Raw genomic sequence first — 121,896 nt, forward strand, 5'->3', positions numbered from 1 at the left:
AAGACAAAATCACCTCGAGATAAAAAAAAGAGGAAAACTATATTTAAATTATTTAACAGACAATAATATGAATTTGGCGATACAATTGTAATTGGAAAATGTGATACAGCTTAGTGTTTTTTTTTGAAAAGCGACGTCTTAATTCTAAAGGCGAATCGATCTTAAAGAAGGCCTTAGACTGTAATGATTCTTATGTTCGTTGAATTACAATTTACGGTTCTCCGTTTGAAAAGCGAAGTCTTAATTCTAAAGGCGAATCGGTCTTAAAGAGGGCTTTAGAATGTAACGATTCTAATGTTCTGTGAGTTACACTTCACGGTTCTCCGGATCATAAGAAGTAAAACTGTTATGTGACAGTTGCTATCTTTGGTTTGCAAGATCTGGTCCTGAAGGCGAATCGTTCTCAAAGAGGGCCTTAGAACGCTAAGAATCTCGGATCTGCAAACGCCCGATAGCCTTACTTGTTTTTCAGCAGAGAGAACTTGGTATGACCAAGACCTGAGTTTTGGTAGCTTGATTTCTTTGGTTGGAAATGAGTGACACTTAGCAAATACGCTTTCGAGGTTCCTTGGGATAGAGCGTGTGAATGGCCGGAGATTCCCAACACAGCCCGAAAGGGCGACACGTCCGCAGGTCCGCGGCTGGTCGTCTGAATGGCCTGAACTGCGTGTTGTTCAACGTTGAGCGGCTGAGTTGATGCAATCTCCACACTTGTAGAATCACACTTAGTTCGCTAATTGTACTCAAGATTTGGTTTTTTTTACATATAAACTCGCGTTATCGCTTTCGATGGAAATCGCAGTTGCGCTCACTCTTGTGTAGAATCGCAGAGAGAAAAGTCGAACAGTAGTTACATCTAAACTATCTCAAAGCATTCGGCAGACTATCTAATGAATGTCAAACGTGTCTTTTCGAACGCGGTCCCCACTCTGACCGTATTACGTAGCTTTTCTTCCGATATTTTATTGGTTTAAGGAGATGTCGAGTGATTTGACGCGTGCCAATGAAAGTCAGAAGGGCAGTGGAAACTTAGGTAGTAGTGGTGGGGAAAGTCTTTTGCGAAGCGAGGGGGGCGGCCCCGCACCGGTTTTTGTGACAGTACCTTGAGGTCAGCCGTTTGCAATTATGCATGTTTGAACATGAACGTGCCGGAAGAGACAGACGTGTGAAATTCGGAAAGAAATGACGCATGAGTCTGAAAGGGGTCGGTCGAAAACATGTGTTTATAGGTTGCTTGAAACGGTTTCGAGATCTTTCTTTGTAATAACCTAATTTCTTAACACTCTCTATCAGAGAAGCTCACTAAACAGATAGAGAGACCGCGATCTCTTTTGATTTAACGGAAGCGTTAAGGCGCGGTCACGTAATCAGTTTGTCAATCTCTCCTTCAGAGGCTCTTTATGGAGAAGTACCTCGATGCAGTCCTAACTCCCGAGCGGTTGGCGCAGCTGAGGGGAGTGGACTTCAAGGAAATCTGTCCTGGAAAAGTACAGGAGGCAAGGCCGAGCTCGCGATCGTCCTATGTTTAGCTGAGATCGGCCCAGTAGAACGGGGAGAAGCGGGGGCAGTCGCTCGAAAGCCACGATAGTGAACGGACGGGCTTGCTCCCTTGTCGATCTTCAAAAGAGTTTAGCAATAAAGACATTTATTCTAGTATTCAGCGCGGACTGTATTAGTTATTGCGATATCCCTATCTTTCTGTGCGAGGTGTATTTAAAACATCTGGCGACCATGACAGGACTCGCAGAAAGATCGAGAACAATTTTGCGGATTCGACGTTGTGCGAACGAGTGCGGACATGGAGGCCGTCAAGAAACAAAGAAAAGCTCTCCGGAGGGCCTTCACGAAGGCATTGAATGCCTTTACAGCAAAGATGGCGAGCGACTGCACAAATGAAGAGAAGATCGTGGCGTTCCAGTTTTTAAAAACCAATGTCGGAATTAGACGCGGTCCACACAGCGTGTAATCAAAGACTGTTCGAGTCCGATTTAGAAGAAGCTGACATTAACAAGGAGTTGGAAACGGACGATCGACGCTTACAAGACTCAGTTCTTAACGGCGAAGTTAAAGATAACGAGGATAACAACGCCGACGGAACATGTAACAAGAACGACGTCATCGAACGCCATGAAAACATCGAAATTCCCTAAGCTAGAATTGCCGAAGTTTAGTGGTCATATCAAAGATTGGCTTCCTTTCTGGAGCCAATTCAGGAAAATTAACGATGATTAGTCTATCATAAAGACCTATAATCAAAGATGCGCCAATAGCCCCCCACCGTGACTCTTGTGCGCCATCTTGTACCCATACTGGTGACTGGATGGGGGCTGGGGGGCTGGAATCTAGAGTAGTGGAGATAGTAGAAGTAAACAATGCGAGCCTGCTCCAAGTTCTACGCAACCATATAGCAGCTGCAAATTTAATTTTTCTTGTTCTTCCTGAGTATCGTCAAAATATAGTAACTCTCGAGAGTGCAGAGATTGAATTACCTTATAATTTCTGACACATTCCTTTAACCTATATTGCTCAGCACAAAGCACTCTCCCCTCTTCCTTGCCCAGCGTGGGTACGCAATGGCGGATAAACCACGTGATTCAAGTGACCAATCAAAATTGTGTTCGCCTTTGGCGAATCTTTTATTATAGGTCTTTAGTCTATCAATAACGAAGATAAGATGCAGTACTTGCAGCAGGCGATGGTCGCGGACTCGCGCGCATACGAGCTTGTAACAAGTTTCCCGCCTACGGGAAAAAATTACGATAAGGCGATCACAAGTTTGAAGAATCGTTTTGGGCGAGATAACATCATCGTAGAATTTTATATACGTAAGCTGCTTAGTCTTGTGCTGCAAAACGTCGTAAGGGGAAACAAAAAATTACCTCTCGCAAGCATCTATGATAAAGTCGAGTGTTACATCCGTGTATTAGAGACGCTGGGCGTGACAACGGATAAATGCGCTGCTATGTTTTATCCTCTTGTCGAGTCGTCTCTCCCGGAAGAGGTCCTTCGAGCGCGGCAACGCAGTGGACAAGGGGAAGTATTGGAGGCCAACAGACAGCGTGAAACCACCGATCGACTTGAGAAACTTCTTAAATCCCTACAGCTGGAAGTGGAAAACGAGGAGCGCATGGACATGGCGTTGACCGGTTTTGGGTTACCGACGGACCAGGAAAAAACGAAGAAGGCGAAAGGTAAAACAGAGCCGTCAAAGAAAGCAGCCAGCGCGAGCGTTTTTTTAGTAGCGAAAGATTCAAAGAAACCGGACTGCATTTTTTGTAAATCGAGTCACGATAGTCAGAGCTGCGAATCCGCGCGTAAACTAACGTTAGACGAACAAAGAGAGACTGTTAAAAGAGAGGGCTGTTGTTTTAATTGTCTGAAACGCGGATACGTCTCACAAAAATGTAGAGTCAAGACGAAATGCGACTGGTGTTCGAAACGACATGTTTTATTAATGTGCCCGGGCATATTTCGCAATGAGAATGTTGTAAATAAACCAAACGATACCAGTGAAAAAAAGGCCATTGACAAACATAACTTAGCTTCGTTTTACGTGACACATGATGTTTGCAGACGCTTCGAATAAAACTGTACTCTGCGACGCGAGAAAAAATTGTAAGACCGATTATTGACATAGCGTCACAACATTCGTATATCCGTATTGACATCGCGCGGGAATTAGGCTATGTTTCTCTCGGAGAAATAGAAGTTTCGCATGCACTTTTCGGCGGAATTAAATCAGGAAAGAAAATTCATAACATGTATAAGATACGCGTTAAAAGTTTAAATAATTCGTACGCCTGTAATTTCTCAGCGATGAATCAGAACATTAGCTGCGGTCCTATCTTGAGCATTAAATGTGATTCCTGAGTGGATTAATTGCGAACCAATAATATTAATTTGACAGATATCGGAAATCAAAGCGATTCTATAGATTCTTATTGGCGCGGACGTGGCTGGCAAGTTGCTAACCGAAAACATGATATGAAAAAACGGATTAATAGCTCTGGAAATACATTTAGGCTGGACTGTAATAGGGAAACTGCCGAAGGAATATGAGAGAACTGACGCAGCGATGATAATCACGACAATGTTTGTGCAAGAGGCCAATCTATGCGATTTGTGGCGTCTGGATAGTATCGGTATTACAGATCCAATCGCGAAAACAGACAAGGCGGTAAGGGACGAACGGACGCGAGAATTTCTAATAGAGACCGCTAGACTAAACACGGACGGTCGGTACGAGGTCAGATTGCCGTGGGCAGAGGATTGAGTACCTGTTTCTAGCAATTACGATATCGCGCGTAACAGATTGAAAAAATGCCTTGACAAGCTTGCTGCAAATAACTTGTTAGAAGCTGTGACGTGACAGCCGCAGGCTGCTATCCGTCACAAGGCCCTAAGGGCCCTTACGCGTTACCATCTTGCGTTCTCCCGCTCGGGAACGGATGCAAAAGCGTGTTGTCTCGTGTTTTTGTGTGTGTGCCGTCCCATGTGTTGTCCGTTTATTGATCGTTAAGATTTTTGCGAGCGTTGCCTCGCGAATGCAGCGGAAATCGGTGGCCACAGCGATTTATCCTGTAATTTTTGGACGTCTCGTCTCGTCGGAGAATCTTCCCGGAGATCGCAGAGTAAGCGGACATCGAGGGAGTAACGGAGACCCCTTTTAAGTGAGGGTCCGCAAGTAATACCGCCCTTATCTTGCCTACAATTTCCATCTTGTGAGAATTCCGATACTGCCGCCGAATCACGCTTTCAGAATCCAGCAAAGGCGCGCGAAGCCGGCATCCCGACGGGGCGACTGCAGACCCGATCCCACATAAATTCTGGCGGAGATCGCGACAGCTTATAATCAGTAAACGCCCTCGTCGAGGAGGAGGTAACGCCTTGGTAGCGGAGAATGCGCTCGGCAAGGAGAAGAATCTGCCGCAGAGGAAAACGCCAAAATTTTCGTGCACGGGATCCAACAGTATCGACTACCGCGCTTGAATCGATCAGCCAGCGATGGCGTGCACGCCGCGCGTTGCGCGAAAATCGATTTCGGAAAACCGCGGCCAATAAGGGCCCGGCGTATCGGAGGCAAGGTGGGGCGCGTTGCCAAGCAGCCCCCGCAGGATCCAGGATCCCGCACTCGTGCTGCGGACGTTATCTTGATTAGTGCATGCAATCCAGATTCCGAACCTTGATATCTTATGAGAGAGGACGCAGGAACCGGAAGCAATCCCGACCCGGACAAGGCAGGCGAGAAGGAGGCGACTTGGTGAGACGAGCGTCACGATATCTTGTAAAGGCACCGATTTCGCGGTTGGGCGAGTCACAGGAAAAATCGCGAATTTATTGCCGTATGTTCCGAGCACTGGAGTAAAGTTACTGTTTAGGTTTAGGTTTTGAGAGGAAATGATATGCGATGGCAAGAAAGGCGAGTGAATCTAAATCCCAAAGATAGTTTTTTTATTATAGAAACTAATCACAAAGTTCAACATAATTAACAGAAGAAAAATAAAATGGAACTTGCATTAATTGAAATACAGATAATTAAAAATAACATATTAAACTAAAAGATGACTATTAAAATTAAGTGCTAATTAAAATGGATAATCATGAACGGTTCAAAACAAAACAGAAATAAGAGTATTATGACAAATAATTATAATATATATAAAAAAATAACGTATTAGAGAAAAGAATAAACCAACATAAAAGATTCACGAAAGAACAGAAATAAGAGTATTGTGACAAATAATGATAATATAAAACACTAACGTATTAGAGAAAAAGAATAAACCGACATAAAAGATTCACGAAAGAACAGAAATAAAAGTATTGTGACAAATAATTATAATAGTCTAAAATTTGAAGAGAGTTAAATAATCCCAAGTTGCGTATTCTTTTGGTGCTCTCGTTCTAATTATTGAATGTCGTCATTCTTAAGCGATTTCGTCAAAGGTTTTGTTGTAGTATCCGTTCATGCCCGTTGTCGTCAACTGGTCGCTACTATGTGAATGTGGAGAATCATACCTTTTCTAACCTAGATAGATGCAGCGGTCAGCCTTGGACTTCCGAAGGCCCCACTAAAAGTAATAGATTTCCTTTGCGCTTCGCAAGGCCCGTGTGTTAGAGTGCGATAGTCACTACCACGCTTCGTGATGGCTCCTTGGTTAAAAGAGAGAGAGTTGCCGTAGCGCTTCGCCAGGCTTCTCTGAGCAGGTGAAAGACAGCCGTTACGCTTTGCAAGGCTTCTTCCCAATACCACTGTCACCGTGGCGCTTTGCCAGGTTATTCTTTAAGGCTGCGTATTCCCAGAGATTATCTATCCTGTCCGAGATTTGGATAAACTGATCGATATACACTGAAAAACCGGTACGAGTCATTCGCACGTGCGTCTGCCAGAACATTCCGCCGAGCCAATGCGTCCGCCCCACCGCGCCGTCGCGAAGGAGAGCAGAGCAGAGCGAGAGTGGGGGGTTTCGGCGCAGCATCGTGAACGCAGGGCAAACCTCCTAAAGTCAAGTTCCCAATTTAAAGGCGCTGCCCTCTTTAGACCTCTCATTTCGGCCGGGAAATTCAAAATAGGCGAGACAGTTTCTCCCTTCTAATTCCATCGGGTCTTGATCGTTAATGTTAGTATCGCGCTAGTATGTTAATGTCTAAACATTACGAAAGAGCGCGAAATTACTGGAGTATTGCTCCCTTGCCCAATCGCGCCCGCCCGCGTGAGTCCGTTCCGTGTTGTTTGTTTTATATTACTATTGCGTTGCGTGTGCGTCCCGATCCGTAGTCGAGGCAATTGTACTTTCGTCCGGTAGTCGTGTCGCGGGAGTATCCCGTTTGGACACGTAACGATTGGACACCGCTCGATTGGACACGCACGATTGGACACGCACGATTGGACACCGCACGATTGGACACCGCACGATTGGACACCGCACGATTGGACACCGCATTATTGGACACTGCACGATTGGACACCGCACGATTGGACACCGCATTATTGGACACCGCATTATTGGACACCGCACGATTGGACACCGCATTATTGGACACCGCATTATTGGACACCGCATTATTGGACACCGCATTATTGGACACCGTACAATTGGACACACACACACATTTACGTGTGTGTATGCAGATTTCTAATACAGTTTGCATGGGTTAGCGACTTGGACGGGGTGGGTGCGGGAGGGGGGGCCGAAGGCCCCCCTTGCACCCCCCCCCCCGTGTGTGTGTGTGTGTGTGTGTGCGTGCGAGCATTTTCTGCACCACATAGGTTTGAAACTTTCCACGCAAAACGAGATGCTCCTAAAAATACGTATATAGATATTTAAAATTCAATTTTTTTTCTGGCAAATCGAAGCTTTTTTCTGCCAGATATTTCTAAGCTTAGATAATCTGTCATATGATATATAAATGTTATTCACTAGAAGACTGCGGTGTCCAATAATGCGGTGTCCAATAATGCGGTGTCCAATCGTGCGGTGTCCAATAATGCGGTGTCCAATCGTGCGGTGTCCAATAATGCGGTGTCCAATCGTGCGGTGTCCAATCGTGCGGTGTCCAATCGTGTGGTGTCCAATCGTGCGGTGTCCAATCGAGCCGTGTCCAATCGTGCGTGTCCAATCGTGCGTGTCCAATCGAGCGGTGTCCAATCGTTACGTGTCCAAAAGGAGGTCACCCTCGTGTCGCGAGTTATTAACCGCGTTGTGAACTGTCGCGCATTTCTAACTTATTGTTATTATAGTTTAATTCAATCTGTCGGCATCGCGAATCTTTATTAATTGCGCTCTCATTCGATTTCATCTCTGCATTGTCTTGGTACCACCTCGTTGGCTAGCTCATAAGAATTATTGCGCATATCATTCGCGAGATTTTGTAACGTGTGGAAGAGCACGAGTCCGTCGCGTGTCGCGTGGGCTCGGAGTTACTGTTTGTCCCGATCGCCCTTGACGACACTGTTATCCTATCGGAAATTTGGCGGCCACTAACGGCACAGGATAAAGCGTAGACAAGTCGGAGAATTCCCGCGCAAAATAACTCGTTTTAGATCTGTCCCGCGTTTGCCAAATTTAATTCCGAGGTCATCCGCTTGTGCCACGCGCGAATTACTATTGCCGCTCAACGAAACCTTGTCATTTAATATCACTTGCTGTTAAAAACATTTGTTAATTTTATTGTTAAATTTACGTTGTGTCAATAGTTCTCTCGCCTTCCCGATTCCATCCGCCCGCGCCAAACCTCCCCTTCTGCTATTTTAGGGCTGAGTAGCTGGCTATTGCAGCCGCTAACGCCCCGGTCGCCTACGAGGCTTATTCTTTTCGCGACTTACAAGTTAATTTGAGCGCAATCTCCCGCAAATTACGAGAAGAGTGGTACGCTTAACGTACCTGGCGCCCAACCGAATATTTTTGTAGGAACCTTGCAAGAAACGGTCGCCCCGACACCCGGGCGGCTCAGGGCCGCGACCAGGGACGGAGGCGAAGTTGGCCGTCGCTCGCGAGCACGGTTACAAAGCATACGATAACGTTTTCAAGGAAAGGCTGGCGGAAGGAATTATCGAAAGGGTGCCCGACGCGGAAATCGATAAACAGAGCCATTATTTATCTCATCGGTCGGTGGTGAAGATGAATAGTACGACAAAAATAAGACCCGTATTTGACGCTTCGGCTTGTAAAAAAGGTCATCCGTCCTTAAAATCAGTATTTGGAAAGGAGTCCTAATTTAATTGAATTAGTACCGTCGGCCTTAAATAAATTTCGAAAAAAGAAAATCGGGATAGTATCCGATATAAGAAAAGCGTTTTTACAAATAATTATAAACAAAATAGACCAAGACTATCTGCGTTTTTTTTGGATCATGAACGGAGAGATCGTAGTCCTGCGTCACTGTCGAGTAGTTTTTGGTCTAGCCTGTAGTCCTTTTTTATTGGCAGCGATTATTGAGCTTCATTTATCGACATATTTAAAGGATGGAAATAGATACCGTAGATCCGCAGATAAATTGAAAAAAATCATTTTACGTCGACAATTGCGTCACGAGCGTAGATTTGAAGAGGAAGAGACATTCGTGTCGGAAGCCGCGGCGATTATGAGGGCGGGCTGTTTCGAGCTTCGCGGCTGGAAGAGTTCACATGACTCGTTAGAAAATGAAACAAACTTTCTCTTCGGAATTCTATGAAATAAAAAAAAAGATACCCTATCGATCAATCCGACAGTGTTGAATTTCATTAGTTCGAACGTTATAACAAAAAGAGTAATTTTGCCCGCAGCTCAAAATCTTCGATCCTATCAGTTTCACAAGCCCCACGTCTTTATTACCGAAGCTGTTGCTTAAAGAATTATGGGCGGAAAAAATTGATTGGGACACCAGAGTCGCCGAGAATCAAGCTAACAGGTTCGTGAACTGGTTGAACGATCTACTTATACTGAAGCAAATTAAAATTCCGCGGAAACTCGGCAAAGGTAATTTGACGTTATTATGAAGGGTGGCACTCACTTGGACACAATTCAAATGGACACGGTGCTTTTGGACACGATATCTTGCGCACAGTTCAAATGACCACGGTGCATTTGCACACGGTGCATTTGCACACTATGCATTTAAACACAAAAGAAATTTTATTAAAAATGTATACCAGTTATATGCACAGGTAAAGTTTGACCACCAAATATTTGCACACGAAAAAATGCCCACCGTTCACTTGGACACGTAAAAGTTGCACACCATTCATTTGCACACCGCTCACTTGCACACCATTCACTTGCACACCGTTCACTTGCCCACCACTCATTTGCACACCAAGAAATGCGCACCCATCATTAGCACACTGAAAGATGCGCACCGATCATTTGCACACGGAAAGATGCGCACCGATCATTTGCACACGGAAAGATGCACTGATCATTTGCACACCGTTTATTTGGACACGGTGCTTTTGGACACCGTTTATTTGCACACCGCTCAGTTGCATACCGTTCAATTGCACACCATTTAAGTCGCAAACCCATGTGGTGCAGTAAATGTTTTACACACACACACACACACACACACACACACACACACACACACACACACACACACACACACACACACACACACACACACACATGGGGTAGGGGGTGCAAGGTGCCTTTGGCTTTCCTCTCGCACCCATCCCGTCTAAGTCGCTAACCCATGTACACATTGCAAACGCAGCCATAATGTATGAATATTTAATATGCGTTTGATTAAACGGTGTGCAACCGAGTGATATGCAAATAAACGGTGTCCAAAAGCACCGTGTCCAAATGAACGGTGTGCAAAAGATCGGTGTGCATCTTTTCGTGTGCAAATAATCAGTGCGCATCTTTCTGTGTGCTAATAATCAGTGCGCATCTTTTCGTGTGCAAATGATCAGTGCGCATCTTTCCGTGTGTAAATGATCGGTGCGCATTTCTTGATGTGCAAATGAATAGTGGGCAAGTAAACGGTGTGCAAGTGAGCGGTGTGCAAATGAATGGTGTGCAACTTTTACGTGTCCAAGTAAACGATGGGCATTTTTTCGTGTGCAAATATCCGGCAGTCAAATTTTACGTGTGCATATAACTGGTGTACATTTTTAATAAAATTTCTTTTATGTTCAAATACACAGTGTGCAAATGCACCGTGGCCATTTAAACCGTGCGCAAGATATTGTGTCCAAAAGCACCGTGTCCAAATGCACCGTGTCCATTTGAAGCGTGTGCAAGTGCACCGCTCCCAACGTTAGGCCTTCGCGTGAAGAACGACCCAGGGCTGCAGTTATATAAGAGATTAGAAACCCAACTGCTGCCGAATCTCTGTTCAAAGGAAAGCGCCCCGATTAACCACGTTGCAATTGACCACAACCGTTTACAGCAATGAATGATTAAAATTTTTCTGTTGGACCGCCGATTAGAAAAGTTGTGGTCAATTGGGACATGAGCAATTGGGGCGCTCTCATTCAAGGAACTTAGTAGCGATTGTGATCGAGGTCATCGGTGGGACCGGAACCAGAAGAAATTTGGTGGCGTCGGACTACTTCCCGCATAAAGAGAACTTACTGCTATCGAATCCAGTAGTTCTTTTGGTGGAATTTTGTCAGAGAGAACAACTTCCCATCATTCTGGGACGTGATGAAAATGCGCATTACATGGTATGGGAGAGTACAAACACAAATAAAAGAGGTAAAGCTATTGGAGTTTCTGGTGTCCATTGACTTAAAAATTTTCAATAAAGGTAATAAACCTATCTTTGTCACTACGGCTAGAAGGGAGTTACTGGACCTAACCGTCTATTCTAGGCATTTAACGCAGGAGGTGACCACATGGAGGGTCTCCGATGAGCCCTCGTTGTATCACAGACAGATCACCTTCAGGTTAGCCAAGGCTCAAGCAAAAGTAATGAGAGTGAGGGATCCAAAAAAAACTTACTAGGACTTATGTCGTAAAGATCTGGCTGTCACACAGTGGGGTGAATAATGTAAATTGCGGGACATAAGTATTAAAAAATGAAAGTGTGAATTTTAATACGTTATCATCTAAATTGTTTAGTAGAATACTTCTATTTTTCATTCCTATATTGTAAATTGCATCGTAGTTAACAGATAAAAATCTACAGTCTGTCGAAATAAAATTATTTGACATTACGTTTACGTAATTGTACCATAATGCGCCATCCGATTCAATTCTAAGACACTTATACAAATATGTTTCTTTTTTAAAATAAATTATAATATCAACTTTGTATTACTATGTAAAGTTCCCAGATAGTCAGTTGATATAATAAAGATATTAGCATCTTGCTATGCATTTATGTCGTCCCTTGTGCTATTGTTTGCTAGCATTCGGTGTCGGAAATAAAATTCTTTGCACGTTTTAAACATTATACTAGCATTACTAAAGATCAGTGTCGAATGCTAGCAAATAACAGCACAAGGGACGACGTAAATGCGTAGCAAGATGCTAACATCTTTATTAGCAACACGAAAACAATTTGTGCTCATACATACATGTGGCTATCTGGAATTATTATCTTGCACAATTTTATACAGATATTCATTTTTTTATCTTTATATATCATTTTTCTTTATTGGACATTTTAATCATATGGATATGGCATTTATTAAGGGTTATAAAAAAATGTCAGTATCTGTTAATTTCACACCTTACATTTTACAAAAGTGTATACCTAAGATTATGTAAATACGTAAAGATCAGGTGCCTATAAGTGCCTATTTACAATATACACGGTGTATAAAAAGTCGTGGGACCCTTTAATTAGAGATACCATAACAGAGATTCGCCAATGTGCCGTCTTGGGGTAAAACCGGATATCGGATATGACGTTTTCGATGGCGGTTTACTCTGTTTTCTTTTGACAGGTGACAGGTGACAGGTTAGATCGGCTAGGCTTTCTCTGTCAGTTATATCTATCTTTCTCTCTCATACTTCCGGTTATACCCCAAGCGACGGGAGCCAATCAGAAATCGTTAACGCATTGGCGAATCTCTGTTATAGTATCTCTACCTTTAATATTTCGGAAAACATACATTTTCGTGAAAAATGTTTCAAACAAAAATTGTATGGTCAGAAGGGAGACACATAATGGTAAAATTATTTTTTAAAAAAACTCAATTTTTAAAGTTATATAGAGGTTATTTCTATGTTTTAATAGAATTATACACTTTTTTTACATAATATAACAATTATTTTACGTATAAAACTATTAAGGTAGAATGGTCGAAAAATCAATAATTTACGAAATATTTTCTACTTTATTCTGTCATTTTTCGACATAAAATATAAAATACCTCGTAAACTATTGAATTTTGATAACTGTACCTTAATGCTTTTATGCACTGGATAATGAGAGGAATCAATTAGTATATAAAAATACATTTGTTTTAAAAAAAAATTACGCAACTTGCAACATGCAACTACATATACAATATATATATATATATATATATATATATATATATATATATATATATGTAGATCGAGCTTTTATCTTTATTCGAATAGAGGTCTCGAGTACACATAGATTAAGATATATTCTGTTTTGTGTTTCTCTCGCTTTTGCAGATGCATATAAAACAGAAATATCTCACTCCTTAACACTTTATACTCTGTTCAACGAAGTAATATTGAGAGATTAGATGAAAACTTGTCTGTTTCGCACACTTGTCTGTAGTTACAGAGTATCTGAAAAGCGCTACGCTCTCCTCACTTTGTCCAGAAACAACATTTAATGCAAATTTAATCAAATTTTGGTCTCACTCATGTGTATCTTATTAACTCAAGGCCGTAATTAAAAAATAAATTGATTTCAATTTTCGTTTTTTGTTTAAAAAAATATTATATATTAATTTTGATTTTATATACTAAAAATACAGTATCGTACATCATTTACGTCAAATTTGAAGCCATTCCATTAAAAAATATGGAAATTATAAGCAAATGTCCAAAAAATGACGCTCCTACCTTGATGCGCTTTTCTACCTTATCGAATTTCAATAGGTTCTGGGTATACCTTATAATTGTTACTATCTCCATCTGGAAAATCGTAGCGTATTTTCCAAGCGGTTATGGCATTCGGGGATAAAGGGCAACAAAACAGCTGATCTACTTGTCAAGGAAACGATAGGAACAAGGTTCCTAGAACCGGAATCGACGGTTGGGGCTTTCTTTGTCTTCTTCTGTCTAGGCGGGAGAAAAATTAAAAGTTGGCTCCAAAACCAGCAGCTGATGTACTAGATACTAGAGCAGTGCTCAACGTTAGTTGCTCTTTTCGAACAGATTTCAAAAACGACGCTTACTGTTTCCTCACTATCGCTCGTTGACGGCCGAGCCACCAAACGCACGTGAACGCTTCAGGCGTGTCCCTATAAAGAAGTATACCGGAGGGTCGTATTTAAAATATTTTTCTCGTTAAAAATTTTTTATTTTTATTAAATAATTAAATATTATTAATTTTATTAATAATATATGTTATGTATATATAACTATTTTACATATATAAAATATGTTATCATAATATATTTTTGATAAAATATAATTACAATTTTGACAATAGCTTTCCACATCACCCGTGGTACGGCCTAGTGGGGAAATTACTATTTTAAAAAACGTATAAAACAATAGTACTTCACGGATGATGTGGAAAGCTATTATTAAAATTGTAATTATATTTCATCAAAAATATATTATGATAACATATTTTATATATGTAAAATAGTTTTATATACATAACATATATTAATAATAAAATTATTAATATTCAATTATTTAATAAAAATAAAAATTATTTAACAAAAGAAATATTTTAAGTACAACCCTCAGTATACTTTATCGCAACGCGCTTGAGGCGTTTGCATGCGATCAGCGCGGCGACTCGGCCGTCAAGATCGCGAGCGGTAATGGGGGAACGGTAGGTGTTGCCTCTAAAATCTGGCCGAAAAGGGCAACTAACCGACTTTCCACGCAAAGCTTTGTGGTGTACAACTTTGCGATGTACAAGTTTGCGGTGTACAACTTTGCGGTGTACAAATTTTACGTGTCCAATTGCACGGTGTACATTTTTATCGTGTCCAAATTGTAATTTGTCCAGAATTAATTTTTCCTGTGTACAAAATTACTGTGTCTAAAATTCCTGTGTCGAACCGTGTCCATTTGAAACGTGTACATTATTTTGTGTCCATTTGCACTGTGTTTAATTGGACTGTCCAAGTGAACTACTCCCCCTTAATTATCATCTTATAAATTGAAACGTAGTGATTTGCCCGATTGCAGGTTGAAAAAGAGGAAACTAGTCTTCACATCCTTAAGTACTGTCTGGCACTGATCGGACTAAGGACACATCTACTGGGATCAGACATTCTGGAACCAGATTGGATGGGACAGCTACCTGTGGAGAACTTGCTCTGCTTATGGAAAAAAGCGGGGCCCCTATAAAGATCGCTGATAAACGGGGAGGCACAATGGACTTGGTCTAAATACCAGAGGTAGGACCTTGTTTAAGGACTATCCCCTTTATTATTATTATTATTATTATTAAAATAAATAGATTTAGGTTAGGTTGTGACCGGAGAATCGATTGACGTGACTCACGAGTTCGGACAGAGAAAGACTCACAAACCTTTTGTTGCAGGTTTCCACAGTCGCCAGCTTCTTTATGCCCACCAAGAGGCAAGGGACTGCCTTCCGGGATCGTCGCTCTGCTCAGGAACGCCGGAACGCTCGTCGATGTGATATCCGTCGGAAGGGCTGCTGCCACTAAACGAATCACCCTCACTTGGATTGTCACAACACTCGACATTTAAGGGGTTACACCAACCTAGACGGTCGAAAAACAGGCCTAATTTTGATATTTTATTCCTTCTAAACGGGTAGTGGGAATTAAATGAAATTTTGGGTGATTATTGACTTATGTTTCGACAATATAAAAAAATTTTTTATTAAACAATGGCGACGGAAAGCAGAAATATGGCCACTGACACACATTGAGGTTTGGAAAAACGCATTTTGCGGTGATTACTGTCCCGTCTAAACGATCCATCTGAAACAAAAAAACAAAATAGTGTTTTTTAAATTAACAGTAGTGGTTTGTCGGTGACGATCGCCGATTGTCGATTTTATCGTTTGTTACAAAATGGCGATGAGTTGAAGTTAAAATTTAAAAAAAAACGAAAAATTTTTGTCTTTTTCATTTTTTTAATTTTTAATGAAGATCGATAAAAAAAAACTAGATCGTCACCGACAAAAGAATGTTTCTGAGAGTATTGTGTAAAAATTTGAAAACGATCCATCGATTAGTTTTTGAGATCTGGTGGTCACCGACTTTGAAAACCATGTTTTGAGAAAAACGCGTTTAAAGTTTCAAGTTTAGTTCTACTATTGTTATTAGCCGAATTTTGCACTTTACCTCTAGTTGGCAATTCTGGGGCCATATGAGATTCCTTCCACATTAATAACAGCAGCGCTCTGTGAAGACTTCTGTTGACGGCGAGCAATCCTTTCTTCGCGCGTCGCCTTCTGCGCTCGTACTTCGGCCACATCGATGCGCGCTCGGTCTTGATTTTCGCAATATGCAGCACTATTCTTTTATTATCATTAATAAATATGCGGCAGCATCTTCATTAAATGTGTATGCAGCAATATTGGCAGCAATTTGCACAACGTGTGCACCGCTGTGCTGCACTTTTGGCGCTATGCGCCAAATCAGATTGTTCAAACTTTTGTTAACGTTTTGCGTAAATCCACCGACGCATTTCTCCAGTAAATTATCACTAGAAAGTTGTTTTCAAAAATTGGACGAATAGCTTTAATCACATCATCGTCCAGTGGCGATTTATGTTGATATTGCTCCAATTCGAGCACTCGAACGCTCGATCCCGTTTTACTCAACTCTCTGTAATTCCGGCATTTTTTCAGATATCAACATAAAACTTTCAGGATATATTCTCGAAACTTGAAACTTCACGAAAATGTAATAAAAAAAAATCGAATTTTTTTTCCCGCTAGGTTGGTGTAACCCCTTAACTCGATTTTATTGCTAATCGTTTGTTTCTTTTATTTCAGGTGCCACCGTCGTCTCAGGATCGTCTTCAGGATCACCGTCGCACAGTGGGCCAGAATTGACTTTTTTCGTTCAAAATGGTCTAGAGACCTCAATATTTAACCAAATAGAACAAATTTTTTTTTAAATTACTCGTGGAAAGATGCCAAAGAAGACTGTCTGAGCCGATTTTCAATAAATTTTATCCCTCGAGGCATACAACTTCATATTCTCATTGAAAAATACAAAATACCATGACGCAATAATGACAATACATAAAACGGTAACTTTTACCTGCAAAATCTTACTTATGGGCTCAGTGACATCGAAACAATACAAACTCACATTACAGCAATGACTGCATGACTTCATGATTTTATGTAATCAAAATAAAAAGTATAATAAATTATACTTGTAGCTTAGTATGACTCGAATTAGCTATACTTAATGAAAAGTATACCCAGAATGTGCCACGAGGAGGCTTCGAGTTTACATTCCATGGGGTTTTGTTTTTTTTGCAAATTTAATTTTTTAAATTTTTATAAATTCTTTTGTTTTTGAATTAATATTGATCAATACAAGTCCAATAAATTCTGTGCTTCTGGATCAATATTTTTAGGCTTTTTGTGCCATTGGATTCTTAAACTTGCTATATAAGGATCTGAAGAAACAAATAATTTTTTTATGAGGTCTTCGTTTGTAGCTAATCTGCTGCACTTGCGCGTGTTGTACTCTCGTGTCCTTTTAAAAACTTTATTTAAAGCTTCATGTGCTTCTTCTGTCAACAATCCAATAGGAAGAACAGCACATTCAACAATTCTCCACCCATGAATTAAAATTTTGTGGACAGAGGAAGGCATCTTGTACCAAGGATATAATTGTACATATAATTCAGCTGTTTGCAGACAAAAACTTTTAAATTTTTCAATATTTATTTTGTAGCCACACGTTATAACTTGTAGTATAATACTAAATTTTTTTATTAACACTTCGCTTATTCCTGTTATTTCGTGGGTTAACTTAGGATCTGCAAAAAATCTGCGAGCAGTATTGCCATCGTTTGACGTTCCACAACCTTGTTTCACAACATCAACGATCAATCCCATCTTTTCACGGAAGAGTTTTTGAATTTCAGCTTTCTTGTTTTCTTTTAGTCTTTTTTCTTCATCTGTTCTTGCTATAAAGTGAGCAAATGGTAAACAATAAGAAATATGTATCAGGCATTCCATTAAGCGAATCCAGGCATGCAATGTAGCTAAACCGTATTTTAAATTTTCAACATTTTCATCTTTTTTTTTTACTTCTTCTAGATCGTTCATTTCTTTTGGTGATGCACCACATATATAACACACTGCTGCCGACTTTGTTTCCGTAACATACTGACATATTTTTCCATCTGCCATCGTGAAATGCATTTGGTGATCAATCGTATATTCTAGTCCATCAACACAAATTTTTGTAGGAAGGAGATTATTAATCTCGTCTTGTATTAACTGCACGTCAGTCAAAACTTTTTCTTTTGTTTCTTTTATAAATTCAAATTTAATTGGCCTACAATATCTTGCAGAAGCTGGATGAGGGTTTTTCCAGATAATTGTTTCTGTATTTTTTATTTTTAATACTAATGGTACCATAGATGCCATGAAAACACTACTGTCTAATAATTGAGAGTCGGAAAAAACTTGCTTATATATGCTATGACCCGAAGATCCGTCACAACCCCATTTCGTAATTAATATAAAAGACGTATAGTTTGCAATACCTTTTATAACGTTCGTGCTTTCAGATATAGCAAGTATGCGTTCAACAGTGTTATCCAGTAATTTTTGTAAGTTAACTTTAGCATATGTATCAGTGATTTCAATCTCAGAACCGTCCGGATAACATTTTTTCTTATATTCAGCAAGATTGTCATACGAAGGAAAGATATTTGCACCTGTTTTTTTTTTTACAATACGTCGAATGTCTCTATATTGCTCCTTTGATAATTTAACGTCTTCAATTACAGCAATTGCTTCGTCAGCAGTGAGTGGTTGAATTGCTTCTCCATGAGAATTGTCAATGGTTTCATTATCATTATCTAATTTTAAAATTTCAAGGATTTTTTTAGCTTCTTCTTTCTTTCCGGATGATTTTAAATTTAATATAAAAGCTTCTCGAATTTCATTAGCAGAATAATTCTCATTAAGCTGCATTATCCTTCGTCTTTTAGTGGATATTGAACATTCATTGAAATCACTAATAGGTCGCCTCCCATACTTTCTTTGCAGAAAATCAAAAGTAAATTTACCATCTATCCAAGTTTGATTGGTTTTCTTAAATCGATCTTTTTGGTAAAAACTTTTCTTAAATTTTTGGTAAAAGATTGCAATAAAATAAGACAGTCGTGATTCGAATATTTCTATTTGCGTTGAATCAAGTCTTGTACTAATATTATTTCCTTCGTCAATTTTATTCAACAAAATCGTTGCATCTTTAGTATTTGTCTCAAATAAAATGTCACAAAGTAATTTATTCGGAATTATTATACTCTCCATTTTCTGTCTTATTAAATATTATACTTAATATATTCGGACCAATATCAAGCGAGTTCTACAAGAGATACAAGTCAGATATAAAATAAATCATAGCATTAAGAATAAAAATATAACAATACAGAGATATGAAAAGCAAAAACAAGAGAAAGATATAAATTAAAATAAAATATTGAAAACTTACATGTCCAAAGTCAATGAATAAAATTATAAATCAAGTAAAATTAAAAAATAATGAGATGGTAAACAATAATGTTAAAGAAAGTATAAAATCATCATACGTCCATCATATGATGAGTCTGCGAATCGACTGAGGATAAATAACAAAACAATCCGTGATATATACGGAAAGTAAACATTAGGCAATTTTTATTATTCTATTACAAGTTAAGAATACAAGTTAACTTAACTTGAAAACTAATGTACAAATCAAAACAGAAAATTAGAATACAAAAAACATAAAAATTGATTAAAGATTGTTGAATAAGTATTAATTCAAAAACAAAAAAATTTATAAAAATGTAAAAAATTAAATTTGCAAAAAAAAACCCCATGGAATGTAAATTCGAAGCCTCCTCGTGACACATTCTGGATATACTTTTCATCAAGTGTAGCTAATTCGAGTCATACTAAGCTACAAGTATACTTTTTATTTTAATTACATTAAATTATCAAGTCATGCAATCATTGCTGTAATGTGAGTTTGTATTGTTTCGATGTCACTGAGCCCATAAGTGAGGTTTTGCAGGTAAAAGTTACTGTTTTATGTATTGTCATTATTGCGTCATGGTATTTTGTATTTTTCAATGAGAATATGGGGTTGTATGCCTTGAGGGATGAAATTTATTGAAAATCGGCTCAGACAGTCTTCTTTGGCATCTTTCCACGAGTAATTTAAAAAAAAATTTGTTCTATTTGGTTAAATATTGAGGTCTCTAGACCATTTTGAACGAAAAAAGTCAATTCTGGCCCACTGTGCGTCGTCCCACGAGAACTTCGCCAGGTAAGTATGATTTTAATATTTAGGTTTATCCGCGGTCTCGTATTTTATTAACATTCTTCTTTTCAGGTCACCAGGATTCCCTCGATCTCAGAAACAATTATGCCCAGTCTACAATGAGTCGTTGGTCGTTGGTCGTAAGAAATTTAACCAATCACAGTTGATCTTAGAGAAGAATAACCGAACATAATTGGTTAAATTTCTTACGACCAACGACTCATTGTAGACTGGGCATTACGCAGGTTGGAAATCAGGTAAGTGAGAAACTGAACACTTTGAGTTTTTGTTTAACAATAACAAACAGGTAAGTTTATTTAACTTGGTCAGAGTATATAACAAAAACCCGTACGCGTCGCTTTATCCCAGTCGTGTCAACGTATCTCGATTTCATCGAGCGGGTCTCTGTTCACATCTCCCGAACGCGCCGCTTTATCACAATCGTGTAATCGAGCTAATACTATTCGATTTACACGCAGGCTTACTCGCATTCAGCCCTGATACGCGCACTTGTAACGCGGTCACACGTATCTATTTCACCGTGGAACTCTTGCTCTCCGAGCACGCCTACTCGCATTCGGCGGGAACTCGATTGACGCGCGAAATCTCGTACTTAGACTTTCCGAAGTGTTTACACTAGAATATTCAGCGCGCGAAAGCTCTCGGGAGTTTGTAACGCAGCCTTATATACTCGCTCGCACGGGCTTTCTCTTCCTTCGCGTCTTCCGCCAATCGCGCTCTTGCTTGCGCGCGCTGCCGCTGGGATCGCGTCGGTTTCTCCCTCCAGGCCGGCGCTGCCGCGCGATGCTGAGGGCTGTTCTTTTTAGCTGTACTGCTACACTGGTGCAACAAGTTAAAGTAAGATAAATATATTTTTTCTCATTCTAACTTACTGCACCAGTGCAGCAGTGCACCGAAAAAGAACAGACCACTGGATGTCTTTCCATCCCCTCTCCGCTGTGAACAGCCAATGGGGTGGTCTCCTTTGTCTCCACGGATTGCCTTGACGTGTACTCGAGAATTCCTGGAGACTTATAACGTTTTTCTGAAGATTGCACTTAAAAGTGCAGAATGCGCATTGGATTGCACTTAAAGTGCAATCGCTACTTATGACAAATTTACATGTTAGAAGGCTTATTAAAGCCATGATACAATAAAATGCATACAATAGGCATACGAAATTAGGAATGTCGCGTTCAGCCTCAAAATAATAACGTTTAATAAAAAATAATTGTAGCACACGAGCTGTGCTTCTAACTTTAACATTGCTGTGTCGCACGAAACAAAAACTATAAAGAGATAGCTTGATTAATGCTGTTACGCGAATACTGGTAAACATATTACTACGATAATAATAACTATAAGGATTATGATAACTAAGGTGAGTATAACTATCATGGGTAAGTATATCATTTTTATAATATTTATTTAATAGGTTATAACATAAAATGCATGCAAATGCAAAAAGGAACTTTAGAATTATAAACTGTTTAGATTTATTAGAAACATAAAATAGAATATGCGCGCCTTTCATGAAAATAAACTTAAGCTATATAAGTATCGAACGAAACAAAAACTTGTAATAATTCGATTTCGCGGGATCAGGCGCGTTACACTGGTCGGGCTGGCTGCTGCTGTTGACCCTCCAGGCTGGTGTGGTCCTTTGCACGCTCCAAGACAATGCTGATCACACTTTTTCCTTCAATAATACGCTTTTCCGCCTTCGTCATCGTGTACACTTTTGCTGCTATTCCGTTGTGCCTCTGTGCCGCCATGGATGACCCGGGTTGCTGGCCGCCCTGGATAGACGGTCGCAAGGTTAAGTTGTGACTGGAGAGTCTAGTATCGGAAATGGAATTTACATCAAACGTATATTCGAACCTTTTCGTTGTTACTGCAATTCGGCCGTCGATTGGTCACCAGCTCCTTTAACCCGTCAAGAAGCAAGGTTGGATCGCTACCGTCGGCTTTCTTCCTTCCTTCAGATAGCCGTCGGATCGCCGTCAAGTTCCCGTCGCATAGGATAAGTGTTATTCTTAGATACTGTCTTATTGAGTGAGTCCCAGATGCGCACAGTAATAAACGGACACAGCAAGCTGAGTGAAACGGACACAGTAACAAATGGACACTGACCAAACGAACACAGTAATAAACGGACACAGTAACAAACGGACACAGACCAAATGCGCACAAAGCGAAACGGACACAGTGCGAAACGGACACAGACCAAATGCGCACAGAGCGAAACGGACACAGTGCGAAACGGACACAGACCAAATGCGCACACTGCACATGCGCACAGACCAAATGCATACACGGAAAGTCGCAAACCCATGTGATGCAGTGAATGCTTTGCACGCACACACACACACACACACACACACACACACACACACGGGAGGGTGCAAGGAGGGCCTTCGGCCCCCCTCCCGCACCCACCCCGTCCAAGTCGCTGACCTATGTGGACTTTACTCTGCTTGCAATGTACATGAATTGCATTTGGTCCGTGCGCACGTGCAGTGTGCGCATGTGCAGTGTGCGCATTTGGTCCGTGTGCATTTGGTCCGTGCGCATTTGGTCTGTGTCCGTTTCGCACTGTGTCCGTTTCGCTCTGTGCGCATTTGGTCTGTGTCCGTTTGTTACTGTGTCCATTTGTTACTGTGTCCGTTTATTACTGTGTCCGTTTGGTCTGTGTCCGTTTGTTACTGTGTTCGTTTTACTCAGCCTGCTGTGTCCGTTTATTACTGTGCGCATCTGGGACGCTCCCATCTGAACTAGCTGCACAGTTATTTTCAAAAGTTATTGGAGCTATTGACTATACATATAATAATATATAAATATTCTAACGCCATATATTTATGAAGAGGCATATCTTAATCATTATAGCAATTATTCCTTGAATGTTCAAGTAAGTATAATAATTTAAAGCTTTATATATATTTTTATATCTAATAATTAATTATAAGCTATGTAAAATATATTAATACAACATGCGTGTAAATGTGTGTGTAATAATACACGTATGATAATAATACACTTCAATAATAACAACATATAACTCCAGCAGCCTTTTAAGGAAATCTTGGAGTGCCTTTGAAATTTAATCGAGGTCGATAATGTAATCATTCGTGCACATTATTAATAAGATTTTATATGTATTTTTTATATAGATTTAGAAATTCTTTTCTAGAATTAAAGTACACATTCCCAGACAGCACCAGATATCGTACGAATATTATACTCTCATACGTAATGTACTGTGATCATACCGAATATACGTAAAACATTCATATAACGTCTCAGTAGAATGTCATTTTGATATATCCTCAAGATAAACTTAGAATATAGCGACTGAACTTCGCAACTCCTACCGAATATACTGAGATTATATCTAATATACTCAAAACATCCGTAAAATATCCTATGATATATCTCATGTATATCTATCACATATTTCCAAAATATCCACGTAATATCGAAAGTGAATCATGTCAACGCTATCTATGATCTGTAACGTTACGCATTTTCGTCTGCCGTGTGATGCAGACACGTGGTGAAGTGTAGGGTGTGAACGTGCGAACACGAACTCACGGACAACGTGGTTTTCTCAGGAATTACGCCCAGATAACTCTGGTATGTACATAAGATATAATATAGTAACGTAAACTATAATAATATATATATATTGTATATATACATATATTATTTAGGTTATAACCTACAATTATCTGAGCATAATTTCCCAAAGCACCCCAGCGTATTCAACAGATATTACGCTTCATTTCTCGCGATAGCTTCCTGATGTGCAAAATGATTAATTCCTCTTCTTATTTCTTCTTGCTAATTCTGTATGTTTAATTCCTTGTTCCTTATTCCTCTCATTATGCATGAGCCTATATAATGTGAACATACTGTAGACATATTGTGAATATACTGAAGATATACTTTAGACATACGTATAACATTCTTAAGATATATTCGGTATATTCTCATAAACTGCCAGCGAAATTCTATGGGATAAGGCAACGCGGACATAGTACGTTATGAGTATATACTCGCCATATCACAGACGTATCTCTAATATTATACGAATATTGCAATATACTTTTGCAATATCCTATTATCGTTCTCATAATCTACATGTGCTGTCTGGGTTAATATCAATCTATGAATTAAATTTTATATTAAAAACGAAAAAATTTTTTTAATATTGCTCTACTTACAGTCAGATCTCCCATTTAGCATAACCTTCCATTTAGCATACCAAAAACCTCCGTTTTAGTATATCACGTGATCACAGTCGCTGCGCGTACACGATGCGCAGTCGTCTGCATCAGGTCCGTACATACGTACTTGCCAATGCAAGAACCATATTCTAACCTCCACATTTTTCTAACCTCCACACGACATATACGTACGGCCCTGTTTTGGGCGGCGCTAACATGAACTTCCCATTTATTATATTTGGTCCCGTGGTTATGCTAAATGAGAGGTCCGACTGTATCGACTTTTTACGCGCATATGACCTAAATTTTCGTTTTTTTTCCAATTTACGGAATGCGAGTCTTTTTTTCTAGATTTTTCATCTTATTTCTAATTGCTCGATATTGTTTCTGAAAGTTTTTTCTAAGAAGGCAACGGAACTATTTTATACATATAAACTGTAGATTTTTTGGATAAAGCAAATATATTGTCATTAGGTGACTAATAAATAACAATTTTTTTTAATTTATCAGAACAAATCGTACGTCGCCCCCTTCATGTTTGTGTGTACTTTAATCGTGTAAAACAATTTTGCATTTTGTTATTCCAATTTGAAGATCCAAGTTTGCAAAAAATATGTCGGTAACTCTGTCACTTTGTCATTTATGAGATTTCGTATATATTTCTTTTATAGATTTGGAATTTTTTTTATAGAATTAAAGTATACATATTAATATCCATCTGTGAATTGGACTTTATATCGGAAACAAAATTTTTTTTATTGCTCTACTTATCGACTTTTTACACGTATATAACCTAAATTTTCGTTTTGAAATTTTGTCTCAATTAGGCACTAAAATATAATTTTCAAAACTCGACACTGTTCTCGTCGTCTACTAATCTGTGAATACAAATTTCGTAAGTACAAACTGTAGATCTTTCCCAGTGAACACATTTTATAGCAGCAATATAACATGGGAGTTACATGTAATTTAACATTGTTATTCTTGTGATATGTAGGTGCTATATGACATGGAAATAACCTGTTACGTAATATTTGTTATACACAAGTGATATAGTTGTTATACATCGTTTTGGCGTTACAGTTATCCAACAAAAATGTATAATCGTAACATAACACGTTCGTATCAATGTTATTACGGAACGATGCGTCGTAGTTGACTCAGAAATCAGACAACATTATAACATCCTGAATGACAGATCTATTTGATAATAAAAAAAATTATTATAAAGATAATGTTTTCAAAAATAACGGTTTGTCTACAATTACTGCGCACAAAAAATGCACAAAATCTAAATTCATCATGTGCTGAACAAAAACAGAATAATAAATGTATACTATTCAATTTTTTTTAGAATTATGATCTATATAGTTAACCATCTAATTAATCATTTGAACGCTTCAAAGATTAGTGCTAAATAGATCGCAATTTCCATTAAATTATTAAGGTTATGGAAAAAGATAAATTTAACAATGAAATTAATAAGTAAATAAATTAATGCTATTTATTTTTAATATGTTTTGCAAAATTTAATTGCTTTTATAAAAAATAATATAGTCGCGTCAGTTTACATATAGGTATATGTAGACAATAACAAGTACCCATATCGATGAGTCAAATTGGCGTAGCAGGTAGAGTACAAGGTTCGTAATCCTAAGGTCCCGGGTTCAAACCTAGCAGCGGCAAGTAAGAATAAAATAAAAAATAACATAATTTAAATTTAAGTAATTAATAAAAATTTATCCTAAATTTAGTATGTGCTGTTGATAAAAATAATTTTTTAAAAATGAAATTTTGATTTTATTTTTTTTGTAACTGTTGTGTAACGGTTAGATAACATGTAATTATAACATGTTATATTGCTGAGTCGGAAATTGTAACTTACATGTAAGTTACGTGTAATTTCAGAGTAACGTAACCTGTTATATTTGGTTACATTGCTGTTACACTGCTGCTATATTACTGTGTTCACTGGGAAGTAAATAAATTAATGCTATTTATTTTTAATATGTTTTGCAAAATTGAATTGCTTTTATAAAAAATAATATAGTTGCGTCAGTTTATAACATATAGGTATATGTAGACAATAACAAGTATCGATGAGTCAATTTGGCATAACAGGTAGAGTACAAGGTTCGTCATCCTAAGGTCCCGGGTTCAAACCTAGCAGCGGCAAGTAAGAATAAAATAAAAAATAACATAATTTAAATTTAATTAATTAATAAAAATTTATCCTAAATTTAGTATGTGCTGTTGATAAAAATAATTTAAAAAAAATGAAATTTTTATTTTATTTTATTTTTCTTTGTAACTCTTGTGTGACGGTTAGATAACATGTAATTATAACATGTTATATTGCTGAGTCGGAAATTGTAACTTACATGTAAGTTATGTGTAATTTTAGAGTAACGTAACCTGTTATATTCGGTTACATTGCTGTTACACTGCTACTATATTACTGTGTTTACTGGGTTTATATTAAACGAAGATTGTTAATGTGACAGCAAATTTATAATTTTTCCGTTTTTGGTAGAAACTCCACTCCACAGACTGGTAGCAATGCGTATTCTTTTATTCTGGAGAAGGATTTCCAAATCTATAAAAGAAATAAAAAGATATACAGGGTGTGAGTTTTAATGGCTGTCCCAACTTTTTACCATGAGAGATGGAATTATCGACTGCAATCTTAGTACACACATGTACGACATATGCATGTGTAAATGCCGTACATGTGTGTATTAAAGGTGCGTTCGGGGAGACGCTATTAGCGCTATCAGCATCAGTTTATCCTTGTTCTACTTTTAATGAGTAATGAAGATGGACTGATGCTGGTAGCGCTAATAGCGTCTCTCCGAACGCACTCTAAGATTGCAGTTGGTAATTCCATCTCTCATGGTAAAAAGTTGTGACAGCCATTAAAACTCACCCTGTATATTGCAAAACAAAAATTACTGTCTTTTTGTCGGTAAAATAGACAACTCCAGCAGTCGATAATGTAGAGTTATTCGTTTATCCTTATTCATGAATAAATGGTATTCTCGGGTTCGAAATAGATTGAAGAATAAGATTATATTCGTCAAATTACAATTAAAAGCGTAAAAAAATTATTTGATCGGCATAGATTTGAGCTACAAATTCTGGGCATTTTCCAACAAGAAACACAGAAGGACACACCCCAATAAAACAGTTACGTGACATCCACATGGAATCTACGTGATTTACATGTAGATGCAGGTTTTTCCACAAGTTATTCACGTGGATACAATGTTCTTTTTTCATCATTGCGCATCGAATTCTTTTTCTTCGAAATGTTCATTAAATTTTCTGTGGATATATCTGTTAAGAAATATTTATAGGAAATTTACGTGGATATTTCTAGAAACGCCGCGCGATCGTCTGCCAGTTAGTGCACGGCACCGTCGACAGTCGGCGTAACTTTCTCGGGAGTAAGGTGCATCCGACGCACTGTATAAAAACCACCAGCATAATACTTTTATAATTTACTCATTTTAATTAGATGAACGATTTGCTACAAGAAAAGTGACCTTCACTCCAGTCAAATGAAAAGATCACTTATCAACCCAAAAATTCATTCTTATAAAAAGTGAGATGTCACTCCATTTCAAATGGCCGTATTTTACTATCGCTTAGAGTAAAATTCCATTCTTTTGGAGTGACTTTTCACTCCAAGAAATTTAAAGAGTGTATATTACAAAGATGTTTCTAAAGTTCGTAAAATTTTTATGTGGTTTCTACGTCAAACCTATGATTGCATCCACATAAATTCTAGTACTGTTTTTGAGCGGATGTCCACTCGAATATTCACGTGGATTTTACGATGCCGATCCATACATTATTGTGGATATTACGTATTTGTTTTACATATTGGGGCAGTGTAACACAGTGAATCATTTCATCCTTGTTTAACATTGACAAACAACAAAGATAAAATAATTCACTATGTTACACTGTGCTCTCTATGTTGCTTGTTAAAAAACGCTGTCTGTAATGAAACCGCTTAGACGAATAAAATTTGAGAAATCAAATAACTTCTTTTTATGGCTTTTAATCGTAATGTGACAAATAAAGTCTTATTCCTCAATCTGTCCCGAACCCGGGGATACTATTCATTTGTACATATAAGCTACATAACTTGTATTTTGAAACGTATATTTTTATAAAAAAATAAACTTTAAAAAATTTTTTTAAATTTTGGTCTTAATCTAATCGTTTCCAGCTTTATTTGTGTACACTGCAGTTTAATGATTTGTTCTATTCCCCTAACGAGTTTATATAAGATATGTAACATATCATATATGTATTTGCTAGAGAAATGGAACGAATCATTAAAGCAGTGCATGTACTTTAATTAAACGTGTAAAAGGATTTTCAATTCTATAAGTTTAACTCGAAACTAAATAATGGTTGAACAGAATATCGGTAAAACAAACGGTTTTAGCATCCTTTTAAGAACCAGTTGTTTCAATTTCTTCGTAAACTTACCTATCAGCTAAAAAGCGAGTCTCAGATGCACACAGTGTAAAACGGACACCACCAATCAAATTCTATAAATTTATTCTAACTTTAACTAAAGCAGTAATCTGATTGGTGGTGTCCGTTACACTGTGCGCATCTGGGACGCTCCCCAGATGATAAATATTTATTTGTCCTTATTTATTTAGAAAAAAATAAATATAGACACATACTTGCTTGATAAATAAGTTTATCAAGTTGGAACAATTGGCCCTAAGTCCAATTAAAACTGATGTGTAAGATTTTTCCTTATTTCTCAGATCAATCTTTCCTCATCTAAAATGATACTTCACATTCTATCTTAATATTTTTATATTTATAGCTCGCAGCGATATCTTAGATCCAGGTATTTTCTACGTTTATAACTAATACGATAAAAATAGTCAAGTATAAAAACACGTTTTATATTTTTGTTTCTTCTTTTTGATTACGCATTAATATACACTGTCAGTAAAATTTACAATTTACACTATGTATATAATAGATTTTCAATATTGATAGTGAATTTTGGGGAATGCAAAGTCTTTCATTTTCTAAATATCTTCTTGCCGATAATATCGACCGTCCCGTTTTGTCTTCTTGGAGCCGACAAGTAGCGCTGCTATCAGCTCGTAGCGGTCACGTCTGAAGTTCGTATATAATTGTAACCAGGAGAAGGTAGGTTGATAAAGTCGCTGGGCACTATGCAATCGCGCGCAGCTCCGTCTGAGTACATTCGTACCCTGCGAAAATAAATGAGAAATATCTTAATAATCTTGATCACTTAATATTTACTACAATTTAATCGAAGACGTGATTTTTCGAAAGCAAAATCAAATAAATCCTACTGAATGAAATTAGATACAAAATATATATAGCACAATAGCCATTGATAAGAATATTCGAAATATTGTGTGCGCATACGTGCAAATTCGAGCACGTTTTCTAAGTGTACAATAAAGATTTAAGCTTTTAGCCGTAAGAAATTGATCAATCACAGTTGATTTTTACAAGAATACTCAACTGTGATTGGTCAATTTTTATTTAATATTATATATTAAATTAAGTTCAAATCTTTATTGTTAGACCAGGACTAATAGCGACTAATGCCGGCACTGAACGAAAGAAGGACGAAAGAAGGGCGAGGGAGGGAAGTAAACGGTCGGCGGCGGCGAGTCGTGGTCGGCGCCGTCCGTGCCTCCTCGTCGCGGGCATTGAAATCGGACGCGGGTGTCACACGGTCAGTGCTTGGCGCGGGTCGAGGGACCCGACGTCTCTTTTGCGGACGTTTGGTTTTTCGGCGCCGTGCAGACGCGACGTGTCTCGGCGGGGCCTCGGCGGGGCCCCGACACGATATTTGAATGGGCGGGGTCGCGGGCACCGCCGTTTACCGTGCACGATGAGGGACATGGGGCGACCTCGGTGTTGACTAGTGGGGAGCTGTCGCCGCCACCACCGTCGCCGCCGACCGATAGTCGGTCGGTTTTTCTCATCGGAGCGTTACGTCGCGCTACGCCGCATTATATTAAATGGCCGCGACTCGCGCGTCAGCTACGCCTACGACTATGACGTCGCTCTGAGACGTCGCGAGAGACAGAGAGAAAAAGAAAGAAAGAGAAAAAAGGGAACCCCGCAGTATACTCCTTGCTCCTCGCGGCCCGGCTCCAAAGGTAGGAATTTTTTCCCACCGAGATTTCGGACGCGCGCTCTGTGTCTGTCTCTGTTTACCACCACCCTCTTCTCCCCCTCTCCACCACCGTCTTGTCACACTCACACCATTGCTCTTCTCCGCTGTGCTGCTGCTGATCGCTCTCTTTGTCTCTCTACGTGGCTTTCCCTTCCGTTCTCTCTCTTTGTCCTCCACGCTCTCTCGGCCCCTCTTGCTCTCCTTACAACTTCTCCATTTTCCTCCGTCACTCTACAGGATGTTGCTCTATAGGATGTTCCTCGGCACCGCCGCCGACTCGCTCGACTCATCGACGTTCGAGGCTCGACGCGTTTTTCCGATGAAGTCTGTGGAATAAATTCCGAGATACCGTTCTCCAGCGGGGCTTTTTTTTAGATGGAACGTACACGCGTTGCGCGCTGTGCCCTCCTTTACGGGAGAGTTGTCGCTGCCTGATGCCGCGTTCAAGCCTTACCTCCTTCCTTTGTCTCGAAGGAGAGCGGTATAGGCAACCAGGCGAGCGGGCGCGCGGTGGTTCCACGATAAGAATGCTACCCGTATATATCCGCGGCACGAAAATTAACATGTAGCCACCATGCACCACGATCCGGCAAGAAAGGAGTTCAGGGAGAGAGAGGAAAAAAGTGTTCGTTACATTCAAGAGGGTTCCAGTTGCTTCGCTCCGTGCGCTGCACCTGCGACTTGTGTGTTTTTCTATCTCCGTCTCTGCCTGTCCTCCCCTCCCTTCGTCGCTTTCCTTCCTTCCCCTTTCTCCTACTCCCCCCACCCCCATCCCGTCCCACCCGTTCCAACGCACATCTGATCCTTTTGTCTGCCGATCGAGAATATGTGCGCGTGTGTACTGTACCGTACGTTTGTTTGTATACAAGTATCCGTTAAACGCGTGCATGCGCACGTCACGTACGTACATAGGTACTCGCGGTACTCGCACGTATACATACGTGTATTGTCGATGTCAAACCAATGATCAGGACAATCGTACAATTTTAGAAAATAGCTTTTTTAAAAACAAAAGAATAATATGAGAAAAGAAACAAATTCGTCAAGAGTTGCATTCAGAAACATTATTCGGGTGTCTCCAGTATCGTTTTATCCTTATTTAACATTCGACAAACAACAAAAATAAAAAGATATCCGGCGCTCGGGTGATGTTTTTGAACGCAGCCAAGAAGGAAAGTCTGGTTCGCGCATCTCGTCGCCACTTGTCGCACGTGAATATCAATGTTTAATACTATATTATATAGTACATATAACACTTTTCTTTTTGTAATTCTTTTATCTGTTTACATGTTTCATGATTGGTTTATGTAATATTTAGTTTAGTTATGTTCTTAAAACTTATATATATGAATTTAAAAAAAATGTATTTATTTTGCATTAACAATAAATTATAAATAAAAAGTCAATCAAAATCGATGCTTTTTTTACAAAAAATTTATGCTAAAATGAAAATAACATAAACGATGGAGAGAAAGAGAAAGAGAGAGAGAGAGAGAGAGAGAGAGAGAGAGAGAGAGAGAGAAAGAGAAAAAGGTATAATATAGCCACCCATTTATATTTTATACAATAACTTTGTTAATAATTCATATTTTAAATTAAAACTTAACGATATATAATATTCATTAAAGTGTTGTTCATTAGATTTTTGATTCAAAGGTATCAAATATTTACTATATTACGTATTACTTATAAGTACACTGCATAATATCTAAGAAAAAAAAAGATGATAATATGGCCATCATAAAATAAAAAATTGGTTTTGCTTAAAAAAATTACAATATTTTGTTACAAAATTATATATTTATATAAAATAAATTGTTAAGTTAGAAAAAACTCTAGCATAATTGTGAAGAGAGATAAAAGTAGACAGACTTAATAAAGGTAAGATTTTTAAGTTTATATGTAATCTCTTCTTTCTGTCGCAATAATAATTAATACATGTCACGAATTATTGGTTAATAATGACAATCGATATATCAAGGAATTTTTTGATATTATACCCAGCAAACACGTTTTGGCACGGTTATATCATTTTCTGGTCACTATGTAAATATCTTTGTTATATAACAGCGAGATGGCTTTGTGATGCAACCGTGACAACTTAATATAGTAATGACATTTTTGTTACAACTCATTATTATATATTTGTTACGTAACCCAGATCTATAAATTATATGTAACTAAATCACATCCATGTTTTGTTCCATGATTAAGACGTAACAAATACAAAATGTAAGTTACATCATAGAACCATTTATTGAAAGCTGTAAATTTTACATGATTTCGTTACGTCTATATAATGTGTACCGTGTTCTGTAACGATTATATCACAAAACTCTAAAATTGTTTGTTCTTTGAAAATGACATCACTGAAATGTAATACAATTCACATAAATAACGCATCAAACTCTTTAGTTCCACGCCAGCTGTTATGAAAGTTTGTCACAAAAATTTCGATACCTGATACCTGGATATAGTCCATGGATAATTATTTTTGTGCCAATGAATAGTATTTTCAACTATATTAAATGTTTAATAATTAGTGCATATATACAATAATTGTCGTGACAATTAGATTCTCACTTGACGCGATCCACTCCGCGTGTCTCCTTAATCGAGGACACATGTAAACAATAAGTTATAATAAGATAAGTATGTAATGTACTGCAATACGCGCGCGTATAATTTGTCTCTTTACCCTTACTTTCTTTCTTTTTTTTTCATCACTGCAGGTATTTGTTTTTAGAATATATTATATTCGTTAACGTCTATAATTTAATAATAAAAAACATAACCTCAAAATATTGTACTATAAAAATGCGGTAAAGTTTTAAATTATTCTTCTAGGTTCACATAAACTATATATATAATAAAATTATATTTATTTAACTGAGAGACATTTTCCACAGTTACAAGAATATAAATATTATATTTTGCAACGCTTACAAAAAAATTAAACTATTAAAATATTGTTCACAATTCAGTAAATTATTGTAATTAATCAGTAATATATTTCATTCTTAATATTGGTGCAAATAGTGTTTTAGCAATTTTAACTAGTTTTTTTTTCTCGGACAAGTATATCATATATCATCGACTAAATTAGAAAATCTCATAACTCCATTTTTGGACAAAATTGAGATTATGTGCATATTGATGTACATATAATATATTATAACGATATGCACATAATGTCTCAATTTTGTCCAAAAATGAAATTATAAGGTTTTCTAATTTAGCCGACGATATATACAATTACATATTTGTGAAGTCACAGTGCCAAGTTCCATATTACAATGGTTTCATAAATATTTTGTCATTGTTATGTAGTTGTTACATAACGATCATGAGATTTTTTTCATGTAATTAATATATCACCGTTACAGCAAATATTTTGTCACTGTTATGTAGTTGTTACATAACAATTATGAGATTTTTTCATGTAATTAACATCACTGTTACAGCAAACTGTGACGACAAATTTGAGAACATTCTTCGCTTCATTCGCGTAACATCCGACATAATTGTTACATCACAAGGAACCGGAGATATGTAATTTTTATATCTTTGTGACGTAAACGTGTTTGCTGGGTAGAAACGATCAAAAGTGATCATATTACTAGCACGCTTATGTGACTATATTAACAAAATCCTATGTCATTGTTTGACTTTATATAATTCGGAATGTGTACATCCGAATAAAAAGGTAAATAACAAAAAAACTCGAGTGTATATACATTTAAGTGATAATACGTTTAAATTTAAAAAGAATGAAGAAGTATGTGTAATTAGATGTTAAAATGTATATTAAAAAAGTTTCAAAATTCTCAGAAGTGAAAATGCCTTATAACAAATGTTAGGTACTGTGTATTGTCATATTGGCGCCATAATGGTAGGCTGTTAAACAAATGATTCCATTAGTAATTACTAGTATTCGTCAGCTAATAACGGAGATAATACGAGTTGCCATATTGTCTACAGTGGCCATAATACCACCTTCTCCTTTATGTATAATGTTTCCTTCAAATATTTTAATTTAAATAAAATTGACTTATTAGTTATTTTTCAAATGACCGATTTAATTACATCTTGCATATAATCAATTCAATATTGATACTTTGTGAATCTAAACAGAGTATAATTAAAAAAAAAAGAATCTTATAAATGCTAAGTATCAATGCCATTAAAGTGCTTGTCAATTTGTGAAATTACGCATTCTAGCTTTATATAAATAACTATGTTTCAAGATCGGCAAAAATGTAGTGTGTAGTTTATATAAACTGGAGATAGTAAAAATTATAATACTTATTCGGGATTAAGATTTGCTATAGATTGATATAGGTTTCATCTTTATCCGTTTAACATTTTCATCGATCCTATTATTATTGTTAAATAAAAAAAAAATTGGATTATCGTGGAATTGGATGTTGAGAGGAACGCAGACAGTGTCTTAACATTGCAGTGCACGTACATACCCGCATATATGACATGTACTTGTAGCGTATATATACGAGGGACGGGCATTTCCCATCTCCGTCTCGTCGGCCAGCATATCTCGTGGGCTTAACGTCGTGAAGTAACGACTGGCCGGAAGATCGAATGCGATCAAACGCGTACGAACGAGAATTGAATGATACTTGCGTATTTTCTCCTATACGTATGGAAGGTGGACGAACGCGGACAGCCGATCTTAGCAATTAACGGTACATCGCTGGGCGAGCATTTAAGCCGCTGACCCTTTAAATCCGTACGCGTGTGACGCCCTTCGATCGATTCTGTGTCGTGTGTGTGTGTGTGTGTGTGTGTGTGTGTGTGTGTGTGTGTGTGTGTGTGTGTGTATCTGTGTGTGTCGCGTGCGCGCGCGCGTGCGTGTGTGTGTATACCGGCCGGGAATTGCGTTTCTGCATACGGGGTGTCCTCTCAGCCATGGACGCTCGCTGATACTTCGATATTGGAGATGCTATCGACAGCTTTCCATTGATATTTTAGCATCGACGCTTCGTGAATCCGAATTGATGAAAATCTTGGTGCAAACAAATGCTTTTCTTTTTTATTCTTAATTATTTTTAACAACTTAAATTACGGTTAAAATAAATCATTTAGTTTATTATATAATTTATAGTCTTCGAATTATATTCTTTTGGGCTGAAATATTTTGGATTATTCTTTTGAGAATAAATATTTTCCTTAATTCTTAGTATATTTATGATTTGATAATTTTGTTCTGCGAATCACTTTTCTGTGAATAACTGAGAGCACTGTATTTAATTATACTATTTATGCATATATTTTTTAAACAAAATATAAATACTTTATAGAAATATTATCCCAAATAGCACACGATATGTATAGAACATCCATAGGACATTCTAAGAACAGAAACGTATGTCCTTAGTTCTATAGCTGTTTTTAGGAGGTCTATGTTATTAGGGAAAATATACGCTAATAAAAAAGAATACTTCATTTTAATAAATAGTTATTTGAATAGAGGAGAAGGTGGTGATATGGCCACCCATTTATATTTTATCTAATAACATTGTTAACAACCAATATTTTAAATTAAAACTTAACGATTATATTCATCAAAGTGTTGTTTATTAGATTTTAAATTCAAAGTTATGAAATATTTACAATATTACATATTATTTATAAAAATGTAGCAACACTGCATAATGGATTGAAGAGAAACAAGGATGGTAATATGATCACCACCAAAATCAATGTAAAAAATGTTTTATTTAAAAAATTCACAATATTTTGTTAGAAAATTATATTCATTAAATTGTTAGATGCAAGCAGATGATTATTCATTGTTAATTGAAATAAAAACCTTAATTAAGGTTATAACACTCACAACAATCGCAGAATAATTTCATCCTTGTTGTTTATCATATATTAAACAAGGACAAATAATGCTCATGAGCGTTGAAAGCGTTAAGTGGAACGCACTCAAAACATATTGTTGCATAATTATAGAAAAAAATTAAATATTACATAATACATACATTTACACGTAACCTCTTTCTTTTGTCGCAAGCATACATGTCACGTGAATTATAGATTAACAGTACAATCGATTTATTGAGGAGTTTTTTCAATATGGAGATTTCGAAAGTGACCATATTACGAGCACGCTTAGATTAGCTATATTAGCAAAATCCTATACTATTGTTTAGTTTTGTATAACTCGAAATATGTACAGCCGAACAAAGAATTGAATAACAAGAAAATACTCAAGTGTATATACATTTGGGTGATAATATTCACTGTTGTGTTTTGTCATAGGGCCGATTTCACCAACTCCGGTTACCTTAACCGGTCGGTTATTCCATTGGAATTGACCAATCGCATTTGTTAATTTTGCTTAACGACAAATACGATTGGTCAATTCCAATGGAATAATCGGCCGAGGTAACCGGAGTTGGTGAAATCGGCCCTTAGTGTCACTATACATATAACGGCATGCTACTAAATAAATGATACCATAAATAATTACTAGAATTCTTCAGCTAATAATGGAGATAATATGAGTAGCCATATTATCTGCAGTGGTCACATTACTATCTTCTCCTTTATTTTACTTTTATAAAATTTGTTATTAGTAGTATTCAAATAATTTTATTTGAATCAAATATCCTTTTTTGTCAGTGTATTTAAGCGATATTAAGGAATTTCTCATACTTGTAAAAATAATAAAAAAATATTATATATGTATATATATATATATATATATATATATATATATGTGTGTGTGTGTGTGTGTGTGTGTGTGTGTGTGTGTGTGTGTATATATATATGTACACACATAATGAATGATTATCCTGTGTAGAAGAAATGTAGAATAAAAAGTTAATATCTATTAAAAGCTCGTTGGATTTTGTGCAACTGATACTTACATAAATAAAGAGTATCGATCCAAACTATACTGATACTTACATATCTATTGCCAGATAGATAGTTGCATAAATAAGGTTATTCTTTTTAACATAGGTATTAATTGTATCTATTCAGTACACATTTAGACGAATTTGAAGTAGATTTTTATCCATTCTTTTTAATATAGGTATTAATTGTATTTATTTAGTTCAAATTTAGATGAATTTGAAGTAGACTTTTATTTATGCGATAAATATTCAATAGTTAGTATGCATACAAAGAAATCTTATTTTTTTAAATTAATGACTCAATGAATAGGCATTTTTATAGCTTGGCTTTTAGTATCTGCGGTTGATAGGATATCCGGTATATGTGTACATTCTATATAAGACTTATCAAATTGTCCAATACGTGCGTCACAACTTTGTTATGTGAAGAACTATAATCGAATTATTAAAATGGAGTGAATTATTAAAAACGGAGCGTACTAAAAGAATCAATTCCATGTTTACGAAAAAATTAATATAATCAGTTAATTAACAAGATTATAATTAGTTAAAAATAACTACAGAACCTAAATCGATAGGATCTTTTTACAAATATGTTTCTGAAAAGATCATAAAGTATAGATTTATAAAATAAGACATGTATTTTAAAGATATTTGGGCTTAATTTGTAATCATATTTATATTTCTTGTTGACTAAATTTTTATGCAAAATATACAAGTTGCAACGTATTGCTTGATATAACAGCAAAAAAGGTGATGAAAGGTGAACTTCATGATACACTTAGGAATTAAAAATTCGATTTGGAAAGAGATGAGCTTTGGTCTGAGAATGACCTGTCTGTTTTACCAATATGCAAGATTTACGCTCTGTTGTTAAATCGTGAATTAAAAACGCACTTGGGAACACGAATAAAAAATATATAAGTAACAACAACAGAACCGGGAAGCCTGGCTATTCTGTACAGCGCGCATACTTATAAATGCATAGAATTTTTCAATAGACGGGCCAGAAAGACCGGTGCACACATAGCAGCTTTTCCGAAGATCCGTCTAGCGGTTTACTAGTTAAGACTTAAGGGGATCCGGGAGTGACAGAGTTACCGACATTTTTTTGGAAACTTGGATTTTCGAATTGGAGTAACAGAATGCAAAATCCTTTTACAGGATTAAAGTACGCACAAAAATGAAGGGGGCGACGTACGATTTGTTCTGATAAATAAAAAAAAATTGTTATTTATTAGTCACCTAACGACAATATTTGCTTCATACAAAAAATCTATAGTTTATATGTATAAAATAATCACGTCGCCCCCTAGAAAAAACTCTCAGGAATAATATCGTGCAATTAGAAATAAGATTAGAATCCTAGAAAAAAAGATTCGCATTCCGCAAATTGGAAAATGAAAAAACGAAAATTTGGGTTATGTACACGTAAAAAGTCGATAAGTAGAGCAATATGAGAAAAATTTTTTTCGTTTTCAATATAAAATCCAATTTATAGATTAATATTAATATGTGTACTTTAATTCTGGAAAAGGATCTCTAAATCTATACAAGAAATACATATAAAATCTCATTAATGATGTGCACGAATGACTCTACCTTATCGACCTCGATCAAATTTCAAAGGCACTCCTGGATCCCCTTAAGCCTTTGCCACACGATACGATTTTTCATGCTAGATTGCATACAAGGCATCTTAATACGTGTCCTGATTGACTCAGATGATTATATCACCAATTGTAAGCCAATGAGGATACATAATAAGACGCCTCGTATACGATTTAGCATGAAAAATCGTATTGTGTGCCGAAGGCTTTAAATCGTGCAATCATAACTCCGCCGCTGTCTTCTTATAATTGAGCGATTCGGCAATTTCATCGTTAAAAAATAGATTAAAGAGTACTTAATATTCAATAAAAAGAATATAAATTACATAAAAAATAAGTAAATTATATAAAAAATAAGTAAATTATATAAAAATGTATTTCTTTTCATAATATTTCGCTGTAAAACTGAAATGTAGCTGTAAAATGTAACGTTAGCATTTATCATAGTATTTATTATTATTAATTTAATTATTACTATAAAAATTAGTAATGTATTAAATATATCAATAAAAATTATAATGTAAGTATATTATAAAAAGATTCTATAATAATTATATATATGTAATCTTACTCTCTAAATCACAATTAGTAAAAACTCGACCAAATCAGTGGAAATACACTGACTTTCAGTGATATACATACTGATTATCAGTGTATATATTTTACTGACAATCAGTGAAATAAATACACTGATCTTTCAGTGACTATACACTAATGCTAAAGTAAAAATTACTGAAAGACAGTGAATATTCACTGATTATTACAGTTATAAGTATGCCACTGCGAATCAGTGAATATCCACTAATTAAGATTTAGAGAGTAAGTTTTTAATACCTTTATGTGGGTGAAAATAAGTTAATTTTTTTTCAAAGAAAACGGCATGTCTCATTTTTTAAATTTTAGGTATTTATTGCTACTATTAACTGTTAAAACGGTTTTTTTATTATAAAATATTTAAAAATGGGGGAGATATGGCACTGTTTTTTGGGAAGGTTGTGACATGAGTTGTCAAACGACGTATCTTCTAGCCCCTGTTGTATTGGTCTGAAACAAAAGACGTAAAAAAATTTTAATTATTAACATTCATACGATGTGCGTAAATTAAATTCGCACGCTTTATCAAAAATTTTTAATTTCGTGTAAAATTTAAATTAAAAAAAAATGTGCGATTTCTTTAATTTTCATTTTATTCACTTTTTTTAGGTTTACGCACACCGTATGAATGTTAATAATTAAAACATTTTTACGTCTTTTGTTTTAGACCAATACAGCAAAGGCTAGAAGTTACGCTGTTTGAGAACTTGCGTTACAACCTTCCCAACAAACTGTGCCATATCTCCGCTATTTTTAAATATCTCATAATAAAAAAATACGTTATAATAGTTAAAAGTAATAATAAATAATATCTAAAATTTCGAAAATGTAAGACAAACCGTTTCTTTTCAAAAAATTCATAAAAATTGACTCATTTTCACCCGCCTAAAGGTATTTTCTTTCTTAAGAGAGTTTCTCTGCTCAGGCCCGGTACAATAAGTGGCACAGGGGTTCAAGTAAAGAAAAATATTTAAATGATTATTTTGTTGCCATCCTTTTTTTGCTGTATATGGTCTAAAGTTAATAATGGTGAATATAAGAAAAAATCGGCTATAAAGTATTATCTTTATTACTGAAATAATTTTTTTTTAAATTAAGAATAAACACTTTTTTCACTATTATACCACCCTTAGATAACTAAATACAACAATTTGAAATTCATGTTATATCACTAGCACACATTTACCACACTTACGTGCTGTATTACTTTGATTATTGTAAACTTTTTTTATCTTATCAATTATTTTAGTTGAACGAGCAAATGCATCGTTTCAAAATTTTTCCAATACTTTTCTGGACAGCTAAGATGTATTATTGTAAAGTTTCACTAACATCTGTTTATTACTTTTATGCTTAATACGACAATAAAAACTGAAAAATCCTGAAAATTCATCAATTTCCATAAGAGCCCATGTTAATAAAATATTTAATATCTAAATAACTAGCTAGTTCAGCTTTCTGAAATTTTGACAGTCAATTTATATTACTAATTTGAACTTCTCTACAAAGTTTCATGAAAATTTGTTCATTTTGATTTAGCAGCGGAACTTCCTTAAGGCGAATTTACATGTCTGCTGAATCAGACACTACAAGTTCTATCGCAAATATTTACCTGCCTAGCCTTAAAAATAGTAAATAATAAGAAACTCAAGTTTTTTAAATGAATAAAATCACGTAAAGACAAATATTTTATACGAAGAAAACCATTTATTTGTAATAAAAAACCTAATGTTGAATAATGTTGAATAAAAAAAATATTTTGTTGAATGAAAGAAATACTGTATTTGTAATAAGAAACCTAATGCATTTGAATAAGTAAAAGTACTTTCAAATAAATATCTTGTTAAACAAAAGAAAAATTTATTTGAACAATAAGAAACTCAATATTTCTGGATAAATAAAAATATTTTGAAATAAATATTTTATTGAACGACAGAAATAGTATATTTGCAATAAGAAACCTAATTCTTGAATGTATAAAAGGGCTTTTAAATAGATATTTTGTTAAATGAAAGAAATAATTTATTTGCGATAAGAAACTCAATATTATTGAATGAATAAAAAATACTTTCAAACAAATGCACTCCATTGCGTGTGCAAACTAGTTCGACTATCCGTCGCGAGGCAGCTACTTTGTCGCGTGTAAGATGCGCGCACTTGAGAGAAGCTTTATTTCTAAACCCGAGCAAATACATAGTTCCCGAAGTGAGAACACTTCTCACAAAAACGCTCAATCTGTCTTTTTTAGGACAATTAAAACGTTGGCATTCCAATCTGAATGTGATAGAATGATACATTATTCAAAAATCATTATTTCAAAAATCAAATAATCGTATTTGCTATTTCACGTAAAGTTTTGTTCGAACTATCTTAAGGGAGTTCCACTGTTAAATCAAAATGAATAGATTTTCATGAAACTTTGTAGAGAAGTTCAAATTAGTGATATAAATTGACTGTTAAAATTTCAGAAAGCTGAACTAGTTAGTTATTTAGATATTAAATATTTTATTAACATGGGCTGTTACGGAAATCGATAAATTTTCAAGATTTTTTAGTTCTTATTGTCGTATTAAACATAAAAGTAATGAACAAATGTTAGTGAAACTTTACAATAATACATTTTAGCTGTTTATTCTTAATTAAAAAAAAATTATTTCAGTAATAAAGGTAATACTTTACAGCCGATTTTTTTCTTATATTCACCATTAACTTTAGATCATATACAGCAAAAAAATAGAAGGCAACAAGATAGTAATTTGAATATTTTTCTTTACTTGAACCTCTGTGCCACTTGTTGTGCCGAGCCTGAGCAGAGGAACTCTCTTAAAGTGTATTTTTTTGCTTTTAATAAATTTTATTAAATCTACAAAAATATTTCTCTGTCTATACAGAAAAAAAGATTTTTTTGAATATTTTTTCTATTTTTGGATTTATTATATTCAAACAACATAATGTTATACAAAACATTATCTTTATGACTAAAAAAAAGTATTGTTTTGTTGTATTAAACAGTATTATTTGAACGAAAAATTACTATTCAAAATATTTTTTTATAAATCAAATAACACTTTATATAAAATATTAAATAAAATAAGAATATTTAAAAATATATTTGATTTAAGGAGTTGTTTCTTTCACTTAGTGTTTTATTCGAAACAAACATTAATTGAAATTATGACATTATCCCTTCGCGCAATTCATCGTGCGCGCGAACAGGTAATTCAACCGTTCGCCGTGAGGCGGCCACATTCTCGCATGTAAGGCTGGCTGCACACCAGTGCGATTTACATTGCGCGCAATGCGCGATATCGAATAAAAACTCTGCTTTTTCAAAAAAACAATGATGCGCATTGGACATTGCACATTGTACATTGTAAATCGCGTTAGTGTGCAGCCAGTTTAAAATGTTTACACTTGAGAGATAAAAAAGTTTTATTCATGGGTGTGCACAAATAGTTCTCGAATTTAAATCTTCTGCAAAAATGCTTGATCCATACTTTTTAGAACGATTAAGACCATTGGCATTTTAATTGGGGTGGCAATACTTTAATCATTTTAAAAAGTAGTGGAGCGAGCATAGAATAACTAGTCGTTGACATGACTCTCGACCAATCAACTCTCTCAGCAAAAATATACTTTGCACCCCATTGGCACAAGAACTCGCCCATTTATATCAAAAGTAGTATTGACTAACAAGTTTAATTAACCAAATATAAACATTTATTGAATAAAAAAATTATTTTATTGCTAATAAATATTTTATACTGAAACAAATTATTTTAATAAAATTATAAAATTATTTAACTTAAAAAATTAATATGTAAGACAAAAGATTAATTTGTAATAATGATACATTGATATTATTTGAAAAATTAAATAATCGTATTTGTTATTTTAAATAAATAGTTTTGTTAGATTATCGCAAAGCATATATTTCTGTTCTTAAGGGGATGCTAAACTGCTCGTCAAACTTGATCGAGGTCGATAATGTAGAGTCATTTGTGCACGTCATTAACAAAATTTTGTATATATTTCTTTTATAGATTTAGAAATCCTTTCCAGAATTAAAGTTTATGTATTAATATCAGCTTATGAATTGAATTTTCATACAAGAATATAAAAAATTTTTTCAGATTGCTCTTTTGAGACACGAAATGTTTACCCAATGTGTACTCTTTTCTATTAAGACGCCTACGCTCAATCTAAAAGCATAGTATTGTTCCTTAATGTTCATTTGTGTGGATCTGACTTGATTTATACGTACAAGATGCACAACTTATATCAACACATTTTTGACGAGTCCACGCCAGACGCCGGCAATTAAGAAATTTTTTTTTTATTTTTTATATAAATCGTTACGTCGCACACTGTTATCGTCTATACTTAATGTGGAGAAGGATTTTTAATTTTGTAAATGCAATAAAAAGTTGGACATTGGAACAAATTGATAATTCTGTCGGTTTTAAAAACAGACGACTTTAGGATCCCCTTAATAAATTTTATATAATCTAAAGAAATATTTCTTTCTATGTATTAGCAAATATTTTCTTTTCTCTAAGAAATATTTCTTTAGTGGAATATAACTGTTTAGAATTTTCTATTAAAATATTCGAATAATTACAACAGTTTTTTGCAAAATATAAAATTTACATATCTTTAAATAATTAAAAAATGTAAATTTCATTATAATATTCCATTATTATATTTTGGAACAGTAAGAATTATATTACAATTACAATATTTTTCACATATGTTGAGGAAATTAATTCTAGAGAAAGTATTTATTATAGCATAAAGAGGCTTAGGGATTATCAGTAAATTTTATATGAGATTTTAAGAATTCTAACTATGCCTTTACATAGCTATTTGGCGTGGTTTCACGTGTACTCAGGTGATTCAAGACGAAGCAACCGAGGAGTTAGCAGAGCTGGGACAAGAGAGATCCCTTTCGTCCTTTGCGTAATACGTTATACAAAGGACACTCGAGCTTTCACGGTAATCATTATACGGTAATTGGTATATCTTCATCCGCTTCATGGGAAAACGAGTTCGTTGCAGGACTCGAGTTCGTCGAGTCGATGGAGGTCTTATCTGGTTGGAACTCGCGAATTATAAACGCACTCAAGATCCTGAAAGTTTCATGAAAAAATAGTCTTTGTAACGACAGCCACTCATAGACAGAAATTATAGATGTGTGGCGCGGCGCGTGTTCTCTGCCTCCTCCTACTTCTCCTCGCCGTTCTTCTTACATTATGAAGCAAATTATAAGAGCCACTTTGCGCGACGCGGACGCGCTCCGTGTTCGCTCCTCGCAGCGTAATAATTTAGCGGACGATGGATCGCCTATGGGCGCGTCGATCGTTTGCGAACTCTCTGCGAACTCCGGTGCGATCGAACACCCCCGTGACACAACCACTGTCCTTTCGAATGGAGCGGGTGCATCGATGCGCAACGTTCCATTTGTGAAAAAGGATACGAGGAAAGGTCGACAGACGGCTTTTGTGTTAAAATATGGGGCTTGATAGATTGAAAAATCTTAAAGAAATATAAGAGCAACAAAATCATCTTTAAAAAATAAATGTATTTATTAAATTGTTGAAAGAATTTCTGTTGTTAAGTTTGTAATATATCTCGCGTTTTAGAAGACAACGTACAGCAATCATATAATATTGATAATATATTGTACATACATAGACGCGATACGTATATTCATACAGAGAAAATTTTTCTTTAGAATTTATAATACTTTCAAAATTATGATAATCACCTCTCAACTTGGACAATATTTAGAAGAACTTTATTTTAATTTTACTTAAATTTCATTAAATTTTATTTACTAAAAATAAAATTCTTTATGTTATCCTTTGGCTCTGCCATGATTTTAAAAATAAATTCTAAGCAAAAATTCTTTCCATGTGTATAATTATGAAATATTCGTTGATTTTCCTGATTTTCTTCTAAATTAGAGAGAGAGAGAGAGAGAGAGAGAGAGAGAGAGAGAGAGAGAGAGAGAGAGAGAGAGAACATAAAATAGACCTCCATTATTTCGCACTCTTTTACAGCACGATAGTTACGGTCCTGCACGACGCTCTGAAATTACAAAGCACCCGCAAGACGGTATGAATACCGTCCCAGAATTATTCGAAGCGACGTTCCCTTCGAAGTCGACCTGCGCATCCACCCTCTCCTCCTTCTCCCCATCTTCTCTTTCTGCCCTTCCTTCAAAGTCTCACCTGTCTCTGAAACGAATTCTCTGAACGCGCATACGAGACGCTTGACACGCGACAATGACCCAACTTTACGAAGACTGAGAGAAAAATCACATCAAAGTTTTTTTGGGGTATAAAACTTTTAGTATATAACTTTTGTGTTAATAATATAATCAAACCGATAAGATCTCTAATATTTAATTAATTCGGCAATTGATTTTCTTATCGAAAATGTTAATAATTTCAAGTTATTGGCCGTAGTAAAAATTATAAAAAAATATATAGTATCGTTATTGACTTCAATAGTAAAACCGCCTTTTAATAGAAAATTTAATAGATGTTCTTTTTTCTTCACTTTCTGCGAATTGATTCTCTGATAAACGCGGAAGATGAGAACACTTTATGTGGGTCGATTCATAAAAAGTGAAAAATGCCTATTGATTCCTGTTTATTCATAGCTACATATAGAAATGTAGTTATGTGAATAGATGTAAAATAAATTTAGAAATAGAATAGGAAATTCGCCGCATCTACGAAATTCTTAATTATTTTACAATCGCGTTAATTGCAATGTCTGACTGTCTAAGCCTCGGTATATATTTCTTCTTTCTTTATTTTTGTGATATGATACGGTGGACAGTTACGGTGGTTCGCCGAATTCGAGGGATCCTGCGATTCGATCCTCGGCCCTGAACGGTTCGCCGCTGGGCGAGAGAGTACACTGCTCTAAACCCGCGCAATAATTTCCCCCTTATTAGCTCGTCGCCCGTCGCAATCGATCGAACGTGGATCTCCGTGATCTCCGGTACTCGTCGCGCGGTGGTTATGGCAACGCGCGACTCTGCCGTCAGATCTCTCTCGCGAGGACCGATGGCGACGATAGAGACGGGACCCGCAGCATGGGAACCGCATCGAGAGACGGCGCATACATATATACGGGCGTCCTGGCATTAGAGCCACACGCGACGTTCTATCTTTCTTCTTCCCTCTCTCTCTCTCGACTCCCTCCTCTTTCGCTCTCGGTTTCTCTCGTGTGTCAACACGTTTCCGACGCCCACGATGAGTGACGCATGCGCTTCGCGCAACCTTATCAGTCCTTCGCTCTATGTCCCTCTTTTTTTTATATACTCCCATACTCTCCGTCTCTTTCTCTCGCTCTCTTTCGAGATATAAGGTGTTCCACCTTTTGCATTCTGAATTTTGACGACAGAATTTGGAATAGATCTTTTCTTAGGCGACTGTGAGGATAATTTTTTTTAATTTTACAAGGGATTAAAAATGTAGCGAGATTCGTAAAATAAATTTTGAAAATAAAAAATAAGAAACATGTTTTAACTGCAATTTAAACTATTTGAACAATGTGTAGATACGTGCGTCAATGTAAGCTTCTATACTCAATAATTGAATTTATTGACATTAAAGAATAATTCTAGTAAAATAAAATATATAAGGACGTCAAGAATTGCACGTTAAGAATTGTCATTGTTGTAAATTGTTAGTGCACGCAATAATAGAGAATGCACGCAATAGTAGAGAATGTTAATTTGTGTTTTTTTTTATCTTCTCTTGCTCTTTCTATATGTTGCTTCTTTCTTTTTCTCTGAATTCTCTCCTTGTCCCTTTTCCGGTTGTTTGCCAAGTGTGTCCTTGTCTTTTCTACGAGTACTTTTCTCCGTGTCGACGAGTCTCTCGACTAGGCTAGAGAGCGCGGAATTTTCCAATTCACAAGGGTGCATAGACGATGCGGGTCGTCGACACGGCAACATCTTCGATGTCACTCGTCGGCGAACGTGGCTCTCTCTGCTAGCAAGAAAAATTTCATCGCCTATTATTAACGGAGATACTCTTTTATCGATACGGCCCTGTTCCGAAAACGTAAACTCAACTTGCTCCCTTTCTATTTGACCACTTTTTCTCCTTTCTTCTCTTTCTTTATCTCCCTCTCACCAGTAGCGGATTTTAATTTTCAGAAACCTTATTCTGTGACTTGTACTTAAAATTTTTTTTTTCGAAAACTATTTTAATTGCTATTTCATTTACTAACAAATTATTTTGCTGTAATATTTCACGTTTTTGCGTTACTATAAATATGATATATCTTTTATCTTTACTCACAATAACAAAAATACGTTAAATTTCTACATCAATAGCGTTGAAAATTAATTTATAAGAGATTAATCATATAAAATCATTAATGTCGATAATACGAAAGAAAAAATAACGATATGTAGAGTTCCGTAAAATGTTACTTCTCTGGTAGCTTTCAATAACCGGGCTCGAAGGCGGTTTAACGGTAAATCCGGCACTGGTCCTCTCCCTCCCTGTTTCTCTCATGCTCACCGTCCTTACATTACACCGTCACCCTCGTTCGTACGCGATACAGTCTTTCCCCTCCTCTTCCGTTCCCATTGCGCGCGCCAATTTTCCAATTGATAAGGGTGCATAGTTGATACAGAGTGGAGCAACCCTATCCGTCTGCATCCCGCTTTATCTTTCTTGCTTCTCTGCTATCTCTCTTCGCTCGCCTTCTCTACCTACCTCCTTTCGATTCTCATCTTTGTCCCCCTTTCGCATATACTTTGTGAAACTCAGTGCATGGCTCGATTATTTAAAATGTTGACAAACGAACTATATTATTTGTCACTGGAGAACGCATACACAAGGCGCGACATCACAAATATCTTAACGCACAATATTGTAACTGTTATCTTGTAAGATGCTTTTCTACGTCCCCATCGATGTATCATCATCGGGAACACAAAGCGAAGCTTTTATCCTCTCTCTCGCCGTAAACGGCACGAAATCCGCATTATTTCGCACGCGATCTTGCACATAGACATAGATTTTCTCGAGGAGATCTTACGTGCGTAGATCTGCCCAATTTTTCTATAATGCTCACGAATAAATAGCGTCGGGATCGGGAAGTAAGAATATATCCCCGAGACGTTTTGCTTGTCTTTCTTTCAAGGTATAGCGGGTGACTATAATATGTTTCTGCGTGCGTGACGACAATGGAATACGGAAGAGAAGGGAGTGATACTAGGACACACACACCTGCGCATTTTCCCCTTTATATTGTATTATTAATCAGGTTAATTTTGTCGATGTATTTTCTTATCGGTTTTAATCGCTGAAAATGCATCGTGCATTCAGGACACGAACGAAATTGGAGCTCACGTCATCCGTTACGGCATTACCCATACAAAACAGAACATTTTTAACTTTGCAATCTTTGTGCAATATTGTTCAAATATTGCACAATGTTGTTGCAAAACTGCTGGAATGTTGTTATATTCTGTGCTATATCGGCACAATATCTCAATAAAACTAAAGTCTGCATGAAGAGACTAGAAACCAACGAGAACCGTCGACCAGTCGGAAAACTCGGTTATCGATCCGGGATCTCCGATAAACACACGAGGTAGCGAGCGAAGGGAGAACTCGTTCCTACCGAGCGCGGACCGTGCGCTCGTTGCGTAAAATTAACAGTCATGTTCTGAAACTCACTTTCCCGTCTGGGATTTCGGTAAAGAGAGAAAGAAAGAGAGGGAGAGAGGAAGGGAGGGAAGGGGGGGAGAGAGAGAGAGAGAGAGAGAGAGAGAGAGAGAGAGAGAGAGAGAGAGAGAGAGAGAGAGAGAGATAGGAGAGAGAGAGAGAGAGAGGAGAGAGAGAGAGAGAGAGAGAGCGAGAGGCGAGAGAGAGGACGGGAGAGAGAGAGAGAGAGAGAGAGAGAGAGAGAGTGAGCAGGGGAAAAACGGAGAGGGAGAAGACATCATGAGAAACGCTACGAAAGGTATAGAATAAAACCGCGGCAAGCGGTGAAAAGTGTAGAGAGGAGGGGGAGACGCCTCCTTTTCCTTTTAACGCAGAAGTAGCTTTTCTTTAAAGCGCAGCATGCGCGTTTTTATAAGGACGGATGTCCGGGGAAAGGAGAAAGAAGAAGCGACCTTTTCTATCAATATCGAATTTGATGAACCGCTTAATACGCTATGTCTATAAACGAATCGTAAGAGTGTGTGTGTGTGTGTGTGTGTGAGAGAGACAGCATCTTGAGCTTTGTCACCCGACGTGACGCACTCGCAGCAGCAGCTGCGTCGCGCGGTACTCGACCCGCAGCAGCGCGGCGTGTTGATTTTGGCTTAACTTGGAGTTATCAGCGCGCTCAGTGTGCTCGGCCATGATAGCGCGTCTGGCCTTTGAGCGTCTGGTCTCGTTTACGACGAGAGAGAACGCAGCGCTGCGCAGCGGCGGCCGCGTGAGCGTAGTACGGCAGTTCGTATACGTGATATTACGATACGAGATATAATTTCGAGTAGAAGAGATTCTCAACGCCGATAACAGCGCGGATAAAAATTCCCGGGAATGAATTTTGCCTCGCGTCCGCGGAGCTGAAAAGCGAACGTGCGCGCACGCGGTAGTCTCTCGCTCTCGACATTGTTTTGCGAGTTCTGGCCGAGAGCCGCTTAACGATCACGCGGCGCGGCTCCGCACGAATCCATACTTTTTTTTATGCACTGTAAAAAATGGACAATGGAAAACTACATGAACGACAAATGCATGAAAATTATACATTCCATTAAATTTATAATTGAACACGGTAATACAACACACCGCATAAATTGTATAAATTTTACATTTGTTCATGTAATTTTACATAGTTATTTTTACAATGCAGAATAAATTTTGTTTATTTCAGATTTTTCCTCACAGTGAATAAACCATCATAGCGTGAGTTAGTAGAATTGAAAAGGCGCATGCGTTAAACCGGATTTAAAACAAGTAAACAAGCGCGAATAAACACGAATAAACAATTTGCTTCAACACTGAGAAAAATATTTATTAAAACAAATGTAATTCTTTGAATTTCTTTCTCTTAAGTAAAAAAAAATATGTTAGATTTGTTTGTTAGATTTGGAGATGCTGGACTGCCTCTCAAACTTGATCATGGGGTTGATAATGTAGAATCATTCGTGCACATCATTAATGAGATTTCTTTTATAGATTTGGAAATTCTTTTCCAGAATTAAAGTACACATATTAATATCAATCTTAATATCTATTAATATCAAATTGGATTTTATATCGAGAACGAAAAAAATTTTTTCATATTACTCTACTTATCGACTTCTTCCGAATCTGCATTCACACATATGAAGTTTTCAGATAAATTATTCTCTTATACCAAAAGCTTTTAGCTCATTTCTGGAAGCACATTATTATTCTTTCCTGTAATGACAACGGTGCATAACAGTTATTTTGTACGTATAGTCTTTAAAAATTAGTGCTGCAGATTAAAGTCACGAGACGGCTGCACAAAAGTATAATTTTCTCATTTTTTTCGTTTTTTACATGAACTTGCAGTTAGCCATCGTTTGTTATTGTCTATATTTTAATTCTGGAGAAGAATTTACAATTCTATGAAATCCATTAAGAACCAAGCTTATCCGAAAATAATTAGTGTTCAATCAGTAAAACAGACAATTCCAGCATTCCCTTAAGAAAATATTTATATGATCAAAAAATTATGTTTTAAATATATAAAGTAATTTTTTAAATTTAAACCTTTTAATTAAAGAAGATATCTTTAATTTGTAATATTGAAATGTAAAAATAAAAAATAAACTTTTAAATATAAAAATTGCAGTTGAATAAGAATATATGTATTTAAAAAATAAAAGTCTAAATAAATCGTTTTATAATTATAAATAAATAATTTATTTATAGTAAAAGAATTAGAATTTTATGTTAAAGAGTTCTTTTATTTAAGCAATTAAATAATTTAAAATCAATTAAGTTATACGCGACATTATCAATATTAGGCACAGAGAAGTTTCTCATAATTAAAAAATCAATAAAAAAAAGATGCAGCATTATAAGCCTCTTCGATGTTTTTAGGAAATTATAATAACGTTTTGAAATAAATCCCAAAATTGAGCTTCATAAAATGAAAAATAAAAGTAAATAATGTGTCTTTTGACAGTGTAATATATTAAATACTTTACTAGCATATGAATACGTGTTCAATAATTTTATAATTAGTTTAAATATTATTTGACTATTTTAAATGTTATGTTGATCAAAAATAGTCTGAAAAATATACAGATTTTTAAATAACATTTTTTAATTTACAAAACAAATTTATTTAATTCTTGATATTATATTTGATCTTTTAAATTTAATAGGAAAACTTTTCAATAAACTAAATATTTCTTTATTTAACATTTGTTTTTTAATTGTAATTATTATTTTTTTCTGTTTCTATGCAAATATTTTAACAAACATTTCTTTTAATCAACAAAATATATTAATTTGTTTTGAATAAATTGTGTGAATTTTCGACCACCTGATCAATGAATTAAATACTTTCAATAAGTTTTTCTTCTACTCTAACCGCCATATTAGAGTAACAATTTTAAATGAAAAAAAAAACATGTTTTTTAATAAAGTACACATGAAATTTAAAGCCTTCAAACGTCTTATTTTCACTTAATAAATTTTGCATAGATACTTTTGTCTCACTTAGTATTGAATGTCCTATGTATAAAATTATGTAGTGAGAAAAATAAACAAAATTTATACAAAAATTTAAATAAATTTAGTTAACATTTTTCAGTTTTGATAAAAAATTACTGTATACTTCAATTAAAATAATGTAAGCAATACAAAAAATAATTGCATTTTTTTTTAATTTTAATTGTTTCTGTTAAAAATTACAATCGAGTTTGAAATACTTTACATTTCACAGATAATTGTCTGTTTTATTTCTTGTAGTAGGTAATAGATAATAGATCCGAGTTAATAAATTTATAAATTCAGATACGTGGTTCTTCAATTAAAATTCAAATCATCCGGATAATTTGGATATCCAAAAAGTCGAGTTTATTATTTCTAAAGTATTAACAAATCTGAAGCGTATTTACAATCCTAAATTTTGAACTTTGTAATATTTATGAATTTTATTTTGTTCAGTTCAAAGGTTGTATTCACATAATTCTTTCTTGACTTTTTTTTCTTCCCATTTGCTTTCCTGCGCGATTCTTTGCCATTATTTTTGCTATAGTCTACGAGAAAGAAAAACCGCTGATTTTTCCTAGACAAGATATTAATTATATGAAGTAAGAGATCAAGGATTGAAAACTAATGTAATTTTAGGGAAGTTGAATTCGTGAAGCAAGTTTTATAAATGAAAAACGCTGTGTCTAAATAACCGCGGATAAAAATCGTGTCGCGGCCACGCGGGAACCTAATCTCATCGAAACGATAGCGATTTCAAATAGTCGCTTCATCGGTATCTTCAAGGTATCCTTCGCGCGGACGGGCGCGTCACAGAGTGTATTTACTCGGCAGCTTCTTCAGGGCTGTGTCAGCGGTGTTCCCCGGATCGTATGGACCCGTGTGGGTGCGGCCTTTCGGAGGTAGGGGCCCTCACTCGCCAGCACGGCGCTCAACGGCGCTCTCTCTTTTCCAGAGTAGGTCCTACCTTTTTTCCCTTTCTTTTTCTCCTCTCTTCCTTTCGACGGTCCCTTCGCCGCGCTTATGGTTCAACATCAGCACTCCCTCCCGTAAGATCGCCCCTATCTTCCATCCTCTCTGTTACCCTCGTAGAGATATTAAGCCCCGTGGCGTCCCAGGGCTGTATTCGTAGGGATGGAAGAGAGAGCCTTTCGGGGTCCGGGATCGGTCCGCAATGTGAAAAGTATCCATCGCGCTGTCTATCTGAGAAAAATAGTTTTGTGTTACTTATAAATAAAGAAAAATCTCTAAAGTTTCTGTATCTATCTTAAAACATCAATGCTGCTTGTTTTTAATTTCCTTACGTACAATGCGAACGATAGATCCAAACATTATTAAATAACACTAAATACTGGAAATTTGATCTTAAATGTGATTTTTCTAAATATATAAATTATTTATACATTGTACTTGATTTTACGCGAATTATTAAGGTCTTATTATAATTTGATTAAAAGTAAAATTGAAATCTTCTAATTAAAAAAGCATTTAAGATCTGATTTCTATAGTATTTAGGACATTGTCAGTAATTAAGCCATTGATCTACGGTAATAATACATAACTCTTATCGTTACATAAAATTGGTTCATGTGATATCAATAGAGTTACAATGAAAAATATCAATAGCTTCTATAAAAAATATATTTATTCACGTATTGTTTTTGCAACATAACGTGCAGGGTAAAAGGACAGATTTTTTTATTATGTCTTAAAAATTTTGTATTTGTGTGCGGTATTTGTTTTATGATTATTTTATGTTGTAGAATATTTTATAACTAAAGTCGCGAAATTTTGTATGTCACCTAAAACAAAGAGAGAGATAATAGACTATGATATATAATTTTGAAAGTAACAAAGTCGGAATTTTCATATTTACATTTAAAACGGGATAACTTAGCGATTGATCTAAAAATGCGCTTCACTTCTAAATTGATTATGAAATAAACTTTTTGGAAATGAATAATTTCCGGAGTAACGGAACATCAGTTTACTTTTTCTCGCGCAATAAAAATCGATTTTTAATTTATCTTTATTATCTATTCTAGTCCTTTTCCTGGATTGGAATTTATACATATAATAGCTTTGAATGAAACAAAATAATTCGATTGGAACGATATCATCTAATGTAACAAAAAATGTAAAGAAAAATAACGACTTAAAATTGGGAATGTTGGATTCGAAAATGAAATGGCGCTAATTATAAAATTGCTAATAATAATTTCCGTTACCTACTAATTAATTTATGATTAACTGGCATGTAGCATATGATTTATGGAGTTTTGGATCCGGTAACATTGCACGGTTTGACAATAGAACGGTTGTGTGGCGTGTTATTTGCATCAGCGATGGTAAATATGTGTACATATATCGAGTGGAGATATATTTCGGTAATAACTTGGATAAGGGAGTTTGTAGCGTCTGTTCCAATTGTTGCGCCATTGCGGCCTCCACAATTCGACTGGGGTGTAATATCGCTTTTACGTATACATATATAGTATTCTACTTTCTAGCGATCTCGCCGCTCAGTTCCCACGAGTATCGACGAGAACCGCTAAATTTATCCACCATCAAAGTCATTAAATATATCGTCCTATAATTCCACGAATGGTGATATGTTTGATTTAATGACACATTAACTTGAGGGTAATTAAAATAAAACGCGATATAAAGTAAGACGTGTACATGAAAAAAGTCAACAATTATTATATTATATATACGTATATATATATATATATTATATAAGAAAAAATATAACACAAAAATAATACGATAACAGGTCAATATCGAGCCAAGACAAATCTTACTAATAACAATATAATTTATTCAATAAACATTATATAATTATAACCGCGATTAAAAACCAGCTGTGTTAAAAAATGTTAAACTTCGAAACTAATGTCTAATATAAGGTAATACAAAATATTTTTTCTTTATGCGTTGACTTTTCGTTGTAGCCTGATTAATTTGACGGTCTGTGAGTTCCACTTGATTACTGAAATGTTTCTTAAGTCTGTTATTAATTTCATGAAAAACAAGATTCAATGGATAACCATTGTCCAATAATATATTGATGCAAAATTCGAGGTTTTTTTAACCAAAAATATGGATCTGATAACATAACTGCTCTATCTATTAGACTATAAATTGTTCCTATTTTGTGACAACGGAGATGATGCGAGAAAAACGACAAATATCTTCCCGAAAACGTATCTTTATGGAACCAATCAATAATGATCTTGTTGTTCTCGACTCTCAACAAAAGATAAAAAAATATAAAATTTTCCTTAAAAAAATTTCTCTAAATTACAATCAGTAAAAATACACTAATTTCAGCGGTACATAACTTGCCAATTAGTGAAATAAATACACTGATCGTTTAGTGATTATACACTAATTCTGAAGTAAAAATCATTAAAAGTCAGTGAATACTCGCTAATTATCACAGTTACAAGTATACCAAATCAGTAAAAATACTCTAATTGCAATTTAGAGAGTGATAATTTTTTAAATTTTATTAGTAAAATATAACACATATATATATATATATATATATATATATATATATATATGAAGTTTTAGTATTTGATTTAATTATTAGTTAGTTATTATTTAGTTATTAGTTAGTTATTGTTTTGATAATAATAGCTTAAAAAAAATTGTTTTTATTTATAAATATTGTTGATTTACTTCAATATTTTTTCTTCTCATAAAAATTGTTATTGAATAAAAATGAATAAATTTTTCTTAAAAATCTAAAACATTTTTTTTTCATGCAAGTAAAATATATTTGTTTAAATTTATATCAAATTCTTTTTATAAAGGAATATCAATCACTTTACAAATAATTTTTTCGATTGTAACAATGTCTCTCAGGAATTTTTCTAGTCATCTTCAACTGTCTCTCTCTTTCGGAGAAAAAGTCAGGAAATAAATTCTAACCTAACCTAACCTAACCTAACCTGACTATTAGTTTCTTGTTCTATTTTTGTGAATACTGCAAAATGACAGTTTCTCGATTATTGTTAGCCGATCGCATACAAAACTGTCATTCGTGAAAATTATTCGTACATGCTCAAAAATGGGCTGCAAATATTAATTAACAAATTCGCAAATTCGAATAGATTTGGTTGTTTATATAATACATTATTTCAAAATTCGAATCGTTTCTTAGATAGCATGGTTCATTCTAAAAGATTTTATAAAGTTTTCTTCCTTTCTAATAAACTGTAATTTCTTGGGAATTCGTAGAAGAAGACATAAAAAGTTACATGTACCATGATTGGAATTTCTCAGAACTTTTCAAAGTATTTATACAGAATTATTATTTATATTAACAATATATCCTTTTTGAATGCAATAAGAAAAGCATTTGTGAACAGAGAAATGATTAATAATAATTAATCATTTTTTAAATATAAAAACATTGAAATCGACAGTATTCCAGTGAGAAATGATTGATCGAAAAGATATTGATTTGATACAAAAATCAACGTGAAACGTTCTTATATATTAACCCTCCTTCTATATATTAATCTCTCCAATGTTTTTTCCGCAACCTTAATCCCTCCAACCAGGGTATTTTGTTCAGTGCGTTTTTACCGTTATTAATAATTTTGAAAAAATTCAAAAATGTTTATAATCTCTTTATATCTTTCACTAAAAATCAATGTAAAAATAATTTTGAAAATTATTTAAATATTCTTTTATAACAACTATCTGTTGAGAAACATACATTATTGCGTGTTTTCTTTAAAAACTTATAACTCACAAACCAATGGATGAAATTTAAAGTTTAGGGGCGCAAAGGCGCAAATTAAAGCTAAAGCTAAAGCTAAAGCTGTAGCGCAAATAAGCAAAAAAAGAGATAATTAATTAAATAGAAATACTTAATTTCGTGGCATCAAGTTTAATTTTTAAATACAGTAGGATTTTCAGGTTGTCAGAAACAAATTTCTAAATAACAAAGAACGAATTTGTATTCTCAAAATTATTTTTTAGAAAAAAATTCAAAACTTTCTTTGCCGCCCTGTATTCTGTTATGTATCTCTGTGCAAAAATTTTTGTAAATAACAAAAATATTTAAAATATTTGTAAATTATACAGAAAAATACATTTTCATGAAAAAAATTTTTTTGCTATTTATACATAACACTAACGTAGTCTTTTTCAACCAGAGTTTTTTAGTTCCGCACACGACATTAATGACTTATCGTTTTAAAACTAACAAGGAAACCTCGCGAACCCGAAAATTTTGATTTTAATGAAACTTGGCATACATGTAGAGAGGGTAAATACATGAATTTAGAAATTTTTTGTTTGGACTTATAAACGTTTAAAGAGGTGAAACCACCCTTCAAAGACATTTTAGCCTTTTCTAGATGTATCTCATAAATTAAAACAATATCAAAAAATGTTTTATACAAAAATTTTACAGCATAAATACCTTTATTTAACTAAGTTTTTATTAAAAAAAAATTTTTATTTAAAAAATAAATAGCATTGTTAAATAGAGATACTTATGCTGTAAAACTTTTGTATAAAACATCTTTTGATATTTTGTTTAGTTTACGAGATACATCGAGAAAAGGCAAAAACCTTCAACTTTTGAAGAGTGGTTTCAACCCTTTAAATCGTTTATAAGTCCAAACGAAAAATGTCTAAATTCATGTATTTACCCCTACGTTTATTAAAATCACCCCAAGTTTCATTAAAATCCGAATTTTCGGGTTTGCGAGATTCCCTTGTAAGTGAGCTAAGGCTCGAATTTTTTTTCTTCAAGTTCTCTACCACAAGATCTTTTTCTAGAGATGGGAAGAATTATTCCATGACCGCTGGTTTTTTGGAACTAACGATTGTTAGAAATGGGGAGGACATGAATAACCCTAGTTGAAGAGTTTAGGGATAAGACTATTTTGAGGTTAGAATCTACGGTACTTACACTATTCAATGAAATATTTTTTCCGCTTTGCCTTGTATTCAACAATGGGTATTGCATGGATTTAACTCGAAAACATGGATAATACGCACGGTATATTATTAGCATGAAAGGGCTCGATTTTGCAAATGCGAAGGAGAGAATAGATGATTACGCTCAAGCATGTTCGAGAGCACTTTGATAGCGTTAATCAGCACGCATCTCTAAATGCACCTAGTTCTATGTGCGTTGGTTTGCTAATTATATTTAGCGTGTATAAAAATACAAATTAGCATTTATTAAGCGATGGTATCTCTGTTAAAATGTAATTGAAATTATCCAAACTCTAGTATATTCTTTTTTTTATCCACTCTAGTAATTCCTGACGAATACTCAAAATATTTCAAATAATAAACTGTGAGGTGTTCATTACAATGAATTTTAAGGAATACTTCAAGGTAAACTAATTATGGTTAACTCCTCAAGAATTCATGTATTCTTCTACTTCTGCAAATATTATTTTAAAATGATTTCTCTATGAACTTCTGTTTATTTCTGTGGTATTTGGATTAGGTAATTTTATGATTTTATTATTGCAATATCCGAATATAGACAAATTTGAATCGTATCTATAGTTCTGTACTGTAAAAAAAAAGAGTATGTAAAATTACAAGCGTATTTGAGTACGCACATTTTTTTACAATAAACAAGGGTGAAAATTATACAATTTACGAAGTGCACTGACAAGAGAGGTTAGGCAACTCGGAAATTTAGAATGAAAAATGGAATAAAGGGAACGATATTTTGTTAAACAAAAAAAAATTTTCTTCATAACTTTAAAGTACTCTTAAAACCGTTTAACATTTGTTTAACAAAATTTTTTCTATTTTTATAACTTCGAAGATATTTGTCCGGGAAAGGAAAAAAAAAACGATTTTTCTTCGAAGGCATGTTTTACCCCCTCAAAGTGTAACTTGTAAAATCAAAAAATAGTTTCGTGTTAGGAAAGAACTGTTCTACTTGCGCACAATGTTTTAAAATTTTCAGAATTTTCGGATTGCTTGCCTCTCTCGCGAGTTCCTGTGATAAGTCATATAAATTTTATCCTCGTCCACGTGATCTCGCAATATTCTCTTTTCAAACAATGCCAGTTGAAAGAGCCCCCTCGAATTCCCGAACCGTGGTACTTGACGCGCAGCGTCCGCACCTGCGATACGCGTCCTCCCCTCCCCTGTGCGCACGCCTTCCCAACCCTACCCTTCGTCTCACCACGGGAATGATAGTTCCCCCACGTTGCGGCCGACGTTCCCCCCTCCAATCCGCCGCGCCGCGCGTTTCGCTTCCGAGAGTCTTGCTCGGTCGGTTAGAATTCAGTTGGTGGTGCGTCGCCGTTGGATGTGGTGTTGTGTCTACGAGTGCGCGGAGAGACTCGCGGTGTTGGTCTCTCGCTCCCCTGAGGTCTCGCGTGGGAGCGAGCGAGCGAGTGAGCGTGCGTGCGTGCGTGCGTGCGTGCGTGCGTCGTGCGTGCGTGCGTGCGTGCGCGAGTGAGTGATGCGCCGCGCGCTCCAAGAGCGAAAGAGCGAGAGTGCGTTGTCGAGGCGATAAAAAGAGCGCGGCGCGCGTACATGCGTGCGTGCGTACGTACGTCGTGTGTGCACACGAGTGTTTCCTCCTTCGTAACGCTTTCGGCTGTTCGTTCGTTCGGTCGGCGCGTATAGCGTTATATACTGCGCCGCGCGCGTGTCCGCCGCCCGCTGGTCTCGATATCGCCGTGGCTTCTGCTCTCGCACTTCTACGGCCGCGCTCGCGCACATATACATATACATACATACGTACGTACGTACACACACACATACACAACGTACGTACGGAGGACACACGGGCGCAGCACGACGTGTTGGAGGCATGACAGCTACGCGGGAGTGTTACCCCATACGGTAGGAAAAACTCCATGCATCGTGAACCTCTTTGCGTTTAGCGATTCCGATTGCGACGACGACGAAGACGAGGACGAGGACGGGGACTGCGACGAGGACAACCGAGAGCTGTTGGGCGGTGACTATAGAGATTCTCTACACGGCGACTCTACACGACCTCGGTAGCAAATGCGTAACGTCGAGTCGCTACGACCGACGACGATGACGTCGACGACAACGACAACGACAACGACAACGACAACGACAACGACAACGACAACGACAACGACAACGACAACGACAACGACAACGACAACGACGACGATGATGATGACGGGGCCGCGACTTGGCCACAATTGTTTTGTCCGAATCGATACGCCCTCCGGCGTGGCGTCGGCGGGCACTTTAGTATGCCGCACGGCACACGAACGGAACGGGTCTTCCCGACCTTTCCGTGTGATTTCATCGCCGTATTCGTGTGTCTCTCGTTTTCCTCCTCCCCCCCTCCTTTTCTATCTTTCTCTCTCTCTCTCTCGCTCTCTTATTTGTCCCGCATTGCTGAGTTGAAAAATTCGTGTCTCTGTCTTTATCGTACTTGTACCCGTCCTCTTCCCAATTGTCACTTCCAGAAAGATTCTCTCTGAAGGTGTCTGAACGTGAGACGGGACCGAACTTCTCCTTCACGGTTTTATCTCTGAAAAATGGAGCGGAGAGAGCCCATAGTGTTTCGCTCTCGACCGTTTCTCGCGCGCTGTCATCGTCGCGAATTCGTTGCTCTCGTCGCGTTATCGCCAATTTCTTCGCGGCACACGCGAGTGTGCCAGGGAGTTTTTTTTTTGTCCTATCGGCGACGCAGCTCCGCAACTGCTTTGCTCGGCGGCGCCCCACCAGCAGTAGCAGCGGCTTTCGGACTCGTGTGTTTTGCTTTTATAAACGAACGGTCCTCTCGTAGTCGGGTCGACACTATGACAAACGAGCGATACATCTCGTAACATGTACGTAGTACACGCGTCGTAACGTCGGGTGCCTTGCTCCTCTCTCTCTCTCCCTCTCTCGCGCGCGCCCGCGCGCGCGCGAGAGACGTAAATAGAGAATGAAAATCGGAATGATTTCGTATTCCGACGCGCAAACAGTGTTGTCTGTTTACTCTCGCAACGAGGATACGATTGCGCACCCCCGACGTACGGCGACGATCGAGTTAGTCGCGATTAACTCGCGATTTCTAATTTCTAGTTCTCGTCTCTCTTTCGTTGAGCTCTCCCCCTTTTTCTTCCTCGTTGAGATTATTAGTTAGCCGCTCGATTGATCTCATTGGGATTATACAGGGCGTTCTGAAATCGTCAATTTGGAAATAATCGTACCTTTTTATTTTTCTAACTTCTAGACATTTCTTGTCCTTTGTGTTTTATTAATATTTTTATTTATTATAATATAATTAACAATTATTACGAGCAAATTAAGGGGATCCTGGAGTGATAGAGTTACCGATATTTTTTTGCGAACTTGGATCTTTAAATTGGAATAACAAAATGCAAAATTCTTTTACATGATTAAAGTACGCACAAAAATAAAGGGAGCGACGTACGATTTGTTTTGATAAATTAAAAAAAAAAGTTATTTATTAGTCACTAATGACAATATTTGCTTTATACAAAAAATCTACAGTTTATATGTATAAAATGGTCCCGTTGCCTTCTAGAAAAAACTTTCAGGAACAATATCGTGCAATTACAAATAAGATTAGAAGCCTAGAAAAAAAGATTTGTATTCCGCAAATTGGAAAATGAGAAAACGAAAATATAGATTATATACGCGTAAAAAGTTGATAAGTAGAGCAATATGAGAAAAATTTTGTTCTTTCTTAATATGAAATTCAATTCATAGATTGATATTATGTGATTAATATGTGTACTTTAATTCTGGAAAAGAATTTTTAAATCTATACAAGAAGTACATATGAAATCTCATTAATGATGTGCATGAATGACTCTACATTATCAACCTTGATCAAATTTCAAAGGCACTCCAGGATCCCCTTAAAATAGCGTTTTTTTTTTTTAATTTAATTAATCCCTGACGATACGCGTGAAAATAGGAAGCTACAAAATTACTGAACATTTTTAATATTTTCTAATATCATATGTAATTTTTACAATTTTTTTGTAGGTTTCCTTTTTTTATAAATAAATAAACAATTGTCTATTTTTGCGAGAAAAGTAAGATAGGTAGAAATTTTAGTCTGGTATCAATTTATAATCAATAACCTAACAAATCTATAAATAATAAGATTGTTGCGAAAAATTTAGTTTTTCACAATTTTTTTCATTGACGGCAAATATCTTGGATCTATCATATTGTGACTTCTTCAAATTTGATTTCAGATTCGTAATCAGCGATTAGAAAAATATAGAAATATATGTTTTTATAAAAATCTACTGAGCCATTTAATTATGTCTCTAAAAGGATTAAAATGTGAGACCACTATACGCAAGCAATTTAAAACATTTCTATTTTTTGTGAAGTCTTAGATTTAAATTACTTAAATTTAAAAAATATTTTAATAAATTTAAAAAATATTTTAATAAATTTAAAAAATAATTTAAATTTAAAAAATATTTTAATAAAAGAATTGCAAAAAAGAGACTATTCTTTTTGTAACTTTTCCGGAATTTCGATCTTTTATAATTTTCTAATAAATTTAAAAAATACACAAGATCTGTCTCAAATGTGACATTTCATTGTTTACTTTTGTACGCTTATTTACAATGAGATTGTGGCAAAAATTACCGCAATTATAAATCTCTATTTTTTGTGAAGCATTAGATTTGAATTGCTTAAATTAGAATGTTATTTTGATGAAAGTATCTTGAGAAAAAGAGAGATTATTTCTTTTGTAATTCTTAAGGAAAATTCTGATTTTTTATAATTTCCTAATAACTAATAAATTTAAAAAATACATCGAAATAAAAATTGGATGAAATGTAACATTTTATTGTTTGCATTTGTACGCTTGTTTACAATGAGATCGCCACAAAGGTTATCGTGATTATAAAATATCTCTAATTTTTTAATAGAATACTAAAAAGTTGTTTAAATGTATTTTAATTCTCTGATTTACAATAGGATTATTCGTGTCATGCTCATTTTATTTCTTTAAAAAATAGAGTACTAATTAATTATAAAATTTATATATAATTTTTTAATAAAAACACAAGCAAATTCTATTGTTTGCTTTTATCCAAATATTGATGAGTGACATTTTATATTGATTTTAAATGTCTCGAGGATTATTTATATCTTGATATATTCATCATCAAAGGTCAATTTTATATTTTACAACAATCAACATTTGTCTTTCGTCATTTCTAGATAGAATAGATTTTAATCATACCAATTCTGCTCGATGTTCTGCGAGATGTTTATATAATGTTTTTAACCCACAAAAATTCTTCGAAATTTTGGGAAAAAGGTTTTTTCAAGATGCTTTTTTCTTTGCTGTAATTTTTCGTTTTTTTTAAATATCACTTATTATGTCATTAATTTTTTAAGGGCTTTCATATTTAAGAGCTCTAAGATAAATAATATAATTTATCAATAAAATTCGCTAAAATGTATAGCTTATTATAGTATTTTTCTGTATTTTTTGAGAAAAAATTTGAAAACTTCTAGAAAATTAACACTGTTTAAATATATCGTTCAAAGAGGGAACATAATCGACAAACTATATTTTTCTATTCTATAAACAGACTGATTAACTCCCTGCACTATACTGTCAGTCGCTATCGCGCATTCAATTTAAAAAAAAACATAATTATGTCGTTTATAATATTTGAATAGAACGGATTCGTACGCTTCGATTAATCGATGGAGATTAATCTTGGAGCACGGAGGATGCGTAAACGTAGAGGAGGAGAGAAGACGGTTATGGACTACTATATGTGGGATTGAGGAATTTACGATATTTTATATTAAATATACTTTGTGTTGAATTTTTGAGATTACCGTTGAAATTACTTCTTTACATACTGTTTAGACGTTATAATATGGCCACATGAATGTTTATCGTGTTGTCATAAAAACTGCATTTTAGTACTACAAATAACTGAAAGTTTTATGGGTGTGTTTTTTTATATCATTTTCAGAAATATGTCGGATATTAATCTTTTAAGTTGTGTAACTTGAAGGGCTTGAATATGGCTTTAATGACGTAAATGAGATAATGTTTGACGTAATGGGTACATGCATTTGACGTGTAAAGTTATATTCCCTGCGTTCAAGGTTATGGACCCCTTGCGAGTGTCGCGAGTCTGAGTCTCATAATCCCTTCGAATGTAATTTGATTATACTTATTTTACTTTTAGTTAATATATTTGTTATAATACTTATATAATAATACTTTTACAATGCGCAAAGAGCCAAATATATATATATATTTTTTTTTACACTTTTCTGTGATACTATGTACAAGATACTGATACTTTTGTGATACTGATGTGCAAAATTTGCCACAGAGCGTTAATTTTTTATCTTATAGAAATAATGTGATTTTAAGAATGTATTTGTTGGTAGTGTTCCCTACAAGTTCTAGGTTAGATTAGGTTAATTACCAATACAGGTAATTGCAATCTTTTTTCTCTATTTAATAAATTATGAATTATGTTCATTATGTACATCCGAAGAACTTTTGTTCGTAACATGATTGGTAGAACTTTACGGGTAACAAATTTGTACCGACAAGAACGATGTTATATAAATATTTACTGAGTTATTTAAACTAAACGAAATCGTGGTTTATAACTCCCCCTTTTCTCCTCTATGACTTGCTATCCCGGATGTGTGTATCGTATTTCTGGTTCTTTTTTTTGCGCGGCGCGCGTCTTGCTATTCAAATCGACGTTGCAAAAGGCTGTTGCATCGTTTGTTGCTGGAATGAAATATTTATTTGCCTTGCGACACGACAAACGTCACTGACGACTCCTCGAAGCCACCATCTTTTGTATTTTTTTTCACTCCCGTTGGCTACAACACCTCTTTTCGAGCTTATTCGATCGAGCTTGTGTGGAGCAATCGTGTCACTTGGCGTTTCTGTGAAACGCTTGCGTGTAAGAAAGGATAATAAAAATTATTGCTTTTTTGTTTTAACAATCGCGTTGAATTGCAGCTTGTTGTTTTTGTAGTTTTGTAGGTGTCGCAAAAAATGCGATATTTTGCACGCGGGAGTAAAAAAACGTTGCGATATGACGATATTTATAAAATTCGTGAAAGAGCAAACACGACGCGATTGGCAATAAATAAACAAATATGAAGGTCAGTGTAACGTAACACGTGTCTATTCTTAATTAATTATACGAAAGCGGAGGTACGTTTAATTGTGAACGCGCTCTTGTTTAAAATGGGATCACCGTGAAGGTTACTACAATTACAAAACACCTCTAGGTGTTTTTTTTTTTAACGGAGTATTGTGTTCGAATCACACTATATATAGCGATTGCGTCTGCGTCTGCCTTTGGGTCTCTCAACCAATCAGAAAGGAGTTTCATTCTAGCTTTTTTTTATTGGTCGAGAGAGTTACAGACGCGATCGCTGGTGTAATTCGAGCATTAAATTTATTTGGATTGAAGTAAACGCGGCCGATACGTTGCTTATTCATACTTCACGTTACTTGTTTAAATCGCGATAGCCACGATCTATCAAAAAAGTTTTTAGACACGTGTAAACACGGTGTAAAAATGTTATTCGACATGTGACCCGTAATATAAAGAGGAACGAAGATCGTCTTCGTGCTTTGGCCTAACATTAAACGCGCAATGTATATTCACGTATGCACGCGACGGCTTACCATTCTTGGATGGCTTTAATGTTCTCCGTTTATGCATGATAAATAAATAGAATAAGTGACTTGGTTATATGACCGACTCACCAACGCCGATCAGACATGCAACATTCATCGTTCGCACTTACATTATCACGTACAATGTGTGTGATAATGCAAATATCGAGCTTTGCGACACTCTATGAGTTTAGAAAAAATACTGCGAAATAAATGCAAAATTAAACTCTCGACGCCCGTTAGCTGTTAGTTAAGCCGGCATTTTTCCGTCTCCTCCCGATCCCGCAGTTTTAGTTGGCGCATGTACTAAAACTTTTGTGAAAAAATAGGAGAAAGAATGCGATTGTGTTTATCATATTAATTTTTGACGTTCCTTGTTATGTTAAATTTTTTTCTGTGTTTTAATAGTGATTAGATCTTATATTTAATTCCACAGTCACACAAAAAAAAAAAGTGGTTGGTCCGGCGGACTAGACTAGTCAATTCTTATGTATTTTGACCCGCTGAATCCGAATCTAAAGTCAGAATTGCAAAGTTAGCTCGCATTTTCTAACCTCAAAAAAAAATTTTTTTTTAATATTGGTCCGGTGGGCCAGACTAGACAATCCTTATGTATTTTGACCCGCTGAATCCGAATCCAAGGTCAGAATTGCAAAGTTAGCTCGCATTTCTTAACCTTAAAAAAAAAATTTTTTTAAACGTTGGTCCGGCAAACCAGACTAGTTTATTCTTATGTATTTTGACCCGCTGAATCCAAATCCAAGGTCAGAATTGCTGAATTGGCTTATTTTTTCCTAACCTCAAAAAAAAAATTTTTTTTTAATGTTGGTCCGGCGGACCAGACTAGTCTATCCTTATGTATTTTGACCCGCTGAATCCAAATCCAAAGTCAGAATTGCTGAATTAACTCATTTTTTCCTAACCTCAAAAAAAATTTTTTTTAGGTTAGGAAATGCGAGCTAACTTTGCAATTCTGACCTTGGATTTAGATTCAGCGGGTTAAAATACATAAGGATTGACTAGTCTGGCCCACCAGACCAATATTTAAAAAAAAATTTTTTTTTAGGTTAGAAAATGCGAGCTAACTTTGCAATTCTGATCTTAGATTCGAATTTAGCGGATTGAAATACATAAGGATTGACTAGTCTAGTCCGCCGGACCAACCACTTTTTTTTTGTGTGCCTGTGTAATTAAAAAAGAATTTTTTTTGTGGTTAGAAAATGCGAGCTAACTTTGCAATTCTGACCTTAGATTCGGATTCAGCGGGTCAAAATACATAAGGATTGACTAGTCTAGTCCGCCGGACCAACCACTTTTTTTTTTGTGTGCCTGTGTTCTTTTAGCATTATATTTATCTTTGCATTCAACATTATTGCAAATTTATTTTCTGGAAATTTTTTTGGTCGTTGAATTCTAACCTGACATCAACATTTTTTATTTTAAGAATTTTAAACTTTTCGCCTTTCTCCACACACACACACACACACCTTGAATTTTAAAAATTATACATCTTTAATCTTAGATTCTGAGATTAAAAATGTATAATGTCATTAACACTCGAAAGAGTTAATCATGTAAATAATCCTCAGATGACATTTAAAACAAAGAAAACTTTATAGAAATTTTGAAGTTTTACTTTTTATATATTATATTTCAGTGTATTAAATTTTTTAAAATTGAAAATTTTTTCTTTAGGATTTTGTGATACTAAAAAACTCAAAAAGTTTTAAGAAAATATAATCGTTAGGTTGTTAACATTTAGAAAAATATTGTATTTTATACATTTTTCTCAAAAAAAAAAGAATAACAAAAACATAACGAAAAATTCTGGAAAATACTTTATAATGTACTAACATCGTAAAAAATTGTCCTATTAATTTCATAATAGATTAATCCTAAATTCTCCATTAAAAATATGTTAATTTTTATTATTTATATGTAATATTTTTCTAATTAAGAATTAATCACCACTTATATTTTTTATACTTATCGATATTTAGAGACCATATGGAAACAAAAAAACCCGGTATATGTTGTTGAAAAAAGTAGTTAAATAAACGAGAAATTGCTAAAGAAAAGGTAGAACACTGAGCAATCCATTATAACGCAAAGGATAAATAACTCAGATACTTATTTGATTGCCAGAATCACGTGTTGCAAGATTAAAATGTTTGTCATTCGATGAAATTTGAACATTCGACGCGCACATTTAAAATGCGCGATACATTTTACAAAATAATTTTTTTTTTGTATTACAATTTTATTTTATTTAATAATAATTTTAATTACATGTAATAAATTATTTAATTAATTAATAATGTACTTTTATGTCACTTTTACGTTAACATTAAATAATTGGATTATTTCAAACATTTTGTAATTTTTTAGGATGTATGTGCCGTATCTCGAAGCATTGTCAATAAAAATTTCATAGATTGTTTTGCTATTACATTTGAATACTTATGTAAAATTTTAGCATTATTCTCTTATTTGACTTATAAAAGTTTTTGATTTTTTGCTTTTGATGCTTGAATAAAATCGCTTTATAGTACTTATTTATATTTAATGGGAAAATAGCATTTTAGAGTTTAATGACATTTTTTACATATACTAATAAAACTTTAGTAAATTTTTGTGCAAACTTATTCGATTGGTTTCAAAGTTACTTATCTAAAATTATAACAAAAAGTGGCCATCGCTGCATAAACCAAGTTATTTATTTTTTGTTTTTTGGAAATAATTACGTGGCCAAAATTTGAATATTTACGACTAAATTTTTTGTCATCGATTAAGAAAGAAAGAGTTGATATTGAATTAGCTAAAACATTATTCTCAATCAAATGCAGTGCGAGAAATCATATATGAAATATTTTTGTTTTTTTAACATGTCTTTAATGTGTATTCTTATCTTCTTTGTATGTTTTTCCTCTTTCGTCCTTTTAGTTTCTTTCTTCGAGATCCACATGGTTGATTGAGAGTGCCTTTTCGACCATATACGCAGAAAAATAATATCACGATAAACTATATTTCTTTCACTTCTTTTCCTGAATGTGTAACACCATTGCATCTATCCTAGACTCTACGATTGTATATACTTTTGTTTCTTTTGTGTGGCCACTCTCTGTTATTTTTCGCCGCGCGTCTCTCCCCACGCAGAAGAAAACGCGTTTAAAGCTCTTTGTGCTCCGAATGAAAAAAAAAAAGCTTTCTTCCCGCGACCTCTATGAGGTTACGATACATACTCGTAAACTTTTCAATGTGGCTTAGGTTGACAGAGCGGCGCTGTTGAGAATAACTTTGCCGATGTATCGCAATCTGTATCGTATACATTTTGATTCCGTCGACGTCGGGAAGAGAAACGTTTCCTCAAAGTTTTCGTTCTGAACGAAGAAACGGATTACTTTTCCTTGAAACATCGCATATCTGTGCGAAACGGTGCTCATTGCGCGAGTATTGCGATACGTTGCTAATATTATCTTCAACCACGAGCATAAATCAATTTTAACAAAGAATGAAATCCGAATTGAAACATTATATGTATGTATGTGCCAGAGTATATACGTATATACACTGTAAACACACACACACACACACACACACACACACACACACACACACACACACACACACACACACACACACACACACACACACTTTAACACTGTCGATTATCTTTTCCCGATATCGGAGCTCTTTATTTTGAATAAAGAATAAATTTATTCCGACCTCTCTAAGACCCAAGATATTGCATATTTACGCGAACAGCATTTCATTACAACGCGCGAGGAAGCGGCGATACGTCGCGTCGTCTTGTAAACAGTTCAAGGAAGTAATGTCGAAAACTTGTCTCGCGCACAAAATACGCGATCATCAACAAATTTAGCTTTGATACGTAACAGTAATACATAAAACATTTAACAATATTAGTACATTAATTCTTTCGACCGAGTAATACATAAATTTTGCGAACGCATCGATAATTGTCGATTGTTTTTTCCCCTTCCAGTAATCGTACCTTTGTTGCATAATATCTTATCATATAAAAGGACATCTCTTTGCAGTTTTTCTATGCTGTTTCGTATTTCGTAATTGGTTTGTGTAATAAACTTGATATCGTTATATATACATATATATGTTCCTAAGGCTTGTATAGGGTCCTTAGAAACCACCAACTATTCTTTTAAGAGTAAATTATTTATAAAACGAAAATTTTAATATGAAAATGTCGAGGTTATAAGAATTTGTAAAGTAATTCTATAGGATTTTTTTTTTTTTTTACATAATACGAGCCTGCCAAAAACGTGGCAATGTTGACGTCACAGGAAGATTGGTGTAAACACATTCTATATTATTGTAACAGTCGAATTTTAGTATATAAGAAAGAACATTTTTTAATCTAATAATTTGGATTAATTTTTTTGTTAATTTTTTGAATTGAAGTGATTGGCAATTTAATTTTTTTTTAATATCTACTTTTTAAACCGTTGAAAGAATATATGCAAGAATATTAGAAAATTTTTATGTAAAATCCTAGGTACATATATTAATGAAATATGAACTTAAAGATTCGCGAATTATATACATATATATCAACAATTTATAACTTATATTTAATTTAATTTTTCTCACAAAATGTTCGATAATTAATTTTTAATTAAAAAATGAATAAATATTAGTTTAAACCATATTAAATTAAAAATTAGAATGTATCTCGGAATTTTCGTTTGACAAGAAAATTATCTTAAATTATTAACGATTTAAGTTAGCGAATTAGATTTGAATTTCGCGCGCTTGGAGGCATGATGCTATAATAAATGGTAAAATGGTATCACGAAACGGCCTTCTTAACACGACCCTCTTTGAGATCTTTATACAAATGTACAATACTTTTATTAAAAATTATTTTTGTTTTTATACGAACCTACTTGTAATTTATATACGCATAATTAATATCGGAATAGATCACAAAATATCAATGCATAGTGAAATATTACAATATGGCAATTATTAAAATAAATTTATAACCATGTTTATTTCATAAATAATGAAAAAATTTGTCGTGAATACCTGAATTTTAGCTCTGAAGCTAGCTGCAAGGAACTAGACAACGAATAGTTTGGTTTATAATAGCTATATAGTATAAATGATTATATTTTGCTGCAATTTTAGGTATATAATTTCTAAACGAATAAGCAGATCTAAACACTTTCATGAATATTTATTAGAGTTTTATTAGTATGTATTAAAAATTAATTAAATTTGCAAATAAGTACTAAAAACGTGGTTTTACATAAGAATTAAGAGTAAACAAAAATTAATTTTTAAACCAACAAGAAAATTCTGATCAAATTTTATTATACATAGATATTCAAACATAATAATAGAACGATCTATGAAATTTGTATATATATTTTAGATATTTAGCTAATTACTAAAGTACTAAGAGATATGACATCTTTAATATTTATATATTAATGACAAAACGAAGCGAGGAAGCGTATATTTATCCAAATATTGCAAGAGACTTGAGACCAGGCGGGATCTGTGCCCTGGAACGCGCAAGCTGGTCGGGAACATTGTTCGCCAGACACGGCATATGTTCATGAAGGTCTTATGGCGTCGAGAGAGCAGGTGGTGGCCGGGGGAAGACAGGTATCTCTCGGGGTTTTTCAGGAAGCCGCCTATCGTCGAGCCAGGTACCGCGATCGGTATTTTCTATAATAGCTGCTGCTATACCAGACGGGATAGATTTCGGACGTAAGAATCTTTATAGCGAGTACAATGCAGGATCCAGACTGTGCGCGCGACCTTCCGAATCCCTTTTTGGAATTTTATTCTCGCGCGAGGTACCCTAATACGTGCGGCCTTTTGGCCCGGGATAACTTCGGGATCAGAGATCCTGGGAAAAGGAAGGAAAAATAAACGCGAGGCACGTTTTTCATAGCTGTAAAGGAAGGTGATTTCTGTGATCCTCCCCGATGTTTTTCGATTTCTACGTGACGTGACGCTGTCGTTTCGCGACTTATCTCTTGCGGTATGACGTTGCTTACGTTGATAATGATACATTACCGTGAATCAGTCTACACGATAAGAGAAAGCACGTTTTCCCTTGGTAAAGTGGTAAGCGAAAAGTATGTGGTTTCGAACAAAGCCCGTGTCTTCACGAAATTATCCTTATTTATGTTATTATTGTCTGTAAGTAAAATTATGTTAAAATAGATCTTAGTAATTAGCTATTGTAATTATCAATCTCAAAGTTACTTATGTGACATTTGTTTTCATATTTACGAAGTTTTAGTCTCACTTTTATATTATATTTTGTATTTTTTTTTTAATAGCGATTCACGTTTTCTCATTTTAAAAGAAATAATAAATGTCGAGACAATTATATGTAATTAAAAAATCTTTTTTTAACATAGAATATTGTTTTACAGAAGAAAAATTTATATTAAATTAACAATTATTGTTTTATACATAAGCAAGAATATATATATTTTTTAACTTTATAATCTTAAATTAAAATAAATATTATTTTTATTTAAATATTATACAGTATGAATCATAGTTTTTTATGCTAAATCGAATCGAATTACTTCTTTGTTCGAATTTGAATCAAATTATGAATCGACAAAATTTTGTTTAAATCGAATTAAATTGTTGAAACATAACTTTTAACTAATAACATTATTATTGTTTAGTAGAATTTTAATATAAATAATGTAGCAACAAAAAAGATTTCTGTGTAAGAGAAATGACATTAATTATATAATACAAATTTATTTTAAATTTGATTTTATAAAATTGTTAATATGTATGATTTTTCACAATTTTAACAAATAGGAGACCGTATATGAATGGTTTTTCTTCGGATATTTTTTTAAAAGTTTTGAATAATTTTGGATTTAAATTATATTTAAATCTGAATCGAATAGTTTGCATATCTTTACGATATTATAGTTATCTAAAAACTGCAACATATGTTTTGACAATGATAATTTGATAATTAAAAAATGTTGATTCTTGGTTTGAAAATATTGTTTCTTATCCGATATTTTTTTTCTCAATTAAAAAAATTAATGTTAAATTGATTATATTTTTCTTGGTAAAATTATACAAATTTCGTTATGTAAATAAGTTTATGTAAGATAAAATTCTTTAAAGATTGTATATTTTTGCGTATGTATGCAGAAAGATTTCTTTAGATTTAATAAATAATTTTGTTTGACTATTTTAAAGCGTATATAAATTTTGTACACATTTCTTTAGATTGAATAAAATTTATTAAAAACAAAGATATATGGGGCGTTCTTTGTGAAAATTGTCACCCGCTGCACATTTTATTTTTTGAGATAAATAAATGTTTAAGTGCTGAAAATTGTCATTGATTTTTCTTTTGAATGCAAAATTTTTAAAATTGGCGGATCCAAAATGGCGGTCAAAACAAAGAAAAAAGCCATTACCCCAATAAAACAGTTACGTGACATCATATATGTAATAAGACTATATTGCTAGTTGGGCTCGGAAGAGGGTGAAAACATTACGGTGCGACTTGATGTATCTTGACAGTTTTGCGCACGCCCAAAAGTCGCTCACGCTACCGCGCGCCCCGCGCGTGCCTATTAACCATGTGCCACGCTTGCGCACAACGACGCAAGTACATGATTTTTACTACGTGTATCTCTCTTTGATTTTACCCACTCTTCCTATGGGACAAATCCGACATTAGCAATATAGTCTTATTACATATATGCGTGACATCCACGTGATTTACATGGATTACGTGGATGCAAATTTTTCCATAAGTTATCCACGAGGATGTAACGTTCTTTTTTTATCATTGCATCGAATTTTTTTATCTTCGAAATATTTATTAGATTTTCTGTGGATATTAAGAAATTATAGGGAATTTACATGGATATTTTGAGAAACGCCGTTTGCCAGTTAGTGCACGGCGCCGTCGATAGGCGGCATAACTCTCTTGGGAGTAAAGTGCACCCGATGCGCTATATAAAGACCACTCGCAGCACGATTAAGACAAGCAGTAATTAGCTTCCTGCCCGATGTGGAAGAGGACCGCCACATAATACTATACTTTTATGATTTACTCATTTTAATTAAGTGAATGATTTGCTACAAGAAAAGTGATCTTCACTCTAATTAAATGAAGGATCACTTATCGAGCAAAAAATTTATTCTTATAAAAAGTAAGATGTCACTCCATTTCAAATAGTCGTATTTTACTATCGCTTAGAGTAAAATTCCATTCTTTTGAAGTGACGTTTTACTCCAAGAAATTTAGAGAATACGTTATGTTATGAGGAAGTTTCTAAAATTTATAGAATTTTTACGTGGTTTCTACGTCAAATTTATGATCGCATTCACATAGATTCTAGTACCGTTTTTAAACGGATGTCCACTCGAATATTCACGTGGATTTTACGATGCCGATCCACGTAGCATTAACGCGGATATCACATACTGTTTTATTGGAGTATTTATAATATAAAATAACATTTGCACATTATTAACCTTAACCTTAAATGTTTAAAAAATTTACCTAATTTTTAGTTTAAAATAATTTTTTTTTGTCGTAGTAACCATTGAAAGTTGCTTTGAATCATTTTGACAGTGTGTATTACACCTATGTCTTATACAGGAAGTATGTATTTTAAGAGTTCAAAGTAGCATAATTTTTCTAATCTGTAGCTTACAAGATATAACATTTTATATTCCATAAAATAAAAAAGTATTTTGTTTTTAACAACTTTGTTTTGAGGTTACCACATATTCTATAAAATCACGGATTTATGATTGATTCTGTCACTAAGGTACTTATAAAAAGGTACTCTAATGATAAAAATAAAGTAAAATGGTGGCCATATTGATACAAGTAATAAGTATATACGTTACGTAACCTTAAAGCAGAGTTTTTAAAAACAAAATATTTTTTAATTTATGGAATATGAAATGGTATATCTTGTAAGCTACAGATTAGAAAAATTATGCTACTTTACTTTTAACTCTTAAAATACACACTTCCTGTATGAGACATAGGTGCAATACACACTGTCAAAATGACCCAAAGCAACTTTCAATGGCTACTGCGACGAAAAAATAAATTATTTTAAACTAAAAATTAAATAAATTTTTTAAATTTTTAAAGTTAAGTTAATCCAATTGTTTTAAAATAGATATCAATAAATTTTAATTTTAATTTTAATTTTAATTTTAATTTTATAAATTTCTTTTCAGTTTATTTTAACCCAGAGTGTATTTTGAAAATTAACAACACTCTAAAATCAGGGAACATCTGAATCGGCTTTTTTCAGGGTCAAATAATATGTGCAAATGTTATATTATAAATAATGGCTTTTTTCTTTGTTTTGGCTGCCATTTTGAGTCCGCCAGTTTGCATTCCCAAATTTGTCACACGGTATTTAAAAGTAGAAAGATCAACGAAAATTTTCAGCACTTAAACTTTTATTTATCTCAAAAAATAAAATGTGCAAGAAGGGGGCCATTTTCACAAAGAACGCCCCATATATATATATGTATATTAGGTAGTCGAATAAAACTGTTTATTAAATCTAATGAAATTCTCTCTCGCTCTGTGTATAAGACAATGATTGTTGATTTGATACTTAATTTTTGTTATATAGAACAAGATTTGTATCGAAAAGCAGTACACACAAAATATAAATGGACAAATGCGCATTGAAACTTATTCTCCTGTATTTTTATATTATGATTAGCTTTCTACGTTTATTCCTTTTTTAAATTGAGAGAATGCGCGCTGAAATTTGTTTTCTCTTTGTTGTCTTCAACATTTATCGCGCCAATCGATCGATTGAGAAAGCGTGCTTCGCGCGCGCATTTGCAGCCGTGGATGAGCAATGCGCAATTTACCAGTTTGCAATAGCCTCGCAACAATCACGGAATGCGCGTCGCAATTGTTGAGCACTTTCGCTCTCACGAGCGCATCACTGATCGCTGCGGAAGCCACTGCTAACGTTGCAGCAAAACTGGGAAAGCTCTCGACCACAATTCGGTTAAGTTGTAAAAAATCGTGAAAGTCAGAATCGACTTATTTATACCAACACTGAATGTCTCAAATCGAAACATCCATGACGATTTGCGTGCAGAGTTAGACTCTTAGTTACGCGTAATCTATATGAATATCGTGAAAGATATAAAATGTAACATAGAGAAAGAGAGAGAGAGAGAGAGAGAGAGAGAGAGAGAGAGGAGGGAGGGAGGGAGGGAGGGAGGGAGGGAGGGAGGGAGGGAGGGAGGGAGGGAGGGAGGGAGGAGGGAGGGAGGGAGGGAGAGGGGGGGGATGTTTCTAGATTGAAATAATTTCTAGATCACGGAAGGGATGAAAGTAATAGAAACTTTTGTTATTTTTTAAATAAAATTTAATATTTTCTTATTTATTTCTTAATAATTTTTTAATTTATATCGAAAATATTTTATATTTATTAATTAAATAAAACGTTTTTGTTTTTATACAAAACAAACAAAGAAGAAAAAAGACAAATTTAATCTTGGAGCAATCTAAGATTCTCATCGATCTTGATTCTTATTTATTTTAGAATCTTACCCTGTACATAATACACTTCACACATACTCCTTTTTTTATTTCCCCACACAATAGCATGTGTATGATATACATATACATTTATGTATAATATATTGTAAATTTTATATATTATATATAATATGTATATAATATATATGTATTACACATGACATATATATATTGTATTTTCAGAATTGAATTTTCTCCAAGATTTAATTAGGATTTCATGTGTTTCTATGGTATTGTATTCGAGTCTTTTATGGATGCATGGTATTTTCTGAAAAGATGTTCTTTGGGTTTGCTAAACTTTTCGTGGAAACAGACGTGAACGATGGTTGTTTCCCCACGAAAGGCTGTAAGGCACAAAGGAAAATCAAACCTCTTATTTTCTCTCTCTCTCTCTCTCTCTTAAAAGGTATTGTCTATCTATCTCTCTGTAAGTCACCGTTATAGATACATGACTACGCAATGATTGTTTGAAATCTTTTAAAATATTTGAAGTAATGATTAGTGAGTAAACCGAAAGAAGCAGATTATGTTTCGCTGATACTAGTTTCATTTTTTTAAGGATTACTATCAGCGATTCCAACTATCATGAGGTTTCTACGCGATTAGATACCATATTAGTTGCGTAGTTTCGTCTAAACTTGCCCAATCTGTGATATTTCAATCAAATGATCTGAAAGGTCATCGAATGGCATTTGAAAATTAATTCTTTTGTTTTTGCGCTTTTTAAATTTAAAAAAATGATATTGAGTAAGAAATTGAAGAAACACAAAAAAACTTTAATTTTTTATTTTTATCTGCTGAAAGAAGATAAACTAATTTATTACCTAAGTTACAGAAAATACAAGTTTGTAATTGAAAGATTAGGCTATGATTAATTCATTGTTAAGATGAAGAAACATCAATGAATTTAAGTAATAGATACAATAGATACTAATCTCAATTAGATAATTGAGATTAGTATGAAATGTTGAATCGTATTGAATCTTTTAATATCAGATGCCGTGCTTTCCTTTAAAGTCACAAAGAAGAAGAAGAAGAAGAAGAAGCAAATTTCGCGATCGTAATTGCATCGCAGATGCGCGTACTCAATTCTCTCGAAATCGTAATATCAAATGTGATTCGCTGCAACACGAGAGCGCGCGAGACGAGTTGAAGACGCCCAAACGCCGCCGCTATGCGTGTACACGTTCACGCATTTGCCCTTCGTTCCTTTGAGATTCGTTCTAACTTCGAAAAGCTAGTTATCCATCTGCCTCTTCTCGGCGCCGGGGGAATCTTCTCTCTCGTAGGAAGTTGTGTCCTAGTCGTGCGTACAAGAAACGAAAAGAACAGCTTATTTTTTTCGACATTTAGTATATGTAGTAGCACAATTATATTCAATTACGCCGAATTGCAAATGAATATAAGTCATAACGTTTCTCTTGCCATATCAAAGTATTACACTGCCGGCTTTACTATCAGGGAAATCCGGGAAAATCAGAAATTTTTATTAATATTCAGAGAAGTTTGTGGAGGTTTACTTTTAAATTTTATCTTTTCTTTTTTATGAAATTTGTTTCTTTGATCTTTTTTTTTGATAATGCAAAATTAATGAGTAATAAAGACAGCGTGCACATCCACATTTTGTGACTCGCAAGTTTTTTATTAAAACAAAATTAGTAACGATAAAAGATAATACGTCGTTTTAATTGGCGTTATATTTTAATCAGTTTTTGAACTTTATACTTCTGATGAATCCGTATTGCAGATCGTTATATTTATGCCGTATTTAGTTTATATTATTTCCTTTTAATTCTTTTTTTTTTTTTTCAAATTTAATATTCAAAACTTAATTTTTTGTGATTGTTTTTTTGTGATTAATGATTAAAGAAAAAAAGTATAATAAAATAAATTTAAAAATTAAGAACGAGTGTAATAGTCAGGTTTAAAGAAATTAAAATAAAAATAAAAATTAAATAAAAGCTAACAACCGTGCAAGTTATTCATGCTGATATATTACAATTTAAGTTAGAGATACAAATTAGATTTACAATATTAAACATTTTGTTTTTTTTATAGAGCTCATCTTCACTGACAATACAAATTAAAACACGGAAAAATTATAATAATTGTTACGCGTTGGACAGATCTATATTCCTCGTATGTAGATAATGTACCAATTCGATGTCCAAAGTTAGAAAAAGATAGTTTGTAGAATTAAAAATTGATAGGCAGGATGTTGCGTGTTCAGTAGCTGTAGTAAACCTCACAACAAATATCCGAGATATGTAATGTCATTCTTACTGATAAACGCTCCTCACAAATATCCGATGTAAAGCAATAAAAGATCGAAAGTTTAAATACGTCAAATGGTTTTTGAGAAATAAAATTTGAGCTGTAACAGAGAACACGATAAATACAGGAAGAATGATAAAAGAAAATAAATTAATTTAAAGCAGCATCAGAAAATTTTCTAGTCTTACCTGGGAATTTTGAATATTTCAAAAAATTTAAGAATATTTTCACAGAATTCTTTTAATCTAAATAAACTAAATTTAAATAAACATCTTGGATACGTCGCCGATATAGCGTGTGTCTGAAAACTTGACCTTTGAAGAAGTTGGAATTGGAATTAGAGTATATAATTTGTATGTAAGAGTATGTAATTTGTAATAAATTGATTTATTTTATTCTTTTTTTGAGAGATCCTCTGAGAGAAAAGTGTTTGATATTTGTAATTATAATAAATGTTATAATTATTAGAGTTATAGGCGAGCTTCATTTTTTTAGGTATTACTACTACAATGTTAGAAATAACGTACATGTGTTATACTGGCAAAAAAGTTACAATCATAATTTAAATTTTAGTTGGTACCGAAAAAGATTACTATTATATTACGGTTTAATATTAATTTACAGTAATTTGCAAACTCTATTTAACTTACAGTAATTACAATTCTATTTTTTGTCAGTGTAACACGTTGTATGTTATTATTATTAACATTATGGCAGTAATAATTATAAAAATAAAGCTTCTAATTATAATTATTAATATAAATATTAACATTTTAATTGTATTATCAAGTGCAATACTTTTTTTTCAATGTCAATATTAAGAAGATTTAAATAATATTATGATGTGTTTTGCAGCCTTTTAATTAAAACTGGAAACTAACAATTGTCCTTGCGTCGCAACAGGCGTTCAAAGTTACATTTTTAATTGCGATTGACATAGATCGAGAATCAATTAAATGGCGCGTGAAATCCGAGTGCATGTATATGACGAAGGAATTTCCGCAATAAAATTTTGCGAAATTTTTTGCGACAGAGTGGAGAGGGGGAAGTGCGGCAAAGCCACGCACGAATTTCTTAGCGGGCACGACGGAGAGGTCGTAACCTTTTCGAGACTCAATGTGCGAGTTGGTTCGCTCGAGCAATCGCACGATTGCCTCGGCGCAAGACTCGCGCGCAATCGCCGTACGTTCGATAAATCGAACGCGGCCTCCCCAGGGCTCTCGCACGCGGGACTGGTTTGCGTTTACTCCGCCGGGCAGGGGTCCGGTTTTTCAACGCGACCGCGAGTCGCGTGTCGTCAATCGCAACCGGAACGTCCCGTTCAGTTGCGCGGTGCAATTCTGCCCATTCACTGTTTATTAATAAAATATACGACCATCTGACCTAAGATCCGTGCATACTCGTGTGCACGCGTGTAACCGATGACGTTTCAACGTCACTTAATCGATTTAGCAGAACCACATTTTTGCAAATTGGATGTCCTCCTCCTCCCTCCCTTTTCCGCGAAATTTATGACATTTGAAATTTTAATGTTATAAAATTCTTTCTATTTGTTTACATTTTTAAAGTTTAATTGAAATTCGATATCTTTTAACCATCGATGTTTCCATATTGAAGCGACCTTTCTTAGAAGAGTTTTTTGTCTACAATTGCAGATGAAGGGATATTCGAAAGAATGGGGATTAAGTTGACCTCATCGGAAATGTATAAAGTAATTAATGCACACGCGTGTAATAAAAAAGTTTTCTTGTTGGCATAATGTGCAATAGATCGTAATTGAGTTTCGTAATGCGGTAAGCGATAATGACTTGCATCAATCGGATATTCTTATAATTTGTATAGCACACTCTTCCAATATTTAGTTTTATTGTTTATAATTAATGCATACGAAGAATTAAATCAAGGATCACCGTTATATATGTATATGAAGAGAGAGAGAGAGAGAGAGAGAGAGAGAGAGAGAGAGAGAGAGAGAGAGAGAGAGAGAAATGAATAATTTCCTTTTATATTACTATTATATCAGCTAGATAATTTATCGTAAACATTTATCAATAATATACATTGGTTCATTAAAAAAATATAATGCTCTCAACATACATACATTCTACAATTTTTTACAGCTAGTGAATTTACGATTACGACTCAATTATAACTTCCTTTTTCTTTTTTTAAATTATTGTAAATATTTATATGAATATAATTGCGCTGGTTGTGTGATATAACGAACAAGAGAATATTGAAACAACAGCTGTGAAAGTTAACATGTGGACGGACTGGCACAGTTCTCTTTTTGCAACGTATATTTTTTGTACAGCACACAAGGCGGCCATAATTTCCAAAAACTCGTTATACTCGGGATCTGACCAGTGAAGAAAATGCATTCGTTAGAGAGTTACATTCTCGTCGAACGTATCTTGAATATTTTAATATATCTCCTGTTGTAAACTCTCCGAATCTACGCCACGGATTGAGAATTGCATATTTATGTTCTTGATAAAAGCAATATTATTTGTTACAACATTTACTGATTACTATTATCGGAAATATTGACAAGTTAGTAAAGTTGGTTTATAAGAATTACGTAAAATAGTTGCAAAATATACAAATGATATTTATGTATAACGCAAGTAAAATGAATGTATTATTTGAGTTTATATCTCTTTTTTGCATAATTTTTTGGCAAAATACATTTTTGCTGAATTATAGTATATGGAGATTTTTGAGGTTATTAGTTGCAAATCTGAAATAATTGTACTGCAAAAAATTGAAAACGCATCCACTAAACGGTTGCTGAGTTATAACTATTTTAATTTTCACTGATTTTACATGGTATCCTTTTCTATCTTATGGAAAAAGACAAGGAAAAGGACGATTTTGACGGATAAAACAGCTAAAGAAATAGTACCAGTGTTTTGAATTTTTTGTACATCTAGTATATGAATAGATGAAAATATCTGCCAAGTTTCAATTGTCTTCACTACACCATTTTAAAGAAATCAAGAGACACGGTAGTGGCTCGCGCCAAGTGAAAGCGCAGCGCGAGCCCGACCGTGCTCTTTACGCGAGTACGCGACTTGCGAGCACTCGAGATTATTGAATCTCAGAAACGGTTAAATTGATCGAGTTTCTAAGTAAGCTCAATCGAAAGCTTGGGGTCGATTTATATTAGAAAACTATTTTTATTTTTTCTCTACATGTCCTATGAATGGAGATATCGCGACGCAAAGTCCGAAAAGCCAAAATTTCATTTAAGATACGTCGTCGTCATCGTCAACCTTGTTGGTATCTCTGCGGGTAGTGCGGGTGCCGAAAATGAGGGACGAAAATCCATTTCGCTCATCTACTACCGTGTGGCGTTCGCATCGTCACTATAGCACCGTATATGGCAATGTATAAGTCACGTGGTCACCAGTGGCTCGCTCGCGCCGTGAATTAGTTGTGTGAAGATGATAGGTTATATATGAGGTTTTATTATTATTAATCATTGACACCAATATAAATTAATTAATTAATCAGAGAGTAACATAGCTCAATTTATCGATGAGGTAGATGAGATGTTGCGTGATGTAAAATGTGTATTATTGTTGTAATTGTCAATGATAATGTTGTAAGGATAAAGTAAAGAATAAAAATAGTATAATATTGATTGACAATTACAGCAACATTTTTTATCCAATACACAATTCTTCTACATCATACAATATTTAATCTCTCATCGACACTAATATAAAATTACAGAGCTATTTTATTTTAACAGGTCACATAAGTTGCTTCGGCCACAGGTCAGCTCCTGTCAAGTGACATGTGTAGTGGAGGTTAAATTATTTATTTAATGATTTTAATCATTGACACCAATATAAATTAATTAATTTCAGAGAGTAACATAGCTCAGATTTATCGATGAGGTAGATGAGATGTTGCGTGATGTAAAATGTGTAATTATTGTTGTAATTTCAATGATAATGTTGTAAGGATAATAAAGTAAAGAATAAAAATAGTATTTTGATTGATTGACAATTACAGCAATATGTTGATAATGTTGTAAGGATAAAGTAAAGAATAAAAATAGTATAATATTGATTGACAATTACAGCAACATTTTTTATCCAATACACAATTCTTCTACATCATACAATATTTCATCTCTCATCGACACTAATATAAAATTACAGAGCTATTTTATTTTTAATTTTAACCGGTCACATAAGTTGCTCTGGCCACAGGTCAGCTCCTGTTAAGTGACATGTGTAGTGGAGGTTAAATCATTTATTTAATGATTTTTAACATCTCATCTATTTAATCATCGTTCATTAAGATTTTCCACTTGTGTCGATGAAATAAATGAGATTGACACAAATGTAAAATTAAATAATCAGAGAATAACATAGCTCAGATTTTATACTGGTGTTGATGAGGTAGATGAGATGTTGCATGATGTAGAAAATGTGTATTATTGCTGTAATTGTCAATCATGTTATAAGGATAAAAACTATCATCATCACCAAGGTATTACTTTTGTCACCAAGATACAATTATATGTTACTAGTAAAGAATAAAATAGTATTGTTAAAACCATTTATTTGATTTGAAATTTTGTTAGATAATTAATATTGATTGACAATTACAGCAACATTTAACCAATACACAAATCTTCTACATCATACATCTCATTTCTCATCGATACTAATGTAAAATCAGAGAGCTATTTTATTTTAATAATCGGTTACGCAGGTTGCTCGGGCCACGGGTCAGCCCGTGTCAAGTGACATATGTAGTATTGGTTAAATCATTTATTTAATGATTTTTCAGGAAATATATTATTTAAATTAAATTAGTGACCAAACATAATTACCTTTTTAAATAAAAATGTAAAAAGGGCTCCAAGTGTGTGGGCTTCTTTAAGGGAAGACAGAAATTCAAGATAATCGTTTTCATCAAATTCAACTTAGGCATGGTTCCAAAACATGCTCTAAAGAAAAATTTTATTTAAAAATTTATAGTATTATATCCGTTATATAAACTTTAACTTCTTAGTAAAATTTTTCTCAAAGAGAAAGTTTTAGAGTGTAACCTTAAGTGGTCTATAAAACTAAGTAGTTTATAAAAAAATATAAAATGCGTGATATCCAAACAAAATTACCTTTTTAAAAAGGGTAAAAAAAGCGCCAAGTGTGTGATTTTCCTTTAACAAAAAATTTACAAAATTCAAGATATTCAATCTAAGTGATAGATACATTAAATTCAATCTAAGTGGTCTATAAACATTACAAAATGCGTGATATCCCAACAAAATTACCTTTTTAAAAAAGGTAAAAAAAAGCGCCAAGTGTTTGGTTTTTCCCTTAAGCAAAAAAATTATTGGATGTTTTAACCTAAGTAATATAAGAAAGAAATCACAAATTCAAGATAAAATTTTTAATCAAATTCAACCTAAGTGGTATATACTTTTGGATGGTTCAACCTAAATATTATACTCACACATAAATTAACTTCTCTACAATAATAATGATATCTAAATATTTTGCGCCAATTATAAGAACAAATATTTTTATAAAAACTAAAACATTATTACTATTCCTTAGCCAGTTTTTATAATACAAAATTTTTTAGATTTGATACTATAAAATTAAAGTATTACGTTTTTTTTTTCTACAAAAGTAATGATATATATAGAAAATGCGCCAACTATAAAGTAGATGTTTATACAAGCTAGAACATCTACTTTATTATGCTTTGGCTGACATTATAGTTTAATTTTTTATTAAGCCCGTATCAGACTAGAGATTGATATTGAGATTGAAATGAAATATAACCAATTAGTTAGTCAAATTCTAATTCAATCTCAATCTCAATCTCTAGTCTAATATAGCTTTGATTGTCTTAAGTTTGTCTTTAGATACAATTTCGTTAATTACGAAGTATTTTAACGATAAACTTAAGAAGATTCTTAAATATAAGATTAAACTATAAATATTAGCCTTTTGTATTAAATATTGGCTGCTGTGCGCCGATACGAGGCTGCTGTGCGCCTGCAAAAAACAATTGTCAGGAAGTATATTGGCAAAGAGTAAAGAAAATAATATTGAGCTGGTAAATAAGTTTTAATACAAACAAATTATAAATATTACAAATAAATATTTTAATACAAATAAATATTTTACTACAAAAACTTGGCGCTGCTAAACCGAATAATTTGCTTTAATACAAAATCATTTTCTTACAATCTCACTTACATATTAAAACAATACATATAACATACACGCATGCATGAGAGAGAGAAAGAAAAAGAGAGAGACAGGTATTCGAACGTATGCACGCATAAGAGACAGATACTACTTTCTTAAAAGTAAATCGCTTCCTTATAAACTAATAAGTTATATTATACTAAACTTAAGTAAATCGCTTCTCTATAAACTAAGTTATATACTAAACACACACACACACACACACACACATTCAGATGCACATACAAGAGAAAAAGGAAGAGCTGGCAAATTATTCGGTTTAGCAGCGCCAAGTTTTTGTAGTAAAATATTTATTTGTATTAAAATATTTATTTGTAATATTTATAATTTGTTTGTATTAAAACTTATTTACCAGCTCAATATTATTTTCTTTACTCTTTGCCAATATACTTCCTGACAATTGTTTTTTGCAGGCGCACAGCAGCCTCGTATCGGCGCACAGCAGCCAATATTTAATACAAAAGGCTAATATTTATAGTTTAATCTTATATTTAAGAATCTTCTTAAGTTTATCGTTAAAATACTTCGTAATTAACGAAATTGTATCTAAAGACAAACTTAAGACAATCAAAGCTATATTAGACTAGAGATTGAGATTGAGATTGAATTAGAATTTGACTAACTAATTGGTTATATTTCATTTCAATCTCAATATCAATCTCTAGTCTGATACGGGCTTAATAAAAAATTAAACTATAATGTCAGCCAAAGCATAATAAAGTAGATGTTCTAGCTTGTATAAACATCTACTTTATAGTTGGCGCATTTTCTATATATATCATTACTTTTGTAGAAAAAAAAAACGTAATACTTTAATTTTATAGTATCAAATCTAAAAAATTTTGTATTATAAAAACTGGCTAAGGAATAGTAATAATGTTTTAGTTTTTATAAAAATATTTGTTCTTATAATTGGCGCAAAATATTTAGATATCATTATTATTGTAGAGAAGTTAATTTATGTGTGAGTATAATATTTAGGTTGAACCATCCAAAAGTATATACCACTTAGGTTGAATTTGATTAAAAATTTTATCTTGAATTTGTGATTTCTTTCTTATATTACTTAGGTTAAAACATCCAATAATTTTTTTGCTTAAGGGAAAAACCAAACACTTGGCGCTTTTTTTTACCTTTTTTAAAAAGGTAATTTTGTTGGGTTAAATATAACTTGAGATAATTGTGCATTTTCACTGTCAAAAGTTTAAACTTATAAGTGAAAAAATTGCAAATACGTGAAAAATACCTTTGTAAGCGTAAAAATAAGACATCTAAATTACATCTAAATTTACTATGCGTTACGCATAGATAATTAAGTATTTCATATTTCATACACTTTTGTCTAAGATTGTATGTCCGATACACCCTTAATATATTTAACATGCATTGTTTTATCGAATTTAAAGTTGAGGAAATTTCTTGCGTTGTGGAGTATTACTCCAGTATTTATATAGGGAATAAACAATTGTGTAATGCGACTATTCAAATATCGATAAAAGTCGGGTAAAGAAACAATTTCATCAAGGGTATTCGTGTGAAAGTAAACGCTATATATAAAATGATATTTTATTTTGATGATTTTGATTGATTTTTTTCTGATACTATTTTAGTTAAATATAAAATTTAGAAAAGAAAATGGGAAAGTATGGTTTTGGATTTTTAAAATATAATTGTAATATAGAAGATGTAATAGTCATTCATTAAATAAAGCTTATTTTACTAATGATGCGTGCATGCATGCGTGCGCGTATGTGTATATGTGTGTGTCTTTTTAATTAAAGACGGAAAGTTCAACGCGTTTGACATAGAGTAGAAAAACTAATGCAATGAGGAAAACGTGAAATCAGTAATTAGAACACTATCCCTCGGAGAGCAAGATGGTCTCTCTCTCTCTCTCTCTTCCTTTCTCCCTTTTCTCTTCTCTCCCCCCCCTCTCTCTCTCTTTCTCTATCTCTCCTTTCCCTCTCCCTCTTTCTCTCTCTCTCTCTCTCTTTCTCTCATACTCTCCATTTCCCTTCCTCTCAAGCTCTCTGAGGTGCCAGCCAGTTTCGTGATACGAAGCGGTCTGGATCGATAGAGAGTGAGCTCCTTCGAGCCCTCTCGGCCTGGCGATTCCTGGAGGATTCGGAGGAAATGCTCTTGAAGAAGGCCCCCTCCCGGTAACCGGGCCTCGATTTCCGATCCGGGGACCAATGACCTTTGTTCTTGTCTGGAGGGTTCGAGGCCTCGAGTGGACGATGAAAGTCTGAGATCGGCTCGACTCGAGTCGAGTCGAGTCGAAGCAAGACGACGCCAGCTGTGTGCTTCGGAAAATCGAAAACGCAGCTGCTCGAGAACGCGCTGCCGCTATTTCGAAGGAGTCGATGAATTTCAAGCCGATAGAATGTTATACACAACCAGTACACTCGAATCCGTGCCGAAATAGTTTGAATTAAAATAGTGCGCGCGCATACGCGGCTGCAATGAGTATACAGGACTATGAGCACACGATGAAATATCAACACTATTTCTAGCAAACAATATATATTGAAGAATTTTATGCTAATTATACAGCCTAAATTAGGTTTGTGGCTTTCCTGAAGAAATTTTAAGATTTTTCTATTCGCACGCGCGTTGAAATACGAAGGCTTAAGTAAAATATTAATACGATTACTTGAAATTACATCCGAGCTAAACAATTAATTCCTACAAATATTATGATCTCCGTATTCACCAGCGGATTTCTTTCTTCATCAAATACTCTCGTCATCGCATATCTTGAGGTTAAATTTTTGAAATGGAGGCGAGTGATTTTTCATTTTGAAATGCTCTTTAGTGACATTTTCGAGATATTTTACGAGAAGACCGTTTCGTATCCAACACAAAGCGAAGAATCGCTAAATCTTTGGCCGAAGTCTGGCGCACAGTATGTGGTGTCTCGTCTCGTCTTATCGAATCTAGGCTACTGCATAAAACACGTTACCTCTGCCCTCATGGCAAAATTTGAATCGTTGGTCTTAACTCATTGTCTACAGCGACGCTTTTTATTATATATTTTCCGCGCGCGTACATCATATTAGATGTTTCATCTTCATAAGCGTATAATAATGAAATATATGCGTATGCATTATGATTAATGTCCACTAATATATATTAACTTTGATCTTTTGATTTAATTTATTCTTTATCCTTTTCCAGTTCTAAAAAGTTGAAAAAGATGAAGGGAGCAAATTAAACAAGAGTAAGAGATCAAAGTTAATCTACATTGGTAGAAATAACATAAATGTAAAATTATATTTGTGGATAATGCATTAAATAGCATACTTTATTTTATAACATTATTATTATCTATACATTTATATATCTATTTGATATATAGGGAGAAAGATTTCTTTAGATTTAATAGAATTTATTAAAAACAAAAATATATGCTTTGGAATATTCAAGCGAAATTGTTTATTTGAAGAAATAAATGTTTGATTATTTGATTATTTATTAATAAATTCTTTTTTATACAGTTAAAAAAAATTTTTTGTATAACATTATGATATTTGAATACAATAAATAAAACAATTAAGAGGATCCTAAAGTGCCCGTCAAACTTGATCGTCGCGGTCGATAATGTAGAGTTATTCGTGTACATCAAGATTTTATGTTTCTTTTATAGATTAGGGAAATTCTTTTCCAGAATTAAAGTACACATTAATATCAACCTATGAACTGGACTTTTTGTATCAAGAATAAAAAAAATTTGTTCAAACTGCTCTTTTTATCGTTTTGTATCCGGATTTGCAGTTATAAAAAGTTAAAGTAGCCAATCTTTTTTTTTTAGGTTTTTAATCTTAGTTTGAATTGCACGACATTGTTTGTACATGTTATTTCTAGAGAAATACGGTTTTATTTTGTATATATTTATTTTATATATATGTATATATTCCGTAGATTTTGTATATTAACAAATATTGTCATTAAGTGTTCTACGCACAACAGTTCTACGTACGGAAAATACAAATTTTTTTTCGTTTTGATATGAACCCGTTTGCCTCTAGATTTTTATGCGTACTTTAATTCTGTAAAAGACTTTTATAATTTTGTAAAAAGTTAAGAAATTGATTTATTTAAAAAATGTCGGTAAAACAGACTTTAGGATCCTCTTGAATCCAATGGAGGAAAAATATATTCAAAGAAATTGTTAATTCTCTTTGTATATATTTTGTTATCTATTTATTATTCAGAATTTTATATTACATGACATTTATTTTTTACAAATTTTAAAACATTTCACGACATTTCGGCTAATCACCAGTGGCCGCGTCAGAACGCCATTTAAAAATCAGTCAATCTCCAGTAGATGACTACTGTGGCAGCCAGCTAAGATTTACTGAAACAACTCCAAACGCTAAATCGACGTGCACACGCGCGTTAACCCAAGCTTTCCTTTGGCTTCGCCTCGCGTTTTTGCTTTTGTCACTTTCTTTCTCTGTGTCTCGAGAGAGAATAGAGAAAGAGAGAATCACCCCGCCACCGTCGTCGTAGTCGTCGACGTCGCTGTCGCCGCTACTGCAGCGGAGAACAGCAGTTTAAAGGTAAACGGGTTTCTCTCCGCTCGCGCAGACACACCGTACCACATCACCAGGAGGCTGGGCCTTGCTCTCGGCTCTCTCGCGGACCTCGCTGTATATACACGCAGCGTGTGCCCAGCACGAATCGCCACGCATATTGAGGCAACGGTGCCTGCCTGCCTTGCCTTCCTTGCCTTCCTTGCCTTCCTTGCCTGCTTGCCCGTTTGCCTGCCTGACTGCTCAGTTGTCTGGTTTGCGACGTCCACTTGATGCATATTCCACGCGTCGCTTCAAAATTTCACGAGCCCGATAAAAAGAATCGGCAGATATCGGCGCGTGTAGTACAAGCGTCGTTACGACGGAGAAAGCAAAAGAGGGAAGAGAGGGAGCCTCAACTTGAAGCTCGAAAATGTGTCGTTATTGCTGGCCGATGGTCTCGATTGAGCCGCAACTTTTTAAAATATATTTTTAGCTTTCGGGACGAAATTGTTCGGATAAGAATATCCGCGCGTTACGGGCTGCGAATTTGAGAATCGTGTAAATGGACGAGAACCGATGCTCGTTGATGTCGCGTCTGGTAACGTTGTAGGCTGATGAAGAGTAGTAGACACTCTTTTACTTATTAATATTGCGATGTGAAAGGTATCACGTACGAAGATCAATATTTCCTTCCTCCCCGCAAACTCCGACGATTTAACTTCCTCGACTAATCTTCTTAATAATTTTTTTTTATGTCAAATGATGAACGCATCATACGCGTAATCGTCCTTTCGGAGTGGTACAGGCGAGTTTTCGTTCACGGCGGCGAGACGGCGTCGTTGAATATTTACCGCACGTCGAGGGGAAACCGATTTCGCACGCTGAGGCGGCCGTGCGATTCCGCTTTTGAACGCCTCAAAACGCGCGAGAGTGCGTGCTTTCGAGAACGAACACTTCTCGCTTCTACCAGTTTACACTACGCGGTCGGTAGATCTTGCGAACGCGCAGTCTCGGAATATTATTTTCATTTCTGATTTCTGAACGTTCTTACGTTTCACCGCTTTCTCGCGTATATAATTTTCGAATATTTTTTTCCCGCAGTATCTTTTACCGTACGTAATGTAAGGCAGAATCGCGTTGCATAATTCCGTACATTCTATGTCTACATTGTGCCCTCATCGGGAAATAGTTCTTCGATCAATAATAGTCGCGACGCAACGCGTGAAGAGAAACGATGTCAAAAGTACAATGGTAAAAGAAAACGAAAGAATTCCTGATCGTCTATACATACGTATGTATTATCGCTGTTTCATTGTTGATCTCCCTCGTTCGTGTATCATATTTTGTTTAAAGGCGTATATCATGGAACGGACTTCGCCTCTTTAAAGGCCGAGTGCTCCATCTCCCTTCTTCGTCGACACTCGACTTGCTTTGTCACGTTGTCCACGTCGAGAGCGAGCTAGCTCGCCGAGGAGGCCCTAAAAATATACGACGGACTTACGGTTATCGTTCCGAGGCCCACGGACATTTTTCCTTCGTACACGGGCCCGAAAGCGGAGGGAGTGCCGGAGACCGAGTCCAGGCCCGAAAGCAACGGGGCCTGGATATTCCGGTTCACTTAATCGTTTCCTCGGACCTGTGCCCGGGGATCACGAGGCGGCCTGACGCGACGCGGCAATGCTGCGATGGTTCTCGGTCCCAAAAAAGTCTACAAAAAACAGCGCGGCGAGTCGAGAAAGGTTCATCCTGAGAGAGATCCTCGCCATGTCGAATAACGCAAACAAAGCGCCGCGTACAACACTTCGTTTAAATTATCCGTCAGGGGATGATATTGTTTCTGGAATTGAACATGTCCTCGCACTGTTTTACCGTGTTACATTCATTATTTTTATTTCTGACTTTATCCTTCAATGATTTGAGAAACTTATTTTCATCGATTTCTCATACGATTTTCGAATATTTTGTTAAAAAACAAAAAAAAACGTTACAATTAGAAAGAAGTTTTTAATTATGACAAATGTGGAAATAATTATTTTTGACTTGTAAATAATGAAAATAAATGGCGTTTTGATATATTTGAATTTAATGAGAATGTATGTATAGTCTTAATCTTAAATCTTATTCTTAACTAAGAATATAAAGATTAATTACGTTGAACTATATACATGCGTTGAATTGTGTAGATCATATGTGTGTAATATTATACACACAATATACAATGTTTATATACACAATTTTTTAACTACTTACAATAATTTTACAAAAAATTGTTGAAATTAATGGGTTTTTTATTAACAATAATGAAAATGATAAAAAAATAAAAAAAAATTTTTTTTAATTTAAAGTGTTAATTTTTAAAATAAAAAGTCAATAATACGAATTTTTACTTCTGCATATAAAAAATAAAAGTGTTATTCTGAACAGTTTTGACATAAAATATAATAATCGTTTTTTAATTACATTATCTTAATCATTAATACTTTTGAGCTAGTAACTTAGACATAGAAAAACATAAGCAGCAAAGAAAATCAATTTTTTTTTTTCGATACCGCTTATGTTACTGTTTTACTTCTTGATTGTGATTGGCCGCGATTCGCTTGCTGACTGCTTACGTTTTTCTATGTGCCGCTAGCTTCATACTGAATAATAAAACAAATTAATTTGAGTTAAGAAAACTATAACTGCTTTTGGAAAAGTACATAATTATATGTATTTATACATGTTAAATCGCATTACCTCTCGTGAGCAAGTTAAACAGAAAAGTTTTTTACTATTTTGCGAATTTTAAAATAATTAATGAAAAATTAATTAATAAAAATTAATTAATTAAATAAAAATTTAGCGTAATTTAGTGACAAGAGGGTAGTCTAGTGTTTACATATGTTCAAATATCTCTCGCTTTCAGTAATTGTGAACATTTGTAAAGTTGGGTTATCGCTGAATCACACGGATATACTCTGATTTATAGATTTTTATTAATTAATTTCTCACTTTACTAATTTCCGCATAGTATGTATAATATATCGGGTGTTTCAAGCACGGAATGCACAATATGATTATCTGCATAATATAATGTATATGTTCATCTCTGTGAACCACATATAACTTATGCGTAATCTAGAGCATCTATTTGTTAATTTAAATTATTCTCACGTTTTAAATTATGCTCACATAAAAAGTATTGCTTAGACGCAGTTTTGCCAGAAAATAAAGTTTTTCCTGGAATAAACAACAATCACATGCATTCCGTGTCTGTGAATTCTGGGACACCTTGTATATAACGCTATAGCACGCGTAGAGTTTTCTCTTGGAATTAATTCTTAAAAATCATGATAATTGTTGAAGAATACGAATAAATTTTACAAAATTTTTACTAAATAAATTTTTAGTAAAATTCTTCGATATCAATGTTGTCCCCTAATTTAAAAAATTTATGTAAGCTATAGATTTTACATAATCAACGTAAACTATAGATTTTTAATACTGGCAGTGTATATCAGAATGCGGCCAATATTTCAAATGAGATAAAAAATGAATATAATGCATTAGAAAATTATTCATTACATTCGGTTATTATAGTTTCTATCACTGATCACATGTCGATGTGCAGCGTGGAATTGCGTCGCGATCGACGACACGAGGATTAATTCTTCTCATTATCGTAAATGAATGCGCGTAGCACACGAAATATGAAAGTTGAATGAGCTGGGAAATCGTATCGCTTCTTGCAATATACGCACTTACGTATAAATAAAAGTTAGGACAGATGGTAATTTTCGTTTTATTGCTTGGAGTAATCTTATGTGAGATATGTTACAACAATGATTACGTATCGTTTTACCAAAGCTAATCAACTTGAGAATAGTTACTCCACTTTATTAGAGTATCGTGAATTGTTAAGTTGATTATTAATCATAATCATCTCTTAGTTTTACGTTTTTTATATTTTATTTACGCATATGCTCGTATATGTAACACATTCATTTATTTCAATTTATTTAAATAGTTTTGTTATTGTGATAATGTTTTATAAGTGTGATTAAAAATGCAATTATTACTACCGTGTATATTTTAACAAATACTAAAACTTAAAGATATTTAAAATATTGAAATATTCTTTAGACACGGTTTCGATATTTTTTGTCATTTGAGAAATTAACCCTTATAAGATTGGAAGCCACTATAATGGCGCGAGGGGGGGGGGGGTGGGCAAGCATTTTTACCATTTAGTGACATTGATGAAAAAGTTCTAGTACTAGAAACAAAAAGTCGGTTAAAAACTTGCTGGTCCTGTAAGTGGTAAATATTAACAAGTAAAAATAAATTATATTTAATATGATCGTAAATTACAGAAAGAGAATATATCTTATCTGCATAAAGTAAATTGCCCTAGAATATATTTATGTATGTGTTGTCATTAGTTTATACAGATAAAATTGTTGATAAAATTATTTTTAATTACGTTATTTAATTATCATGGATTTCTAAAATATCGTAAAAATATTTTAAAAAGATTAATTTTTGCGAAATTTTAATTTAAATGTTATATTATTGCGACATATTTTCGTAACAATTTATATGAAAGAATTGCTGCAATGTTTTGTTATATATTCTATACGTTATAGAACATTGCTATATGGGATATGTATATAGGATATATATATAAGATGTATCAGAACACCTTACTGTTCTTTTTTCTCGACAATGGATGTTGAAAAAGTTGAGGAAAAAAATCTTATTACTAAAGTCTACTTGAATTATCTAATAGCATTTCTGTTTTTTGGAAATTACCGCAAGTACAGTATTCCTGGATTAAGTCTGAAATTTTTAATGGAAACATAAATTGAGTAGAATATCGTTATATAGGTTTAAAAACAACTTTTGCTTAAGAGGAATTCTCTTACATTCTTTCTTTGTATAAGAAAGAATGTAAGAGAAGAGTAGCCAAATTTGTACTAAAGATACTTGGTGTTATATTTCTTATTTGACATTAATTTGCAAATTAATATAAAAAATTATAGATTGATGTTTAAAACATTTATTTTTAAAATTTTTTATTTATTGAAGAACAAGTTAATTTATTAAAAATCTTTTTTATGATAGTCTAAGACCTAAAAGATTTAATTTTTTAAATTATATAGACGTTTTTTAAAAACATTTCTCCTTTAAAAATAGTAAATTTGTGAATGAAAATACGATTGAAATGGTTTACACAATGTTTAATAATAAATAAAAATGTATAATAATAATAATGTGGTAATAATAAGATTCAATTTTTTAAATTATATAGATGTTTTTTAAAAACATTTCTCCTTTAAAAATAGTAAATTTGTGAATGAAAATACGATTGAAATGGTTTACACAATGTTTAATAATAAATAAAAATGTATAATAATAATAATGTGATCAATAATATGATTTGAGAACTGACTTATGCATATTGACTCAATACGTTCATTACTGCACAATTTATCACATATATGTTAGGTATTTAATTTATTATTTTATAACTACACAAATTATATATAGTAATGAAATAATAAATATGTGATAAATAATAAACAATAAATAATATAATGTGATAAATGAGAAATAATTGTAATATGAATAATTAAACTTTTAATAACTCATATATATATTTTTTTTTAGAAACAAATTTTACAAAAAAGTATCGATTTAATTTTTATAATAATTGTAATATATTGTATAGAAAATTAATGTAAATTATTTTATGACAGATCTAATTGTATAAAAGCAACAAAAAATAAAATCACATGTTAGATTATATTATATAAATTATATTAAAAAATTTGTTCCAATTAAATCTGTTATTTTAAATATTCGTATTTCGTGCACACACCAATAAGATATAACCTGAAAATTTTCCTATTTATATTTCTCATTCTTAATTTTGTATTTTTCAGTTTTTACCGTCAGGTGTCATTTATATGCAATAAGAAAAAAATTGATACAGTATTATTTATTTAGGTGACCGCTCTAAATGCATTAGATAACTTTCTCCTATACTATACTTATACTATTATAAGACATAAATGCTGTGTTATAATAAGACATTACAAAAAAGTTGAATACATGAAATAGGTCATTTTGCGGTTATATTGGTGACATATTATTTATTCAAACTTGAACTGCAGTGACACACTGATTTTTCGGATAGTAAAATCGATCACGACATTGAGGATTAACTAATACGTGATAACGGTTCGAAACTCAAATTAAATGACAATATTACGTAGGTAAACATTGTTCGTACTATCAAAACTTAGGGTGTACCATTACTGTCAATTGCAGACTTTAAACTGCTAGACTTGAATACACTTGAACGATTCGTTTTGGTATTCACGTTTTTCTTGGGGTACTTCGCACTTGTGGAAATTACGAAAATCAATTATGCATATGGCATTTGAGTCGAACGTATTTCTGGTTAGGGGACTTATTTACCCTTCCCATTCCTTTCTGTCGATACAACGCCGTTGTCCTTCTTGCTTGCACCATTATGTTAACCGCTAAAAATGCATCATTGTGTGTTGTGTTGTTTCACCGCATGAAACTATCCCTTTTGTTGCATGGAGTTATCTCTATTCCTTTCGCTTACGTAGATTACAGTTTACATTACCCAAGTAGCAATAAACATCGATTCCACTTTCGTGGATGGTGGATACTTTCCTTCCATTTGTTTTTCTTTGCGCTTCGACCTATTGACTGTATGCATTATTTGTAAGTGTCTCTTCCTAGTTGCATTAATGACTGATTGTACCTTGATTAATTATGTAAACATCGCAATCGATGAGAGAGAGAGAGAGAGGAGGGGGCAGCATATTTTTTACTTATGTGTATGATTTTGTTTTATCTTGCTGTGCCTTCGCTCAGCCAGGACTTGGATGTCTAAATGTGCGCCTTACGTGACGGTGAGTTGTTGAAAAGGAGCGCTTATTTGGATGTCAATTTGAATTATAGAACAGAATTGTTCTATAATTGTCGATACATATTGCGAAGAAAGAAACCCTGGAGAAACATGAAGTCACGAAGCATGCGAGGGACTCTTAAGTGATAAAAAAAGGCGATTATAATCCTTGTTCTATTTTTATTTTGACTCTTAATTTCATTCTTACTCTTAAGAATTTACTATTAACTGGTGAATGGTTTAAAAATATTATGAATTCAGTATTGATAATGACGAAGTAAATACTTTAATAGTATTTTGAAAATAGGTAATTCTAGATTATATAACTGTTAGATATTGATTCTCATTATGAAGTAAAAAAGTATAACTCTAAATTTAGCGATTCATGAATATTCCGTAAAGACTAAGTTTTACTGCTTCTGATCGTGCTAATCTACTTTTATTTAATTTCTATCAGTTTAGCACATAATGATAACTTATTTAGAATATTTAGTGAAAAATCAATTTTAAGCTCACACGTGCGGCATCTACCTATAGCTGAGAAATATTGACAAATATATTTCAATATATACTACTGTTTAAAAGTTCCAGTACACTTGATATTTTCTTGCATTTTATAAATTAAATATCTTAATAAAAAAAACTGTAAAAAAAGGTTTCAAATTTATTTTAAAATACAATTTAGTCTAGATTTTTGTTTCTAAATTACATAAAATTAAAAAATAATATTTTACATTTTTCAATTTAGTTTTTACTTTGAAGCACTTAATGAAATATTATCAGACAAAAATTAATAAAAAATTTATGTAAAATTTTCTAAGCTTTAATTAAAACAATTGATGCAATGATTTCTTGTAATATTGATTTTCTTGTGTAAAAACTATTTCATATAAAATGGTTCAAAATTATAAAGAGTTTACAAGAAAAAATATTTATTAGAATGTGTTTTATTTTGCATGAATCAAAAAAATTTAATGTTTTTTATATACGTATTATTAACTTTTTTGTGAGATGCGAGAAAATCTCAAACGTATTGAAATTTATGAGTAAAATTAGGTAGAATGTAGAGTAAAATTAACAAACGAATTCTAAACGTTTTCAACTTTTGCAAGATGTCATCCAACAAAATATGTATTGTTTCTGTATTGTTTAAAATAACAATATGTCTTTTAAAAAAATCGTTACTTGTTAAAGTGCTTCTGCATACTGCTCGAATTTCATGAATTTCCAGGTTATCCTGCACAAAGTATTGATATGATCGACTGAAGAACGTTGTTGTTCGTCTTTTAGAGTCGAGAATCGTTACATATGCTGTGTTACAGCATTATTACATAGCTGTTAATTGAAAAAGGATTTATGAGTGCTATTTATGATGAGCGCGATATTTCCGGAAATTAGCGGCGTGCGTAAATATTCGCATTACATGATTTTGTTAACATCCTGTTCAACTTATTGAATGTGATTTAACACGTACGTAATCGCTCCTTTTCACAAGTGCCTTATCACGATACCCCAGTGTTGTAAAATACGATCTCGTGTATAGCAATCAAATTGGTATTTCTCAGAATAAAATATCTGATGGAATATTTGTTCATACTTAGCATTTTTGTTACGTATAATTGAAACTGCTTGTAATACAAAGAAAAGTATTTGTGACTATAATTGAATGTTAAAATAATTATGGCTAGGTATTCCATTTTTGTATTAATTACTATAATGTTAGTATATATAGGCTGCGTTCCAAAATTTACTGCAATACTGAAAATCTATAGTATATGTAACATGACGTACTGACAATGAATTTTGGAATGCAGCCATAGTAATAACGTACAATGTGTTATAAAAAGACCACAAAAAACGGTTGCAAATTAAATATAATTGAAATAAAAAAGGATAATTTATAATCATTGCTTTTATTTTTTTGTCAGTTTAATATATTGTACGTTACTATTACTAATTACATTACAGCAGCAAAATAATTATAAAAATAAAGCTCTTAACCATAATCTATTTTAACATTCAAATATACAGGGTGTCCCAAAACATGTGAGTCAACGTTCATAAAAAGGTAGAAGGGATCGAGTTGAACATAAAAGTCCAATACATTCACAATAGATTTTTTCTTCCATGTTATGGCTCGAGCGGATCGAGCTCTTCCGACGGCGTGCTTTCATTCGCATGATTTGAAAAATTAATACCTCGATTATTGGTGGACCTAACCCAAGACAATATTGGACTTTTATGTTTATCTCGATCCCTTCTACCTTTTTACGAGCGTTGATCACTCTCATGTTTTGGGACACCCTGTATATTACAAATACCAAACTTTTATCATTACCCAACAATGTAGGTATTTTAATACCAAAGACAATATCGACTTTCGTTTCAAACGATTGATCTATGTTCTATTTAAAATAGAGATATAAATATATGTAATAAATTTTAATGAAACTATTTAAACTCTCGAGAAATATGCAAAGCGAAGCTACTTTTTGTTTATATAGATATAAATACGGTTACCAAGAAACGTGCGCGCGATATCGCGTATGAGATATGCATATTTTAACAAACTAGACACGAAGCGAGCTGAGAAAGGGGGCGCGAGGCGCGAGGGAAAATTGAAGCTTTAGCAGAGATGATTGTAGTAATGTTTAGCGAGTAATTTTTAATGAGGGAAAAATTATTCACGTGTAGCACGTGTTAATGTTGAGGAAATGCGTCCGATTTGTTTGCCAGTCGATTGCAAAAGTTTTTGCTTTTTTTTTTTCACTTTGACGATCGACAGCCGTATTTTAAATCGCTTTTAGACGAAGCGCACCTCCCAATGTGCTTTCGGATAAGCGCAAACTACGTTTTTCTCTCCGGAGCACATACACGCACGTCTCTTTCCAGCTCGATTATTTGATGCAGATATTTAAAATGTTATCGTGATGCCCGCGAAATAGTAGTACAATTCGGTTCTCGTTGAGATTGGAGGTAAAAAAAAAAACCGCAAGGAGGTCTCTGTCGTCGGTCGAGAGCAGTGATCGACGGCTCTCTTCAGGATATAAACACGACACGATCAAACGAGTTTCCATGGCGAACAATATCTTGCTATCGCTATTGGGGCGCGGTGTCAGTACCCACGGCCAGCTCGGACGTTCCCTCGACGCGTTTCATCTCTCGCTGTTCGAAATGTCAAGTCGGGGGGATAGATTAGAGAGGCAGAGAGAGAAAAGAGAGAGAGAGATCTGTTATATCCGTTCAGGATCCTCCCCGACTAGATAACATTTAAATATCCTCACCAGGTTCTTCTCGGTGCACGTCGATCGGTTCAGCCGGTGATTTTGTGAGAGAGGCGAGAAGAGACGGACAGACAGACAGCCGGTTGGCTGCGCCCAGCGTCGCGCGCGCACACCGAGAAGAGACCTCCTCGTGTCAAGCGTGAGGACAACGACGACGACGACGACGACGACGACGGTAGCGGCAACGGTAACGGCGACGGCGAGAAGGAGAAGGAGGAGGAGGAGGAAGAGGGAGGGGAATACCGCCGGACGAGAGAGCAAGTGACAAAAAGGACAGGGTGAGGCAAGGAGGGAGAGAGAGAGAGAGAAAAGGAGAGGAGGCACAAGCGAAAGGAAAGAGGGACAGACAGAGGATGAATGGCCCTGGGAGTCATCAGCACCGCGGCTTGGGCATGCAGGGACGTTACAGAGCTGTGGTGGCCAATGGCGCCCCGTCGGGGCCGCACACGCGCGCCTCCGCGTCGTCTCACCCCCGTAACGGTGGATGGCATCCCCACGGTCTGCAGCAGCAACAGCAACAGCAACAGCAGCAGCACCAGCCTCAGCAGCAGCAGCAGCAGCAACTGCAGCAGCAGCAGCAGCAGCAGCAATTCACCGCTGGCAGCAAGGAATACCCGTACCGGCAGTGCCCACCACGATATCACAATGGGTATATTAACGAACCCGCGCAATTGCGGCCGCCGCGAATACATATACGCGAATTTTCGCGATGCGTGTACGTTCCAAGTGCACGGCTCGAGAGAAACGGGGACTCGGACGATAGTACCGTGACAAGAATATTTCTGTAGAGTTGTCGGTATATCTCTTTTTTTTTCCTCTCTTGCGAAGACGCTTTTGTCGCGACGAAACGCTTTGTGACGGTGTGATACTTCCTTTGATACATCTTGTTTAAATCTCCCTCCCACGTATGTCGATACCTTCTACAGCCTTGATATATAGTTATTTAGATATAAATATAAAACACCTCCACAAATTAACGTAAATATTCTATATCTAACAAATAATATGATATATATATATATATATATATATATATATATATATATGTATATAAACAGTCTTAAAAATTAATATTTATTTTTGTAATAATTTTAATATTTTGTGTTAATGCTCTTTTGGGTTTTATTGTTGTTTTTTTAAAGAAACTGTAATAAATTGAAGGTACTTTATACTTCTAGTCAAGGTTGTAGATTTCGAGATTTGTCATTTTTTGAAAAGAATAACATTTATTACAAACTTTCTCTATAATATAATTAATGTCATTAAATGCTTTGTAAGTGTATTGTGCTTTGATGCAATTATTAACACTGTTAATCCTTAAATACTCGCGTATAATGGAATTTTTCTCGAGAATACTTAACATTAAATCCCTATTAGAAGAGTTACGAGAAAATTTAACTATGTATTAATTCCTTTTATTTTTATTTAGGTTTATTTTTATAAAAATGAAAAGTATAAGTGGGTGCAAATAAAAAACTCATTAAGGTCAAATTGATACAAAATTTGACGATTGTTTAATTTCAATGAAAGAAAGAAAAAAATTTAAATACAATTATATATAAAACGAAAATTAAGAATATAATTGTAACAATTTTATTTTTAAACGCATTTTATTGAAAAAATTTGGATTTTTATGTTATGATCACCCTCTGAAATGTTATCCACCTGTTATTTGCATTTGATTCGTCTGAGAGTTGTCGTTTGACAATTAAATTGAACGTAATATGCGTCTACGATAACATCATTCCATGATGATGGAGAACTTTTTTTACGCACGGCAATTCTGATTAGAAAAATGTGTAGGGTGGATGACTAGACTTTAGTAACTAGAGGATCAAATTTAACTATATGTAGACGATTCTTGTTTTAAATGAGAGATTTAACAGAATAAAAGATACAGGATTATTTTTGCTTTAATAAATATCTTGTTATATTTTACAAAAATTTACTTTTAAAACTTTTAGAAACTTATTACAAACAATACGTATGAATATATTGATAAAGTTATTAGTATGTTTGTATACATTTATTTATTTTATTAGCTATGTGCAGAGTATCAGATATAATTTAATATTTTTTACACGTATTAATATTGTCGGTATTAATGATTTTTTTAAACAACTTATTAATGGCTTTTAAACAACTTTTGCTACATTTTTTTAGAGAACTTGATCTTTAGAAGATCAATAAAAGTTTCATTAATTTACTTGGTATTAAACGGAGAAAAAACTTATGATTTTATGTGTACTTTTGAAGTTTATCTCGTGAAGATAAATTACGAATCGCTAATCGTAACTAAAAGCTACTTTAATATTTTTGTCAATGGAAAGTTATTGCGTTACATAAATGGAAGCATTTTCTGGAAGATAAGAATTTGGGACGCCCCATACAATTTTCACGGACTTTCTATCAACTGTAGAAAGCGCGGAGTAAATAGAATTCCGTTTATTCAATGCCTGGAAAACGCTTTCGATTTCTATCAGATTATTCAAAGGTCGACATGCGTTTCATTATGGAATAATGTTTTGTTTTTTTTTTCCTTTTTTCCGTATGGGTACACACACATACGCGCGCGCGCGTGCGAGAGAGAGAGAGAGAGAGTGAGAGAAAGAGTTTCTTTCTCAAATTCGGTAAATTTTAGAAAATTTTTTGACTGGCAAAATTGAAATAAATTCATCCTATAGTAGGTAATTCCGGTATTTATGCTGCGTGGGATTTACACCACAGAAGTCAGAAAAAATAGAAAGAGTGAAAATTTCACAACTACCTAGTTATGTCTTTATGTTATGTTATACATTATTGTATTGTGATTTTAGTTAATTAGTATTAATATTAATGAAATGTTGAATCGATATTTTAAATAATAAGTAACGTGTATTGTATTGCAATTTATATAAATGACGATTGTAGGGAGTGATAGATTTAATGGTTGTTTTACAAGACATACATAAATATAAAAGAATAGTAAAGGATGGAATATTATAAAATACAAATGCTTAATTCTTACACTTTTTGTTTAGCTTGATATTTTACATACATCTCACCTATTTTGAATATACGACATTTTTAGTGAGCAGCATTAATGCTGTCGCATACACTGAGAAAAAAAAATGTTAATTTGGCTTTTTCTTAACCTTATTAAATTTCTTCAATTCAACTACTTATGTATTTCAGTCAATATATAAACAATTAAATTAAAGTTCAAGTATTTCATGTATTGAAGTTAAATGCATAAATACTTGAACTGAAGAAATTTAACCAAGTTGAAAAATTTAGTCAAATTAACATTTTTTTCTCAGTGTAGACACATTAGGCCTGTTTTTTTTTGACGCACTACAGCAATAAGTTAGAGTAAGATAAATATACATATATTTGTCTCACTCTAACTTATTGCACCAGTATAATAGTGCAGCGAAAAAGAACAGGCCTTTTGTAATTGAGAGGTAACACATGCACTGCGCACAGCACACATAAAGTGTATTTTTACACTATTATTATCTGCAAGTATTAACATCTTTAATATTGCATTATTATTATTTGGTATATTTTTTTTATTTCCTAATAAACTTTTTAAGCATTTTTTATAAATTATTGTGTCATTTTATGTTTTATTAAAGTATTTTTCGCGCCATATATTTCACACATTAGTGGTCATATATTATACCTTTATAGAATATATTTAAAAATATGTAAGAGTGTTTAAAGTTTTTTTTATATAAGAAAAGAAATATTTGGCGTTTATTATAAAGTTATTTATTATAAGGTAAATTTCTAATATTTGTAGTAATAAATAGGGTGACGTTTTTATTCGTATAGTTTATTTTTCTGAAATATAATAAATAATACTTGATAAATTAGTTTTTGTTAAGTGCGGCATATATACCGGAGTTTCTCTCTCTCTCTCTCTCTCTCTCTCTCTCTCTCTCTCTCTATATATATATATATATATATATATATATATATATATATATATATATATTTGTGTGTGTGTGTGTGTATTAAAATATATTTATAATATAAATATTATGTGTATATATATATATATATATATTTAAATATATTTTTACACACACGCAATATTGCATTCAAACTAGACTGAAAGACTATGGCGTTCGCGTGCATTTAATTTCTAAAGGAGCTGACGTTGAAGAGGCGACGGTTCTCTCTAATCAAGGATAATCAACGGGCCCGCCGCGATGACGTGCCCGTGAGACGCGCTTTATTTCCGCGCTCTCGCACTTCGAAACCCTTTTTCGTTTCGCGCGCGCGGCGCCCATTTCTCGTTCATCTGCCTACCTTAATTTAAATCGGTTTATCGATTTTCTGTCTCTCTCTCTCTCTTTCACACACACACACACACACACACACACACACACACACACACACACACACACACACACACACACACACACACACACACCCCATGTCGACCGCGCGCACTTTCGTTTTGTGTATGTAGCACCACTGAATTTCATTAGGTACGACTATTATACTCTTGCCACACACGTGTGTAGACCTCACAGGGTTTACGAACATTCAATTAGGATTTCTCGTTAGATCTCTCGTGTGGGGTGTCTCAATACTCTGCCTTTGATCTTAATGAAGGAGTTTGGAGTCAATTGTAACTCCTTGGTAAATATTTTTTAGCGAAACCATAATAAATATTTTTTTAACATAATTGTAACGCTAAATTAAATTTCAAATTAAAAAATCTAAAAGTTTAGATAGAAATTTAAATAGTTTTATAGCACTTTACCGTACTTTATAATTAAATTAAAAATTGAAGACATAAGTTTCGACTTAATTTTAATTAAAAAAAGAATCGATTTTGAATAAACTGAAAACTGTTATTAAAATTAGATGCAGAAACTTGTGTGTATTTTGCACAGATTATTATTAGAAAATTGTAATTTTTTATTAATAATAGGTGCTGTCAGATATTAAAAAAAAGAAATCTAAAAATATTTTTTTAATATGTTGATTTTAACAAAATATCCAAGAAGATAATTTAATGTACTATTTTGACTTGTACAATGTTATCATACAAATACAACGCATTTGCGTTGTCAACAACAATCCTTTTGCAAATATTGAATTAGTCCATTATTGGCGGTTATTGTTTCGTAAACGATAATAAAGGATTAACGCTAGAAATTTTATTTTTAACGCATTTTTTTGTCGTTCGTGTATGTATGTATCATTGAGAGGAAGTACGGTCGGCCATTCTGCATGCTAAAAACTCTGCAAGTTGCATGCAAAGAGACATTGAAAAAGTGTTGGCTCATGCATTTGACTTGACTCACTATCAAGCTCCGCCTATGTATAAATTTATGTTGCAAACACGTCTCTATAACTTTATGATTGCACGATTTTGAGAGATGCGACTCTTCTGTCTCTCGGAGAAGGTCACATCAGTAGAAGTAACTTCATAGAGTACAAAAACTTTTAGTGTATTTAAAATACAGTTTATATTTAGAATTTATTTCTACATCTCTATTTTTATCTATTTTTTCTATTTATTTTAAGTATTTTGTTGCAGGATAAAATTCTCTAATAAAATTCAGCATTATATAAATGATTTAGTTTATTGATACAAATGTCATTTTATTTTAGAAAGCTTTTGAGAAACTGTTATATAATTTTGTCTGAATTACCATTTTGAAGTTAAGTAACGATTTTTGTTTCATATAGCCCTTTCAAAATTAGTCCAGAAAGAACTTTTAATTTTTGTATGAAAATGTATGTATTTTTTATTTTTACTCCATTTTATGAGTATTTGACGAGATACGCAGATCAAGAGATAAAATTTGCAAGGGTGTTGATTTTTTGTGAAAAGTCCTAGCTTTCATCTTTAAAATGGGTCCAGAAGGAAATTATTGTCTTTATTTATTTTTCTTTTTTTTGATGTGATTTTTTTGAAGAACCGGGACATAATGCTTCACCAGACACGAAAGGGATTTAAAATCGTACTTTTGATACACGGCGCGGCTCCGACCCGCGGTTTAATTAGCACAAGTGATACATGTCCCGTGGCATTTTATCATTTTTTTTTCTCGACATTAAACAGTTCTGAGGTCCGTCCTCGTTGCGACGTATAGTTGTAGCAACAAACTGGCGTAATCTAACTTGTCACTATTGACGCATGACATCTTTGAGAGCCATTTAGCTCCGTCAATTGACTCTAATATCCGTCGAGAACGTAAACGTATGCTTCTACCACATCTGCTCTTCAGCATTTTACTTTCCTTGACTTTTCCTCTACTATGTTTATATGTTTCGCTGGCTATGTTCGTTCGGCATGCTCGTGCATATTTATCAGTTTCGTGCAAACGTTAACACATGTATAGATTTTCTCCCCCGTCTCTTTTACGACCGCGGAGCGTCTCGGTTCCTTCTCTCGCGGGCGATATACACGTGACGACTGGAATAAAAGGAGGCAAGAGAGGGTGGGATAGGTTGCCAATATATGAATATCTCTTTTCACGAAAATCGAAGGGAAAGTACAATAATTGTGAAGTGGATTAAATATATAAATACGTTAAATAAATCGCGAGTACGCGCGATATGCAATATTAATGTCAAAGCCGTACAAACGCACGGGCGAAATTATGTAAATAGTATTATGTTACATCATGTACTACGTGGAGCCGTAGTGCGACTATTTTACGAACGTCACGTCTCGTGCATTATGTAACGTTACAGTTCGGCTTCCATTGATACATATATTCTTTATGACGCCACGGTTCACAAAGTGACCGATTGTATAACGATAAATAAATCCGCGGCAAACAAAAATAAATAAACCGCCGGCGCACGAGTTTGTCGAATCGTTAACTAATACAGCCAATTTATTCGTCCGTGCTTGTAGGTCAAGCGAATACATAGAAAGAGAGAGAGAGAGAGTGAGAGAGGGGTGGGTGGGTGGGGGAGAGCATGTGCCGTATCGTCGCTGTCGGACGACCGTCCTTTCGGCCGCGGATTCGTTGGCCTGTCGCTTTTCCGCTTTTCCGTTAACCGAAAATTGAAGATGAAATCGAATATAGCGCGCCGATGAACATGTCAATAACAAAATTGTCGTGGCTCTCGAATCTTTAATACAGTGCGGGCGCTTCTAATTTGAGTATTAATTCGAAGTAAAATATTGCGATGCAAAAATCCTGAAAACTTTGTGCTCGTTACTTATTTAACTTACACCACTCAGAAATACTGCAGAAACATGGCATATTTTTTTACAAGATTGCAACATTGCAAAAATGTTACCAAATGTTGCTGTAACGTAGAATGTCCACTTTTAGAAATATTACAATGCATTGTTACGTCAATATTACAATATAATACATATTTGATATAATACTTTATGTAATAATTAGGGTGGTTTCGATTTGTACAGTCTGTGGGATACACGTGTACAAAAATTAAGAGAGTAATTATGTAATTTATGTAACATGTAGAAGAGAAGGTAATATTATGCATTTTGTAGGTATTATAGTGTTGTCATATAATGTTGTTATTAAGTGAGGATTTCTAGTGATTACTTACAGAATAAATTATTTGTTTAGTAGCCCGCAAATTATACAGTGACGCTAATATGCCAATATTCAACAATCGACATTTGTTGTAAGATACTTTTACTTTTAAGAATTTGGAACTTTTTCATAGTATATTTTAGTTGAATTATATATATTCTCTCAATTTTTAAACTTGGAATATTATCATACGATATGTACATTTAAATGATTTTTTGTTATTTGACAAAGTTTTATTCGCAGCTGTGCACATTTTGAGTTACAAAATTAAATAATAGCGTATAAAGTTTTGCTAATGTAGCCTAATCGTGCTGACACTTCAACGGATCCAACCCGGCCTAACATGGCTTTTTCGAAGTTGTCATATCGAAATAATAATTCAATAGGTTGATTGTAATACTATAGCCAATCTATAACATTACATTATAAATATATAATTTTATAACAAAATTATTTTTATAGATTTGAAAATGAAGAACAGAAAAATCTGTTTGACAAAAAGGAGAAGCCACATTACTATTTAAGTTTTTCTTTAATTCATATACAATATCGTCATATTTTGATAAAAAAACATTCTAAATATAAGATTTTATAATTTTGTATTTAGAATCGATTAAATATATTGGCGAATGGAAATGTTAGGTTTTCAATTTAAAATATTGATTATTAACAAAGTTATTATATAAAATGTAAATAGAAAGCCATAATATTATATTCTATTATTATATAAAATACATACTATAATATACATTTATCAATTAATATATTAATAACGCAAAATTGCAAATTTATATTTATACACTATTACTATTTTCTCTCTTAATTTTTGCCATTTGTATACACACCCTTACAGATTATTCGTAATTTAAATAACGTTGAAATTTTTAGAGTGCCTTTAAATATATTTTTAATCACAAGATTTAATATTAAAACATTGCTATAAAACTTTAAATTTGAATTGTATTTTTGTTAAAAATATTTTCTAATTATGTGACTAGTCACGATTATACTTGTGTTTTAAATACGTTACAAGACGTTTGAATATGAATTTGATTTTATGTTAAATGTGTATTACGTAAAATCATAACTTACTTTCACAATATTTTATGTTACTGCAACATTATTAACATCATTTCTACACTAAGAAAAAAAAATTGTTAATTTGATTAAATTTTTTAACTTGATTAAATTTCTTCAATTCAAGTATTAATGCATTTAACTTAAATACATAAAAATTTGAATTTTAATTTAGGTCTTTATATATTTCATTGAAATACATAAATACTTGAATTGAAGGAATTTAATCAAGTTAAAAAATTTAGTCAAATTATTATAAAAAATTTTTTTTCTCGGTGTATACATATACATATATTTGAACAACGATTCTAAAATATTACATTACGAATATTCAAGATTGCAATGTAGCTGCAACGTCGTGCGAGCATCAGCAAAATTTTGAAAGCGGTCATTTACGATTCATCGACGATATTTTCACAAACATGCTTCGCAACAGCGGCTCCTGTCCGTGTTCTTGTTTACGACGCGAATAGGATGCGACGCGTCGCGTTGGACGTCGCTATCGTTTCAATTCTGATGACTGCGACTTTCATAACTCGCTCGCTAGAAGAAGCTTGCTTAATTGCGAGTCACTCGACCGTAAGACCGAGTCGCGACGTTGCAAATTGCCGAGCTGTGTTGCAAGTAACACCGCGGAATGCTAACTCTTCCGCCGTCCTGCCAAAATCGCGACGGGGCTCACGAGAAGGAAAAAGGAAAATGATTCTCGAAGAGATTTTCCGATCGGACGGAACCGGGTCTTCGCCCGGAAATAAGATTTCGCCGTGAATTTGGCGCGCGCCAGTAAGACCTTGCACGCCGGCGAGTCGAGCGACTAAAATTAATTAGACACGTCGAAATAGATCACGTTCGCATTCACGCGGATCAATACGCTCTTGGAAGCGCGAGCGAGAATCGCGGGATTAACGGCTGACTCTTTCAAATTTGCATAAACGTCGAATTTCCGTAGCTTCCTTCATTTAAACGTCGAATTAAATCGCAGTATTTCGGTGTGTTCCCGCGCGCCAATCAGGAGCCCAGCGTGTCGGCCAGTGCGAACGAACGATGAAATTTTAAGGCGTTATCGATTTGTTAAAAAGAAAAAAAATTTCCTACACACTTTGCACACTTTATAATTTTGCTACAACTTTTCAATAAAACATTTTGGGATCTGTGCTTACAGAATATATTTTTTCTTTATTTATGTTCATAGAACATATTAAAATTTTGTACAGAAAAATCTGGATTATCCTATAATCTTATTTTAATATTTCAAAAATTTAGATTATTCCCAAAACAAGAACATGTTTTTTTTTGTATAAAATTTTCGTGGAATTTTAAAATGTCTACTACCGGGGAAAAACGGAAAACCCTTGAATTTTCGGAGAATTTTTTTATTTTTAAAAATCATGGATTTTCATGGAATTCAGAGAAATTTTTGGAATTCTACTTTTAAATTCTATCTCATTTTTTCTGGCAAAATTTCTTTTCTCCTTTCTTTTAATTTTTGATAACAAAATGTCGATAATCGATTAATAATAAATATAGTATACATCTATTTACATACATTCTCGTGTGATTCGCGAGTTTTTAAGAGAAAAACTATAAAGTGCTCGTCAAACTTGATCGGGGTCGATAGTGTAGAATCATTCGTACACATTATTAACAAGATTTCGTACCTATTTTTTTTTATAGATTTGGAAATCTTTTTCCAGAATTAAAATGCACGTATTAATATCAGTCTGTGAATTGGATTTTATACCGAGAATGAATAATTTTTTTAGACTGCCCCTTTTTATAATCGTGTATCTAAATTTGCAACTATAAAAAGTTGAAGCGCTAATCTTTTTTTCGTATATGTACATATTTTCGTATCTATTTATTCATATATGTTATTGCTAGAGGAATACGGTTTTATTTTATACATATATATAACGTAGATTTTGTATATTAACTATATAAAATAAATATTGCAAATATAAGCAAGTGGCGAAGTTTCTATATACGAAAAATAAAAACCTTCGTTTTTTGTATAAACTCATTTTCTTTTAAATTTTGATGCGTGCTTTAATTCTGTAAAAGACTCTTGCAATTCTACGAAGCCAATTAAAAAATTAGTTTATTTGAAAAATGTCGATAACCGTCCATTTTTTACTTCAGAATCCGGAATTTCGTACAAAATTCTTGAAAAAACCGGCGCAATATTCTCAGGGAATCTTTTAACAAAATTTGAGCGTACATCCTGAATTCTTATTGAGGGAGGGCTTTTGTTTTTTCCACGCGGAGAAACTCCTCCGCAAGACCGTCGCGCGATGGATATCGCTTCGTTTCGCCGAAGAGAACTCGCGCGTTGGCCGAGACTCTCGTTCCGCGGTGCCGGGTACATGACTCATCTCGTGTGTGCGGCCAGTATCGGCGCTTATAATCGAGTTATCGCTCGACAAAGAAAGAGAGAAAGAGAGAACGGCGTATCTCGCGGGGATTTATTACGTATTTTCCGCTCGCGTTTCCTCTGCGTGGTGCGCGGGGACTTCCCTCTCCCTCTCTTCCTTTTCTCTCCCTGGCGTATCTCTCGCTACACGCTCATAATTTCTCCTCGTATGCAGGGATTGCCCCGGGGTCGGCACGTCCTCCGGGCCGGCCGGCAAGGAGGTTTCCTATCACGGGAACGTGGGTGGAAGCAGCGTGGGATATAAGCCGCCACCGCAGCACAGCCCGCAGACGAGGGGCCCGCCGCCGCACTTCCCCCAGGAATCGGTAGGCCCGCCGGCCAATTCACCGCCGTTGCACATCAATATCTGCGGACAGGTGAACGCCCCCCACCCTTCTATCTCTCCCCCTTCCGAGAAGGTTCGTTTAATTGCAATGATTACTGTGATTTCAGGAGAATACGATGCGTGGCCCTATATTGAACATGAGTCCCGGCCTCGGAGCCAGCGGAGTAGACATGGAATACCGCAGGAACTCTCAAGGTACCCCGATTGGAGTTTTTAGTCCGGAAAAATTCTCATATAAATTTAAAAAAAAAACGGTTCTTTCCTGTTTTTTTTCTTTGCCATATTTTTTCAGTTCTTATTTCTTTAAAGATGTCATCATCTTTATTGTTTCCTACGTCAATGATTAAAAAATTTTGTTTACACTTAAAAGCTGTAATAAGTTAATAATTTATCAGTTGAGTCCACAATCATGTTTTTTCATATTTTTCGGAAAAATTGAAAACATCGATTTTTTCCCCTTAATTTTATTTTTTTAGAAAATTAAAAATATTAGTACCTTATTATTACAATCCTTTTTTTTAAAGAGGAGTTTTCGGAAATAACCTGATTTTTCTTTGATTTTATTTTTACTGGAAAATAAAAAGTACTATAGACGATATTTCTTTCTTTACTGTTGCTTATGTAAATTGCGCATATTTATCTTGTTATTATTATATTGTTGTTATTATCATTATTATTAACATTGTAGCAGTAATAACTATAAGAATGAAGTTTTAACTATTATTAATTATTTTAACATTTAATTAGATAGTTACAAATACCGAGTACTTTTCTCTCGTTTGTCTGCAAGGGAAGTTCATTGAGCCTGCATGCAATTTTTTTTACTTTTTCTTTCTCGTCGCGCCGGTTTAATTCAGTAAAAGTAGCCCTTGGAAATAGTCGTTTGTGATTGGATGTCGCAAGAAAGTTACATAAACTTCTGCTTTCAGCCACAAACCAGCTACCTCTGAGCCCTGTGCAGATTCAACCGTCGCCGCCTTACTACAGGCAGCCTAATCAGGACGATGGCAGAAAAGTGAGTGACTATCTTGTTTGTACGACTATAGGTTCAATTGCTTACACTTTGGATTTATCAACAACATTATTAACCAACAGCGAGATCGCAATTGACGACAGTAGAATTGATGAACTATAAAACTCTTTGATTTGATTAAAGACCTTTTGTGGCTCTACGATTCTAGCTAAAAGTTATATTTAAAAAACTGTAGGCTTTTTAGGTTTACTTTTTTTTCGACTCAACGACAAAAAAATCTTGATCGTGAAAACACGAATTTTGACCCTAAAACTAGCTGCAAAGAAGGAACAATGAAAATTTTGGCTTATGCGAAAATGATTCTATTTTGCTACAGTTTGAGATAAATAATTTTTAAACGAGCAAATGGATTCACATGAACTTTTGTATGAATATTATAGTTTTATTAGTACAAAATTTGATATAATTTGTAATGCTACTTTTTTATTCAATTTGTTAATGACATAGATTTTCAAACATAATAATAGAATAAATGTAAATTTTTTTGCTAATATCTTGAAATGTGACGCATGCGTTCGTAAAACTCTTTTTTTTTTACATAATGTAAGGACTTAACTAAATATTAAAATAAATTTATGATTAATATAGGCATTTCTACATAATTTTTTTCAAATTTTTTGATTATATAGTTTTATTAATTATTTTCTAAAATAGCTAAATTAAATGGGAAGAAGAGTTTTAAGTTATTTAATTACAAACAAAACATAAGAAATTTGACAAATTACATTTATTAGAAAGAATAAATTTACGGGATGTTTTGAAATATTTTATTTTATATATAAAATATTTGAAATATTTAAAATAAAAAAAATAAGGTTTTATTATTTTTATGTAAGAGTATAAAGTGTTTATAAATGATACAATCCTTTTTAAATATGACGTATTACTAAAAATAATGCCAATGTTTGTTATATTTAAATCTTTATAAATAATTTTTTTAATTTTTTAATATCGCTTTTATTCACTAAATTTTATTTATTATTATTTTGAAGATTGTAATGTCAAAAATTCCTGTGTTAAAAGATATGAATAAAAGATCATGAATTCTACTTTTTAAAGTGCAGAATCTTCTTAAATAAATTGTACAACATACATTTAATAGTCTTTGATAGTCCAAAAATAGGCTTGCGGTTTTTCTAATGGATTACAATATTTTTCTTTTTTCTAATGACAGACTTGTGTGTTTTGTTGTTCTTAGCAAAATATGTCGAAAAAAACATCGTTTTACTTTGCAACAAACTTGGCGTTTAAGTGCAAATACTTTAACTGCTTTATTAATTAAGACGACCAGTACAAGCTTTTGAATATTACAAACAGAGAGAGAAAGAGAGAAGCGAGGAATGGAGAGAGAGCTTTTCTCCAAAATGGCACATATACTCGAAATGAAAGCGAGCTAGGAAGAATAAACAATATAAAGAGAGCGCGATATATTTTTTCAGAGCGAATCGCCGTCGAGGAAGCGTCGCCGAATATCTCGCAACGGTGCCGTGTCCGGGATAGAGGTTCGGGAAACGACGCCGCCGGCACCGACGCCACCCCTGCACACAACCCCGCCGCCTTGGGAATTTGGGGGCGCGCCACAACGGCGCTCACCCCGCAATCACTTACCCACCCGCGGCAGTCCGACGGTCAGGAATCGTTATCAACGGTACACGGAATCGTTTGGGCTGTCTTATCCGTTCCTGCCGGGTCACAATCCCCATCCACAGAGCATTCACAATTCCCATCATGGCCTTCACAACTCGCATCACAATATCCACGGCTCTCACCCTCACGGTCTGCACAACTCGCACCATAATATCCACAATGCGCACCAGGCGCATCCCCATCCGCATCCGGCGGCTGGTGGTACGGGGCACCATCCCACGCAAGGAGCGAATGCGCCCGTGGTCGTCGACGTTGGTCAAGTCGGCGTGTCCGGCCTAGGAGTCGCCGTTGGCGGAGAGCCGTTGTGGCATCCGCAGGCAACCGGCTACAGGATTCCGTGTCAGCTTCACAGCCTCTACACGCCTCATGGAACGCATCCGTTTGGACATTCGTGCCAGGTATATCAGCTTGTCTATTGTGAATGATCAAACGAATGTGATCCTCATTTTGAGGGGATTCTAAAGTTGTCTGTTTCACTGACACTTTTTTAAGAAACTGATTTTTAATTGGCTTTATAGAATTACAAAACTTTTACAGAATTAAAGTACGCATCAAAATCTAGAGGAAAAAGTTCATGTCGAGTTCATGTCAAAAACCAAAAAATTTATTTTTGGTGCGTGGAACTGTTTGTTTAAGTATACAAAATCTACGATATATATGTATAAAATAAAATCTTATTTTTCTAGGGATAACATATACAAACAATATCGTGGAATTTGAACCAACATAAGATTAAAAGCTTAGAAAAAAAGATTGGTTTTATGTACATTTTATAATTGCAAATTCAGATATAGGATAATAAAAGAGCAGTCTGCAAAAAATTTTTTATTTTTGATATAAAGTCCAATTTATATGCTGATATTAATACGAGTATTTTAATTTTGGAAAAGAATTTTTAAATCTAAAAGAAATACATGCGAAATCTTGTTAATAATGTATACGAATGACTCTACATTATCGATCCCGATCAAGTTTGACAAGCACTTTAACATCCTCTTAAATCAGTTGCTAACTGCATTTCATTGTATTTTTGATCAGTCACTTTTATCGGATAAATCCTAAAGAGGGTCCGCAAAGTAAGTGGATTTTTTGCCCGTATTTCGGCTTTTACTTTTGGAATCGATTTTTACGTCAAATGATAGCTTATGATTAGACATTATTTAAAAAAAGTTTTACGTTGAGCATACGTCTGGTTTCTGAGATATAGAGGTGAGATCAAATTGAGAACTACCTATCAGGATCCTATCAAATTGAAATAAAAATCGTATTGTAAGATTTAATAATAATATCAAGAGTGGCTCAGTGGTAGAGTGCCGAATCGTGGATTCAGAGGTCCTGGGTTCGATTTAATATAATAATGGTGTACAAATTTTCAACCCTGCAATTTGCAACGTGTCCATAACCATTCGAAAAGTACGGATTCAGAACAATTAATCTTGCCTTTACTAGCTGGATCTTGGTCATATCTTGCCTTTACTGACTGGATAGTGTTTTGTCTTACTTTCACTGGTTAGATTCTGAGATTGATACCTAATCAGCTATCATTTATCATAAGTACTTTTTGCGTCGCACTCCTAAGATTTGAGAAATCTTAGGACGTATGATATACATATAACTGAAACCAAGTTCCTCTATTGATTACGGATGGTTTTTAGAGGATGGAAGTCTAGACTGAGGATAATCAGCAAACTTAAATAACCTTTCTGAAGAATATCTGAGTACATTTTTGCATTTAAAAAAATCTCAGAAGACTCATTACTCGTATAACTGGAACTTAGTGCCTTTATTAATTAGGGGTGGTTTTTTTGGAGTTGAAAGTCTTATATAAAGGTGATCAGCAAACTTAGGTAACGTTCCTGTACAATCCTCAGATGCATTTTTGCTTGTTGACACTCAAATACCAAGAAGCTTGTGCCGATTTTGATGAGAGGTGAGCTTTGGGGTTGAAAGTCGAATATGAGGATGATTGGCTAACTTATATTGCTTTCATGAAAGAAATCTGTATGTATTTTGGCGACTTAAGAAATCCTGAATGGATTGCTTCTTGTACAGCTAGAGTTTAGCGTCACAATGTGATAATAATGCCACAGTTTCTTAATAGGAGGTTCCAATTTTGACGCTCTTTATCTCAGAAACGAGACGTATGCTCAACGTAAAACTTTTTTTAAATAATGTCTTATTATATGCTATCATTTGAGATATGAATCGATGTTAAAATCGAGGGCCGAAAAACGGACAGTTTTTGCGGATCCTCTTTTACTATACGTATTATTTGTTTAGGTGACGCATCATCACAGTCATTATTCCGCTGCTCATCCAACACATCCGAGTCATGGAATCGTCGGTTCTTTGGTGGGTGCCGCTCCCAGAGGATACGCGCCACCAGCCGGTGGTGTCGCGGGGCTGCATACAGCGGGTCCACCGCCCGTCCATACCGATTACACCGCGCATCATCAATTATCTCAGCAGGTAAACTTGAAGCAATATGTCCTATATAGGACAGTTTTTATAGTTCACTTTTATATTTAAGATTATTTTAACAAGGGGAGATCTAGAAATGTATCTTTCAAATTTGGGAAAGTTTGATAATGAAATATAGTCCTTGAAAATAGTACGTTCAATAATTCAAATACCAATGGATCAAATTGAATTATAAGCTTTTTAAGTTTTAGAATGATTACACTTATAAGAGATATCACAACGAATAGTCAAAGAATCAGTCTAGCTGTAGTATCCAATTGCTAATTCTCTCAAACCCGACATTTTTATTAAATAGTATATATTTAAGGAATAATGCAAGTGTTTTGATTTTTTAAAATTATTTTTAAAATTTTTTAATATATATTTTTAAATAAATTAAAAAATATGTTTTGCGAAATCATAAAAAAATATTGAAGGAAAAAAGATTATTAATTGGTCTCGAATAATAAAGAAGAAAAAAAAATACTAATTTTAACCCTTTAAGTCATTAGCACCTGAATTTTATACATTATATTTTTACGACATATACCTTAATTGAAAAATCTTATAGCGTTTTCGATCGGTCTGAGTTAATCGCTCTGGAAGCGATTAATGGCGTCATAAGACCAATCACAATTTATTCTTCTGAAGAAAGGAATAATTGTAATTGGCCAGTTCTAGAGGAAAAGAACCTGAGACGGATTAACCCAGCACCGGTCGAAAACGTCATTAATTTAAAAAGAGACGAGCTGCATATCTGGAGCTCTCCTTGTAATCTCTATGATCTTGAATAATCTTAGATTTATCCAATCAATTAAATGATCATGCTATTCATAGAGGAGTTATTTGCAATGTTGAAATTTTAAGAACAATATATGCATTTTTTCTAAAAAAAAAAATTAGTACCAAATTACATTAATCATCGTGTTATATGTGAACAAGAATATAAAATTTTTTAAGAACTTGGTCATTTTAAATTTCAGTAAAATATATTTTTATTTTAATATCATAATAGTCATTTAAATTAAGAGCCCAAGCCCAATTTTATAATAATAGTATTAAAAAATTTTAATTCTTAATTTGAAAATATATTTGTTGTCCGATATTTTTTCCTTTCAAAAATTATTCTTGCAAAATGAGAATATATTTTTCTTGATAAAGCTATACAAAATTTCTTTATGTAAGCAAGTATCTGTTTAAGATTATAAAATTTTTTTAACGTTTTATATTTTTGTTTATAAATGAAACATACAATAGTTATTAATTTGATATTAATTTTATTTTAGTGTAAAAAATGTTCACATTTGGTTATCGAAATACAAATTTTTTTCTCCGTTAAACTGTAATATTTGCGTGACTGCTAATTTTTTTTTCTTATATGTTTGTATTTTTAGAGAGAAGTCGAGCTCGAACTGATAGAGTCCCATCATCATCATAGAGTGGGCGCCGCAGCTGGTGCACCATTGCCGTTACCACACTCGTACTCGCCGCCGGCTCTTACACAGGTGACGACACCGCCGCCTATATTCCTATCGGAGACCCGAAACAGTCAATTGGAGATTGTACAGAATAGAAATCGACGATTAGCAACCAATGTCCTGCGACGGCCGAGATTCGGTAGATGGAGGAACACGACTCAATTACCTATGGCTTATCCGGGATATTTACTACACTTCCTGTGCGTAAAACTTCAACGCATCATAATTGCTACGAGCATATTAAACGGGTAGTTTTAATTTATATGATATTTATATACAGGGCGATGTTCAGCAATCCACCGCTCTCCCCCTACAATCAGGCGGAATTGTCCTCACCCGATTCGGTCACGGAGAATTACGAAGCGTTGCTGTCCTTAGCCGAGAGACTGGGCGAGGCTAAGCCACGGGGTTTGACTCGTGCGGAAGTTGAACAGTTGCCCTCTTACAAATTCAATGCAGAAACACACCAGGGCGATCAGACCAATTGCGTCGTGTGTATGTGTGACTTCGAAGCCCTCCAATCTCTACGTGTTCTGCCGTGTTCTCACGAATTTCATTCTAAGTGCATCGACAAATGGCTTAAAGTGAGTTAATCAAGATTTTTCTTAATTTTCAGAGAGTATATATATATATCTAGATGGATTAACAAGGGCTTAATTTCGTGAATTTTTCGTGGAAAACGAGGGAAAGATAAAAAAGTTTTTTGTTTCATTCTAAAGATTACACTTTTTTACTATTATATTATTTAGCATTTAAATTGTGATTAAAGTCAACATAACGGCTTTTTGCTATAAATTTTTGTTCGTTTTCTGCGACAAAAAATTAAATATAATGTAAGGAATATGATGTAAAGAATACTCCGTTAAGTACTAGTTTTTAGTATCTAAAAAAGTTTAAAATTGTGCGATTAATAGAGCCGTCTTCAAGATATGTGTTTTTGAAAATGTGATTTAGGAAAACTTAAAAAATTATTTTATGTAATTTTTTAATAAAATTTGAAAGTTAAATAAGGTGAGCTAGGGCAAGTGCGGCCTCGGCTTGTATAACGTTGCAGGGAAAATGACATAGAGTGCGTTTTAATCGTATGTTGAGTAGATGCAATTGTGCAAATTTTCACCGCTAAAGCGCTCGCCATTATCAATCAGTAACCTCAGTCCAGTAGTTAACAGTAAACATTAAAAAAAACTTTGATGTCAAGTTGTGAAAGTTATGTTGTTTACGTTCGTCATTAGTTAACGTGAAAAGAATAAAACTTGTAAGTACTTTTTATAGTTACCATTATATCTGTAAATAACGAACCTATTTGTATTTTTTCTTTTCACTACATAGTAGCAGTAATAGCCGGGGTCGCACTTGCTCCAAAACCGGGGCAAGTGCGCTATCGAAATAAAAATTTCTAAAGTGTGATTGTTTCTCTTAATTTTTTTTCTAAAAATGACCTTATGTATCTATGAAATACAATTTAAATGTCATGTTGCTAAAGTTTTAATGTTGCATAAAAATTTGGAAGCTCGTGGAGAGTAAATAGAAACTTTGAATTTTCAGATATGCACTTGCCTCAGCTTACCTTATAAGAAAATATAAATATAAAAAAGTAGTATTGTTTATATAAAATAAACATGATTTTACTATTATTTATATTACTCTCTGCTTTTCCACAAAAATTCGCAATTTAACTTATTGGATCCATCTAGATCTACATGTTGTTTCCTTAGTCGAGATATGTATCTTAATTATATTTTTGTAAAAATAATTCTGTTTTACAGTCTAACCGAACATGTCCGATATGTCGCGGTGACGCAGGAGAATATTTCGGAAATGGTAGCAGCAGTTCTGACTGACGCCAAGCCGGTGATGTACACTAGCGCGAAACGTTGCAGCCATCAAGAACGTTACTACTGCGCGTTACTATGGGGATACCGGTCATCGCGTTGCTGCTATTTCACGCTAATCTGTGCCGTTAAACCACCCGCGTCATCTTGGCTAAAATACACCATGTCAGATGTTCATACATGGTGATAGTCGACAGTAAACGGTTGGTTACCTTTTGACTAACGTTGAGAATAACGACGCTGAAACAAGCTGAATATAAAGTGAATACAAATGAAATGAAATGAAATGAGAATAGTCGAACGCGAAACGTACGATTGCCGTTGCATTAGAGTGTTGCGCATAAGTGGAGATATCAAGCTCGAGGAGCAGCATCTTTTCGTCTTGTGTTTTAAGAGACACAGCGAGACGCAATAAAAGCAATTTAGTAAAACGATGAAATAGTCAAGAGATTTAACGTTCCGTTGCATTACGGCGCATTTCCTATCAAAAAGAGAGAAATAAGCGGAGACGGATATTATTTGGTTCTTGTTTATAACGCTTTAATTGATATTTTAACGCTCATTAATTATTTGTATTGCTACTTTGCATTATTGAATTTATGTACATAAGAAAATAGCTGTATACGCAAACATCGCAACTTTCTATTAACGTTCCATTTTTTTATAGTTTTTGTCTTTCAATCTGGTAATTGTATATATTTGCATATACCCTTATACATATTCGTGTGCGCGTACAAAACCAGTGTTAGTTTTGTTTGGACTTAACCAAATGTAGAACACGAGGAATTCTTTTGCAATAAAAAAAATTATCGTCAGGTAAGGGAAAAAATTGTAACTTCCTGTTATAATAAGCTCTTGTGTCTTTGTAGTATATATATATATACATATATATATACACATATATATACACATATATATATATATATATGTAGACCAGCTAATTATTTTATTATATTATAGAAATGTATGTAAGTAATACTAAATTAGTTGGCACCATAAGTGCTGTAGGTAGAGATTGTTGGATTATTGCACCAGATGCCACGTAACTATTTTATAAAATATCTGTAGATCCATGTTTAATTCGAAATTTGTTTCTCTCTCTCTTGCGGTAATTAATCATAATTACTTTTTATCTAAGTGTGCTCTATGTGTGATTGCGATCGTTATGATCGCGCAAGTTCGTAAAGTCTGATTTAAGTGATATTTATCCAAATAAATTTTCAAATAATCTTTCCAAGAAAACTTCGCAGAAGAGGATTTTGCTTTTCAACCGCAAGAGAGACGAAAACCTGGCTCTCATAACAGTCAAGTGCATCCAAAAAGAGCAAAAAAAGAAAAAAAACGTAAGAACATCGCTTCTGTTTCCTGCGTATCTACCTCTAATAGAAGAAACGAGACGATTCATATTTTTTTATAATACACATCTCATAAACAATAAACATACCTATGATAAGTAAATGGGAGAGCGACCGGTTAGGAAACGAGGTCTAGATATTTCGACACACATTCAATGAAAATAACAAATAGAACTAACTATTGTAAAAAGAACTTTTAGAAATAACCAAACGCTCTAAATATAAAATGTGAATATAATCTCACAATTGAGAAATTTGATTAGGAGATACGTTAAATTTTTCAATTGGAATTGAAAATACGTTCCGCATTATACTCTTCGTAAAAGCGGTCGTAGTGTAGACTGGATTTCGCCGAACAAGTTGTGTGCTTTTAGTTGATTATATAACGCTTCCTTATTTACGTGTACTTCTTATACCAGTGCCGGAGGATTGCGAGGATTTGTTCATTAACCTTGTTATTTTTAAGATGTTCAATTTACATTGTTAGATAGCGTATGTTGTCGGTAAGATATGAATTGTTGAAAATAGTTTTTCTTATGTTTCGAAATTAATAAAATTGAGAAATATATGAATGTGCGTCGTTTGACCGATTTATCGGCGTTTACATTATTTCTTTCTTGATACGCTCCTTTATCATCAAGCAAACTTCCGTTCCAAATTCTTACGATAAATCAAAGAGAGAGATATTCGAATATATCTATGCTGTGAAAACTCGATAGTCATTTTCAGATGTAATTTCGAGAAAATCATTACAACTCGTTGCGAAATAACACACACGAAGTAACAATTGCAAAAGGCAAAAATATAATTAACGATCTGTTCGAGTAAAAATTATGCGTCGATGGATGCGCGTGTTGTATTGCGTGTTGTATGCGTGCGTGCTAATCTTTCGATTTGCTTCGAGATGCGTTTGCCTCTG

The 121,896-nt window shown here is 34.1% G+C and overlaps 2 protein-coding genes and 1 long non-coding RNA gene across 9 annotated transcripts; 2 read left to right on the forward strand and 1 right to left on the reverse strand.

Moving 5' to 3' along the window:
* Positions 1 to 29,229: 29,229 nt before the first annotated feature.
* Positions 29,230 to 55,754, reverse strand: LOC105839123. 5 transcript variants are annotated; one of them, XM_012685193.3, is made up of 3 exons: positions 30,962 to 31,906; positions 30,595 to 30,833; positions 29,230 to 29,563 (listed from the first exon to the last, which is right to left on the reverse strand). In XM_012685193.3, exons 1-3 carry the CDS (start codon positions 31,415 to 31,417, stop codon positions 29,446 to 29,448), a joined length of 813 nt encoding a protein of 270 aa, XP_012540647.1. In that variant the 5' UTR covers positions 31,418 to 31,906; the 3' UTR covers positions 29,230 to 29,445. The 5 variants fall into 5 exon arrangements, 4 of the variants coding, with proteins under 4 accessions (XP_012540647.1, XP_036142305.1, XP_036142304.1 ...); XR_004963109.1 differs by lacking the exons at positions 30,595 to 30,833; positions 30,962 to 31,906 and adding an exon at positions 53,285 to 55,754; XM_036286412.1 differs by lacking the exons at positions 30,595 to 30,833; positions 30,962 to 31,906 and adding an exon at positions 34,983 to 36,784.
* On the forward strand, positions 29,593 to 121,567 carry LOC105836958 (RING finger protein 44). 3 transcript variants are annotated; one of them, XM_036286409.1, is made up of 10 exons: positions 29,593 to 30,490; positions 99,817 to 100,462; positions 111,002 to 111,203; positions 111,280 to 111,367; positions 112,102 to 112,187; positions 113,645 to 114,250; positions 116,133 to 116,321; positions 117,707 to 117,990; positions 118,071 to 118,374; positions 119,557 to 121,567. In XM_036286409.1, exons 2-10 carry the CDS (start codon positions 100,167 to 100,169, stop codon positions 119,629 to 119,631), a joined length of 2,130 nt encoding a protein of 709 aa, XP_036142302.1. In that variant the 5' UTR covers positions 29,593 to 30,490; positions 99,817 to 100,166; the 3' UTR covers positions 119,632 to 121,567. The 3 variants fall into 3 exon arrangements, with proteins under 3 accessions (XP_036142302.1, XP_036142301.1, XP_036142303.1); XM_036286408.1 differs by lacking the exon at positions 29,593 to 30,490 and adding an exon at positions 58,252 to 60,168; XM_036286410.1 differs by lacking the exons at positions 29,593 to 30,490; positions 99,817 to 100,462 and adding an exon at positions 58,255 to 60,168.
* On the forward strand, positions 78,431 to 82,694 carry LOC118645419. Its single transcript, XR_004963110.1, has 2 exons — positions 78,431 to 82,384; positions 82,597 to 82,694. It is a non-coding gene; the product is annotated as an uncharacterized LOC118645419 (long non-coding RNA).
* Positions 121,568 to 121,896: the final 329 nt, after the last annotated feature.

The sequence above is a fragment of the Monomorium pharaonis genome, chromosome 4, assembly GCF_013373865.1.
Source record: "Monomorium pharaonis isolate MP-MQ-018 chromosome 4, ASM1337386v2, whole genome shotgun sequence".
In the NCBI taxonomy this organism is placed as follows: Eukaryota; Metazoa; Arthropoda; class Insecta; order Hymenoptera; family Formicidae; genus Monomorium; species Monomorium pharaonis.

What these genes read in the sequence shown, in the direction of transcription:
- LOC105839123 (XM_012685193.3), bottom strand. Translation starts at nt 31,417, where the DNA reads ATGTACGTACGTGACGTGCGCATGCACGCGTTTAACGGATACTTGTAT. An exon ending in CTTCGAGACAAAGGAAGGAG is followed by an intron (nt 30,834 to 30,961) that starts GTAAGGCTTGAA and finishes TTTATTCCACAG; the next exon opens with ACTTCATCGGAAAAACGCGT. An exon ending in CAGCGGAGAAGAGCAATGGT is followed by an intron (nt 29,564 to 30,594) that starts GTGAGTGTGACA and finishes TTATTTTCGCAG; the next exon opens with GGTACGAATGTACTCAGACG.
- LOC105836958 (XM_036286409.1), top strand. Translation starts at nt 100,167, where the DNA reads ATGAATGGCCCTGGGAGTCATCAGCACCGCGGCTTGGGCATGCAGGGA. An exon ending in CCACCACGATATCACAATGG is followed by an intron (nt 100,463 to 111,001) that starts GTATATTAACGA and finishes CCTCGTATGCAG; the next exon opens with GGATTGCCCCGGGGTCGGCA. An exon ending in CGTTTGGACATTCGTGCCAG is followed by an intron (nt 114,251 to 116,132) that starts GTATATCAGCTT and finishes TTATTTGTTTAG; the next exon opens with GTGACGCATCATCACAGTCA.